The sequence below is a fragment of the Vicugna pacos genome, chromosome 13 (assembly GCF_048564905.1).
Source record: "Vicugna pacos chromosome 13, VicPac4, whole genome shotgun sequence".
NCBI lineage: Eukaryota > Metazoa > Chordata > Mammalia > Artiodactyla > Camelidae > Vicugna > Vicugna pacos.
In genome coordinates this window covers 55,946,239-56,047,515 of record NC_132999.1, presented here as the reverse complement: position 1 = coordinate 56,047,515, position 101,277 = coordinate 55,946,239, and the positions used below count along the sequence as shown (strand labels likewise).

At 51.0% G+C, this 101,277-nt stretch overlaps 3 protein-coding genes and 1 long non-coding RNA gene across 7 annotated transcripts; 3 read left to right on the top strand and 1 right to left on the bottom strand.

Moving 5' to 3' along the window:
• The first annotated feature begins 15,517 nt into the window (after positions 1-15,517).
• PADI4 (peptidyl arginine deiminase 4) lies at positions 15,518-47,879 on the top strand. Its single transcript, XM_006196701.4, has 16 exons — positions 15,518-15,628; positions 25,400-25,580; positions 27,814-27,880; positions 29,404-29,471; positions 30,787-30,904; positions 32,295-32,420; positions 33,965-34,143; positions 34,311-34,414; positions 35,557-35,668; positions 37,167-37,274; positions 42,087-42,241; positions 43,287-43,428; positions 43,669-43,771; positions 44,598-44,668; positions 45,224-45,364; positions 47,393-47,879. Exons 1-16 carry the CDS (start codon positions 15,537-15,539, stop codon positions 47,624-47,626), a joined length of 2,001 nt encoding a protein of 666 aa, XP_006196763.2. The 5' UTR covers positions 15,518-15,536; the 3' UTR covers positions 47,627-47,879.
• Positions 47,880-52,656: 4,777 nt separating this feature from the next.
• Positions 52,657-72,980, top strand: PADI6 (peptidyl arginine deiminase 6). The gene is made up of 16 exons (XM_006196702.3): positions 52,657-52,766; positions 53,543-53,726; positions 55,446-55,518; positions 56,775-56,842; positions 57,354-57,468; positions 58,282-58,407; positions 62,825-63,003; positions 63,225-63,328; positions 65,930-66,041; positions 67,574-67,681; positions 67,893-68,047; positions 68,573-68,729; positions 68,834-68,957; positions 69,991-70,061; positions 71,442-71,603; positions 72,747-72,980. The coding sequence occupies exons 1-16, from the start codon at positions 52,675-52,677 to the stop codon at positions 72,978-72,980; spliced, it is 2,064 nt and encodes a 687-aa protein (XP_006196764.2). The 5' UTR covers positions 52,657-52,674.
• A 1,427-nt stretch (positions 72,981-74,407) lies between these two features.
• Positions 74,408-98,573, bottom strand: RCC2 (regulator of chromosome condensation 2). Of its 4 annotated transcripts, none has more exons than XM_072975273.1 (13): positions 98,421-98,573; positions 96,974-97,259; positions 91,648-91,741; positions 88,522-88,665; positions 85,902-86,033; positions 85,498-85,586; positions 84,070-84,184; positions 81,963-82,129; positions 80,722-80,902; positions 80,205-80,310; positions 79,225-79,297; positions 77,576-77,653; positions 74,408-76,848 (listed from the first exon to the last, which is right to left on the bottom strand). In XM_072975273.1, exons 2-13 carry the CDS (start codon positions 97,250-97,252, stop codon positions 76,744-76,746), a joined length of 1,563 nt encoding a protein of 520 aa, XP_072831374.1. In that variant the 5' UTR covers positions 97,253-97,259; positions 98,421-98,573; the 3' UTR covers positions 74,408-76,743. The 4 variants fall into 4 exon arrangements, with proteins under 4 accessions (XP_072831374.1, XP_072831373.1, XP_072831375.1 ...); XM_072975272.1 differs by having other exon boundaries at positions 98,309-98,464; XM_072975274.1 differs by lacking the exon at positions 98,421-98,573 and adding an exon at positions 97,832-98,052.
• LOC140700790 (uncharacterized) lies at positions 97,176-99,653 on the top strand. Its single transcript, XR_012079475.1, has 2 exons — positions 97,176-97,471; positions 98,302-99,653. It is a non-coding gene; the product is annotated as an uncharacterized lncRNA (long non-coding RNA).
• The last annotated feature ends 1,624 nt before the right edge of the window (positions 99,654-101,277 follow it).

Below are 101,277 nucleotides of genomic sequence, written 5' to 3'. Positions count from 1 at the left end.
TGCCTGTTGGCCATCTGTCTGTCTTCACTGGAGAAATGTCTGTTTAGGTCTTCTGCACATTTTCCAATTGAGTCATGTCTTTTTTTGTTACTGAACTGTATTCAGCTAGGCCTCCTGACAAGTTTCGCACAGTCAGCAGGAGCAAGGTGCCATCAACGGGCTGCCTCCGGGGCTGGCACTTAGTCCTGGGCCTTCGATGACACTGGGCTGAGACCTGGGATCTCGCCACTGCAGGCTGAGCAGCTCCTAAAAGCACTGGAGGCTGTCTCACCACGCCTGGGGGCAGGGGTGTCCTCCACAGGCCACTGCCTTCCCAGACAGCTGCCTGTGGTGCACTACCTGGTCCCTCCCAGGGCCTGGTTCTCAGGCCTGAAAATCGCCAGGGAGACCAGGATGAGGCCTGAGTTTTTGTGCGGGAACTCCCTCTCCCCTCTCCCCACTCATACTATGGTCCCTCCAACACAGAGGTCAGCCTTGACCCTGAGAAGGTCAGGATGGGGGTCCCAAGGGAGCCTGAAGACTGCTAGGCTGAGCCAGTTGTTTATACCCTAGCAAAAGCCTATTCAACACCCTCTATTAATTCCTCATTCATTCATTCAAAAAATATTCAATGAGCATCTACTCTTCGCCAGGCAAAATCTCTAAACTCAGGCATTTATATCTAAGGAGGTAACAAGTAAAGAAACACAAATAACTAAAAATTTAGATAAGGGCCATAAAATGGAGGAAGCGAGGGCCAGGGAATAAAGGGGACGGGGACCTACTTCAGTAGAATAACTGTCACCTCTCAGAGGACTTGACATTTGGGCTAGGACTGAAGGAGGACACTGAGCTGTGAGCAAGCTGGAGAGTAAGCTTCTGGGCATTGGGAACTGCCGTGCAAAGGCCCGGGGGTAGGGGAGCACTGGTGGCACAGGTAGGATGGTGGGAGGTGGAGTGGAGGCCTGTTTTCCTGTAGCCCTACTACACCCACTATGAAGCATGTTGCCCCCCTCCATTCCCCATCCCCAGGGTCTGACTCGGGAGTGGGCAGGATTGGGTAGAGCCTGCCCTGGGCAAAGCAATAGGGCACAAAGGAAAGGCCACGTGCCTCGGAGTTGGATGACCCAGTGCTGAACGGGCACGTCTAAGCTGTACACTTAACCTCTCTGTGTCTGTTTCCTCCTCTGTAAAACGGGCATAATCATTGTGCCTGCCCCACAGAGCTTGCATGGGGTTTAAGTGAGGTGCTTAGTAGCACAGTGCGGGACACAAAGTAAGTGCTCGAGAAATGTGGACTGTTGTTACAGACTATCCCCAGACCCTCCCCAAGCGACTGCTGTATGTATACAGATACTCCCAATTCCTGCATCCTCACAGCAGACGGAGACCCTTTGAGACCCAAAGGTCAGATGTGGGAGGAAGGGAAAGGAAGGCTGTTCCCGAACTGAACGCTCAGGTTGCATCCTGCTGGGCTCAGCTGCATAAAATTAGCCCAGGAGGAGGCTCCCGCCCAGACAGGAAGTGAGAGTTTGTCTTTCTTTGGGGAATTTACAGCTCTGGCGGCACTGGGCCTGCCTGACTCCTGCTTTATTGAGAAAGGAAAAAGTAACGGCAGGGCCTTGGAGGTTGCCCAATCTTAAGGTCCCCTGCACCTTCTTGGGCAGCCCTGGAGGGCGGGCGTGTCAGGCTGGGATGGCTGGGGCTCTGGGGGGTGCAGGGGGCGACGGGGATGGCCGGAGAGGAATTCTGGGTAACTGGACAGAGTCAGAGTCATTTCCTACGGAGTCAGCATCATCCCACGTCTCCTACAGCACAACGGTGGTGAGTGTGAGCCGCGTGCCGGCCGCGAGCTGGACGCCTGGCAGGCGCCAGCCCGCTTGCTCTTCCAGGCGAACAGGCAGTTGCTATTCTATACCCTCCCTTTATAGACAAGGAAGCTGAGACACAGAAATGAAGGAACTTGCCCGGATTCCAGAGCTATTAAGTCGGGGGGATAGGTTTCAGCCTGAACAGGTGACCTCTGTAGCCTGGGTTCTTAACCAGCCACTCCAGCAGTTCTCAGCCTGGCTGCCAGTTAGAATCACCTGGAGGGCTTTTAAGATCTAGCAAAGTCCTCCTCCCCCTTGGAGACTCCGGGTGTTGGGATGTTGCAAAAGCTGCCCTGAGCCTCTACGTGCAGCCAGCGCAGAGCATCAGCACGCCCCTCCTCGCCATGTTTTTCTCCTAAGCATCTCCCCCAACTCCCGCCCTGGGACCCCTTCTGGGATCAGCAGTTTGTGGTAGCCACTCAGGCACGGTGGCACCTCCAACAACCAGACAGTTTCTGTTACGTTCAAATTTTCTTGCTGGGCCAGTGGTTCTTAAACAGAGTGCACACGAGATTTCCCAGATGATTCTTGTAAAGATACAGATTCCTGGGTGCCCTCATCCCTGCTGCCCTGAGCCAAGTCTCCTGAGGCCAAATCCCCGGGCCTGGGTATCTGCACATTGTGAAGCTTCCCAGGTGGTTCTGATGCTCATGTGGGTTAAAAATCCCAACTACTTCCTGTTCATCGTGACAAAATACCTGGACACAAAGTGAACATTTATCAAGAGGGTGTCTTTGAACACATTCTGATATATTCCACCCCTTGGACTGTCATTTAACAAGAACTAGTAGTAAATATCCCATTTGACTTAGAGGGATTTCACAAGAGAGAGAAAGACAAGGCACAAAATAGTGTGTGCATAATGATGGCAGCATGGTCACTGTGACCTCAAAGCCACACCCCCCCTACTGTGTGTGTGTGTGTGTGTGTGTGTGTGTATCAATTTATGATTATACGAGCATAGAGAAAAATATGGACTGGTCCACACTAGATGTTAGCATGGGTATGGCAGGGAGCAGGAAGAAGCCAACCAGACAATGGATTAAAAAAAAGTTAAAAGGAGGGTGTGATTTGGCCACATGTGTGATTTATTTATTATAATTATATTGGCATATCTATGTATAAAAGCTCTTTTAAAAAAATAAGCTGTGTTTTGGGCCAAAGACTGTGGCAGCCTTTGGAAGTTAAAGTTGAAGTTCTGGGGAGAGTTTAAAGGACAAGATGGCCCTGGTCACAACAGAGGCCACGGTGAAGCCCCTGCCTCCGTAGAGCCCATGGTCTAGTGTCTAGAGCAGGCAGCGCAGGAACTCGGTGCCAAAGAACACCTGGCTCAGGAAGGAAACAAACGGGGCATGGGGCTGGGAGCCAGAGGGGACCTGCCTTTGACAAGCAATCAGGGAGGCCCTTCTGAGGAGGTGACATCTCAGACTGGGTTGGAAAGAGCCAGGTGGAGAGAGGAGATAGTGCCAAAGCTCTGGGTAGGGACTGGCTCGACGTTTTCAAGAACCTGGCTGAAGACCTCGCAGCGGGCCGAGAGTGTAGGGAGCCAGGGGCGTGACATGGGCGATGGTGGCATAGAAGGCAAGTCCCTGTCTCTGGGGTCTGGGAGGCCCCAGTGGTGAGCTTGGCTGTCACCCCCATGCAGTGGGGAGCTCTCGAGGTATGGGTGACATGATTTGGGCTATGTCTTTTTCTAAAGAATCCTCTAGGTGGGGAACAGCTTGGTGTGAGATTTTGGGTTAAGGACTAGGGTGAGATCAAAGACACAGGTCAGAGGGCTGCACACTAGTTGAGCCAGAGAGAAATGACTGTTCAATTTATCATTCGTGTGAAAACAGGAAGCGACAACTTGCTGGCAGACGGGCCGTGGGACTGCGGAGAGGCAGGGCCGAGTACCTGCCAGGTTTCCATATTTCCTACGTACTGATTTTTTTTTAAATGAAGTCGATCAAGGCTCCAAAAGAGGTTTTATGATGTTTCTAAATGATTTAAAGAATAATTAGGAAGTGTGTACTCAACACTGTTTTCATTAAAAAAGAGAACATTCCGAACCCCTCTGCAGTCCTATGGGTGACCCCTCCCACCCCCTCCCATACCCAGGAGTCTCACTAATCTGATTGTTTGTTTGTTTGTTTTGGTGGGGGAGGTAATTAGGTTTTTATTTATTTTTTGTTTTAATGGAGGTAGTAGGGATTGAACCCAGCACCTTGTGCATGCTAAGCATGTGCTCTACCGCTGAGCTCTACCCTCCCTCACTGAATTTTGTTTATCATCAGTTTGCTTCTCTTTCTCATTTTATGTCAGTATCTCTGAACTACCTACTCTTTCATTTTGCCTGCTTTTAGAATTTATGTGCATAGAACCATATTCATTCTGTTATTCTGTGACTTGCTTTTTTCACTCAGTACTGTATTGGTAAGATTCATTTGTGTTGCCTGTGGCCATAACTCATTCCTCTTCACTACCGTGTAATATTCCATTTTATGAGTAAGATCTATTTATACAGCTTTCCGTCCATGTGTCTCAGGTCCTTCCCAAGTTTGCTGTAACAAGCAATGTGGCTATCGCCATTCTTGGAGATCCTTCCTGGTGTACACATTTATGAGTCTCTCTGGAATACAGATCTAGAAGATTTTAGCTTTCTTAACTGGGAGAATGGTGAGGCCATGGGAAAAAGGGAAAGGACCAGTTTGGGAGGAAGTATGCATTCAGGGAGCCCAGCTGCTCTAACAATAAGATTATAAAATGTATACTGGCTCAAGTGTTTATTTCTTGCTCAGGCCAACAGACTAAGGTGGTTCAGGTCTGAATGGTAAGTACATGTGTTGGGGTAGCATGGGGGAGCTCTGCTCCACACAGTCACTCAGGGACCCAGGCTGATGGAGGCTCTGCTGGCTTCACTCTGGCATGACCTTGAGCCAGCAGAAGAGAAGAGAGAGGCTGGAGAACACACACCTGCCTCTGAACTACCTCGGGCCAGAAGGGTCACATATCACTTCTGTTGACCATCCAACAGTGAGAACTCAGTGGCCCCTGGGGATGCTGGGGACTCTGGGAAATGGGGTTGTTAACGGGAAGCCGCCTCCAGAGTCAAGTTTCATTCCTGTTCACTTGGTGTTGTTCTGCCCTTAGGGATTCAGAGCCGGCCTTCTTCCCACAGTTGTGGCCAGACGGCGCAGGCCCGCCCCTGCAGGTTCCTCTCTGTCTGAGCCATCACCCCAGCCCAGACCCACTCACGCTGCGGTTCTGGGTCTTGCCCGCTGAGCAAGAGACATAGTAAGCAGGGTTTCCTGGAGAAAGATGGATGAGTCAAGGGATTTCTCCAGTGTCAGTAGACAAGAGCCCCGGGAAGGGCCTGGTGACGGATGAAGGTGTGTAGGGAAGTGACACTTTCTGCATTTCCTACTTCCCTGTTTGGGGCGATGGAGCAACGGGTGTGCCAACACAGAATTAGGTTGTAGTTGAGCTGCTGTCTGTCCCTGCTGTTACTCATGAGTGAGAGCACCGCTGATGGGGAAGGAGCCAGGAGCTGACTCTCAAGTGCACTTTCATTTAATCTGGTGAATGTTTGTTGAGCATGCATTGTGTGTCCCCAGGCAATAAGCAACAAGGATGGTAGCGTAGTCTGGGTCCCAGGAACAGGCTGCCAAAGTGTGCTTCCCAACTTGGCCACTGCCAGCTGTATGACCTTGAGCAGATGACTTAACCTCTCTGAACTTTACTTTCCTCATTGGTAGAATGGGATAGAGATAGTACCTATCGCAGGGGGATGTTGTGAGCAGTGTGGCAGATCCGGGTAGGCATTTGGCATAGAGCTTGGCACTCAGCAAACTGCAGCTAAGTGTCGGGGAGGAAGTAACTTGAAGTAACTAGCCCGAGTAAGCTAAAAAGACAGATGTATTTGACTCCGAAGCCTTGATTTTTCTGCACTGCCACCTAAAGTCTCTTTCCCACTTTTTCCTGACGATAATTTTTTTTTTTTAATTTCAAGCTGGATACATAAGAAGTTGGGTGGCAGCAAAGCCTTCTTGAAGACCACAGGAACACGCACTTTCTGCCCCCTGGGGGCAGGCAGTGGTGTCTCCTGTTTGCCCATCACCATGTGCTAGCAGCCTCTCTCCTTGTGACCTGAAGCTGAAACAAGTGCTGGGCAAGTTTTCAGGAGGCTCAGGATGAGAGAGGGGCTGGACTCCCTATTCCCCCAAGTCCATCACCTCAGTTCTGGACACCAGACCCAGGTCTCTTGCTTCCCAGCACTTTCTTGTTATGTGGGCAGCAAGGATTTGAAATGGTTGCCGATAGGATGTCAGGGAGCAGGAGTCACCCTTGGAGTTCCTAGAAAGGAACGCCTGCTTGGAAAACCTAGGGTGAGCGTTGCCAGTGTGGGCACTCGTCACATGTGTGTGTCGTGAACCAGCGGATGCAAAGAAATCACCACTAATGACCCTCTGAAGTAAAGCCATCTTTGAAGGGTCTAAGGCCAACATGAAAGTCATTTCCGTAGTTTCTTTCTTGAACCCTTCTTGGGTCTTTAAATGAGTCTGGGCATCTTGAGAAACAGCATCTCAGTGCTAATTATCTGAATCTGCAAAATCTCAATTGCAGAAATTATAGCCGCCCCAGGGAGTTCCCAGGGCTCCGGCAGGCAGGGACCTGAGCATCCTTCGGAAATGAGTTTTCATGTGAGTAACACGGCCCAAGAGGCTACTGGACGGCTCAGTCATTATGCTTACTTTTTTTCTATTTTTTAAATTGTTTTATTCCCTTAAGGAATGCGTCAAGGGATTCCAGGTCAGTTACATAAAGGAAACATTCATCAAATGAATCATTAAAAAGGAGAGAAAAATAAAGACATCAAAGTAGGAAAAACCTAGGACATAAAGGCCATGGGAAAGGACAAATGTATCTATTACCATGAGGATCAAACTAGCACCTGTGTGGTTAAGCTCAATATTAGGATGAGCTTCCCAGCTGCCCATGCAAGAAGGGAGCTGGAGTTAACCACTGGCTTCTCATTATCAGAAGGAAGGCAGCATATCAAAGGATTCCAGCCACATGTGGACCTTTATAAAAGGACATGGAGTAGTCAGTGTCCTCAGCCACCTTGCAGCAGCAAGTCTGATGAGAGACTGTCTGGGGCTGACTATCTGTTTGCTCATCTGTAAAACATGAACAACTCTTACCTTTTGGATGATTGGAGGACTAGACCAGCACCTAGCAGACAGCAAGCACCCAACCAAAATTCATTTCTTTACCTTCTATTCTCTCCAGCCCACATGGGATATAGCACCTTACTATAATTATTCGTGCCTTATTATATAGCTAGCTAATCCTCACAGCTACTTTATTTGGACACAATTATTCCCACTGTGTGTTCAGCCCATTAGTGGATCTTGGGGATCCAGCAGAGAATGAGTAAATGTGCATGGACCTTGCCTTTAGGAAGCTCACAATTAGCAGAGAAGCAAGAAACAGACGATGGAAACATGGAGTGATAATTACAATGGTAGGACACAATAATAACCATAACAACCTCCACTTTTAGCACTTAATCTGAGCTCGGTACAGTGCTTGACAAGAACAGAGTGAGAAAGGAAACCTAGAGACACGGTAAGGAACCCATAAATACAACAATTCTCAGTAAAACTCTTAGTGAATCGCATGCAAAAAAAGGAAACACTATCAGATTATCTAATATCAGATCAAATGAAAGGGATCCCAGGAATGAAGTTTCACCTTAGAAAATCAGTTCAGTAGATTAGTCGTTCAAAGAAAAAATTTATACAATTATCTCAATAAATCAGAAAAAAAACAGTGGAAAAATATCTACAACAGTGATTCTGAGATGGGAAGCCCCATAAAAAAGACCGGCAGGACCCCCAAACAAGGCCACTACTCTCCTGCCAGCACCATCTGGTTCCCTGGCCCAGTGGCTTTATCTCACTTTTTGCCTCTGAAAGAGCTAACTTCTAGGAAAGTGGAGCTCACTCCTGATTGGTCCATTTGTAGTACTTCATTTGCATGGAGCTCACTCCTGATTGGTTACTTCCCTCACTCCTGTTTGGTCCATTTCTCTCACTCCTGATTGGTTACTTCTCTCCCTTCTGATTGGTCCATTTCTACAAAGCCTGTTCCTAATTAGTCAATTTTTGTTATACCTTATTTGCATATGATGTTGCAAAGTGTAAACTGGCAGCCTATAAAAGCCTGTGTAAACCTACAGATGGGGTCCAGAGCTTGGAGTGTTAATTCCTCTGGGCTCACTGACATAATAAACCTGAGTTCTCCAACTCTCGGAGTGATGTTTGGTCTCTCACCAGGATCCAGGTTGCTGTCACAACTGAGCTGTAACACTGAGCTGTAACATGTTTTTCTGCAACAATTCTTAAAGGGCATTGGGACTGCCAGGGAACTTGTTTGAAATGAAAACCCTCAGGCCTCACCCAGACTTTCTGAATCAAACTCTGGGGAGGGTGGAGGGGAGCAATCTGTGTTTTAATAAGCTCTCCTGGTATTGCTGGTGCTGTTAGAGTTTTGACAAACCTAATCTACAAGAAAATGACATGAAAAACTATACAAGATGATGGAATGTTGAAACCATTCCTTCTAGGATCAGAACAGGGCAAGAGTACCCATAACCATCACTTTTATTCAGTCTTGAATCGAAATTTCATGCAGTGCAGTAAGGCAAGAGAAAGTTATTTTAAGGATTGGAAAGGAATGATTATACAGGTAGAAAATCCAAAAGAATCTACAAGCTATAAGAATTAATAAGAGGGTTTAGCAAGGCTATCACTATAAAACCAACATACAAAAATCAGTTGTATTTCTAGATACCAACAGCACGTGGGAAAAAAATTTAAATATACCACTTAGCATAGCAATAAACAAAACTGCAAAGAACAAATCTCACAAAAGAGGGGCAAAAACTTTATGGAGTGTACATACAACTGTACTGAAAAACATTAGACGAGATCTCAATTCATGGAGAGAGTTACCATGTTCATAGGTTGAAAGGTGAATATTGAAAGAAATGCTGATTCTAAGATCTATAGATTAACACAAACCCAGTTAGAATTGCAGCAGGGTGTGTGTGTGTGTGTGTTTGTGTGTGTGTGTGTGTGTGTGTTTGTGTGTATGTGTGTAGAACTTACAAGCTGATTCTAAAAACTATATAGAAGTGTAAAGAGCCAAGAACAGCTAAATCACTCCTGAAGATGAAAAGGTCCAGGACTTGCTCCACCAGATATAAAAACGTAGAACTTTGTAGAACTTATGCAGAGATAGACAAATAGCCCATTTACACAGAACAGAGGGCCAGACGTTTTATTATTGCCTGGTAGACGTTGATTTGTAAATCCTGTATACTCGTCTGTCACCATTTACGTGTATTACAAATATGTTTTCTGCCAGGTTGTAGTTTATCTTTTTCCTCTCTTAACCTGTCTTTTAGTCAATAGCAGTTCTTAATTTTAATGTAGCTAAGTTTATCCTTCCTTTTCTTTACCATTTTGTTCTTTGTGGACCAAGATCTAAGCTACAGGTATGAACCACTCCTGCCATTCAATAAAAATAAGAAAAAGGAAAAGAGAAATAATCGGAGAGAAAAATAGGATAAAACTCTGAAGAGGTCCTTCACAAAACAGAACACATAGATTGCCAATAAACAGATGAAAAGTTATTCCATTCATTAGTAAGCACGGGAATTCAAAGGAAAACCATAATGGTGTAATATGACATGCTCACCAGACAGGCAAAAAAAAAAAATACATAACGTAGAATTAACTGTTGGTGAGGATATGGAATAACCAGGACCCTCATAAATTGTTGATGGGGATGAAGCTGGTACAACCACTTTGGAAGGTAGTTTGTGACTTCCCAGTGAGTTGAAAACGCGCCTACCCTAAGCCAGAAACTCAACGCCTAGGTATATACCTGGAGAAACTCTTGCCCTTGTGTCTGAAGCGACATACATATTCATGGTAGGGTGGGAGGGTATAGCGCAAGTGGTAGATCACATGCTTAACATACACGAGGTCCTAGGTTCAAGACCCAGTACCTTCTCTAAAGAAATGAATAAACCTAGTTACCTCCCCCACAAAATTAAAAAAAATAAGTAATACAGTAATAAATAAATAAAATATTAATATTCATGGAAGCATTTATCAAATGATCCAAAAGCTGGAAACAGTGTCCATCACCAGTAGGATGGATAACTCAATTGTATATTCACACAGTGGAATGTTAGCAATGAAGAGGAAACACTTATGGTTCCCACATCAACATGATGCATCTCACAAACACAACGTTAAGTGAAAAAAGCAAGTCACTAAGGGATAACGTGTGCTTCCATTTATGTAAAGTCCCAAAGTAGGCAAAACTAAAACAGTAAAAACCATAAAGAAAAGCAAGGGACTGATGATGGCAAGTTTGCATCCTTGCTTGCTCTGCAGTAGGGGTGATGGCGTGAGGGAGGTGTCCTTAAACAGCTTCAAAGGTACCGAAGACTTTCTATTCCTCCACCTGAGTGGTGTTTACATGGTGTTCACTTTATTGTTATTTCCTAAAATGATTGTATGTTTACACACTCCTCCGGAGGCATGATATATTTTGCAACTGGAAGAAAGGCGCACCAATATAAAGGCAACCACAGAGCAGGAGTGGATCAAGTTCATCAACACGGCTCACACTGGCCAGAACAAGAGCAGATCCCCACCTCCAGTGGCAGATGGCAGGGGATTTGCCAACCCCCGGAGAGGGATGCTGGGGATGGACTGCCAGGGGCCAGGTGCTCTGAAGCTCAGGGAAGAGGAGGGCACCCACACGCTGGTGACCAAACTACAATGTCATCACTGAGCCCCTTTTCTCCGGAAGAGTCCCTGAGCGCATGTGGGTGGAGGGCAGCTGTGTCAATAAAGCCTTGATTACCTCCTGGCGAGGGTGGGTGGGGAGAGGAAGGAAGAGTCACTGGAGATAGAGCTTGTCAACCGGAATCCCCAGGGGTGTGTGAACCCATCAAACTGTAGGCAAAATATTCCATGTGCCTTTTTCAGAGGGGATGTATCCCCAGCTGTCTTGTTTCTTGAAGAGATGGGGATGTCCCCCACCTCCTATAACAGTTGCTGTCGGTGCCCCCCACTCCCTCTTCAGTTCACAGAGGCCCAGCTCCCAAGTGCCAGCACCTGCCCAGAGGCTTTCTCTGTCCACCAGAGCCTGCTGATCAAAGTGCGGGGATCTAATGCCCCTCCAGGAGCAGCCCTTAACAAAAGACTGATGAGAGTGGGTGCATTGATGCTCAGGCTCCCTTGCTCCTGGGTGGACTTGCTCTGGGGCACAAGCTCCACACCACTTCTCGGGGCTCCCCAGTCGCCCCCAAGTGGTAACCATGGTAACCATCTCACTAACACACCATCACTGAGAGCTCCCTCCCTGTCTCACTTTCCCATCCCCTCTCAGTGTATCCTGCACCTCCCAAATAGACGACTTGCACTCACATCTTTGTCTCAGAGTCTCCTCTGGGGAAACCCAAACTAAGAAGCTTCCAGAAGATGAAGAGCACTAACAGGGATTCAGGAGAGGAGACTCCCATCTTGGTCCTGCACCAACTCGCCCATGACCTTAGGCCAGTAACAGCTCTTCCCCAAGCCTCAACTTCCCCATCTGCAAGGGAAGGAACGCTAAAGGCATCTCTACTGCCTTCTTTAAATGCTCAAAAGGACAAGTAACCCCAAAAGTATTAATTAACACTTGTCCTAAACTATGTGCTCTGTGATGGTTAATCTTATGTGTCACCTTGGCTAAGCCGTGGCACCCAGATATTCGGTCAGTCTGGATGTTACTGCGAAGGTACTTTTTTTCAGATGAGACTAACATTTAAATCAGTAGACTTCAAGTAAAGCAGATCACCCTCCATAATATGGGTGGGCCTCACCCAATCAGTTGAAGACTTTTAGAAGAAAAAAGACTGACATCCTCCAAGGAAGAGGGAATTCTTCCAGCAGACCCCTTCAAACTTAAGCTGCACATCAGCAGTTCCTTGGGTCTCTAACCTGCCTGCCCTGCAGATTTGGGACTCACCAGCCTCTACAATCAGGTGAGCTGATTCTTTAAAATCACTCTCACGTTTAAGCTCTTTCTCTCTCTCATGTGCACATGAAATATACATGTATATATATATGTATGTATGTTCCGAGAGAGAGAGATCTCCTATTGGTTCTGTTTCTTTGACTTTTGTTTCATGTCCCTTGAAGGCAAGGACCCTTCTGTCTTCTGTGTCCCTAAAACCTGGCCATGCCTGGCGCAAAGGTGTGTTCAGCTGATGTCTGTGGAATGAATCTCAATCAGTAGACCAGAGGGTCTGGAGTCTTTTCCCTTCTCCTCGCTAATCAGCCAGTAAAGATTTGCAGTTAAGGCTTTGCTATCAGCTCAATCTGGGTTCAGATCCTGATTTCTTTGACCACCAGTGTGTGAACTCATTTGAGTCACTCACCCTCTCTGAGCCTCAGTTTCCTTGCCTACAGAGTAAGGGTGATAACCCCTTCCTCATGGGGTGGAGAGAGGGATCACGTGAGGCGGTGCGTGTCAGGGGCTAGACCTGGAGCCTGCCCTGAGCTCGGTACCTGCCAGTCAGTGCTATTGGTTGGGAACACCAGGCTGTACCACTTTCCACACAGAGGCAGTTAAGGAAGCGTGTGTAGGGATAGCATACTTGACAGCAGAACATCCCAGAAAAATCGAGGCTTTCTCCCTGGATTCCTTAAGACCTGGGAAGAGGGCGTGGCACACAACAAATGCCTAGTCACTGAATGAAAGGATGGTGCCCAGACAGTGTGATGCAGCCATCGGAGGCCATGCGCAGTGTAAAACAGGACAGCGGCCCCAGATGTGAGGCCAAGTGGCAACCCCAGGCTTCATCGTCTTCCATTATGGCTTCTGGGCCCTGGACTTTACAGGACCAAGAGGCATGTTCTAAAAAACGGTGCAGCGTGGGGCCTGGTGCATCTTCGAGTCAGATGTTGCTCTTCTGTGCCCAGATCCTTCCAGGGCCTGGAGGGGTTCTGTGAAGGAGGGCAGGGAGAGGTGCTGAGGATGCTGCAGGGCTGTGGGAGCAGAGAGGGAGAAAGTACAGGCACACGGCTCTTAGATGAACATCTTGGTAAGAGATGGAGATTTGCCAGTTTGGGTGAGTCTGGATGATCTTGACCCTCCCATTTTCTACTTGAAGTTCTGGAGAGACTGGAGGGTCTCTGTGCTTGAAGGGAGTTCAGAGCTCATTGGCCAAGGGACCTGACCAGGAGGCAGCTGCATGGTGCCCAGAGTGGGACAAGGGGCAAATTTAAACCCAAGTGTCACTGCTTCCAGGCTGTGCAACTGTGGGTGAGTTACCTAACCCCTCCAAGACTCAGTTTCCTCATCTGGAAAATGGGGAGAGTACAACTAAGGCATTAAGTTTGTTATGAGGATTACAGATAATGCTTGTTAGTGAACTGACACAGGTAAGGGCCACATCAGAAGGCAGAGTGTTAGACAAAGCTGGGTTTGAAGCCCACTTAGAAGTCCTGTGGCCTTGAGCACCATGCTTCCCTCCTCTGCAGAAATGAGATTGTAAGTCCTGCCCACTGGGTTGTCGTGAGAATGAGAAATAATACAGCCCAGGGACCTGGTGACAAGTGTGGCATATTGTGGGTGTTTAATTGATGGTGGTCAATTTAGACAAAGCCTAATTAGCCTCTAAGAGAATGCCAGGGACTTCGGAGGCATTTGATGAGTATTTGTTGAGTGGAGAGTGAAATAATTGAATCTGAATTGTATCTATGAATGAAGAAATGTCTTACCTCCAGTAAGAAAATAAGTAAATAAATAAACCTAATTACCCCCTCTTCAAAAAAGAAAAAAAATGTCTTGGCCATCTCCTCCAAACACAGCTGTGCGCCATCGCAGTCCTGCAGCCTCTGGGGAAGATCCCCGACGCCGATCCCTCTTCCCAGAATGACGTCATCCCACCCACCTGGTGGAGGATAGCCAGGCCAGTCACTGGGGCGTCAGCTCAGGTGCCCAGTGACCCGGGCCCCAAACACCCAGAGGGCATTGGGCAACCCTCCCACCACCGAGCTTCCACTGGGCTGGGGATTCTGCTTTTCAGCAGAAAGAAAGGACCCCTTCCTCTGGGGTTTCTGGCCTGAATTCTGAGCCAGCTGCCCTTATGTGCAAGAGGGTTTGCTTCCCAAGCCCTAGGGCCCCCTTCCAGCTATGAAAGGGTTAATGTCTTCTGCGAGGGTAGCTCTTGGAAACTGTCCTCAGTACCCTCCTCTAACTCCCCCTCAACACCATGGGTCAAGAGCAGAGCTGGGTGCTGGAAAACACTGCAATCTTCAGCCACAAATATTTAGTGAATCAGGAGCTGTTCTAGGCACTGCGGGTGCAGCCAAGATTGTCAAAGGCCCTGCTCTCATGGCTAGTTGGAGAATAGACATTTGAACACACACACACAATGACAAGCTGTAGCAAATTTCAGGAAAAGAACCAAATACTTTTGCAAGAGAATGGAGACAAAGGTAAATTCACAAAGTCCCTGCAAAGACCCACGTACACGGATACAATGAATGCACTGCTGCCTGGCTTATGATGCTGAAAGTCACAAACAACCTTCACATCCAACAGTGCAATGGACTGAATTGTGCCCCCTACAACCTCAAATTCATGTGTTGAAGCCCTAACTCCCAATGTGATGGTATTTGGAGATGAGACCTCTGGGAGATAGTCAGGGTTAGATTAGGTCATGAGGGTGGGACCCTAATCTAATGGGATTAATGCCCTTAGGAAGAAGAAACACTTGAGCATGCTCGCTTTCTCTCTCCTTGCCCCCTACCCCTGTGAGAACACAGCAAGAAGACAGTCATCTACAAGCTGGAAAGAGGGCTCTCCCCAGAATCCAGCCATGCTGGGACCCTGATCTAGGAATTCCAGCCTCCAGAACTGTGAGAAAATAAATTTCTGTTGTTACGTTCCCCTGTTTATGGCAGATGAGCTAAGACAGGGAGCAGCTATGTAATCACGCAGCTGGAGATGCTGGCAAAGGTGATACCTGCGCTACACCCGGGTATCTCAGCCTCTTGTCTTGCTGACCCCGGCCCCCTGGCCTCATCTCTGTCACCACAGAGCCTTTTGCCTCTGCTCTGCCACACAAGATCAGGCACAAGTCTACAAAAAGGCGACCGTGTGAAGGCATAAAGTGGGGATCCAGGAAACCAACCTCCCTCCTCCAGCTTCCATTAGAATCTCAGACTAGTCCTAATCATATGACTAGCCAGAGAAATTGGGTTTATTAAGACCTACTGTGTGCAAATAGCCATGTGAATGCATCAGAGCGTCAGGTCTGGCACAAAAATGGGCTTTGAACCTAGAGAAGGTGATTTGGATCCTGAGCCCTCTGCCCTTCCCAGGAACCTGACAAAGCCAGGCTGCCCCTGATTCTGGCATCAATGCCCGTGCAGGGTCTGGGTCCAGGGAGGCAGCTCTGGGGCAGAGGAGGAGTGAGAAGATATGCCGGGGACCTGAAGTGGGGAGGGGCTGAGCTGCTGGGCCACAAACCACAGGTGCTGACTCATGGCCTCCTCTGGGTGCTGAGCGCTGTAAAGAAACCAGCCCAGGGACTTCCTGCAGGCGGAGGGACAAGCTAGCTGCACGATGGTCCAGGGGGCAGTGATCCATGTGGCCCCAGAACAGCCCACCTATGCTGTGTGTGTGCTGGGCACCGAGACTCAGCTGGACGTCTACAGGTAAGCGAGGGACATCCTGGCTTTGAGGGGCAGGTCTGGTGATGCTGGATAAGCAGGTTCTGCTGACACAAGATGTGTGTTTGGCTCAAGCTTCAAACTCCAGCCTCTGCAGCCACTGCCAGGGGAGAAGCTGGAAAGCTAAGACCCAAGTGGCCCTGGGATGTGCCTGGACTCAAGGCAGTGAGTTCATTGCCACATACAAGTGAGGCTTCCCCAGGGTCTCACTGCAAAGGAATTATTATAGAGCAAACAGGACCATCTCCTTTAACCATGGAGGCAATGGAAGCTCAGGGAGGGCCTGTGACTTGCCTAAGGTCACACAGCAAGTGTGCCCTGGAAGCAATGCTTGACCCTGGACTTTGTGGCCTAGACCTGGTTCACCCTGCAGTTTGTTACGCCAAACCTCTCAGCCAAGCCTCCATCCGTGGGTGTGTAACAGCGTGGGTGTGATGGGATGGGCTCTGGCATGGGGAGGCCAAGGTGGAGACCTGGCCCTGCTAGTGGCTGACTGGGCTGCCTTGGGCAACTGAGCCTCAGTTTCCTCATCTGTGAAATGGGGGGTATTACCTATTCTGTAGGGTGCTTGTAGGGGTTAAATGTAAGAAACACGAAAATGTTTGTTAAGTACTTAGCGCAGTGCTGGGTCTGTCCTTGGTAGTTGTTTATGACTGCCTGCCTGCCTGCCTGCCTGCCTTTTACAAACAGCTGAATACCTATTATGTGCAAGCCCTGGTTAATCCAGATGGCCTAGGAACGCTCTCGGTGCGTGTGCATGGTTGGCGTTATTGTTGTTGTCAGTAATAGTAGTGGCAGCCCCTAGCTTCCTCCATCCCAGGCTTGAGCATCTGTGGTCTAGATTGGTGCCCACAGGAGGGTCTGTGACCTTTCCTTGAAATTGTCACTTGCTCCTTGAACCCAGGCAGCAGGAGAACAGCATTAAATGTCTAGTGGTCTCTCAGGGCCCCACCTCTCTGAACCTCAGTTTCCTCGTCAGGCTAAGAGGATGGCTGTGAAGCCCCGGCAGGTGGCAAAGCCACCTGTCCACGCCCTTCTCCCTGCTCCTGGCGAGGAAGCCACGCCCAGCACAGCCAGCTGAGGGGATCCCTGCCCCACAGGTCAGGTGCTGCCTCCCTCTTTGTACCCCCTTGTCTCTGTCCCCAAGTCTCTGTCTCCCCGTTGTTCTTGGAGCCCTTTGTTCTTCTTCCTGTTGTGGTAGACACACAGTATATCCCTGTCCTGTCTACCTCCTGCCTCGGCACCTGGGCAGCTGGGGAGGCCCCACTTCCCACCTTGGCTTTGTGAACATCGTGGTAAACAGCTGTGCACGGAGCAGAGAAGGAACCTCCAGGCTTTGGCAGAGAAACAAAAATTTATATACATATTTTTAATTGAATAGTCAATTTACAATGTTGTGTTAATTTCTGGTGTATAGCATAGTGATTCATTTATACATATATATATTATTTTCATTGTCTTTTTCATTATAGGCTATTACAAGGTATTGAATATAGTCCCCTGAGCTGTACAGTAGGTCCTTGTTTTTTGTCTAGTTTATATAGAGTAGTGTATATCTACAAATCCTGAACTCCCAATTTATCCCTCCCACCCTCTTTCCTTCCTGGTAATGGTAAGCTTATTTTCTATGTCTGTGAGTCTGTCTCTGTTTTATAAATAAGTTCATATGTGTCCCTTTTTTTTTTTAAGATTCCACATATTATATGGTATTTGTTCTTTCTGGCTTACCTCACTTAGTATGACAATCCCCAGGTCCATCCATGTTGCTGCAGATGGCATTTTTTTTAATTTCTTTTTTATGGCTGAGTAGTATTCCATTCTATAAATATATCACAACTTCATCCAGTCACCTGTCAATGGACATTTAGGTTGCTTCTATGTCTTGGCTATTATAAATAATGCTTCTATGAACATTGGGGTGCATGTATCTTTTGAATCAGAGTTTTCTCTGGATATGTGCCCAGAAGTGGGATTGCTGGATCACAGGGTAAGTCTATTTTCAGTTTTTTAAGGAATCTCCAAATCGTTTTCCGTAGTGGCTGCACCAAACTACTCACATGGCTGCTGGCAGCACTTTGCTCCTGTGGGCTTGTGGACTGAGGGCTTTGGTTCCCTCCATGCTGTTGGCAGGAAGTCCCCCTCAGTTCCCTGCCATGTGGGCCTGTTCATAACTCACAATGCGGCAGCTGGTTTCATCAAGGTGAGCCAACCAAGAAGGCAAGAGAGAGAGAGATCTTTTGTAATCTTACCATGAAAGTCACAGCCGATCACTTTTGCCATTTTCCACTGGTTGGAAGGAAGTTGCTAAGTCCATCCTACTCTCAAAAGGAAGGACTTACACAAGAGCATGGACACCAGAGGTGACAGTTATTGAAGGTATCTAAGAAGTCTGCCTACCACATACTCTTCTGGTATTTTCCTAATTCTCTATAATGAATACACAGAATTTTTGATATGGAGACAAAGAACTTTATTATAAAAGTTTACACACGCGTGTGCATGCACACACATACAGTGGAATATTACTCAACCATAAAAAAGAATGAAGCCATGCCATTTGCATTGACACGGATAGATCTAGAGCTAATCATACTAAGTGAAGTAAGTCAGAGAGAGAAAGACAAATACCGTATAATATCACTTATACATAAAATCTAAAAAAATGATACAGATGAATTTATTTAGAGAACAGAAATAGACTCACCAACATAGAAAACAAACTTATGATTGCCAAAGGGGAAAGCAGGGTATAAATTAGGAATTTGGGATCAACAGATACACATTACTATATACAAAACAGATAAACAACAAGGGCCTATTGTATAGCACAGAGAACTATATTCAATATCTTGTAATAACTTATAATGGGAAAGAATCCAAAAAAGAATATATGTATGTGTGTATGTCTGTGTGTGTGTGTGTGTGTGTGTATATATATATATATATATATATATTATATATATATAAAACTGAATCACTTTGCTCTACACCTGAAACACTGTAAATCAACTATACTTCAATAAATTTTTTAAAAATAGAAAACTTTTAAAAATAAATAAAAATAGAAAATGTAATCATAAAATCCGTGTCTTTGTGGCCTTATGGAGTGAGTTCTGCCTCTCGGGGGAGTCTCCACTACAGTTTGATTCTGCTCCAGTTAATTAGCATTTCTTCATGGGGATTCCACTCTCTGTAGGTCATTCACTGTCACAGAGGGGCTGCTCTGAACACTCTTGGATGTGTCTCCTTGTGTACACATGCAAGACATTCTCTAGGAGTGGAATTGCTGGGTTTGGGGAGGGCTAACGTTTGACTTTGCAAGATAACACCAAGTTGTTTCACAAAGCGGTTAACTTCCCATCCCAGGAGTGGGGTGTTAAGAGTCTCCTTTGAACCACATAGTCTATGGTGTTGTTTTTCATCAGTCAAGTGAATATAAAACCGTCTTGTGGCCTCAATATTTTCATTTCCTTACTGATTAGTGAGGTGGAGTGAATCTTCATGTGTTTATCATCCATCTGTGTTTTAACCTCCATGAATGTCTGCTTGTGTCTTTTGCTCATTTTTTTCTATTGAGTTGGTTGTTTTTTCATGTTGATTAGCCCAGGTTCTCTAAATATTGTAGAAGCTAAGCCTTTGTCAGTTTTGTGCTGTGAATATCTTCCTCTTAGCTTACGCTTGTCTTTTCATTTTATAGAGCATTTTGATCAACAGAAGTTATTTATTCTCATCTAGTTGAGTTTATCAATCTTTTTTTTCTTGTTTATGGATTTTGTGTCTTGTTTAAGAAAGGGCATAAAAAATGTCTCAGACACCTTTTAAAAGATGCAAAATCTCATTCATGATATAAAAAATCAGTAAACTAAGAATAGAGGGGATCTTCTTCAGCTTGATGAAGAATATCTACAAAAGGCTTACAGGTAACATCATACTTGATGGTGAGAAATTTGAAGCCTTTTCACTAAAGTCAATAACAAAGCAAAGGTGTCCCCTCTCACCAGTGTTTTTCAACGTGATACTAAAAATCCTAGCTAATGGTTAAGACTAGAAAAGGAAATAAGAGGAATACCTATAGAGAAGAAAGTAAGGTGGGAAGCCCTATAAGAAGACCGGCAGGACCCCCAGGCAGCGCCGTTACTCCCTGCCAGCACCATCCGGTTCCCTGGCCCAGAGGCTCTATCTCACTTTTTGCCTCTGAACCGGCTTACTTACCCCTAAAATTCTATTGGTTCCCTGAGCTTACTCCTGATTGGTTATTTCCTTCACTCCTGATTGGTCCATTTCCCTAACGTCTGTTTGGTCCATTTGTATTACTTCATTTACATGGAGCTCACTCCTGATTGGTCCATTTCTACAAGCTTGTTCCTAATTAGTCAACTTTAGTTATACCGTATTTGCATATGATGTTGCAAAGTGTAAACTTGCAGCCTATAAAAGCCTGTGTAAACCTACAGCTGGGGGTCCAGAGCTTGGAGTGCTAACTCTTCTGGGTGTGCTGGTGTAATAAACCTGAGTTCTCCAACTCTGCGACTGCTATTTGGTTTCTCACGGGGATCCAGGTTGTTGTCACAACTGAGCTGTAACACATTTTTTTCTGCAACGAAAGAAATAAACTTGTCTTTGTTCACAGATGACATGATCATCTATGTAGAAAACCCAAAGAATTGACCAAAAAAAAAAAAAAACCACACAGCAAAATCCCAAAACTTCTGGAACTAATGAACTGTTATAGCAAGATTGCCAGACACAAGGTTAATGTACAAAAATCACTTTCCTATATACCAGCAATGAACAAATAGAATTTGAAATTTAAAACACAATAACATTTACATTTGACCCCCCAAATTTAAATACTTAGGTATAAATCTAACAAAATATGTATAAAATCTGACAAGGAAAACTTCAAAACTCTGATGAAAGATATCAAAAAAGTAAACAAATAGAGATCTATTCCATGTTCATGGATAGGAAGACTCAATATTGTCAGTTCTTCCCAAATTGATCTATAGATTTGATGCAATCCCAATCAAAATCCCACCAGGTTATTTTGTGGATATCAAGAAACTGATTCTAAAGTTTATATGGAGAAGCAAAGAAACCCAGAATAGCCAACATAATATTGAAGGGGAACAAAATTGGAAGACTGACACTACTGTAAAGCTACAGTAATCAAGACAGTGTGGTATTAATGAAGGAATAGACAAATGAATCAATGGAACAGAATACAGACCAGAAATAAACCCATATAAATATAGCCAATTCCATCTTTGACAGAGAGGCAAAGACAATAGAATGAGAAAAGGTAACCTTTTCAATGAATAGTAGTGGAACAAGTGGATATCCATATCCAAAAAATAAATCTAGACACAGACCTTACATCCTTCACAACTCATCATAGATCACAGACCTAAATTAAAATGCAAAACTATAAAACTCTTAGAAGATAACATAGAAGAAAATCTAGATAATCTCGAGTTTCATGATAACATTTGAGATACAACACCAAAGGCATGATCCATGACAGAAAGAACTGATAATCTGGACCTGATGAAAATTAAAGTTTTCTGCTCTGCCAAAAGTACTGTCAAGAGAATGAAAGACAAGCCACAAACTGGAAGAAGATATTTGCAAAAAGCCTATCTGATAAGGGACTATTATCCAAAATATACAAAGAACTCTTAAAGTTCAGCATTAAGAATATGATTGAAAAATAGAACAAAAACCTTAACAAACACCTCACCAATGAAGAGATTCAGATGGCAAGTAAGGATATCAAGAGATGCTCTGTGTATGTCCTTAGAGAAATACAAGAAAACGATGATGAGATATCACTACATACATACTGGCATGGCCAAAATCTAGAATGTTGACACCTTATTCTAGTTTTGATTTGCATTTCTCTTATAATTAGCGATGCTGAGCATCTTTTCATGTGCCTGATGGCCATTTATGTGTCTTCTTTCAAGAAATGTCTATTTAGGTCTTCTGCCCATCTTTGATTGGGTTACTTGCTGTTGTTGTTGTTGCTGTTTTTGTTGTTGTTGTTGTTGTTGTTGTTTGATATTGAGTTGTATGAGCTGTTTGTATATTTTGGAACTTAACCCCTTGTTGGTTACATTGCTTGCAAATATTTTCTCCCAGTCTGTAGGTTGTCTTTTTGTTGTGTTTATGGTTTCCTTTGCTGTGCAAAAGCTTTTAAGTTTGACTGGGTTCCATTTGTTTATTTTTGCTTTTATGTCTTTTGCCTTGGGAGACTGTTCTAAGAAAATATTGCTATGATTTGTGTCAGAGAATGTTTTGCCTATGTTCTCTTCTGTGGCTCATGTCTTGTATTTAATTCTGGGCTCTCTATTCTGCTCTGACCTACATGTCTATTTTTGTGCTAACATCACACTGTTTTGATTACTGTAGCTTTGTAATATTGTTTGAGATCTGGGAGTGTTATGACTCCAGCTTTGTTCTTTTTCCTCAGGATTGCACTGGCAAGTCTGGGTTTTCTGTGGTTCTGTATAAATTTTAGAATTATTTGTTCTAGTTTGGTGAAAAATGTCCTGGGTAATTTGATGGGGATCACATTAAATCTGTAGATTGCTTTGGGTAGTATGGCCATTTAAAAAATATTCTTTCTTCCATTCCAAGAGCATGGGATATCTTTTCATTTCTTTGAATCATCTTCAGTTTCCTTTATCAATGTTTTATAGTTCTCAGTGTATACCTCTTTCACCTCCTTAGTTAGGTTTATTCCTAAGCTTTTTTCTTGATGTGATTTTAAACAGGATTTTTTTTTTTACTTTCTGATATTTCATTGTTACTATAAAGAAATGTAACAGTTTTCTGTGTATTCATCTTGTAATCTTGCTGAATTCTTTTATTAGTTCTAACAGTTTTTTGGGGGGAAGTGAGGTAATTAGGTTTACTTATTTGTTTTATTTTTAGAGTTGGTGCTGGGGATTGAACCCAGGACCTTGTGTATGCTAAGCATGTGCTCTACCACTTGAGCTATATCCTCCCCATTTGTTCTAATAGCTTTTGTGTGGACTCTTTAGGGTTTTCTATATAGAATATCACGTCATCTGCATATAATGACAATTTTACCACTTCCCTTCCAATTTGGATACCTTTTATTTCTTTTTCTTGTCTGACTGCTGTGGCTAGGACTTCAAATACTATGTTGAATAGAAGTGGTGAGAGTGGCATCCTTGTCTTGTTCCATAATTTAGTGGGAAGGCTTTCAGCTTTTCACTGTTTAGTATTATGTTGGCTGTAGGTTTGTCATAAATGGCTTTTATTATGTTGAGATATGTTCCCTCTATACTCACTTTGGTGAGTTTTTATGTTGAGTGAATGTTGAATTTTATCAAATGCTTTTTCTGCATCTATTGAGATAATCACGTGGTTTTTGCCTTATCTTTCGTTGACGTGGTGTATCACATTAATTGATTTGCTTATATTGAACCATCCTTGTAACACTGGAATGAATCCAATTTGAACATAGTGCATGATCCTTTTTATGGATTGTTGAATTCAGTCTGCTAATATTTGGTTGAGAAATTTTGCATCCATATTCATCAAAGATATTGGCTTATAATTTTCTTTTTTTTTTTTATAGTGTCTTTGTCTGGTTTTGGTATCAGGGTGATGGTGGCTTCATAGAATGACTCTGGGAGTGTTTCCTCCTCTTCAATCTTTTGGAGGAGTTGAGAAGGATTGGTATAAGTTCTTCTTTGTATGTTTGGTAGAATTCCCCAGTGAAGCCATCTGGTCCTGGACTTTTGTTTATAGAGAGGTTTTTTGTGTGTTTTATTACAGATTTAATTTCACTTTTAGTGATCAGCCTGTTCAAATTACCTATTTCTTTTTGACTCAGTTTTGGCAGGCTGTATGTTTCTAGAAACTTGTCCATTCCTTCTGGGTTGTCCAGTTTGCTGGCATGTTACTATTCACAGTATTTTCTTACGATTTTTTTGTATTTCTGCAATATCAGTTATTATTTTTTATTTTGTTTATTTGGGTCCTCTCTCTTTTCTTCCTGGTGGGCTGAGTTAGAGGTTTATTGATTTTGGTTTTCCTTTCAAAAAGCCAGCTCTTGGGGGACCGTAGAGCTGAGTGGTAGAGTGTATGCTTAGTATGCACGAGGTCCTGGGTTCAATCCCCCATACCTCGGTTGAAATGAATAAATAAGTAAATCTAATTACCTCCCCCAAAAAACTAAAATAAAAAATAAGTATAATTTTTTTTAAAAATCAGCTCTTAGTTTTATTGATCTTTTCTGTTTTTTTTTTTAATCTCTATCTTATTCATTTCCCCTCTGATCCTGATTATTTCCTTCCTTCTGCTGATTTGGGGTTTTCTTTGTTCTTCTTTTTCTAATTCTTTCAGGTGGTAGGTTAGGTTGTTTATTTGAGATTTTGCTTGTTTCCTGAGGAAGGCCTGTATCGCTGTGAACTTCCCTCTTAGAAGTGCTATTGCTACTTGCCACAGCTTTAGTAAGATTGCATTTTCATTGTCATTTGTCTCAAGGCATTTTCTGATCTCCTCTTCGACTTCATCGTTGACCCATTACTTCTTTAGTAGCGTGTTGTTTACTCTCCATGTCCTTATTTTTTTCCTCATTTTTCTCTCTGTGATTGATTTCTAGTGTCATACCACCTGTGGTCAGAATACACCTTTACATTTCAATCATACATTTTTAACTCTGTAAAATCTAGAATTAAACACTATTTTAACTCTCTTTTCAATCAAGAACCTCAAAATATTTCAACTCTTGTTACCCCTCCCAATTTACACTCTGCTCTTTTTTTTAATTCTCGCAATTTGGATATTTTAATAAACTTTTAAAATGCAGACAATTTGTTTTAGATTTACCAAAATATTTACCATTTTATTTGTTCACCATTATTTCTTACATCCAGTCCATGCTTCTGGCATCAGGTATCTCCCCCTTAATGTATGTCTTTAGAAGTTCCTTGGGGAAAGGATGTTGATTTTTAAATATCAGTTTTTCTTCATCTAAAAATGTCTTTATTAAATTATGATTTGGGGGTACACAATTCTAAGTTGACAGGTTTTTTTTTCAAAATAGTTTGAAGATACTATTCACCTGTCTTCTGGATTTCACTGTTACTGTTGGGAAATCTGCTCTCAATCTAATGATTATTCCTTTACAGATGGTCTGACTTTTCTTTCTGGATACGCTTAAGACCTGTTTGTCTTTAGTATTCTCAACCACTGGGGGGGGGGGTGTGCGTGCACGTGTGCACACATGCAGAGAACAGAGACCTTGGAAATTTCTCTTACTTCTCATGATCTCAGCAATGCTTTAAAAAGTATATTCTAACCAGGGCCAGTTGTTTTGTAAGAGGAAGTTCCTTCAGAGAACTGGGCTGCCACAGCTCCAGAAGCAGAAGTCTGTGTGATTCTTTGTATATGCACCACCCCGTGTGTGCACATTTGTGTTTAATGTAAACCTCATGGTGTATGCATCACTCTATGCATCCATCCATGCTTGTGTCCTTGGTGTGCGCATCTTTCTGTAGTTTTCCTAGTATAAGTGTAAGCCCTCCGGGTCTTCCTGTCTGTTTCTCACTAGCTCCTGTCAACCTCACGGTACTTACTCCCAGGGTCAGGGTCAGGGTCAGCCTGGCTGCCATCTGGTGTTACACCTGTTGGGAAAAGGCAGAACGCTGGAGAGAGCAGTGGTGGGCCAGGTTCTGCCTCACTGCATCTCTCCGTCCACTCCATCTGTCTCTTCCACAGCTCTGCCCCCCAGGGCTACACATCCTTCAGCATCAGCGCCTCCCCAGGAGTGGGCGTAGATGTTGCCCACAGTCCTCCAGCCAAGAAGAATCCCACGGGTTCCTCCGCATGGCCCCTGGGCCCTGGGCTGGAGGTGAACCTGACGGTGAGAGCTGCCAGCAGTAGCACAGGTGACCAGAAGGTGAGTGTGGCAGCCGTGGGCTGGGATGTGGAGGAGGAGGTCAGCGGGTCACAGCAGGTCAGCCACTCAGTCCGTCCTGCACTGACCCTCAGCCCCAGCCCTAGCAGAGCCCTCTTCTCCCTAGAAAAGCTTGTGATAGCTTTTTCCAGCCGTAGCATCCTCACAGACAATATAGAGATGCCAAGGGTGTATGGAGGTCAGGGTTTTGATTAAATTCATGCATCTAGTAAGCATCTAGTAATCACCTGCTCCATGCCAGGCACTGCCAGACACTGGAGATACAGAAAAGAATGAGAAAGGTGAGGTTGCAGCCCTTATGAGGTTTACAGCCTCTGGGTAAGAGCAACACAATGTAAACAATTAGAAGTGGTGGTGATGGCTAGGAAGGCCACAGCCGGGCAGCGCCAGGCAGCCCTGGTCCCTGCCTGTGGATTTAGTTTTTTATGGCTGCTGTAATGAATGACCACAATCTATTGGCTTGAAACAACAGAATGTATACTTCTATACTTTGGAGGATGGAAGTCTCAGATCAAGGTGTTGGCCGGGCCATGATCCCTCTGGAGGCTCCAGGGGAGAATCAGCTCTTTGCCTCTTCGAGCTTCTGGTGGCTGTGGGCGTGCCTAGACTTGCGGCCGCATCTCTCCAGTCTCTGCCTCCGTGGTCACATTGCCTCCTCCTCAGCCTGTCAAATCTCCCCCCCCCCCACCCCGCCTCACTCTTTTTAAGGACACTTGTCTTGGGATTTAAGACCTGTCCGGGTAATCTAGGATGATCTTATCTCAAGATCCTTAATTCCATCTGCAAAGATCTTTTTTCCAAATAAGGTCACGGTCACAGGTTCCAGAGATTAGGATGTGGACATACCTTTTCGGAGAACCACCATTCCACCCACTGTACCCGCACTGACTTATAGATGGATTCAACAGAACCTTCCGGTATTTCCGCAGAGATCTGTGCCAACAACCACTTGTTCCCAACAGGACAGGCCAAGCAGGCTCCCCTGGGGCAGAGGTGTTGCCTGCTGTAGGAAGACAGACCTTGGGCAGCAAAGCTGGTCAGGGAGGATGCAATCAAGGAAAGCTTCCTGGGAGAAGTGGCAAGCTGAAGGATGGTACGAATGACCTGCGTAAGAGAGGGAGAGAGGAGTGAGAGCTCTCCATAGAGGATGTGGCCTGTGCGTACACTCTGGACAAGAGAGGGAGAGGCATGTATTGGGGAAACTGAGGAAGATCTGCATGGAAAGAAAGGAGGGTGGAGGGGGAGATGGGGGAGAGAGGGAGCCAGAATTAGAGGGTTTTGCATCCAGGAGCTCATTTCTGGGGGTAACAGGAAGCCAATGAAAATCTTTTGAACAGGAGTAACAAGACCACACATTGTGTTAGAAAGACCCCACTGGTGGCAGTGTAGCGAGTAGGTTAGATCCAGGTGGTAGACAGGGGACAGGGAGACCAGTCCAGAGGCTGATGCCACAGTCCAGACTCCAGGTGACAGTGGCTGTGACATTTCCCTGGATCTCCACCACCTACAGGACAGGGCCAGACACCTCAGTGCATCCCCTCAGGAGCTCCTCTTCTGCTAGGGGCAGCTCTTTGGTTTGGCTTTGGGAACATCCCTCCTCCATCTTGTTGGAAGTGTGGTTCCTGACGCCCTGCCCTCCTCTGGCCAGACTGGGCCAGTCACCCCCATCTTCCTGGATTTTGCATCTTGGGCAATGGGGGTTGGTGTTTCTTAATCTCAGCAGCGCCTGCCCTGAAGAGACCAGCACCCACCCGAAGCTCCGGCTCCCTAAATCCTCAGAGGGCTGGGGCTCCAGCCTCTCCAAAGTCTGGTCCTTCAGGTCTCCTCCCTCCCTCTGGCTTGCCAGCCACTTCCTGTGGCTTGTAACCAGCACTCTCCTGCTAAAATGCCTCTTCCCCCACGTCCCCAGCTGCCGACTCCTGCTCCTGCTGCTGGACTTCTCCGTCCAAGACCTACCGCAAAGGGTGTCTCCCTGACACCACACAGGCAGAGTAAGCCCCCACATCCCTGGGCTCCCAGAGGACCCTCTTCTATGCATCACAGTCACTTCAGTGTTTTGCTGCCCCTCCACTCCCACCAGTGGAGGTGTTCCTAATAGGCTGGGAATCCCAGCCTTGTCTCCTCAGCATCCTGCTCTCAGCTGGTACGTAACAGGCCAGTTGGTATTTGTTGAATGGCTAAGAGAAGCCATTAATGGTTTCCTTCTGTCCTACAGGTTCAGATTTCATACTATGGACCCAAGACTGCCCCAATCCAAGCCCTGCTCTACATCACCGGGGTCGGTAAGTGATGCCCAGAACCTTGGAGCATGGCCCCCTGCCCCTGCACACACACACACACACACACACACACCTGCAAGGTATCTTTCCCAAGAAACTATACCCTGAAGCTTACTTTAGACAGAGCAGAGAAAAAGGACAATTTCTAGCCAGTCATACATCTAGTAGTTCATAAATATTCCTTCCCCAGTCAGTGAAATGCAAATACAACTGGGAGAGAAGGCATTTGTAGGGAGCTCCAATTATATCTCAATATTTTATTTATCAGCTTAGGAAGTGGTACGTGCATTTTCAATATATGAGTCTCTATGCCTTTTGGAGATCTCAAATATTTATGAAGAAAAGTAGATGATGACACTGTCTTACACAGGAATATAGACCAATGTTCCCCAAATTCCTTTATTTACATCCCGTCTTCACCATTTTTGTTGCATCAATGATCTACATATACTCATACTTAATATTCTTTTTTAAATAAAGTATATTTTTAACTTGACCTCATGTTGAACAATAATAACATGATATTACTATTATATTAATTGCATGAACAGCATGTGGATGTTTCATTTTCATTTCATTAATGAATTTCATTCATTTATTTCATTAATACACATTTTAATAATTAATGATAATTTATTATTATTAATATTATATAGCACTCACTCTGTGCCAGGTGGTGTGCCAAGACTTTACACTGAAACCTTACAACAATCCAATGAAATTGGTAGTGTTATTATTCCCATTTTACAGACGAAGAAACTGAGGTACAAGAGGTAAACAGACTTGCCCAAGGTAATGCAGCTGGTTAGTGAAGAAGCGAAGAAGTCCAGGCCACCATGCATGGTGCTCTCTGGTCCAGCACTGATCCATGGCTATGGATACGTTTAAAAGAACATCAGATCAATCTCATACTGTGAGCTCATGAGGTCACTATATCACACCATGGGCACACAGTGTCATTGGAATGACCGTGTAGTCATGTGTTCTGATGAGCAGGGAAGGATTTAGAAATGAGCATAGGCTTTCTCAGCCATGCCATTTGGACAGAGCAGGGTATGTTTGGGGCCACGATTCATCCCCAGTGCAGTCACAATACACAGAATGAAGCCCTAGGTGGGTTGGAGTAATCACCATGTCCCTTGCCCCAAGGGGGCCGGAGTTGGGGCCAGAGACCTTTGAGAGCCTGGCAAGGTGTCCTTGCAGGGACTTCGCACCAAACATCCACTGGATGGCTGGGAACTCTTTCTGAAACCCCTGGGTGTGGCCAGGTGTGCAAGGTCTGGTTGGCATCACAGCTATGGCATGGCCCCCGACTCAAGGAGAATGGGTGTGGTCAGAAGCCCTGGCTCACTGTTTGAATTGCAGTCAAACTTCTTCAGAAACATGGGGGTATCTCCTCTGAAAATGAGGGAGCGAAGCTTTTGTGCAGATAGTCTCCTGGAGGAAGGATTGTCCATCTGGGGCCAGGCTGAGTGCCCCGACCCTTACCCTCGCCAACCCTCTCCTCTTACTTACTGGGATTTCAGAAATCTCCTTGAGCGCGGACATCTCCCGCACTGGCAAAATGAAGCCAACAGGAGGCAAGAAAGATCAGGTATGGCTCAGCCTTGACCCACACCCCAAATGCTCTCGAAACTCTGCTGGATTCTCCTCGGGCTCCCCCTGGTGGTTATGGGGGTGAACAGCAGTCTATCTCATGTATCTTATTTTAATAGTAAAAGAAACACAATTTAGGAAGAACAAGACAAAAATAAGAAAATTAAAATCACCAATACCCATTACCGTTTTGGTTTATATAGTTCTCAGCCCTTTTAAAAAGCTAATTTCTCACAATTGTGGGTTCAGAGGATGTGCTGTCCCACAAACTGGAAACTAGAGAGTCGCCCAGTAAATACACGGCAGAGAGAAAATTTGTAGGCAGGTGTCGACTCTGGCTCAAAAATCTCCTGATAATGACTGATGGGAGAGATTCACATGGGGTGAATTATAGAGAAAGGAAGACATGGCTGGCGTGCGGGAGGGAAGGAGCCAGGTAGGGGCAGGGGATATATGTTGCGGAATTATAGGGGGGGGGCACGTAGGTAATGAATAATCTTAACTGGGGTACATTGACGAACCTCAGGATGTCCCTGAACCTCAAAGCTGCCTGCACAGTTTTATGCTGCTATGCACTCTAGGATGATATGACCTGTCAAAAATTAAGATCCCTTTGCGGGGTCAATCAAAAGTCGGGGGACGAAGAAGGAGGGTATAGCTCAAGTGGTAGAGCGCATGCTTAACATGTATGAGGTCCTGGGTTCCATCCACAGTACTTCCTTTAAACAATAAGTAAACCTCATTACCTGCACCCACAAAAAAGTTTTTTTTTAAGCAGGGGGAAGAATTACAATTCTGGGAGTGGAATCCAACCTACCTTCCACTCAAAATGCAGTCATTCCCTGAGGGGAACGCTCTCCTACAAACAGAAGATGTCACCACTATTAGATCCTGCTGGGAGGGGCTACTTAATTTGCTTTAATCTTTGGGCAGACAATAAGTGGCTGCTAAGAATAGCACCCACACTTTGATGAACGAGTAATTAAGAGTTCTCCTAAGAGTAACTATTTAGATTAGAATCTTGACACAAATATTTAGCTCAGTTTGATTTGCCAATCCAACAGTTTTTCAAAGCTGTTGATGTCAATTTTACTGTCTTGGGCTCCTTTTTAAAAGTGAATTGAATGTGTTTATGACTTTGGGAGCAGACACAGAGCCCACTGTTGGGAAAAAGAACTACCTGATGTGGGAGCAAGATGTGTAAATCACGCAAGGCTATCGAGGGGCTAGGGAGAGGGGGCTGTGCTTTCCCAAGAGTTGGAGGGACATAGGCAGGGTCCTAAGCGCACTGCATCTCTGCTGGGTGTCCACAGAGGACTTGGACCTGGGGCCCTCGTGGGCAGGGTGCCATCCTGCTGGTGAACTGTGACAAGGACAATCCCGATTCTTCCACTGTGGACTGCATGGATGACCAGGTGTTTGACAGCCAAGGTAAAGACCCCCAAGAGCCAATGGGAATAGAGTTTTGTCTGTTCATAAAGCCCTGGGTCCTGAGCCTTGTAAAAGCCTGAAGAAACCGGGGTTACTGGGAGCGTGTTTTTGTTAGGACGTCTGTTATGTAGGTGGAGGAATGGACATGGGTCCTGGGAGGGCAAGTGACCCACCCCAAGGTCACAGCGCAGCCAGGGACGAGCTGGGAACAGTGCTGAGTCTCCAAATGCCCCCTCCAGGGCTCAGTAGCCATGCCCTGGCCCACTGCCCAACCCAAACTTTTGCTCTTGGGTCAAACCTGGGGCCTGAGATAATTCAAAATCAAAGCCTGACATCGGCCCCAAACTCAGGTCAGAGCAGCCCCGAGCCCCCGCTGTATGCAGTTCAGAATCTTTATCTCATCTGATCCTTCAGCATAGGGCTCAGAAGTATGTATGGTCCTCATCCCCACTTTACAGATGGGAAAACTGAGGCATGGGAAATTTAAGCAATTTGCTCCAGGTCACAGCTAGTAAGTCACAGGCTCAGGATTTGAACGTGGACATCCCTACACTGGGGCAGGTTTAGGGACACAAGGATGGTGGCAGGTGCAGGGTCTCTGCTGTCTGACCTCTGGGATGTGGCGGGGGTGGAGGACACACTGCCCACCTGCCCTGGAGGAGGGCGCTGAGGGGGTGAAGTCCGCTGGCCAGGGCAGCGGCTGCAGCCCTCCTGGGATGTTGCTAGAATAGCATAGAAATGGATGCATTTTGAAGCTGCCTGCAGCGGGCCTGGCCTGATGCTGGGAAGCAGCCTCTGCACGGTGCCCGGCACCCCGTAATAGTCGCGTGGTCCGTATGCAGCCTTTGTGCGCTCCCAGGGCGCCGGGCACTGTAATTAGCACTTTATATACACGAGGACACTCCTCCCTCTGCGCGGGCACTGCACTTCGCCCTGTCTGCTGACGAGGAAACAGAGGCACCAAGGCAAGCTAACACAGATCCCGGGTTCCAACCCCGCCAGCTCCAGTGCCCTTCACCACGTGGCCCGTGGCCAGCTTGCCTCCCCTCACACGTTTGTTGGCCACGGTTTGGGTTGGTTGACTTCCCACGCAGGCGCAGGGAAGGAACCTTTCCACTCACGCATTCCATAAATGGTTATTGAGCACCCACCTTGTGCTAGACATTGTTCTAGGTGCTTCTAGGAGCTGGGAACAGAGCAACAATTGATATCAATGTAGTCTCTGTTTCGCTGAGCTCACATCCTAAGCTCACTGGTGAGAGAGGACCAAAACCTTGCTTTAATTCTAAAATCAAAAATGTCATTTAAATACCAAAAAGAGTGTAAAGACAATAAAACTGGGCAATGGGCTCACAGACCTGTGTCTCGGGCCACGCCCTTCTCGTTCTAGATCTGCAGGACATGTCCCTGGTGACCCTGAGCACGAAGACCCCCAGGGACTTCTTCAGCAAGCATCAGCTGATGCTCCACGTGGCCAAATCTGAGATGGACAAAGTCAGGGTGTTTCAAGCCAGTTGTGAGTTGTCTTGGCTGTTCGTGTTCCCTTCCGGCCCCAGCCAATGGGTCACCACCCCTTCACACCCACTTCGGCTAATAATTCCCAAGTACCTACCATGTGCCAGGTTCTAAGAACCAAGGATGAGGCAGTGAGCAAGATGGACAGCTTCTCTGTCCATTGCCTTCTAGAAAGGGCCCAAAATAGAGCCAAACAAGATGCTGTGTGGTGCTGGTGAGTGCAGAGAAGGAAACGACCTCCCTCCCAAGGAGTGTTGTAATTGTTCCTTGTGTGACTGACTCTGTCTCTCTCTGACACACACACACACACACACACACACACGACTCTTGTTTGCAGAAGTTTCTGACTCCAAGCTGACTGTGCATGTTATGTAATAATTTGTTCTCAGCATCCTGCTGATCAAAGATATCAGTAACTTCTCAGAGGCTCGTGAGCACAGACCACGGAGGGCTGGGCTCCGTTCTAGGTAGAGAGCAGGGAGCAAAGAACATAATAGAGTCCCTGCCCTCCTGTTGCTTTCAGCTCAGTGGGTTGAGAGGTTGAAAGGGATGATGTGTAAAATCATTAAGTAAAACATCTAGTGCATCAGATGTGTTAAACACTACACAGAAGAACGTTTAATGGGGAGGGGGAAGAAGAAGATGGGGGTGGCATCTGGGGGTGTGGGGAGAGGGTGGTCGGGGAAGGCTTCCTCCAGGTGTCATGTGAGCAGAAGGAGGGGTGGGAACAGCCACGCAGACACCCAGGGGAAGGGCACTCTAGGCAGAGGGAACCACCAGTGCAAAGGCCCTGAGGTGGGACAGTGTCTGTAGGCTTGAGGAAGGCAGAAAGGCCAGCACAGCTGGCGTTCATCATGCAAGGGTTAAGGGGGTAGATGACGCTGGAGAAGAAAGGCCACAGGGGAAGGGGCCAGGTCGGGGAGGCAGGGAATGACTGCAGCTCCTAGTTTGCAGGAGCAGGAGGCAGACCAACTGAGGGTTGTGCAGAGGCACAGCTTGATCTGACTTACTTCCATTCAAAGTGATTAGAATGACATTGGTTTGGCCGCAAACCTACTCCTTGCCTCTGCTGAGGTGTCACCTCCTCCAGGAAGCCTTCCCTGACCCTCTGGGGTTGCCTCCATCCCAGCACTTAGTGACGTCTGTGATTTTGACTATCTTTGCACCTCCCTATTCACCCAGGAGGCTGTGCGCTCCCTGGTCTTTCCAGGTGTTAGCTGAGAGCAGGTGCTCAGGAATGAATGAATAAATGACTGACTGACTGAATGAATGAATGAATCTTAATGTATATTGACCTTTCTGTAAAGTTGGGGATGACTCAGACACCCTCGTTACTCCATTCCTGGACCTCCATGGGGAGGCGAGGGGAATGTCCCAGCTGAGGCTCTAGTCCCTTCCTCCTAGGGGAGGCTCTGTCCAGATGCGCTGTGAGGGGCCCTCATGGGTGACATATGGTGGCCTTGGGAAGGTGTCACAGCACCAAAGAGAAGAAGACAGGATCTCAGAGGAGGGGACGCAGACCTGAGTGCCCCCTGTTATCTCTAGCAGACAAACAGCCCTCCAGGTACAACATGGTCGTGGGGCCGCAGCAGCCCTCTCACCCGCTGGAGCTCCCTGGCGGCCAGCACAGCACAGACTTCTACGTGGAGGGCCTGGCTTTCCCAGACGCCAGCTTCCAGGGGCTCGTCTCCCTCAAGCTCTCCCTGCTGGACACGTCCAACCCGGTAGGCCAGGATGGCGGCCCAGAGGGGGAACTGGACTTCCAGGCGGTGGCCCAGCTCGGGTGGGGGGTACAGAGCCCAGCTGGGGCGGGGGCTCCAAACAGCTGCCAGGAAACAGGTGTGGGGCCATGGCTGCTGTGACAGCCCGGCCCCTGCCCCTCCGCCTACAGGATCTCCCCGAAGCCCTGGTTTTCCAGGACAGTGTGGTCTTCCGCGTGGCCCCCTGGATCATGACCCCCAACACTCAGCCCCCGAAGGAGGTGTATGTGTGCAGGTGAGGGCCCTGGAGTGCTGGGGGCGGGGCCCAGACACACCTGGGAGAGCCCTCAGGAGCCCTGTGTTGGGGCCCAGGCCCAACTCGCGCTTGTTGTGAGAATGGGGAAAAATTTGTATCCCTGCTGCGACTCGCTGAGGGCTGAGGCCGGTTGGAGCCATAAAAAGGCAGGAGAAATCGTCATTGTTGTTGATTTCATTGTTGCTCTGCTGCCCTGGTGTGGGCTGAGGCTGCTTTAGCTCCTGGGGGCCTACCGAGTTGGCCAGACCGGGAAGGTGAGAACCCTCAGTCCTGGAGCCAGGCCTCCAGGGCTCCTGAGAGTGTGACCTGCGGGCCTCCAGCACCAGAAACTTCTGGGCGCTCGCTTAAAACGCGTGTTCCTGGCCGACCTCTGAACAGCTGGGTCTCAACTCAGGGGACGGGGTCCAGCTGCATTTTAGTATATGTGCGAGCCCGCTGCTTTTTCACAAGCTGCTCTAGAGAACTTCGGCATGTATCCTGCAGCCTGAGAGCACCTACTAACTATGCAGGGTCTCAGGGGGACCCTCCTCTCTCCTCTTCCCATCACTTCGGGACAGAAGGGCTGAGGGTGTAAGTAATATAACCTGGTGCTCAGGACACAGGCTGAAAGCCAGCAAGGTCTGGGTTCAAATCCCAGTGCTGTCCCCAGGTGGCGTGACTTTAGACTGACTTCCTCATTCTGTCTTCTCCTTGTGTGTGTGTGTGTGTTTGTGGAGGGTGAGTACCTGCTAGTTCCCCTCCTGGGTTGTTACAAGAGTTCAGTGATGTGGGGGAGGATATAGCTCAGAGGTAGCGCACGTGCTTAGCATGCACGAGGTCCTTGGTTCAATCCCCAGTGCCTCCATTAGAAAATATTTTTTTAATAAATAAGTTAATTTAAAAAAACAAAAGTTCAGTGAGATAAGCTTGCTGAGAGCAGAGAGGCAGGTGAGCCGGGGTCTCCGTCCAGGCCCCAGGTGTCTGGGTGCACCCACCGTGCCCCTCCCCGGCTCCTCCAGTCCTGAGCCCCTGCTTCACCCCTAGAGAACCCCTAGGGGTCCAGCTTGCCCCATGGCAACCCAGCCAAGGCCACTGGCCACTGAATCAAGGGCACTAAGGAGCTTCTTTTCTGCTCTTTCTAGAATATTGGAAAACGAGGACTTCCTGAAGTCAGTGGCTGCTCTGGCCAAGAAAGCCAGGTGCAAGCTGATCGTCTGCGCCAAGGAGGAGAGCATGGATGACCGGTGGATGCAGGTCTGTGGCCCTCAGGGCAGGCTGGCCGGGCACACAGGAGGCATATCCCTGACAGTCAAGGGACACTGGGGACCCTGGCTCTGAGGGCTGGGCCCATCCACTGGCTAGCCATCCTACCTCGGATGGGCAAGGAGTTAGGAGCCTCTGAGGGTCCTCACAGACAGAGGCTCAGGCAAGTGACTCAACTTGACATTACTGTGGCCACAGCATGCCCACCATGCTCACCAAGATGAAAACCATTGTCCTGCTTGAAAACTCTCAGCTGACCTCAGGAAATGCTGCAAAACTCAGGGGCCTGGAACTTAAACAGTCCCTCCAGTGGCCCTCCCTCCAAGCCAGCCATCCTGGGCTCGGCCACAGCCCAGGCCACACCCCTGCTCCAGCAGGGTGCCTGGCCCCCATCTCCTCCTTCTCAGCCTAGCTGCAGGGCCCTCTCCACCTGGCTGTCCCCATTCTGGCCACACTGCTTCACCATTCCATTGCTGCGCCAGACTCCCCCATTGTGCTGTGAGCCTCCCAGTGGCAGAGATGGAGTCTCATTCAGCTCAGCGCCTGGCATGGGAGGGGGGAAGTGGGCGGGCTGTGCCGGGCGACTCCGCCCTCCCCCCTGCTCTCCCTTCCCACCCCCTCCCTCAGCCCTGTTCCTTCTCTCCCACCTCCCTCCCCATTCCCATCCCCCATGTCCAAATCCTACCTGTCCAATCCCAGCTCGAATCCCCCCTAGAAACTTCCCCGAGCCCTCCAGCGGGAATTCATTCCTCTTTTTTCTAAACCCACAAATAACACCGGCTCTTCCTTTCTTGCATTCCATCTGGGCCAAGTCGGGTTGAACCAGATGAAGCTGCTGATATGCCACCATTTTTTACCTCCAAGAATGACAGTTTCATGTGGTTCAACCTCATCGTCATTCATGTCCAACATCAATATCCATCTGCTAGAAGGGAGGACTTGCACCCAATTCATTTCTGCGCCCTCACTCTCTCTGCCCCGTGGGCTGGGCTGGGGCCTTATCTGCCCTCCTTTGGGGCAGGGCTACTCCCACCTTCCCCCAGGCCTCAGCTTAGCAGTGCTCTCTTCCAGAAGTCCCCTCTGACTTGTTCCTGTCCCCACTGCATCAGGAGTGCCTCCTGTGTTTCCGCAGACCCCTCCCTCCCCTCCCATCCCCTCCTAGTACTGGGCAGGGCGTGCCCTGCTCCTGGGTCTCCCCGGGAGGACAGGGCCCGAGGCTTGTGCACCAGGGTTGCTGGCACCCAGCCCAGGCACTCACCAGGAGCGGGAGTGAAGGGCGTGCCGGCGATTCCACTACATGTTGGTGCAAATACAGGACAATAAGCTCTGCTTCCTGGAGCCCCTCTTCTGGGGTTGAATAGCCCATGCGAATTTGCCCTTGACCACAAGGAGGGGAGAGTGTGGTTGGTCCCACACTCCCCATCCCTGCGCTGGGTGTCAAGACCCCTGCAGCATGTGTAACAGCCTCCCTTCCACTCACTCTGCGCAGGATGAGATGGAGATCGGCTACATCCAAGCCCCACACAAAACGATGCCCGTGGTCTTTGACTCCCCGAGGAACCGAGGCCTGAAGGATTTCCCCGTCAAGTGCATGCTGGTACGTGCTGGGGGCACCAGTGCTGAACCCCCTGCGCTGAGGCCTCCTTCCTCATTGCCTGTCTCCTGCCTCCGCCCCTACTGCCGAGCATCTGGCAGGCATGCGACCTGCTCTAGCAGCAATCTCACAGGTGGCCAGGGCATTTTGTTATGTGATGTGATCTGGCTCTGCCTTTCCCAAAGCCCTCTCCAGCCAGGAACTCACCTTGTCCTCAAGATAACCTTGCCAAGGAGGTGGGCCAGGCGTGGGCGTCCCTGTTCCACTGAAGGTGCTCTTGCTGCAAGGTAGGGGTGGGGCCAGGACCAGAACCCTCCGCAACAGCCAGCTGGAGGCTGTGTCTTCTGGGTGGGGGTCTGGCCTTTCAAGGGGGCTCATTCTGGGACGTGGGGGGGTTTCAGGATCAGAGTGGTCATTTCCTAGGTGTGAATTAACAGGCAAAGTTCTCTACATATGTTTGGGGAGGGGGCGGGGTGAGGGTGACATATTGGTGAGTCACGTGTCTTACTTGGCAGTTTCATGCAAAGTCAGCGCAGAATAATAACGATCATGATGGTCACATTTCCTGAGCACACATTCTGTGGCCGTCACGGTGCTAACTTCTACGTGAACTGACTCATTTAATTTGTCTGACAGCCTCTAATGTGGATGCTATCAACAGGCCCATTTTTTAGATGAAGAAACTGAGGCTCAGGGAGGTGTGGCAGCTTTCCCGAGGTCACACAATAAGAGAGTAGAGAAGCTGGAATTCAAACCAGGCTGGTCTGGCTCCGTGAGCGCCTTGCTCCTGGCTTTCCCAGGAAGACCCCAAGCCTGCATTCTGAGCCCTGACAGCCTCCTGACCTCAGATGCCCAGGGAAAATGGAGGCAAGAGTGTGGGGTGTGAGGTTTGCTGGGGTGAATGACTTTCCAGTGAGCACCCTGCGCCCCAGGGGGAAAGGAGGCAGCCCTGCCCATGCAGGAGGCTTTGAAGGGAAATCTGGGTTTAACTCAGCATCTTGTCCAAGTCTCGCTTACTCTCCTGTGCTGAGTGGTGCTGATGCAGAGATCCAGCTGGGTCACGGTGTCTCTCTACCATGGAATCAGGTCAGTCCTGTTTCAGGAGCACTGGGATGAATTTTCCAGCTGCTCTGAGACTTCGGCTCTTCTCGCTGGTAACTGTCCTACTCTGTTCAGTGGCCGCGTCTCCAAGGCCAGACTCTCTGACATCACAAGCCAAACCACCAGGCAGACATACAGACACCTCAGCAGAGGTGTCTTCACCCTTCCCACAGACAGCCTCGGATGGAGGGGGGCTCTTAGCCTCACACGTCTGGGGTATTCCGACACAAACTTCTCAGGAAAAGAACTGGAATAAAAGTCAAACTCCTCACCAGGCAACGGCCCCATCTATTTCTCCAATCCCATCGTGGGCCACTTTCCCTCTCCCTCCCCCAGCTCCAGCCCTGCTGGCCTCCTTCCTGTTCTTCAAACATGCCCAACTTGTGCTCACGCTGCACTCTTTGCATATGATGTTCCCTCTGCCCACAATGCTCTTCCTGGCTCACGCGTCTGGCTGCTTCTCAACCTTTGGGTCTCAGCTTCAATGCCCTCCTCGGTGAGGCCATCCTGACGCGGAAGGACACAGCCCAGGCCCCCGGCAGGCTCTGCTGCTGCACCTGCTGGTTCCTTCTGGAGCCTCTGTTATAAATCAAAGACCTGTTTACTTTTTATGCTCTGCCTCCCTGCTAGATGGAAGCACCATGAGGGCAGGGCCTTGGGCTGTGGTGCCCATCACTGTACACCAGGCACTTAGCTTGGCACACTTGGTACATTTTATACTGACGCTGTAAGTGGAACACCAGTTGCACTTGACGTAACTAGAAGGCAACCGTGAAGTTAAACCGAATGAAAATAAAAGGATGCTATCAAAGCCAGCCCCACGCAAATGACTGCAAAAACTCTGAACAAAGGTTTCGCTCTGCAGTTGTTAAAATGAGAGGTTAGCAGAGGTTAAGGCTGGATTTGCACCATCTACTCTGGGACTTTCATCTTTGACGGACCTGAAAGACTGGAGGAGAACTTGGACAACTTTCTAAGTCTGTGCTGGAAACTGCAGCAAGTAGCACCTGTGAGCATCTCCCATATATCCAGCCCTGGGGGGCCCTTCTGCAGACAATGGACACCCCTTCACTTGTCTGCAGAAATCCAAGCCTGCAGCCTATGTAGCTGACTTCCTCTCATGGTGACAGCCAGGGCAGTGGCTTGGAGGAACTTATCATTCATTCATCAAACATTCTTTGAGCACCTACTCTGTGCCCGGCCCTGTTCTAAGCACTTGGAATGCGTCAGTGAGCAAAGCCAAGGTCCCTGCCCTCACAGAGTTGATGTTCTAGAGCAGAGAGAGACAATGAACAATAAGTATAACGAATCAATAAGTCACATCTATGTTGGGAGGTGAAATCAAGCGCTACAGAAAAGGAAAGAACACAATCAAAGGGCTCACGGCCCAGAGTGGTGGGGGATTCCATTGCAATTTTAAATAAAATGGTCAGGGTAGGCCTCGTGGAGAGGCTGACATTGGAGCAAAAACTTAAAAGAGGTGAAGGAGTTGGCTTATATGGACGTCTGAGTGAAGAGTGCTCTGGGTGGTGGGAACAGCCAGTGCAAAGGCCCTGAGGCAGGGCATGCCTGGCATGGTCCAGAAATAGCAACGAGGCCCAAAGGGATGGAGCAGAGTAAGCAAGAGGAAGAGTGGTAGGAGAGACAGAGGTGACAGGGATGAGGCGTAGTGGAGACAACAGACCCTGTGGGCTTCTTGGCCATTGTGAGGCCATTTGTTTAGAATCTGAGAAACTGGGGAATTGTGGCAGAGTCTTAAACTGAGGATGATTCTGATTTGATTGATGTTATCAAAGGGAACCTCTGACTGTGGCATTTTGAGAATGGATGGGGGACAGGGCGGGAGCAGGAAGAGTGGGGAGCAGGCCAGTGAGAGATAATAGGGTTGCCGACCAAGGGAGCAGGGGAGGGGGTGAGAAGTGGCCAGATTCCGGGAATGTTTTGAGGGCAGAGCCAACGGGATTTCCTGATGCTGTGAGGGAGTGACAAGTCTCAGGTGACTTTAGGCTTTGACTTTGGTGAGTGGCAGGTGCCATCCCCTGAGATGGGAGGACTGAGGGAGGAACAGGGGACGGGGTGGGGTGGGAGAAGAAGGGATCAACAGTTCTGTTTGGGGCAAATGTGAGATATTTGGTCAACATCCAAGTGGGAAGTGAGGCTAGCCGTGGATACATGTATGGCATTTGAGAGGGAAATGGAGACTGAGATATAAATGTGGGGGTGGTCAGCGCATGGACGGTATTTCATGAGATGGGGTGAGCTCATCAAACAGGGGAGTGAAACAAGGACTGGGCATGGGGCCCCCAGTGCACAAGAGACTGAGACAGATCAATGGGGAGGTGTGGCCCAAGAGCTTATGGTCTCCTGAAGGCCAAGTGCAGAAAGTATGGGAAGGACGTGGGGTGGGTTGGTGGGGGGCAGACCAGCTGACTCAGATGCTGCTGGTGGGCGAGGAAGCCTGGGCATCGCCCATTGGGTTTAGCTGTGTGGTCATGAGACCTCGAGGGAGCAGTTTTGATGGCACAGTAGGAGAGGAAGTCAGGTTGGCATGGGTTTTAGAGAGAAAAGGAGGAAGGGAATTGGAAATGATGGTTTTGAAACTTGTGGAGTCACAGGCCTCCTTGAGACTATGCATCTTCCCAGAAAAATGCACCTGAGCTCATATTTGGCATCTACTTTCAGGGAGTCCGTGTTCCCCGTGAAGCCCCCGCGGTACAGACCATGGATTCGTAGGCAGCTAATTAGAGGTGCAGTAAGCAGACCGAATGATGACCCCTCAAATATGTCCTAATCCCCAGAACCAAATGCTACCTTACGTGGCCACAGGGACTCTGCAGACGTGATTAAGTTAGGGACCTTGAGATGTGAGATTCCCCTGGATTATCTGGGTGGGCTCCATGAAATCACAAGGCTCCTTATAAGAGGGAGGGAGAAGGGTCGGGGTGGAGAAGGCACATGATGATGGAAACTGAGGTTCGAGTGATGGGCTTTGACGATGGAGGAAGAGGCCACCAACCAAGGCGATCACCACAAGTGGACAAAGGCAAGGAAGTGGATTCTCCCCCAGAACGTCCAGAAGGAACCAGCCTGCTGTTCCTTGATTTTAACCCAGTGAAGCCGACTGCAGACTTCTGACCTCAGGACCATAAGAGAAAAAAGTGTGTGTTGTTTGAAGCCACTGGATGTGTTAGAGCAGCAGGAGGAAACCAACACCGGGGCTGAGAGATGGGCCACCCACCCGGTCTTCTCATGAAGTTGGAGATGCCACAGCCATTCACGGAGGCTCATTCCAGCCCGAGGTCAGGATGCAACCCAGAGTGGACCAAGAGGGCCTGCTGTAGAGACAGTGCAAATCTCAGTCCTTCTGCCAACTGGCTAGGGGGAGGGGTGTCTTCACACACCCCTCCCACTTTAGTTTCTGCTCTGAAAATGAGGATAAAATGATATTTTACAGATTCACTACTATACCCAAGTTACGATTTATGAAGTGGTTGATGCACATTAGAGACTCTTACAAATTCTGGTCCCTTTTCTTGCCCCCAACTTGGCATTTCTTCAACATCTCCGCAAATAATAACGCTACCTGCTATGGACCAGCTGCTGAATCACAGGATTCCTTCCTGTGACTGGGTTAATCTTTAAACCTGGACCCCATCCTCTCTTTACCCAGGGACTAAGTCCTCTAACTCTTGGCACCTGCTTCTCCCATCGCAGGGTCCAGATTTTGGCTACGTGACTCGAATGCCCCAAGCAGGGAAGGTGACTGACCTTGACTCCTTTGGGAACCTGGAAGTGAGCCCCCCAGTCGCCGTCGGGAAGAAGGAGTACCCCCTGGGGAGGATTCTCATTGGGGACAGCGGTTACCCCAGGTAAGGAGAGGTGGGTGGAGAGGGGTGGCCAGGACCCAGGGATGCAGAGGAAAAACAGAGGCCAGAGCAGAAGCCTTCCTACTTGCTCTCAGCCCAAGAGGGCTCAACACACTTGAAGGAGTGTGAGAAAAACCAAAGTACCCAGCAAGAAATACAAGCTTAGGAGCCCAACTGTCCCAAGTTCAAATTCCAGCTCTGCCACTTACACTCTTTCGGTCAGTGACTATTTACTGAGCACCTACTGTGTGCCTGGCACTGTGCTAGGAGCTAGGAAGGAAGGCAGCCACTCTTCTAGTGGGAGAGACACATAACAGAAAAGTAAACAAAGAAGATAATTTCAAATAGTGAAGAAAACATGAAAGAGAAAGGCAGAGGAGGAATAGGAACTATGTCAGTCAGGGTGACCAGGGAGGGTCTCTCTGGGGAGGGGACTTGTGAGCTAAGGGCTGATGACAAGGAGGCTATGGCTACATGGAGATCTGGGGTAGAGGGTTCCTAGCAAATAAAAGAGCATGAGCAAAGGCCCTGAGGCAGGGATGAGCTTAGTGGATTCAAGAAGGTGAGAGAGACTAAAACAGACTGACCAAGAGGAAGAGCAAAGGGCTAGATCACTAAGGACCTTGGAGGTCAGGGCAAGGAGAAAACTGAAGCTCAGAAAGGTGAAGGAATGTCCCCAAGGCCACACGGCCAACAAGAGATCACTGACTCAGTGTGGCCAGCTCCAAACCCCATGTTTCCTCCCAACACCAGCATCTAGGCTGAGTCAACAGGCAGTGATTTCTGGGGCTAAGCTCTGGTCCTGCTTACCTTCCTGACTCCATGCCTCAGTTTCCCCCAGTAAAACTGGGGATGGCAATTTCTAAATTCCTCAGTTGTTAGGAGATATAATAAAGGCATGCCTGGGACCTGGATCCCTTCCCTGAAGGAGAAGCCTGACCCCTTGGCCAAGTCCCAGTCTCCCCAGAGACCTCCTTGTTAATTCCCACCTCTGTTGACTCCCCCACCCCCACCTCCCCATAACACTTCTGTAACCCTGTGTTGGCAGCAGGAAAAGCCAGGAGATGAACCAGGCCCTGCAGGATTTCCTCAGTGCCCAGCAGGTGCAGGCCCCTGTGAAACTCTATTCCGACTGGCTGTCTGTGGGCCACGTGGACGAGTTCCTGAGCTTTGTTCCAGTGCACAAGAAGGTGCAGTCTTGGGGGAAGCCACATGCCTCCTTCCGGGGTTCCCAAGCACAGCTCTACCCTCTGCCTAGGGGAACTGACCTTACATGCCTGACTCTGTTTTTCCCTCACCCCCAGGAGGGGGCATGGATGAGGTGGCCAGGCTGAGTCCAAGCCCACACTTCTTGCACCCTCAGCAGTGCCTGCTTTCTTGGGAGCCCCAGGGAGAAAGCTGACCTCTGACCCCAGGGTTTCTGCCTCCAGGGCTTCCGGCTGCTCCTGGCCAGCCCCAGGTCCTGCTACAAACTATTCAAGGAAAAGCTCGAGGAGGGCCACGGGGATGCTCTGCTGTTCCAAGGCGTCAAAAGTAAGTTGACCATGCCTTGTTCTTTTACCTGGGAACCTTCCTCTGCCTTCACGTGGTCTCCTATTGCCAAATGGAATCATTCAGGTGACAGATATCTTCTGAGCATCTACTGGGCCCCAGGGATGCTGCGTGGACTGGGCAGAATAGCTCCCTGTCCTCAGGACTCACAGTCCAGGGGAAGTGAGCCAAGGAAACAATTAAACACAGGGGCTTTGAGGGGTGTCTGGGAGGAGCTCAAGGAAGGCTTCCCGGAGGAGGCAAAGATCAAGCAAGAGCATGAGGGATGAGTAGGAGTTGGTTAAATGGGGCAGTGGGGTGAGAGGAAGAGACATATTCCAGACAGAAGGAACAGTGAGTGCAAACCTCAGAGGTAGGAGAAAGCAAGATGTGTTTGAGGACATGAAAAAAGTTCACTCTGGGTGGAGCACAGAATGAAGTTGGTTTGTTTTTTTTTCAGTAAAGTCCACAGACATGGCTGAGTCAGAGGTGGAAGTCACCATGGCCGAGAGTTTTCACCTAATATCTGTAAATGTCATGTCGCATCAGGCAATGGTCAGACCTCCATTTGCCCCTCAGGAAATGGAACCCCTTTGGAAATAAGAGAATTCAAGGGAGTGAAGGTGACCCTTTTAAGGAGAACCTATCCTGATAAATTATTTATTAAAAGCGTTTGCCTCCCCATTGCTCATAACAAAACTATATGTTAGGAATCATTGCTACCCACATTTTATAGATGGGAAAACTGAGTCCCCATTGTACCTTCTGGAAAGAGGGAAATGGACCTCTGAATTCATCTGCTTTTTTTTTTTCTTTTTCTCCATGACAGACAAACGCCAACAGAAAATCAAGGACATTCTGTCAAACAAGAAATTGAGAGAACATAATTCATATGTGGAGGTACTGGCCTGGTCGCCCAGGAGATACCAACCACATCCCGGGCAGACCTGACACCTCCCTCCCCCCCCGCCTTACCCTTAGCCACCCTCCTTGAGGTTAAAGGCACAAGGTCTGCCTTGTGCCTCTTGGACTGAGTCCAAGTCTTCCATGGACCCAGTGGTGAATGGCCTGGGATTTGGGTAAATGTGTGTGAGAGAAAGAGGGGAGTCACCATGACAGGAACACACACAAGGTGATGCACAGAAAGTGAGAGAGTCAGCAAAGCTGGAGTCAGGGAAAGACAGGTGAAAATCCCAGAAACAGAGGGACAGAGGCAAGTGAGAGGCCAAGCATAGAGTGGCAGGATAGGCAGGGACACAGAAGCAGAAGCGAGAGGCAGAGGGACTGAGCGCAGCAGAGGGAGGGAAGGAGGGAAGCAAAGGGATGCCCGTCACTGCCTTCCTGACCGTGTCTTTGGTCCTCCCCTTGTCCGGGCCTCTGTCCCACCGTCCCTCCCGCACAGCAGGCCCCGCCCCTTGCTGGCCCCGCCCCAACCACCGCCCGTCCCGCCCCCAGAGTTGCATCGACTGGAACCGGGAGGTGCTGAAGCGGGAGCTGGGCCTGACGGAACGGGACATCGTGGACATCCCCCAGCTCTTCAGGCTCCAAAAAGACTTAACAGGGACCCTCAAGGCCGAAGCCTTTTTCCCAAACATGGTGAGGAAGTGGCCTTCTGAGTCGGCTCCCCTTTGTGGGTGGCCTTAAGTGGCTGAGACGCCAGCGGGGCTCTGGGTCCAGGAGGCTTGGTTGTCTCCTCCCAGCTCGGGGTTTACACGGCCCCATCCGGCTTACAAAGCCCCTTTAGGCGTCTCACAACCACCCCAGGAGTCGGAGACTACCATGGACTGCCCCCCCCCCCGCCCATAACAGATGATGCACAGGGAAGCCAGGTCTCTGGCACGAAAAACGCACAGCTGGCAAGAGAAGGGATTCAGAGCTGGGATTCAGACAGGGGGTCTGGCTGCACTGTCCCCTGTGGGCTTTCCTCCCGGCGGTGAGGTAGGAGTGGGGTGGGGGTGGGGGCAGGAAGAGGAGAAGAAGCAACAAGCAAAATGCTCTCTGGTGGAGTAAAGCGCCAGGAAGGGAATAAAGGTGGGGCACCTTTTCAGACCAGGTGTCCCGGAAGGCTCCTTGGAGGAGGTGAGGCTGGCACTGCCTGGGCTGAGTGAGACTCACCTGCCTGAAGGGTGAACTTGAGGGGGACTCCACCTTTGTTAAAAATTTTAACTGTGACCCCAGCACTGTCTTGAAGTCATTCTAGTGTACATTTACCAGCTCTCGCCCTGTTACTCTGTCTCTTCAAAGAACACCCAAGGGCCAGGCAGAAATCTCACCTAGTTCTGCCGGGGCCGCCCCTCCTGCTGCAGCTGGGGGTTACAGTTCAGGGAGGAGCCAGTAGCCCCTGGCACAGTGGTCTTCACACTGGGTTCTCCAGGGCTCTGGGATTCTAAGGTGAGGCCTCAAATGCAGTAGTTTCAGTTTTTTTTTTTTTCTGTTTTATGCGTTGAGGTGCTGCAAAAGATTTCATTTAGAATAAAGGGTTCCTTGGGTAAAACAAGACAGGAGGGCACACCTTCCTCTCACTCCCCTCTGTGAGATTCCTGGGCCCCATGCATTTCGCTTTTTCTCCAGTTTCGCCCAGCCAGGAAAGAAAGCTGATGCTGATGGCTGGGGGTTGAGGCATCTTAGGTGAAGTCATTGGCTGCCTTGAGGACCCACTCGGTGCCTTCATTGTATGAGGCCCCAGAGGGCCCTGGAACCTGAGCCGCGACTCTCCCAGGAGCCCACGATGGGAGGTGGGGGTGTGAGCCTGGGTGCAGAACAGGTGGAGAAATTAACATGTTGTTCACCCGCTGTGGATAGGGGGCCCCTGAGGAAACAAAGCTGTAACCCAGATTCTGGTGACGTGGCGATCAACGTTTAAAAGTGCCAGGCACTCAGCATGGGCTGCATCTGAGGGGTGACAGAGAATGAGGTGCCCCTTCAGTGACTCATAAGCCCTGGAGACTGACTCTGCGCTTACTACCTGCTGGTGCAGACTCTGCATACGTGTTCTCATCTAACTGTCAGAGCAATGGGAATGGATTTGGGCTCTTTTTGCTGATGGGGCTCAGAGAGGAGAAGTGAGTGCCTAAGGCCACACAGCTATGTCATGGTAGAGCTGGGATTCTAACCCATGATGGCCTGGAGCCAAAATCCTCATCCTTTCACCTCACCAGGCCATCTCCCAATATAATGGAGGAAACAGTCATTTACGTAAGGTATATTTTATAGAAAATGCTACAAAAGAAGTAGTCACTTATTCATTTATTCAACAGATATTTAAGTTCCTTCTATGTGCCAGGCACTGTGCTGGGAGCTATGGAAACACAGAGGAGGACGACTAATCGGGGATTCACAGGCAGCTCCCCAGAGGAGGTGGTATTTGAGCTGGGCCTTGGGGAATAGTTTGCCAGAGGTGGCAGTGGGGAGGGAGAGAATTGTGTTAAGAACATGGACCCAGGAGTTCTCACAAGCTTGGGTGTAAGTCCTAGACTCGCTGGGTGGCCTTAGGTAGCTCACGTTACCTGTCTAGGCCTCAGTTTGCTCGTCTGTGAAGTGGGGCTGTTGTTTCCAAAGCTCAGAAGAGGAAAGGGGCACAGGCTGCACGCCACCACCCTGACCTGGGCTCCCTGTTCTCTGCAGGTGAACATGCTGGTGCTGGGGAAGCACCTGGGCATCCCCAAGCCCTTCGGGCCCATCATCAATGGCCGTTGCTGCCTGGAGGAGAAGATGTGTGCCCTGCTGGAGCCGCTGGGCCTCCACTGCACCTTCATCGACGACTTCACCTCGTACCACGTTCAGCAGGGGGATGTGCACTGCGGCACCAACGTGCACCGGCAGCCTTTCTCCTTCAAGTGGTGGCACATGGTGCCCTGAGCCCATCCCTCTGCCCTGTCCTCTCCCTTGAGAAGCTCCTGGTCAGAGGCTCTGGTCCCCTGCAGTGTGTCAGGGAAAGAGCTCTTGGGGACATTTTTTACCCCGGGGCAGGGGGCACTCTCCAGGCAGCAACTTGATTCCCTCCCCTGTGCGCTGGCCCCTGGAACCCTCACCAAAGATCCCAAGATGGTCCTGGCACTGAAAACCCAGTTCTGTGAGAAGCTGCAATAAAGTCTAATCACTTTGTACATAAGGTCAAGCTATTGCTTTCCTCCCTTCCTTCCTCCCTTCCTTCCTTCCTTGTCATTATCATGGTCAAACTGTTACACACTTGAAGTTGCAATCAGGATACATTGAAGGCCAACATTCCTGGTGTCTAAAATTTGGTGTCTAAAATTTCCTATGATCTGAGCCTAATTGGTTCTAAGCTTCCTGAGGAGATTTAGAGGGAAAATGAGGGAGAAGGGAATGGGCTGAGCCCCCACCACCAGGGTGCAGCACATCCCCAAGGCTGCACTGAAGTCCGTTCCCCAACTGTCAGCCAGATGAACAGCCTGAATCCTGAGGTCGATGAATGTTCACTGGATGATTTGCTTTAATGTGTGTGCATGTAAAACGCACTGAAGAGTGTGTGTCTGTTTCGTGGTAAAAAAAAAAGTTGTAAAACGTAGGCTGGCTCACAGGGACACAAGGCAGGGACGAAGTGGTGTCAGCCTTGGGCTTCTCTGCAGAACGCAGAGTGACGTTGATGAGGTTCGAGGGCCAAGGCACAGCGTCAGAATTGGATTCCCGTTCGTGTTGTCCTTTGAGAAAAAGACGCGCAATTCAAGGACCCAGGGGGAACGTGAGGACTGACCCCTGTCAAACGCGCTCAGACGCCAGCAAAGGCTCGTTGTCCTGCCCCTTTGTCATTTCTGTTCCCTCAGCTTGAAAGCCCCACAAAGTGGGCTCTGTCCCTCTTGCTTGCAGCTGCGCCGCTGGACCTGGCACATAGTAGGGGCCATGCGTTTTGTGGGGTGAGGCTGTCAGTCCCCACTGTGTCCTTTTTGTCTGTTTTCTTCCGTGGCCCTGACATAGGGACTTAGATTCTTCTGCTGAAAATAAAACTTGGTGATTTGGGGTCTCTAAAACTGAGGCCCGATTTTGGCTCCGTAGAGCCCAAGGTGCTCGGAAGACACCCAGAGATACTGTTTTCACGTGTGTCGTGGAGAACACGATAGTGGGGAAAGATGGTCACTCAGAGGCTCTGCCCTCACACGCACTAAGGAGACGGGTCTGTAAACCGGCCACAGTGTGCTTCTCTGAGGAGAATCAGCTGTCCCCTCCCACCTCACGTCCCAGAACTTGCTGCAGCCAAAGATGCACGAGTGTTTCTTGTGGACAGAAGGGGACTGTGCACAAGAGGAAGTTGGTGTGAGATCGTCTCCAAACCTGATCAATAGGGCAGCCTGATGCTGCGAACGGCGTAAGCAGACGAAAGCTGAAGGTTTTACCAGATTCCTGGGGCTGCAGAAGGCTGGAGAGACAGCTAATGGCTAAAGCAGCTCTTGCATAGAGGTAAATGCAGGTGAGCCTCCCCTAACTGTTCATGGGGGATGTGGGGCATGAGAGGAAGCACCCAGCTGTAAGCCCTACCTGCCCCACAGAGCATCTTATGATGCTTGGGGGCTCCCCTCTCAGCTCTGGAGGCCAGAAGTTCAAAACCCATTTCACTGGGCTGAAATCAAGGTGTCTGCTGGGCCATGTCCCCTCAGGGATCCTAGGGGAGCATCCACTCTGCCTCTTCCAGCTTCTGCTGGCTGCCTCCCTCCAGTCTCTGCCTGTGTGGTCACATAGCCTTCTCCTCCATGTCTGTCGCTTCTCCCTCTGCTTCTCTCTTACAAAGACACTAGTGATGGCATTTAGGGTTCTCTCAGATATTCCAGTATCGTCTCCCCCATGCAAAGGTTCCTGATCACATCTGCAAACTTAGTTACAACGGCAAAGACTCTCTAGATGAGAGAACTCAGGTTCTAGGGATTAGGACCTGATATCTTTGAGGGGGCAATTATTCAACCTATAACGTGTTAGGATCCACCATTTGACAGCTGGGCAGGTAGAAGGGGAAGAAAGAAGCCTAGCGTGCCCTTTCCAGGGTTCTAAGCTTTGCACCTGCATTAAATCCTAACAGGAAAGAGGCAAGACTTAGCTTTTTTCATTGAGATATAATTGACATATAACATTGTTATTGCTTTGATACATTTATATATTACGACATGATTACCACTGTAGTGTTAGCTAATGCCTCTATCACATCACATAATTATCACTTCTTTTTTGTGGGGGCAGATTTCATTTTTTAAAAAGATATTCATGAGCATTTTATCAATTGATTAATTGATTGATTGATTTAATGGAGGTGCTGGGGATTGAACCTATGACCTCGTGCCCGCTAAGCATGCACTCTACCACTAAGCTATACCCTGTCCCCCGATTTAATTTTTTAAACCAAGTTTGGGGCGTTTTCTTTTGTGTGCGGTTCAGATTTTAAACTTCAGAATTGAGATTGTTGGTGGTGACTGTTTTATGTCTGATTCCTGGAAACAGATTCTGAGATGGAGGTTTCTGGGGGTTGGGGTGGGAATGGCGAGAGGGTGCTCTTAGGAACCACACCTGGGAGGGAGTGTTGGGGTCCACAGGAGATGATGAACTGGGATGGAGTGGCACAAAGTCTGGGCCCTCAGAGTTGTCCTGAATTAGGACAAGCAGCCTGCCCTTTGTCCCCCCACCTTGGATGTCGCTGCCTCCAAGGAGGGGCTGGAACCTTGGGAGTTGACAGTAGATGATTCCAGGAGAGCAACTTGCTGTGAGCAGCCAGAAGCCAACACTTGTAGCAGCTGGGCAGTTGGTGCCTCCACTCTGAAGTGGGGTTAGATGGCACACCACGGTGCCCACCAGTGACCCAAAGTGACCATGGGACTTGATGACCTCATTGAGGAGCTGAGGGAGGACGTCCTACACTGAATAAGCATGAAAGGAAGCATGGGAGTCCATGGAAAGCTGCCTTAGGGTTACAGACCCCTCAGTTCACTGAAGAGCCCTGCGGAAGCCTGCTGGGCTAGCTTTTTTGGGGGGTGGGGGTCATTTATTCATTTGGGCCACCAGAATTTATTGAGTACCTACTGTGTCCAGGACCCCTGTGTGGACACTGGGGATTCAGTGATGAACAGGAAGCCCCCGGGAGGGGAGCAATACCGACTCTAGATCCCTGCAGGTCCATCTCGTGCCCTGAGAGCTCTCCATGCACCAGGCTGAGAGTACCCCGCCCCACTATACTCAGAGCCCTGCTCAAGGCAGGGCTGCCGGAGAGTGGGAGGGACTGAGCTCCCAAACTGTTCTGCTGCAGAATCCTGAGCCCAGCCCTTGCGAGCTCTCCCCCGTCAGACCATCCCCTCCCTCCAGCCCGCCTCTGGTCGTGTTGTGTGTAGGTAGATGGGCAGATGGGTGTGGCTGAACCATTTGAGGTGAGACCATACACATGCTGAGCTCCTCCTGCCAGAGGGGCTTTTAGGGTCCTCCTGGCCACCCTCTGCCTCCAAGAGCCCCCCAAATAAGCTACTCCTGACAGTTATGCTGCATACTTAAAACTTCCAAAAAAGGGTGTTTTTATTTTTAATACCGAATTGAACAAGCCTGGCTCCCCAAGCAGTCTTTGCTCAGTACCCAGCTGTGTCCCCCAGGTTGTCACACACAAGTTACTCATCACAGCATCGTGTGTCAGGGCAACAGACTGAAATGAAAACAAACGCTTATATGTGATGGGGCAGCCCTCCTTGGAATACTCTACAGCCATGAAAAATGACCAGGATGCTTTTTTTTACAATAGGAAAGGAAGAACTTCTCTCTGATTTGTAGTACAAAGTGAACACGGTGAGGTGTGGAATACTATGTCACATAGACTCCTATTTATGTAAAAGTAAGAAGAATGAGGGGAGGATATATGTTTGTGTTTGCTTGATCACGTGTAACATTTGCGTGAAGAGACAGAAGAACCTGATGCCCCTGGCTGGCTCCATGTAAGGGAACTGAGTGGGTGAGAGACAGAGGGAAGGAGATTGTGTTGCAAACCCCTTTTGAACTTGGACCCGTGTGAATGTGATACCTATTTGAAAATAACCATGACTCACACTTAAAACATAAAATGAACAGTTTTCAGGTGAGCTGGTAAGGCCCTTGGGCTGGAGCAGATGTTCTGATTTCTTCACTCAGTGGGCTTGGCAGAGATGGGGAGCAAGCAGCTGGTGACCTCAGCTCATTCCATTCATTCATTCCACCAATACCTGCCAGACCCCTGCTGGAAGCTGGTGACACAGCTGTGGACAAGGATCCCTTAATCACATGGAAGAGGGGATGCAGGCTCCTGGACCACATCCCAGACCAATCAGGATCGGGAATTTGCAACTTTTAACAAGACCCCCACCTTGGATCATATTTGCAACCACCAGAGCACTGAGAACCACTAGTCCAGCACTTTGTATCTTACCTTGTCAATTTCCAAGAAACATACACCTTAGAATTGAGGTCCCAGAGCTAGAGATGTCGCCACGTGCCCCTATCCTGACCACGGCCCCATGTACCCCCTGCAGATAATTGCTTCTGACAACTTCCAGCTGAGTCAGTCCTCCAGGGCCGGGTTGACCAGTCCCAATCACCAGCTTCCCAGATCCCCTGTCTGCTCCCAGCTGGAGACCAGAGACCCAGGCAGCCAGCCTCAGCCTCCTCAGGTCTGCAGGCACCAGCTCTTTAATAATAGGGATGCACGGACTCTAACCCCAGCTGCTTCTCCCCAGCATCCTCCTCTGCATCTCTGCTCCTCCCAGCAAGCCTCCTGGAGAAAATCAGTTACATTTGGGCAGCTACTCAAGCCTCCTTAACAAGGGGGCGGGCTGGAGATGCCCTGAGCCCATAAGAGGGGAGGGAGATGGGGCGTCCCAGGATCACCTGAGGCCGCTGTGTTGACTGAGGGCTGCTGTGCGGGTCTGGGGGTGGTCAGCTTGGAAGGCTGTGCCATGTCCTTCCGGAGCCTCGTCCATCTCTCCCTGGACAGTCCTGCTCATGCCATTTGTGTGGTGGGCATGGAGATCTGCTTAGATCTCAGTGGGTGAGGAGCTGGGGGCTCTGCCAGGCTGGCTGGGGGCAGGTCTGGGCAGGAAGGCTGGTGCCTGGCTCCCTTCCTAGGGCTGCCCCTGGACTATGTGCAGGTCGGGGGTTACCTCCATCTTCTGCATCTTCCTCCACCGTCCTGCCTCATCTCAGAGAGCCTAGTTTGGGTCTTTAAGGGCTTCCTAGTCCTGATGCTGTGGGATTTGGACCTAAATTTGGCTTCTGCCTCTCATGGGCCATGGGGACTTAGAAGCAAGTGCCTTGCCCTCTCTCGGTCCCCTTACCTGTGAAATGGGGGTGAGATTTGCTCTCAAGGCAGACATGAGGATTAAGTGAAGGAGGCCCCTGTAGATTGAACCATCAGTGGGGAGGTGAGGACTTGCTCACAAGGAGCCACGTCTTCCCCCCACGTCACAGCTCAGATGTTCCAAGTCCCAGGCCATGTTTTTCACCTATGGGGATCCCTTGTGGTTCAGACAAATGGTTTCCCCTTCTTGGGATTTGGGAGCTTATAAATAAGATGTAACTTGGTAACTTCTAGAGCATCGGTGGGAGAGTGCAGTCTGGGCTGGAGCTTGGAGGGAGGACACGGGGGTCCTTGGAGCAGGGCATGTAAGAGTAAGGCTGAAGTTGCAAGGACCCCCAAAACTGCCCTGCTTCAGCACCTGAGAGGAGAGATGATGGGGGGCAGTCCCCTATCATGCCAACTGCACTCAAGGCTGAGAAGGTAATGTTCTCATGCCCTAAATTCTATCTCCTTGTCGGGCAAACCAGGTGTGCCCCTCCCAACTGTGAGTCCTTCACCGTCAGTGGCTCTCTGGGCGTTCTGGTCGACATCCACAATACAGTCCCAGGAAAGGCCAGGGAGGAGGCTGCCATGGCCCGGTGGCCCCTGTTGCATCCCATGGACGTGCTGGTGAAGATGACATCCCCCAGCTCTGCCATCAACGAGGAAAAGGTAGGTCTTGGGGGAAGGTGAGGGGGACTCTCCCAGGGAAGGAGCTGACACCCTGGGGGCCTCCCTCCTGACCACTGGCGTTTCCCAAGCCCTGAGTCTGTGAGAAATCCAGTGCCAAATGTTTCGCATGTCTGTTCTTATTCAGTGCTTGCAACAAACCTGTGATGGGGACACACCGTGACCCCATATTACAGGCAAAGAAACGGGGTTCTGAGTCAGGGAAGGGCTCTGACCAAGCCAGTAATTGGCAGAACAGGGATTCGAGCTCAGGTATGTGTGTCTCTGAATGTGCTTCGACCACGACACTAGCTTCCAGATTTGCTGCTTTTGAAGTCTGGTTTGAAAGGTTTCGGCAACAGAACTCAAATGGGCCTTTTGGCTAAGGCTGGTCTTCCGACGAGGAGGTCTTAATAAAACTGAAGAGCTACCATGTGTTAAATGCTGAGGACTAGGTATCTTGAGTCACATCTCTGGAGGCTGGCTTTACCTCCTTTTACATACGAGGAAATAGAGGCACAGAGACCTGTCTGAACCTAAACAGCGTAACAAGTGTGGGACAGATCCAGCATCTGAGCCCAAGTCCGGGCCCTTCCTCCTGGGCAAGCTGTCTCCCTAACAGGGCACTGGGGTCGAGGGAGGTAGATACCCACCTGGTAGAAAAGGCTCTTCAGGTCAGGCGCTGGTGATTAGAACCACTCAGTACCCAGGCCACACCCCCTGCCAATCCAATCAACCTCCTGGGGTGGGACCCGGGCTTCTGGAGTTCACAGCTCCCCAGGTGACTCCAATGTGAAGCTGAGGGTGAGAACAGCTGAGGAAGCCCATTCAGGACCAAGGGGCTTGTGTCAGCAGAACCTGCTGGTAGTTAGAGGGTTAAGCTCGGATGACGGGGCGGTGGCAGGTGAGGACACATCCCATTCGACAGTCTGTGCCAAGGGCAGGCAATTTCCTAAGAGGCAGGAAGTCTACTTAGATAAGACTGAGCATCTCACAGATAAAGATAAAGGCTGTGATGGGTCCCAGCTGAGCCCAGAGGACCTGAGGCGCATTCTGTGCCCAGGGCTCAGCCTCCAGCACCATCGAGAGTGAGATGCTTATTCCTGGCTGCAGCTAGTTCCCTGGTTTACGATGAAGGCCTGTGGTCAAGGCCAGTGGCTGAAGGGCAGGTCTTTGCCTAAAGCATAAAGGGTCCTTGGAAGCAGAGGTTGGTGTGGGACGCAGAAAAGACTGAGTTCCCATTCCAGTCCCCACCCAGGTGTCCCACTTTCTTTTGAACAGCTTAACCCATTGGAGGCTCCACATCTCACAGCCCATGTCAGGGGGACAACAGGTGGGATCCTCGGAGGGCAGGTGTAGTGGGAAAGACGTGTAGCAGAACTTAAGTCTTGACCTCTAGATCTGGACAGCCTGGATCATAAATCCTATGCTGTGCTTTTTTCTGGCTGAATGATTTAGTCCCTCGATCTCTCTGCCCTTGGGAGTACAGCCCACCTGGGTCGGGGGTTGTGGAGCCTCAGTGTGGAAATGCTTGGAGGGTCACAGCAGGCTGTACACAAGGGTTATTACAGTCCGTGGCCCTGTACTGGCTCGCAGCGAGATGCTGGATGCTCAAAAGCTGAAATGTGAGACCAAGGTCAAATGGCCAGACTTGGGGACATGTCCTGGGGCCCTGCTCCTACCCTCCAGTGCTCCCATGGGTTCTGGGTGCTGTCTCTGCAGATTTTGGTCTCCTACTACCAGTGCAATGAGAAAGTGCCCGTGGCCACGGCTCTGCTCTACCTGACTGGCATTGGTGAGTGCAGCTCCCATCCCTGGAGGTGGGGAGTGGGCTTTGCCAAAGCAAGAGGAGCTGAAGGGGGCTCTACCTGGACCAAGATGCCTCTGGTGAATCCCGTGGATTCACTCAGTACCCACTCCCACGGTCCTGCAAAGCTCGGTCACCTCTCTGCCATGCTTGCCGCTGACCTCATTCCGAGAGGCAATCAGAACGACCGCGTGTTCACATCACCCACCTACCCATGTCCGGGTCCTACGTTCTGCTTCCTCTGTTACAATGGATGACGCATCTGATCCCAAGTTAATCTTATGACACCAGACTCTTGTCCCTCTCACTTGTTCAAGAACAGTCCTTCAGCAATTCTTACTGATGTAGGAAGCCACTACCCCTCCCTCTCCTCTTTTAGATTGTTCCAGAACAAACTATAACGTCTATTCCCTTAATAGGAACAAGCTGTAATGTCTATTCTCTTAAGGGACAAGATAGAATATCATTTTTAAAACTATATATATTCTTTCTCAGATTCTTTTCCATTATAGGTTATTACAGGATTCTGAATATAGTTCTCTGTGCTCTACAGTAGGTCCTTGTTTGTTTTAAATATAGTAGCATATCTGTTAATATCAAACTCCTGATTTATCCCTCGCCACCCCGTCCCCTTTGGGAACTATAAATTTGTTTTCTATGTTTGTGAGTCTGTTTGTTTTGTAAGTTCATTTGTATCAGTTTTTTTAGATTCCATATAAGTGTATCATATGATATTTGTCTTTCTCTGACTTTATTTAATATGAATTTCTAGGTCCACTCATGTTGCTGCAAATGGCATTATTTCATTCTTTTTAATGACTAATATTCCATTATGTATAATATACCACAACTTCTTTATCCAGTCACCTGTTGATGGACATTTAGGCTGTTTCCCTGTCTTGGCTATTGTAAATAGTGCTGCTATGAACATTGGGGTGCATGTATGTTACAATGTCTATTCATAGACCTACTCCTATATTGTCTTCAAACTCCACTCCCCACCCTCTTTTTTAAAAAATTTTTGGGGGAGTAATTAGGTTTTTATTTATTTATGAATACCTGGGCCTCCCCAGGCTGGCTCACAAGAAGCCCTCTGCCTCTGATGCACATTTTTCTGCTGAGCCAGCAGCATGCCCCAAAGGCTGGAGGGCCCTGATGCCAGCCTTGGGCAGCAGCCCTGGGGCCGTACCTCCAAGGCTGCATCCGCAGGTCTAGGTGGCCGAGACCGTCCCCTCCTGTTGCAGAGATCTCCCTGGACGTGGATATCTACCGCAGCGGGCACGTCGAGATGGCAAGTGACAAACAGGCCAAGGTGAGGCTGCCAGGGGCAGGGAGCAGAGAGGGCCAGGGTCCCAGGAGCCAGATCTGGCCCACAGACTCCACTTGGCCTTCATAGTGTCTCTTAAGTCAAACTGCTGCAATACAGATCAGAACAAATAATGTCCATTTCTAGCTTTAAAAAAAAAAAAAACTAGAATGTCTGGTGGTACCCAGCTCGCATCCTAGCTTGGTGGTGTAGCCAACTAGACCAGAGGGTCAGTTGCCCCCATTCTGATGGGGATATGTCTCCTCCGGTTTGCCGCAGATCCTGCCCACCCCAGCACTGAGACAAGATAGGAAACTGTAACCCACATCTAGAGATCCCCTTCCTCTTGGCCCGCTTACCTGATGGTACTGTCCTGTTCCTATAGGCACTTGAGTTGGTGAGCTCTGACCTAGAGGTCCCTGTCGGTCTGGAGAAAGGCTTGACTCTGCCCCTGACGAGGGGAAGCAGAGGACCTACCTGGCTTCCGGCTGAACCAACACTCCTGTCTTCTTTACAGAAAAACTGGGTCTGGGGCCCCAGTGGCTGGGGCGCCATCCTGCTTGTGAACTGTAGCCCTGCCGACATGGGCCAGCTTGTGGACAAGAAGAGTGGGAACTTGCTCTTTATGGAGGGTGAGAACAGGCCGCCAACCAGGGAGCATCACCCCCTTTCCTCCCTGGGCTCCGCCTCCCCTGGGGCTTCACGGCCCCACCCCTCAGCAAACCCTGATTCCAGGCTGATGTCCCTGCCCTGGGCCCATCCAGTCTCTGGTCAATGGCTTGAGGGCTTGAAGCTTGCAACTGGAAAGAAAGGGGGCCACTTGGCCCCATGGCAAGAGCACCGGCTCTGACATCAGATAACAAACTTACTTCCTGGCCATGCACTTGAGTGTCTTAACTTCCCTGGTCTTGTTTTTTCATCTGTAAAATGGGGATGATACAGTCGGCCTTGTAGGTGGTTGAAGATAAAATGAAGACACGAGAGGCGTAGGCAAGACCCTTCCTAAAAACTGTCTCATAGCCTGAAGGCGAGGACCCTGACTGTCCTACCAAAAGCCCTCTGAGATCTGGTCCTGACTTGTGGTTGGGACCTAGGTTCCAGGTCTCAGCAGTAGAACAGGATGTCCTGGCTCACACCAAAGCTGGAGGGGAACCCTCACTGAACTGACCATGCCAGGCCCTGTTCTAGGTGTTGGTGAGGGGACCATCTACTCCTTACAACCGATGGGGTGAATGCCAACCTCACTCAAAGTGGGGCCCCGGGGGTGGCAAGTTGCCTGTGGCCAGGTGGGGAGCAAGTAACAGACGTGATGCAGGCCTGGACCAGAGTGGGAGGCAGAGGGTCCTCGGTGCTCCAGTATACAAGCCCCCAGCCCAGCTGCTCCCTCCATCCATGGAGCACTGGCTTCCAGAAGGCCCTGAACTTTATCCTTGTCTTTTGCTCAGAAATAAAGGGTCTGTCCCAGATGACACTGAAAGTTGAGGGGCCCAGCTGCGTATTAAAGAAATACCGGCTGGTTCTCCACACCTCCAAGGAAGAGTCGGAGAAGGCGAGAGTCTACCGGCCAAAAAGTGAGTGCTTTTCAGCGGGCCAGGGCGAGTTGTGGCCACATCTACTCCGGGCAGGGTCTCTGTCAGAAGCCTGCTGGGGACCCAGAGCTGCAGGGCAGGGTCTGTTATAGCCGGACTTGTGTCCCTGGGATTCTCTGGCTGCTCCTTCACCATAGGCTAAGTCTGTACATATGGGTGAGTCACTGTGCCTCCAAAGCACTTTCCCCAGTGGGGGCCAGGATAGGTCCCGCCTGCAGGATTTTCATAGCTGGAAGAGGAGCGATGGGTGTTAGCTGAAACGGTAGCTGTCGCCCCATAGAGATTAGAGACTGTCTTCTCCCCAGTCTTCCTGCCGTGCAAATCCATGCTTTTTCTTTTCAACTGAAACATGGTTGATTTACAACGTTGTTAGTTTCTGGTGTACAGCAAAGTGATTCAGTTACACTTTCTTTCATTATAGGTTATTCTGAGATATTGAATATAGTTCCCTGTGCTCTATAGTAGGACCTAGTTGATTATTTTGTATACAATAGTTTGTATCAGCTAATCCCAGACTCCTAATTTATCCCTCTCTCCCTTTGCTCGTTGGCAACCACAGTTTTTCTATGTCTGAGTCTGTTTGTTTTGTAAATAAGTTCATTTATGTCATTTAAGATTTCAAGTATCCTATGCTATCAATTATTTTTGTCTTTCTCGGTCTGACTTCCCTTAGTATGATGATCTCTAGGTCCATCCCTGTTGCTGCAAATGGCACTATTTCATTCTTTTTTATGGCTGAGTAATATTCCATTGTATATATGTACCGCATCTTCTTTATCCAGTCATCTGTTGATGGACGTTTAGGTTGCTTCCACGTCTTGGCTGTTGTAAATAATGCTGCTGTGAACATTGGGGCACATTTATCTTTTCGAATTAGTTTTCCCCAGATATGTGCCCAGGAGTGGGATTGCTGGATCGTATGGAAACCCTATTTTTAGTTTTTTAAGGAACCTCTATACTGTTCTCCACAGTGGCTGCACCAAACTACATTCCCACCAGCAGTGTAGGAGTGTTCTCTCTTCTCTCCAGCATTTTTCGTTTGTGGACCTTTTAATCATAGCCATTCTGACCAGTGTGAGGTGATACCTCATTGTAGTTTTGATTTGCATTTCTCTGATAATTAGTGATACTGAGCATCTTTTCATGTGCCTATTGGCCTTTGTACAAATCCATCTATTCCTTAGCCAGGACTCCACTACGTTAGGTTTCTAGAATTTAGGGTCCAGGAAGCCAGAGCCACAGCTATGCCAGCCTGTCCATCCAGGCACCACACCACAGCCCTTTACCTGGCAGGCAGGCGGCTTGTCTCTGTTCTACAGATGAAGGCACAGAGGGCTGCTTGTTTAGAAAGGGAACATGTCTGATGCCAGCAAAATGCCCTTGAACAAACCTAAGCAGATTTGGTATTCAGTGCTTCAGAGTTGAGATTTAACCCTTTACTATTTCCCTTTTTTTTAAAACTACTTTTTGAGGGAGGGTAATTAGGTTTATTTTATTTTTGGAGGAGGTACTGGGGACTGAACCCAGGACCTCGTGCATGCTAAGCATGAGCTCTACCATCACCCCCTCGCCCCACTACCTCCTTTTCAAAAGCCAGCTGCTTCAGCTGGGCAGCTGGGGAGCCCTGTGATTTATAATGGACCTTCTCTGTCTCCAGGATGGGAGGGCACATCTCAGCTACTTTTCATCCACACTCAGAGGCCTTGGCTCCAAGTCTTCGCTCCGTCTCTTCCACAGACCATAGGTCACAGCTGGACTTGGAAGTGACCTGGGTCTAGCAGAAAAGGCAGCCCAGGCTGTATGTGGTCCTTCTACAGGCGGGCTAGAAGTGAGCCTTAGAAACCACAGGCCTAGGCCCGGTTCAGGCCATGAGGATGGCTCTGGCCCCACGAAGCCCACCACGTCTAGGCAGTTCTGAGGTGGGCTGGGCTGGGCTGGGAGGTCCTTAGAGCATGTTCAAGAGGCCAGCGATCTGTGTACCTGCTCAGGATTCTGTACTTTGAGCTACCTACCTGCCTTTAACTTAGAGTATTCAAAAACCTAGGGCAGGGAAACAGCACACTGCGTTAACACGTCTTCCAGGTCATTCTGAAGTGACCTGAAGTTTGAGAGCCTCTAGTCTAAAAAGATATAGCATAGGAGTTTGAGAAGTTTCAGAGAAATTGAAAGAGCCTAAGGTTCTAGAAACAAAAGGAACATAGTGATGAACTGTGGCCAGTGCTATTAAGAGACTAAGATACTGCATCGATGGGAAAGTCTCAGTTTTCAAAGCCAATCATTAGCGACCTTGATGAGAACAGTGGGGATTTAAAAGAAAAAAAAAAAAACCTAGAGTGAAATGGGCAGCAGGCACAGTGAATATAGACCAGGGAAGGAACCTACCATAAAGGGAACCACTGGAGGCAATGACTGGGTGGGGGCTGGCGTTGGGGAGGCAGTATCTGAAGATTCTGGAACACAGCACATCTGTGTGCAGACAGGACTGATCCCACGGAGGTGGGGAGACTTAGGGAAATTGTCGAAACAAGTACATCAGGCTGAGAAGGGAACACGAGCAGTGTTCATGGACACAAAATGGTGCTTCTGTGTAGCGTTGAGGCCCCTCTCTGAGGCTGGATCGTATCCTGAAAGGTCTTTCAGTGTGGTGGCTTCTCGATGCCAGAGTTGAGGTCTTGGTGTGGAAGCTGACCGTGTGTGCAGGGAGGGGTTGAGTGATGGATCTTGGAAGGTGAGGAGGGTGGAAAGGAGTGAGGGTGAAGGGTGGGAACTGGCAGTAAAGAAAGTTTGGGGCGGAGAGCTCAGATGAGCTGAAAAGGCTGGGAGAAGATGTCAGATCTGTTTGGAGGTGGTGTCAGGGCCATGAGCCTTGACTTTGGTGTCTGAGATGGTGCAGAACTCGAGTTCACTGAAGTCAGGTCGAAGAAGAGACTGGATGGTCTGGTCTGTGGTGTCAGTGGTAACGACCACACTAGTGGTGGAGACAAGCCAGTGCTAGAACAATCCACGGAGGATGGCGGGGGTGGCAGGCAGGGACAGCAGGGAAGGGGTCAGGTGGCAGCATTTTCAGGTATTATTACCTGAGAGCACATCCTTCCAAGGGATTCGGATTCTTGAGGAAGAAATGGTCTAGAAGTGCCAGCAAAGATCAGAAGGCACCTGCCACACCTCCAGGCGCAGTGGTACCTGGAAGGCAAGAAGAAGGAACATAGTTCAAAGAAGTGTTGGCTCTGGGCCCTGGGGCTCCAGCTCTGGAAGAAGAGGCGTGTTACCTGCTCCCACAGCCTAGAGCAGGTGGACAGATGGCCGAGGACCAAGCAGGGGCTCAGGGAGTGGAGGCGGGGAGAGTTCAGAGAGGCCCAGCTGAGCAGTGAGTGGGAGCAGGGCCAGCCTGTGAGGCTGACGGCAGGAAGGGCCTTCTAAAGGACACCGTGTTCTGGCCGGGTCCTAAGGCTTCAGGCCACCTTTTCCATATAACGGCGGATGATCATTCCAGCACCTTCCCTAAAGGGTGGTGAGGATTCAAATGAATCTGTTGCCACAGTTGCTGGCTTGTAAAAAATCCACAAGGAACCTTTAGCTGTGCTTGAGAACAAGCAAGCAGAGATCTGAGAAGGCCCCCAGCAGCTGGAGAGAGACCAGGTGGTGGCCAACCATGACCCAGTGCATGTGGTTGGGAACCTCGCAGCCCACCTGCTGAGAGCCCTGGGCTGGGGGCCTATGGAGATGCGGGTGGAGTTGTCAGGTCTCGCCCCCCTCGAGGCCTGGCTCAGGCCAGCAAGGAAGCCTCCAGGCAGACTAGCAGCAGGGTGCCACATGGGTGCTCCCCCAGCTCTGGGGCTGTCCAGCCGGCCCAGCCAGACCAAGGGCAAGCCTGCGGCCAGCGCTTGTGAGGAGGGTCTTCGGCAGAACTGCCTGTCACTCAAGGCTGCCTGAGGAGGGGCAGCCCCACTCAGGTGGTTACTGTGTTACAGTCCAGAGCAAGAGGCCAGTGAACCAGGCCAGGGCCCAGGCTTGTATCAGACTTTTCCGACGAGGCTGCCAAGCCCACCTTTGGACAATTACACCTTTAAGATTCAGGACATTCTCCCCAAAACTGGTCAAAGCCCAGAACCCCCCACTGATTCATCACCCCTTGAAGGCTGGCGTTTTACCTGCGTCACAGCTCCTGACACAGAATAGGTTTTTGAAGCATGTTGGTGAGTAACTGGCCCTGGTTTGTGAACAAAGACCTGTTGTCCACTAAGCCTGAAACACCAGAGACCCAGGGACCAGGAAGGCAGCTTGGCCCCCACTCTCCTGGGGCTCCGGGCCTGGCTTCCGACCTGAGGAACGTGCCATCGGATGTGGTGACAGGCACTGGGCTCCTTCAGCAGCCGGTCTGTCCTTCTCTCTCTCCTAGAAGACAGCTCCAGCTCCTTCGAGCTGGTGCTGGGGCCTGACTGGCACACCTATACGTTTGCCCCCCTCGAAAAGAACTTGATGGAAACTTTCTACGTTGAAGCTGTGGAGTTCCCGTCCGCCAGCTTCTCAGGCTTGATTTCCTACTCGGTCTCCCTGGTGGAAGAGTCTCAAGACCTGGTACGTCCCCGGGGGGGCACAGGGCCCTCGGAGGAGGCAGGAAATTGGGGCTGCGTGAGTGGAGCTAGGGTGTCAGGCCACCTTCGGGAGAGAGCGCTGCAGAGGATGGGGAGGGCCTGGGGTGTGCTGGGCTGAGCAGCTGCAGGCCCTGGGGTGGGGGGTGGGGTAGGGAGGGGAGACGTGGAACCAGGTCACCAGCAGGACCCCATCTTGTATCGCAGTTAATTCCAGAGACCCTGCTGTACAAAGACACGGTGGTGTTCCGGGTAGCTCCTTGCATTTTCATTCCCACCACTCAGATGCCACTAGAGGTTTACCTGTGCAGGTAAGAAACCCTCCAGCTGCCCGTGCGGGTCACTTCCATAACCGCTGCGCCATCCTGTCGGTCGGTGGGGCCAGGTGGGTAGAGATGACTAGACTTCTCACCAGGAAGGTGACGTCCTTCCACCCGAGCCGCCTGGTCCCACCCCCAAGACAGTCATCATGATGCTCGTCTGAATACTTAACACTTCCAGGGCTAGGGCTGGAGCAGTGGACAGACAGTCCCCCTCTGTTCTTACGGGGAGACGCACACAGCATGGTTTCAGGGAGAATCAAGCGCTAGAAAGCTGGGTAAAAGGATGGAGTGGTAAGGGTGAGACTTTTCCAGGGACAGCAAGGAGGCCTGCCAACCAGGAGGGGCGGGGCAGAGGGAGGGACGACAGGGCCCCGGTAGGCAGGGCCTCGTGGGCTCGGTATGTTTGGGCACAGCCTCTGGGGCTGTAACAGACCCCTAAACCCTGTGGTTTAAAGTTAACCTTCTCCCACCCGGATGCCTACAGTGGCAATCAGGGGCCCTGGTTCCTTCAATCTGGGGATAACGCTTTCCCCTGCGGCCACAGCTTCATGTTGACAATGGAGGCTGAGGTCGGGGAGTCCCAAGGCTCGGCCCCACCCCCAGGAAAGGGGAGGAGCCAAAGTCTGGGCAAAGCTGCCCATTTGTTGTGGGTGGGGTCTGGGGTCTGTTAGTCTCCTGAATGGCTGAGGGCCTGAAGAGGTAAGGGCCACAGCAACAGCAGGGAAGCCAGGACGGGTCTCTGACTCTGTGGCTGGAGAAGGGGAGAAAAGACCCTGGCAGGTAAAACCCATCGGAAACCACCAAGGGTTCTGTCTGTGCAAGCACTCTGGCCTTGCGGAAAACCAGGGGTACACATAAAGGCAGAAAGCAGTTCAGCTCTTATAATAGTGTGGGCCAGATGCAGCAGCGTCTCAGGCTGGGGTGGCAGGAGCACAGTGGTGAGATTCAGGATTGCTTGGAAGGTAGAGGGCCGGACCCCCCAACCCCGCCTCACCTGCAAGGTTAGCTGATGCATGAGGTGCAAAAACCAAGTGTGTCCCCTGGGTTTGGGGTCTGTAACAAGATGAATGGTGGTGCCTGGGGTCAGGGAAATCAGTGCTTTGGTTCTGGTGACTTAAAGTTGAAGACATCCAGGAACTTTCTAAGTATCTGGAGTCCAAGGGAAAGTCTGGCAGCTGGCGATGAGTTGGGTACCCCTGGCATGTGGAGAGGGTTCAGAGGCACAGGCCTGGCTGAGTTCATGGCAGGAGGGAGTGTATTCTGGGAAGATGCTTGAGAAGTGAGCTCTGAAGAAATCCAACTTGTCTCCAGACAAGACCCTAGCAAAGAAGCCTGAGAAGGAAGAGGGAGTTCAGATCAAAACCAGGAGAGCAGAGACCTAGAGGTTAAGAGTAGGTGATACCAGGTAAGGGGCCAACCATGTGAAACTCCGAGAGGAAACAAGTAAGATACCCATTGGATTTCCCAAGATGGAGGTCGCCATGCAGAAAGTGATCCCAAGGGGTGGGTTTGAAAGTTTGACCTGGCTGCACTGAGGGAAGAAAAATGGCTCTTCCATGAGAGGGCTGCTAGGGAAGTAGGGTCCACGGAGGGACACCAGATTTCAGAATGAGATGGTAAAAGGGAAGAGCTTGAGGGATTTTGCTGATAATAGATATCCAGATAACATATTTTATTTTTGTATCTGAAGACAGAAGTTCATTCACAGGAGTCATCTGCTAAAACTGACTTTTCTAAGACTCTCCCACAGGGGTGGCATTCAGGCATGGCTTGATCCAGCTTAGCCACAGATGGCCCATAAGACTGGGGCTACATTCCTTCCCCCCAACACATGTCAGACTGTTCCAGACCTCGTCAGGCTGGTCAGTTTCCTGTAGTCTTGTCTGTGTAGACTCAAGAAATAGGTTCTTTGGAAGAATAGCATAGAATAGCAGTTCAAGTTCTTTTGGACCTAGAACTAGACAAGAACCTGAATTTTGACACTCCCAGTGGTGACATTGCTGGCATTCAACTCATGAGGACTGTTTATAAAATGGGAGATCTTAACGTCAGCCTCAGACATCACTGTTCATCTCCAACAAGAAATGAAAGGCCACTGTGGACCGTAAGCCCGGTGCTGTGCATGATGGCACTAAGACCTCGGGGTTCAAGACCCACCTCCTGCCACCTATATGAATAGGACAACCTCGTTGACCATCTCAAGGGGGCACTCAGCTTCTTGGGGAGAAAAATACAGCCCTTTCAGGGAGAGAAAAGCCCTCTGGGTAGACTGAGGCAGGAGAGCCTGGGGTGGTTCCTAGGCTGCCTGGGCAGGGGTAGAATGTCACTGCAGAGGAGGCTACGAGCAGGGTCCTAGGCCACCAGAGCAGAGATGGACATTAGCTATTCTTGACCTGACTCTGCCGTGAGCTAAATCGAGTCATACTGGGCAAGACACACCCGGAGCTACAAGCTGGTGCTCCGTGAGGTGGGGGGGCAGCAGCTCTGCTGACCTCACAGGTGGGGGCCCCCTTCCCCTGGGACAGCGAGGCCACCACCAGTGGGGGAGCCTCGAAAGTCTTCCCAGAGCCGGCTTCTCTCCCGTGGCAGGGAGCTGCAGGTCCAGGGGTTTGTGAACACGGTGATGTTGCTGAGTGAGAGGAGTAACAGCCAGGTGGCATCCGTCTACGAGGACCCCAACCGCCTGGGCAGGTGGCTCCAGGTAACGGGGTGGGGGGGGAGACAGCACGGGCGGCGCATACAGACTTCACCAGCTTACGTTTAACCTTCCGGTGAAGCTGAGAATGACCAGAGGCATCTTTGTTCTTAGGATCTCAGTGGGGGCTGAGATGAAATGACCTTCTAAGTCACAGCTACTAAGGGGTAAAGCTTAGAGTCCAACTTCCTCCCGTTCCGGAATGTGCATGTTCAAGAGGACAGAATACCTAACCCTGAGCCCCAGACATGTGAGGGTCTGATGCCGACAGCTCCAGGCTGACAGAGCCGGGGCACTGCCCCAGGGTCCAGCCCAACTGTGGCAGAGCAGGAATTCTTGAGCCCAATCTTTTGAGGTCTGGCGCTCTATTCTCTGCAAATAATGAGCACCCGTCTAAGTCCTAGAGATGAAAGAGACTGGGACAGATACTGCTCCTGCTCCTACAGTGATAGAACGCTAAGTGCTGTGAAAGCAAGAAAGTGAGATGACTAGTGAGTTACTAGAGCAAACTCTAGGTGACTGGGGTAGTCAGGGAAGTCGTCCAACTCAGGAAACAAGGAGCTGGCCGTGCAAAGGTGGCGGCTGTGGGGTGGCATGGAAGTAGGAACCCTTCGGGCACAGGACCAGCGGACTGAAGATCGTCATGTGGGGGTGGGCTTGGAGGATGTGAGGAACAGGAGGGCTCGTGTGGCCAGATCAGAGTGAACAAACATCAAAGGTAAGAGCTAAATTATGTATCAGGGAACTTGTTAAGCCAAGGTAAGGAAGAGAAGGAAAAAATCCAAAGCAAGATGAGATGCCATTAAATGGTATGAATCTGGGGAGTTGAACGTTCTGACTTAAGTTTTAAAAAGACCTTCTGGGTAGGCGGAAGGAGCTTGGAATTAGCAGATACAAACTATCATATACAGAACAGATAAACAACAAGGTCCTACTGTATAGCACGGGTGACTATATTCAATAGCCTGCAATAACCTATAACGAAAAAGAATAAATGTACGTATAACTGAATCACTATGCTATGTACCAGAATGGCCATGCTATACACCAGAAACTAAAACAACATTGCAAATTAAACAAAACAAAATTGCAATTTAAAAAAAAAAACCTCTGGCTGAGAAAGAGAGCCAGCTTTAGGAATGGCGGAGAATAGAAGGGATGCCGATTGGAGGGCCATGTAGGAGCATGCGGGAGAGGTGACCTTCGCCTAGGTGGCTTCCCCTGAATGGTTCTAGAGATGTTTTGGAAATAAAGCCAACAAGGTTGGTCTCATGGATTGAGTTGCAGAAGATGAGGAAAAGAAGACTCTTCAGTGACTCATCAGGTTTTGAACCTGATGAATAGAAGGTCAGGGAATGCCCCCAAGAAGGAGGAATGACCGAGCAGGGTTTTGAGGGCTGAGCAGGAGTTGGCAGGAAGAAGGGGGCTCTCTCTGGAGGTGGTCCCTGTCCGGTGAGCACTGTGGCTGGAAAACTGGGGCAAGGAAAGTAGCTGATGGCGCGAGAGCAACTCACACCTTGTTTCTCTGTCTCCTCCAGGATGAAATGGCCTTCTGTTACACCCAGGCTCCCCACAAGACTGTTTCCCTGGTCCTCGACACCCCTCGGGCCCTCAAGCTTGAAGATTTCCCCATGAAATATTCACTGGTGAGGGGCTCAGTTTAGCTGATCTGAATTCAGTCCAACTTCTCAGGCCTGGTGCCTGCCTAGAAGTGACGGATGCTGGGGTGGGGTAGGGCCCAGGTGGCCTCGGGGGACTGGGGGTGGGGGAGTCTACCTGAGAGTCTGGACTAGGGTAAAACTGAGGCTTAAGGCCCATCCCTCCTAACACCCCTACCCCGGCTGGGTCTTCCTCCAGAGCCCGGGGATTGGCTACATAATCCAGCGCACCAAGGACCATAGGGTGGCCAGCATGGATTCCATTGGGAACCTGATGGTGTCCCCACCTGTCAAGGTCGAAGGGAAAGAGTACCCCCTAGGCAGGATCCTCATTGGCGGCAGTTTTTACCCCAGGTGAGGCAAGAGGCCAGGTGGCGGCCAAATGTCTTAAAATTGGAGGGACCCTGGTAGTTCTGCTGTGTGGACCTGATTCCCAGAGGACTCGGCAGGTCATCTGCTCTGGACCTAAACGGTCATGTCAAGACATCTGATCTGTGTCTTCCATTCACGTGGGAGACTGAGGTAGAAAAAGCTGATGAAGGACACATTCGGAGTGGTGATTTCAGGGTTTCAACTGAAACAGGAAAAATTTGGTTGACAGTTGACAGGCTGTTCCTGCCACAGGATGTGTGGCTAGATTTCTTGGTGGCCATTAATCCAAATCCAGGAAATACTTGTGTCCCGGGGTTCAGTCTTTATCTAGAACGCCTTGGCTCAGTCCTGAATTGAGCCACAGTTAGGGATTCTTAATAACCATCTATGGGCCAGTCAGTGGTTGGAGCAGCCAGTTACCTGAAGGTAGCTGGCACTCACCGAGGAGCTGGCAGCTCATCTGGGCCATGCCTGGCTTGAGAGCTGTTCTTTCCGTCTTCCCTTTAGCAAGGAGGGCCGGGACATGAGTAAGGCCCTCCGGGACTTCCTCTATGCCCAGCAAGTCCAAGCACCGGTGGAACTCTTCTCTGACTGGCTGATGGCGGGTCACATCTGTGAGTTCATGTGCTTCATCCCCGCACAGTACAAGCAGGAGGGGAGAAAGGTTTGTGTTGGGGGCTGGAGAGGATGTCTCCCGCCCTCTTCTGGAGAATCTTGGAAACTTCTGGAGGGGAAGCTAGCATCTGACTCAAGTTCCTTGTTTCCTAGGACTTCCAGTTACTCCTGGCTAGCCCCAGCTCCTGCTACAAACTGTTCAAGGAGAAACAGAAGGAGGGCTATGGAGACATGCCTCTGTTTGAAGAGGTTAGAAAAGATCAGCTCATTTCTAATGGTAAGAGGATCCTTCACAATAGAGCAGAGGCAGCCCCTTCTGACCCGGATGCCCTTTCTAGAGAGCCATTTCCACTTGGTTCCTCCTGGTAGAAGGGATCTCAGGGAAGCATGAAAGCCTCACACGTGCTGTATGACAGCATCCCTAGAAGACATGCGAAGGGGACCTTCATTAGCAAATAGACGGCTCCACGTGGTGGCAGGAGGGGGAGTAAGATACAAACCAGATGCTACCAACACTAGTGTCTGGACCTGTTCAGGGAGTGCTGGGTTCAGTACCTGGGCGTGGGGACTTCAGAATCTCCTGGTCACCCTGAAGGAAGACATAAGTGGACAAGCACACATTGTGGAGCCTGGTGCCACACCAGTTGTCCTAAATCTTTGGGGGACCTAGAAAAGGAGTGGGAGTGTCAGAGTTGTCAAGAACCTCGCTACTCCAAGTGTGGCCCGAGCACCAGCACCACCCGGGAGCTGGTTAGAAATGCAGAATTTTGGATCAACCTTTGGGATGGGGCCCAGGATCACATGGTCCAGGAGTGCTCATGGAAGGTGACATTGAGCATGAGCCGCCTGTCACACACCACATGCTGAAGACCTGGTGCTAACTCAGTTGATGAACTGGGCAACTGAGGGACGAAGTTAACCTGGTCAAGACACAGGTGGGAGGCAGCCAGGTTGTACTGGTCAGAAGACACGGAGGTGCCCAGGTGAGAGCTGAGTGGAGGCTGATGTCAACTGCTAACCTGTCCCAGGCTGTCTCTCAAAGCCCATCAGAGGCTACTCCCCTCCTACCAGGGACTGAGTGGCTGGTTGTGGCAGAAGTCCTCCCTCGGCTTCCATGGACCCCAGATGTTGGTCCTCAGATGTGACATTTGACCTAGATGGGTCCCCGGAGCTGAGCCGGGCATCTACCATAGTCACTGGTCTGAGAAGACACCGGCTGGCTGTGCCCAGGGCGGGAGTGTGCCCGGCCCTGGACAACGCTGCCCGCTCCCTGGGCTGCAGGCCTGTCCGCCCTCTCCTTCTTTCTACAGGGAGGGAGGCCAGTACCATCAACCAACTTCTGGCTGATGAAAACATGAGAAAGCAGAATGACTATGTGGAGGTACGGGCCAAGGATGTGGGGGACCTTCTCCAAAAGGCAGGGGGAGGCAATGGCAATCCCACCAGTGGGTCCCTGACTGAGCAACAGCTGGGACCCAGCATCACACGCGGTACCTTAACTCTGGTCCTCAAAGTTACCCTCAGGTAAGAGCCATCTGGTCTACGAGGAGAGGGAGGCTCAGAGGAAAACCACCAGCTTAAGCTGATGAGTTGGGGAACCAGGTCTGAACTGGAGTGTGACTCCCAAGTCATCTAGTGTGTGACCAGAAGCCAGTGCAGTAGCTCAGCATCCTCCTGGCAGAGGACCACCCCCAACCCGGCACATGCATGCGCGCGCGCGCACACACACACACCCCCAACCCGTCACACACACACACACACACACACACACACAAACCAACCCGCCCCCCACACACAAACCAACCCGCCCCCCACACACAAACCAACCCGCCACACACACAACCAACCCGCCACACACACAACCAACCCGCCACACACACAACCAACCCACCACACACACAACCAACCCACCACACACACACACACACACACACACACACACACACACACACACACACACACACACAAACACACAGCTTCTCTAGGAAGCACTGAGCACCTGAGACTTGAACACACCAGGGCCTTCTCAACGCTTCCTGGATGAAGCAGCCCTTCGTCTCAGAATCACCCAGCACCTCAGCTCTCTTTCAACATGAATCACAGGCTGAGAAGCAGTTCCCAGAAAAAATCCAACCTGTAACAGGGAAGCCAGGGCCTGAAGAAGGGCAATGACGTGCCTGAGGTCACCTGGTCAGCCCAAGACCACTCGGCCCACCGAGTCCTCATGGTTCCTGGCCAAGGCGTGCATCATGCCCTGACCTCGGCTGAAACTGGGGAGGCCCCCCGGCAGGGCAGTGCGGGCAGCGGCCAGGAGTGCAGTCAAAACAGCATGCCTGAGCCCTGGTGACACACACCCTTGGGTGTGAGGTCATGAGCCCTGTGTCAAGACCTACGAGATGGTTAGGAGTCAGGTATTAGCTGATCTGAGCAGGGAAGTGCCCAGGGGTCCATGGCTCATGTCCCTTCCTAAGGAAGGAAGCGAGTGCCTGGTCTGAGGACTTATTCTTGCCCTGGCTCCCCACTCTGACCAGAACTGAGGGCCAAGGGGCCCCAAATGACAATAGAATTGGGGCTAGTAGCTGCCTTGGGCCTGATTAGCTGAGGGATCCTGGCCTCTTGAGACCAGGCCTTTTCTCTGAGCCCCTATTTCTGTGGGCTGGCCCGCCATGCACAGCTCCTGGCCCGCAGTCAGTGAAGAGAGGATGCAGCTGTCTCGCTACCCATGAACTCACGCCCCTCCCGGCCCCTTCCTGCCCCTCAGAACTGCATTAATCTGAATCGTGACATCCTGAAAAGGGAGCTGGGCCTGGTGGAGAAGGACATCATCGACATCCCTCAGCTCTTCTGCCTGGAGCAGCTCACCAACGTCCCCTCCAGCGAGCAGACCCAGAAGCTCTTCGCCAGGCCCTACTTCCCGGACCTGGTGAGGGGGCGGGCCAGGCGTCCCCGCGGTGGGGGTGGGGGCTGTCTGGCTTTCTTGATGGACATGGTGCTAGACTACAGGGGTGGGGGGTGGGCTGAGAGGAAGTGACATGAAAGACCTCTGCCGTGTGGGAGGACCCCTCCCAGAAGCAGGTGAGCAGGGCCCAGGCTGGGTCGGACCCCGGGCTAATCCCCACACTTAGGAGGTAGACGCGAGGCGGCCCACCTCAGACGGGGCGCTGTGCTCGGAGAGCTGAGGGTGGTAAGCCATCTGCGATGAGAGCACGGGCGAACTCCCTGATGGGGTCTTCCTGTCCACTCACCTGAGCCCCATTACTCAGAACTCAGAAGTATTTAAACACCTATCTAGAGTAGGAATTGAGAATTTGGGTGTGGGTATGTAGGAGACCCTTGTTACACTAAGTCTATTCCAAACGTGGCCTACACCTGACCTTTCTCACAGCTGTGACCCATCACGTCGGCACTTGGAATGAATTGAGACGCTTGGGCTCATCCATTCCTTGAACACTTGCAGACCTGTTCTCTGAGCCGCAGGGACACAGGCCTTGCATTCAATCATCACACGTGGTTATCTTTTCATTTTGCAAGTCCAGTGAGGCCCTCTGGGCCTGAAATGGAGCTGATCAGAGACCCTGGGATGGGAGTAGCTGTGGGTAGCGGTGGGAAGAGGGAGAGGAGATGCTGGAGTTGAGATATGAAAAATGGACCAAAGTCCAATGACAGAGCTGGGGGCGGGAGCGCAGTGCAGTCAAAGTAGGCAAGATTATGGCCCAGACAAGACTAAAGGGCCAGGACAGGAGAAGGCAGCAGCAGAAGGACCAGGGGAAGCTGGAAAAGCCAAGACTTCGGCCACGAAGGAGTTTGGTTGTGTTACTGAAACACATCAGGAGCCCTTGGAGGGCTAAGAAGTGGCTTGGTGTTTGCTCCAATTGCTGAGTGCCATCTGTCCGAGCACAGGCCTGGAGCAGGGGTCCCTGGACTTGTTATTCCTGGTTCCGCCCAGCCACGCGGAGGCAGCTGTCTTCCCCTGCACTGAATCCAGTGACCTTCCTGATCTAGAAGAAGGACAGGGGCCTTTCCTTCCCAGCTCTGCCCCCTGTTCATCCTGACACCTCTCTGACAGCTGCAGATAATCGTGATGGGCACAAACCTGGGCATCCCCAAGCCTTTCGGGCCCCGGATCAATGGCACCTGCTGCCTGGAGGAAAAGGTCTGCCAGCTGCTGGAGCCCCTGGGATTCCAATGCACCTTCATCGACGATTTCGACTGCTACTTGACTGAAATTGGAGACTTCTGCTCCTGTGCCAACATCCGCCGGGTGCCTTTTGCCTTCAAATGGTGGAGGATGGTGCCCTAGACCCCAGCCCCGCCCCCAGCACGAATGGTCCACGATCACCATTTAACAGCATCCCATTCTTGCCCTGTTCGGGGGCCCCGGAGAGTCAGGGTGCTACACCCCTCCCTCATCCTGTTCACCTGTCCCTCAGTATCCACTGGGGTGGTGATGCTGCCAGCTTGACTCCCTTGGAAAAAGATGGAAAAGTCTTCAGCTGAGAGGTTGCTGAATGTCCACTAAAGCTCTAGCCCTTCTGAATGCATTTTGGCAGTGGCCTCCTTGTTTCGGGGAAGGGGGTGAGTAACAGCTAAGGTCGGAAAGCAGGGCAGCTGGGACAGCTGTGGTCAAGCTGTCTCACTTGCGGGGGTGGGGGGCTGGGCTAACGTGGGGTTGCCGTCCTTCATCTTCGTCATCTTTGCCTGTGGGAGATAGGCTCAGATCACTCAAACTCTCCAGTTTGAGCATCTGACTAGCTGATTTTAGATGCTTGAGCAGAATGGGACAGAATCCAGGCTGGGGGGAGGGGGGGGAAGGACTCCCTCTGGAGACTGCTAGGAGCTGCAGGGGGCCGGCCCCCAAGGTGGGGGGGATCCTGTGCCTTGAGGACAGCTGGCTTCAGCAGGGAGGCCCTGGGCTCCTTGGTTGGCAGGTGTAGCCTCAGACAGGAGTAGCTGGGACAGGCCTGCATAGACCCTTGTTGAGCCTGAAGTGTCCAGGCGAGAGGAACTGCCCCCTCTGGGACCCAAAGCTGCCTTTTTCCCTCTCTCTGCCCACCCTTACGTTAAGGGCACGAGAAAACTAACCATCCTGAGGTTTAACCAGTGCTGCCCCACCCTACCCCTCCTCCTGCTGCTGGGAAGCTCCAAGCAGCGGAGGCACTTGGAATGGGGGCAGTCAGTGCCTGTGGGAGGTGCTGATCTAATAGCATAAAGCAGCGCGCAGCCCAGAGGCTCCAAAAATGAGGACCGGTGTTGGAACATTGGTGGCTGGAGGCCTGGAGAAACCTGGGAGCAAAGGCTGTCAACCTGGACAGAACAGAGGCCTGGGGCCTCTGAACACGTGGCTGGCCTCCTGGTGCCCCCTGGTGGACAGCTCACCACACTGCCAGGAAGGGGCCAGCACTGGCCCGACCCCCGCAGTTCTTATCAGGAGTGGATGGAAAGGTGGGGAACCTGTGGTATATCACGGTTCAGGTGCTTTCCATGCCTCTTATCTCATCCTCTCAAAGCCAGTGTGATAAACAAGAAAAACTCCGTTTTTAAGTTGGGCCAGTGAGGTGCTGAAGCCTCCCTGCAGGTCACGTATTTCATGGGACAGAGTTGGGAGTTGCGCTCACCTCCCAACTCTGGTGTGGCTTCCCCCTGGGGCCCAGAGTGGGAGCGGGGACAGGAAATAGTTCCGTGTTCACTTGTGTGTGTTCTGCTGAAAAAGAAGTGCAAAAGCCGAAACAGAGTAAACAATCATGTCGTTTATTTAAAATGTTTACTCCCAGAAATATATATATATAAAAAGACAATTACAGCACTAAACCAGGCACCTTCGACCAAATCACAACCTCTTCTTGGATTCTCCCCTTATCTTTAAGCCTCTTCACCCACAGTCTCCTTCCTGAGCTGGAAGACAGGTCAGGTGCCCAGAGGGTCACTGCAAAGCACACCCCTGGCCAGAGTCGCTGCCTCCCCTCCTCTCGGAGTGCAGGGCCGTCTCCCCCAACTCCTTGTACTAAAGGACTTCCCCCCCATTAGGAAGTTTATTTTAAAAGCCTTAGCCCAGAGGAGTGATTGTGGGAGAGCACAGGGCAGTCTCCACTCGGAAGGGCCGTCCCCTTCCCACTCCAGTCCCAGGACAAGGGGGTCCTAAAGCAGGCGGGGGTGCTGGGCTTCAGATGAGTCTACTTGAAGATCAAAGTCGCGCTTGGCCAAGGGCAGTTCCTGCAAAGGCCAGGACCCAGGCTACTGCTCCCCCAAGCCTCTTGGTGACCGCGCTACCCCAGGGAGGATGGGCAGGCACAAAGAGCGCTTCGCACCTCAGCCCATTCCGGGTAAGAGACCTGTCCGGGGAAACTGATGGGCTCTACACAGGGAAGCTTGAGACAGGGATGGTGGTTCTGGGGTGACTTGGACAAGTTAGGTTAGTTTAGCAGAAGCTCTGAAGTTGCAGAAGCTTCTCCCCTGGACTATTAACACAGGACAGTAGAGACGAGCATGAAGTCAGACTAAATCTTAGAAAGATGCAGGCCAGCCTCTTCCCGGCCAGGACAGGACAACCTGCAAAGGCAGGAGCCAGGCAGGAGCGACAGGGGGGCCGAGCAGGGAAAAAAGCAACAACTAGATCGTTTTTGGCATTTTAACATCAAGACAATGACACGTGGTAACAACAGCAAAGCAAAAAAATAAAAAAGACCAGTTATTTAACTTTCCCATCCACCCAAGTCTCACACTGGAGTTCTATCCGCATCTCCCCCATAAGCACCACTGAACTAAAAAATCTATTTTAAAGCACCCAAACCAGTCCAGACCCTCTCGAAACCAAGAGCCCCAGCCAGAGCTGTCGCCTCTCTTGGGTCCAAGCGAGAGGAGGGTTCCGGGAAAGGCACCTGGTAACTCACGCAGAGCAGCGCAACGCCGCTGACGGGCTCTGGCGGAGGGCACGTGGCGGGGAGGCGGGTGGCAGTAGCAGCCTCTGCGCCGACATGCGGGGACGAGGGGCTTCTTCCATCGTCCCAGCTGTTTGGTATCTCAGCCGAGCGCACGCGACTACAGAGCTGGGTTGGCCGAGCGGGACCCTGAGCCTCAGGAACAGACTGCACCCGTTCCAGCAGGATCCGGCTGGGGGAGGGGGTCGGAATACAGACAGAAGCACAGAGGCAACAGGGGCTGGCACACAAAGAGCTGATCCTTCTTTGCAAGGATTCCAGAATGCACTTTTCACTGCTGGCTGATCAATCTCTAACGGCGAGTGCTGGCGAGGTGGCCCGGGCTCACCAGAGGAGCCTTCAAGCCAGATCTTGAACCAGATACATTGTCCCCACATCTGCCCACCCCCAAGTCCTCACTGGTTCCACGGTCACCTGATTTTCATTTGGACTTCTTTTACAGCTAAAGTAGATAGAAATGGCTAAACACAGATCCGAGAGCCCCCACCAGGGGGGAAACGGCGGATTCTATTAATGTTGCAGCCAAAAGGCGGTGGGGCTTACAAGCAGCCAAGGGGAGAAGCGGAACGCACGCGGACTTGGCCGGTCTAGAAGGAAAAGCAGGAAAGAAGTGACCCAGATGCTTCCAAGCACGCAGGTGTGATTCTCGATGGAGATCGACCACCAGGGACCGTCTCTGCCTGGATGCTGCCGGCTCCCACAAGGGACATTTTTTTCTGAGTACGTGGTGACTGCTCTCCCAGGCAGCACCCACTCAGATCACAATGCTAATCAACCGGAAAAGGGGGTGTTTAGAGAAGTATATTTTAGGAGGGGGTGGAGGAAAGAAAAACAACTTAAAAAAAATCTAGATTGCTCAAAGTTTTTGCCTCTTTTGTAGGAATGGTAAATCAACTCTGAGCAAATATTTTAATTAAACATAAAGAGGGGAAAAAAAACCACTTTGGAAAGCATACAGAAAAGGTAGTTGACGTTGAATCACTTATAAAACGGAACCTCAGGGAGTCTAACAAAAATGCACCTTCGGTCAACTTTTGCTTTTTAAAATTCCTCGTTCGACTTCCCGTCCCAGTGCACGTGGAAATGACAGCTGCCGCGAGAGGTGTGGAGTTGCAGGCTCCGGGAGAGTCAGAGGGTCCGGGGGTTGTACTCTGGCAGTTTCTTGATCTTCTCCTTCTCCGTCTCGCTTTCGTCTCTCGCTATCACCAAGGAGTGTGAGTAACCCATGGCCACCTGGGGGGGACAAACCAGCGCTGGGTGGGCAAGAACACTGCAGCTAGTCCCGGAGTTCGGGGCCAAAAAGCACAAGGCAGACAGTGGGATGCCAGGAAGCTGGGCTGGCCCACAAGGTCACTACAGAGGTCAAGATGGAAGCGTCCGGAAGAGCTTAAGAAAGCCCTTCAGTGAAGACCACCAGTGTCAGTGTGACCTGCCAGCCTGCCTTCCAGGACGTCTTAGGGAGACGAGATGGCAGGAGGCCCCCCACAGGCAGAGCCTGGGCACTGAGTGCTGGCAGAGGCCCACAGGGACTCGCGGACGTGCTCCATTTCTCCGTCTCTGGACCACGATCCTGCCTCATGTGCGGGCACAAGCCCCATCTGTGTCTCGGCCATAGGGCTGGCAGCCTGCCTGACTGACAGCAAGGGGCCTCTCCCCACCATCTGCCCCATGGCTTAAGGGTGTGCAGAGTCTTGGGCGAAGGGGCAAAGCAGACTGAGCCACACACTCGGCCAGGAGCAAATGTGCACCGTGGCTGGTGCCCCCACAGCAAATAGCCCTCGGGTCTGGCCAGCACACCTCTATGCTCTCCAAGTCACCCACCAGAAAAAACTCTAGCACGGGCACAGGAAAGATGCTGCAAGATGTCAGACGAGGCTCAAACAGGCTGCAAAGGCCAGAAGCAGGAAGAGGCGTGAATCGGCCCTGCCTCCTTCTCTGCTCCCGGCACAGGGGTCCTCACCTGCTCTGTGAAAATGCCGTCCAGCGTCTTCACCTCCTGAGCCGCCGTGGAAGACTTGGGCTTGTGATCCCCGTAGCCCTGGTGAGGCAAACAGAGGGACACTGAACTGGGTCGCTGTTGGCCACCTGGAAGGAGGGAAGGACGGCCGCAAGTCTGGGCCTCCCGCTGACCCGGGGCTCCTCTGTGGCCAAGCCCCCAGGTCTCAGACACGGGGCCAGGTCTGGGCAGCAATGCACCACAGAACTGCTGCCGGGCAGGGGCGGGGCGGGGACCAGTTTCCTAACCCAACGAAGAGTGAGATGCTAAAATGTAAGCTGCAGGGGTCTGTGTGGTAGAGGCACTATCTGGGGAGTCACTGGTTAGATGACACCATCGTGAGCACAGGAAGAAACGGCAGCCGCGGCCCCCCGGGGCTACCAGGTCAGAGAGCGCTGGCCGCCCCGTCCCCGCCCCGAGTCTGTGATCAGTGACTCCAGACACCAAGGGCTGAAGGGATGGTCCAGGGCTGCTTGGGGGGGTGTCATGCGCTGTGACATGGAGGTGGGTGACTTCAAGGCGGGCAGATCCCTCAGCTCAGCCCAAAGTGGGGCCATGTGGCCAGTGAGCTTCACCCGCTACCGGCCGAGTGCCACGCCACCTCCTCACCCCAAGCTGTGGCTGCCCCACAAGTCCTCCTCGTACCCCTCTAGTCTCAAAATTGATACTCGGAGTCTATTTCTGATAGGCCCCAAGAACATCTGCCCTCCTCTATGAATAGCCCCTAAAAACTGGGCCAGGCTCTGGGTCTCTGTCAAGGTTCCACGCGGGGCCGCCTCTGAAGGGCCCGACTATCTGCTAAAGCATGTGCGCAGCCCTGAGGACTCAGCCTCCAAGCCCTGGAGATGGTGCGAGGGGTCAACAAGCCCTTCCCTCCCCTCCGTCCCCCATCAGCTCCCACCCATGAGAGCAGAGGAAAGGGAAACAGGCCATGCTCCCAGCAGGAAGTCAAAGAGCCAGGCTGACGATCAAATCATAACCAGGACAGGCAGACATCAGGATGAGCTCCACGGCCCGCCTGTTCTTCTTGATGAAGAAATTAGAAATTAAGGACTCACCACGCCCCAGAGCCTAAGAATCAGACAGGGAGGCCAAGTGTGTGTGGGAAACCAAGGGCCACGGGGTCTAATCTCTCAAGTTAACAGATTAAAAGCAGGGAACACAGACAAACTTATCTGGAAAAAATTAGGGAAGAAATGTCCCTAAATGACCTATGAGGCTGGAAACCAGGAAGAGTCGATGCATAGTCACCACTGGCCACATAGTTTAAAAGGACATGCTGTCCCTGTTGACTGAAACCCTCCTGGGGAGCGGGAAGAGAAACCACCTCTTTCCTACTGACGTCATCCCACAATTACAGTTTACAAAACGCAAGGGGAAATGGGACCTGAAACTTCCCAATTTCCACATACAATGTGGACAGAGAGAGCTTACACAATTATTTGATGGGCAAAGAATCCTCTTTGAAAGCTGAAGTGCCTCAGACATTAAGGAATACGGCAGAACTTAATGCAAGAGAAAGACACACACGCATGTTTTCCTTCTCTGTATTTTCAGAAGGCGGTGCAGAGCCCAGACCGAGTCCCGCCTCCTCCACGCAGGGACCAGCTTACCAGCTCCCCAAAGGTGGGCGATGGGCCCCAGCTGATCGTGCTCTCGTCCGCAGCCACGATGATGCTGCTCTTCCTGCAAACAGGCAGAGGCCATCAACACCGCGGCCAGCAGCCCACCCTGCACCCCGCCCAGCGGCCCTGGATGCTTCCCGTGGGTTCCCTGCTCAAGAGCACGGGTGACCTACTAAATCAAGCAGGTCCCATTAGAAACTCCACAGGGGTCTCATTTCTGAACAACACACACAGCACAGGCCAACAGCTTCTCCTGCAGCCTACACACTACCCCATGCAGGCCCCAAATGCTTAGCGCCACGACCCACACAGGACCCAAGTGGGGGTCCAGGGCTGGGGGGGAGGGAGGCGGTGTCACTTTTGGGGTGAACACACACTGGGAAAAGGAGAAGAGGCCAAATCAGAATGAAGTGACAGTTCATTGCAGAGGGGGCAGAACTCACTGAACAGTAACTGGAGTGGGGCCAGTGCTCTCAGATTAAAGCCACACCAAACCTAACAACTAACTTACACTCTCGTCCCCACACATCCGGGCAGGTGATGAATGCCACCAACCTCCTCACCAGGAAGTGCTGGACAGCTCAACAGGTGTCCTCTAAGTAATCTGGAAATCACTGACAACGGTGCTTTCTTCTTCCCAACGTGTCAGGGTAACTAAAATTTCCTGACCAAACTAAAATTTCCTGACCAAATATAATTTTGAACCCTCAACACAAGGAGGGGACACTGAGCCTTTAAAGAATGAAACTTTTAAAGCGACTCTCTCTGTGAAGGCAGTGAAGCCAGTCACCTGTTCTAGGACCTCCCTAGCCCTCTTTCCCAAGCGCAGTCCTTCCCCTCGTCCCAACGCTGCAATCAGTGCACCCGATGCCCACGAGCGAAAGGGCACCTCCCAGGTGCGTCCAATACGCCCAGGAGGGGACAGACATCCCACCCCGCCCTGTTCACGAGGAGACAGGGCCACATACCCACAAGCCAGGCTCCGGATTCTCCAGCCGCAGAGGTCCTGCACGGCCTTCGGGTACATGGTAGACTCTCGGGACGTGTTGGTGGCCCCCCAGAAAAACAGACCACCTGGGAAAGACAAACATGTTTCCACTGTGCCCAGTCACCTCGAAGGCTGGATTCTCATCTCAGCAGTATCAAGAAGGCAAGAGCCCAAAGCTGCACGCTCAGCTGAAGAGGATGACCATCCCCGATAGAGGAGGACCGTTCTCAGTCAAGTGTATTCGAGTAGCTGCACTCCCCTGCTAGAACCTCCAAACAAGCTCTCAAGAAGGAGAGAGGAACGGGGCCTGCCACACTTGGCCCAGGTGACAAGGAGCATTCGGCTCAAAGAACCAGGAAGTCAATGAAATCAAGGTTCCTGGTCTCGAATAGGACAAGGACTCCGTGACACCCTACTGGAGCACGTGGCCAGGGAGGGAAACCTGAAACTTGGCTCCCGACACCTCCCTCCTGAGGCTGGGATGGGGAGTCACTGACCCACTTCACTGACGGCAAAGGAGCAGGTGTAGCCGGCATATATCTGGGACGCCCCGCGCCCAGGGAAGTCGAACAACTTCACCAGGCGGGGGACCATCTCATCCTTCTGCTCAGCGTGGCCCAGTCGGCCGTAGCCACCGAAGCCCCAGGAGAAGACACGCTTCTGGGAGTCCAGGACCAGCTGCAGGAGAGAAAATGCAGACTGCAAGGCCGGCCCCCAGCGGGGACAAGTGGGGTCCCTGCTGTTCCAAGAGCCTGTGGCAGTGGGGAAAGACACAGGGACAGAAACACCCAAGATGACCCACGCCCACCTCTAGTGGGGGAGGCACCCAGCAGCGGACGTGGCCCTTTCTCCGCCAGGGACACTACCTTCCACTCCTATTATTATGGCTCGAAGACACAAGTCTTTGCCTTGCCCTCATCAGAAGCATGAGGCTTCTGTCTCAGGAGCAGCCCAGGCCCTGCACGTCCCAATTCACTCCTGACTGAACTGCGGACACAGCCGGGGAAGCCCCGCCCGTTCCGGTCACCCCTCCACCTGGTCACTGGGGCGGCACCCCCGCCCACATGCCAACAATTTTAAATTCATCTTCTTTTCCCCCGAAGTACCCTTGATGTCTCACGTTTGAACCGTGTGAATGAACCACCCATTAACAGGATTTGATGTCAGAGATCTAAATAAGATCTGTTTCTCCTGACTACGCTGTACAGGAGAGAAGCAGTTTTGGGGCTTGAAAGGACTAAAATCTCCTAGTGCCGGAGATCACTCAGCCAGCCGGCCATGTGCACGAGACTGACCTGTCTCTGAAGCCCAGCCCCGTCCCTGCTCCTTCAACCGACTCTAAGGGGCAAAACAACCACACGGAGGCAACTAAGATAAAGAGATGCACATACCGAAATCTCACTGCCATTTATCCAGATGGACCTTTTAAGGAAACAGCCTTAATGACACAACCTGCTCAACACCTGTCTGGGTTATCGTCTGCTGACTCGGAACGACGTCCGTGACACTCTCAGCACAGAAGCCAAACGCAGAAAAACGCTCGGTGATCCCAGCCCGAAGCGCCTGTGCTTTAGCTACGTCTGCAGACGACGCCCGTGAACAAGTCCAGGTGCCAAGCCCAAGGAGGAGGGCAGGCGCTGAGGATGCCCGGCTCAGCTCCCGACCGTGCAGAGCCGAACGTCTCCCCTGCGGTAAGCCCCGGGAAGCAGAGGAAAAGTCAGAAACACTTGAGCCTTACCGTGTGGTTGGCGCCACAGGCCACATCCCGGACCACCACGTTGGGGACGGGCAGGATCTGGCCGTCCTTCGTCTTCTCGATGAAGATGGCCACTCGCCGGGGCACCAGCTCGCAGTCGTATTCTATCCGCTGCGCCCGGGCAATGAACTTCCCGTCCGAGTTGTGTCCTGCAGCGACCACAGAGAACCAGCCGTCAGCAGTGGCCGCGGCACAGAACGCCTGGCCCAGCCTGGCCAGCTGAGGCCTCACAGAGACACCTATCAACCAAGGTAGCGTCCTCCAATCTGAGGCACAACCTGGTTAGCGGGGCAGGGGATCAATTGAGTTTGTGGGCTGAAACCAGTTATTTGTTTAAAAAAAAAAAAAAAAGAATAGAACAGAATAAGAAACACCCAAGGACACTGTAACAGGATTTTGTGAAAATTCTTTGTATGCGCTTCTACGTCAGCTGGGCTATGTACAGAACGCATTTCCCACTGAGGGCCGCAGTCAAAAAGGTTGGAAGCTGCCGAACCAAAGGAATGGTCGTCATCTTCTCTATGCCCCACGCAGGGTCCTTGAGGAGCCCAGGGTGGACTGAGACAGGACAAAAGTTCAACACACTTCCTCAGAGTTGTGTTTTTATGAATTACCAGTAACCTGATGTATCAATCGTGGTTGTTAAAACAGAGTTAAAAGCACATTCTTGTCTCTGCCTTGCCTGACCCAATAAATGTGTGAAAGAAAGTGTGGGGGCAAGCGTGTGTGCCAGGGGGACGGGTAATCTCCAAGGTCACCTTCTAACTTGAAAAGGGATCTCTCTGGGTTTGGACCATGAGACTGAATACTGGTTTTTAAATTTGCTGGGAAGTTAAGAATGATTCTATAGGCACAAATCAAGTGAATTTCTCAAACTACCTTTAAATGAGTATCAACCAGGCAGATGAGATTGCTAGAAGGTGCATAAATGGGGACTGGCTCACAGTAACGGCTCACTAGATGTTAGCCAGTGTCACCACCACCAAGATCATTTCATTTCCCTGAAGGAAAATCAACCTGCTACGTCAAGCCGCCCATCCGCAGATCTGGGGCAGCCACGGGCAGCAGGGGAGCCACACACGCTTCAGGAAGTAGACCAGAAACTCGCTTCCGGTGTTTTGCCCGGGGCTGGGGATGGCACCGGGGCCTGTGGCCATGGAAACGGTTTCTCCAACCGTCTCTGGCAACTCCCTGGCAACCAACACTGACTGTGCACAGGGGCTGTTCTTTCTTATTCACTTCTGACTTAGGTATATTTAGTTTCACAAAGTCACTGTTCCCTAAAGTCTAAAGGCCAGCGAGATGCTGCTCGTGCTATTTATACTGTCTTCCATCTGCCTGCTTTTAATGACGTGGAGACCCAGGCAACCCAGATCCGGGGGCTGCCGAGGATCCGGAGCGGCATGCAGCGAAGGAGCCAGCAGAGGGCGCCCACTCCTCACCTCCCACCGGGAAGGAGCCGGGAGGTGGGAAGACGCCAGAAGGGAAAAAACACTTTGGTGTCAGATGGGAAAAGAAAATGGAGACCTTGTAAAATCAGGAGCAGGAGGCATTTTCCACTTACTGAGTTTTTCTCTTCTGCTCAATGAAATACAAGCATGTTCTGGGACGGGTACATTCTGTTTAGGGATGAAAAACGGGAAGGGAATCCTACTTTTACACGATACTGGGTCTTCATGTGCTACTTGAAATAATCGCCCAGGCCAGGGTTTCCAGGACAACCTTACTCTCAAGTAATTTCCACACTTCCAATAAAGGTAAATCTTAAAATATGAAAATGAATGAACGTGGTTTGATAAAAAAAAAAAAAACTTTGAAACCCTTTTATGTAAAAATGAATTCCCAAATCAGAAAAAACTCTTTTGTCAGACTCAAGCCCAGACTTTCATTAAGGCAAGTCATTGTAAGACTCCACAATCCCACGAGTTACGCCATGCTGGTCCGCTAAGTAACAGGACAGCCACTTAATGGCTCAAGGCTATTATCTGCGATCAATTACCCACATTTCTATCATGTGTGTGCAGCCCCACACCGACTTCTGGTTCTAAACATACAGATTTACAGAGCTTTTAAAAATGTACTTCCATACCCAGCTGACCATATTCAGGGCACCCAAAGGAGTAGAGGTTTCCTTTGCAGTCCATTATCATACTGAATTCAGCCCCACAGGCCATTTTGGTAATTGGCTGGCCGTTGTACATTATCTGAAAAGGAAAGACAGTAGACTTTCAGACATTTTTTTTTTCCAATTGATAAAAAGACAACCTCTCCACAGCTTGGTGAGAAACAATTACTAGGCTACAAAGGATATTTGATGGACTCAACAATGCTGAAGGAAAAGGCTTAGAATGTTTGTAAAGAAATACCTCCCAGTACAGAGTCAAGTTCAAAGACAGGTAAATCATGTCCCAGGTCTTTATAGCCCTCAAAACGCCCAACATTGTGCCCTGTGCATCCTGGTGCCCAGTGAATACTGAATTCAACTGGCCATCATGGAGGCCAGGGCACAAGAAACAAGAAACCAAGCACATTTGGTACTCAAATCTCACTCTAGTCACTAGTTCTGATGTCAGGCAACTTTAAAAAGAAAAGTTTTTGTAAGTGTTACTGCCAACCACTAATAAGGAACTGTTTCACACTCTCCTGTACCACTATAACAGCTGCCTGCTAATTAGTCTTCACTGAAACGTGAATAGGAAACATAATGGTCCAAAGTCAGAAGTTAGAAGACGACAGCAAAGGCCCCGAGTAATTTAACATGGGACCTGGAAACAAATCTGAGGAAGCACTTAGAAAGCTTGCTATTGCAAACTAATCAGTCTGGGAAAGCCAAGATTGGAGGAACGGTGGGGCGTGAAGTATCGGCATCGAGGGAAATTCTGAGACTGGAGACAGGATGCTGAGTCCTGGGCTCCGTCCCGGGCCCCCGCTCACTCTGGGAACTGTCACGTTCCACCGCAGAGCACATGACTGGCAAAACGGCAACACCTCAAAAACCCTCCCAACTACAGCCGCACTTGGCCACTGTCTCTTTTTAAGACCAAGAAACCCGAGTCCCCGCCCCCATCAGACACTCCCCCTGGCATCCTGCTGCCATATACCAGTAGTTTATTTTTTCGGCATAAAGCCCACCCCTCCAATTATTTCAAAGCGTCTTGGGAATAAGACCACCCCCCCCCCCATCTGTGTTCTAAGCACCTGGCAGGTGACTTCTTACAAAATCAAAACTCAAGGTGTTTGCAGGTAAGGACAAATCACGCCCATGTAACAATTTCACTTTCTCCGGAATAGGAGCGGGCTTCAAAGAGGCCTCTGTAACAAATTCAGTCGGGATGAAAAACCGTTTTTCAGAATGTTCTTCAACTGTGACCCTGTATTAAACCTGCTCCACTCAAAGCATCAAGACCCTGTTCTTACAAGGGAGCAGTAACTCAAACAATGGGGAGGACTGCCTGATCTCCCGCCACCCAGCAAACCCAACACAAAAGCAGAGAGAAGCACCAGAGCAGGGCGGTACCTGCGCGGGGCTGGGAACAGCGTCCGTCTGGTTGCCGAGGCCCAGCTGCCCCATCTTGTTCTCCCCAAACGCGAATACGGAGCCCGTTTCTAGAAGGAAAGAGTGACGTTCATTACAAAAGGGAAGATAATGCCAAGTGTTCTGAACTAGATTTGGAATCAAAGGCTCTAAAATAATAAAACAGCTCCTCTGCCAGGAAGAAGGCAAGTGAGACAATTTTCCAAAAGGGGGTGGGCCAGGTGCCTCAAAGCTGACCTGCAGGTGAGGCTCAAGGCCTGGAGAAGCCACCCCCGGGCTCCCTGGGGCCATCATTCACATGAGGAGTCACGGGGGTGCTCCACTGCCCGCCCCAGGTGGACCATTTGGCCTCTGACCCCATTTCGAAGGAAGCAGCCCTTCCTTACCCGTCAAGGCCAAGGTGTGGTTCCGCCCACACGCCGCGGACACGATCACCTCGTGGCTGAGACCCTCGATGAGTCGGGGGGCTTCAACTCTCTTGGTGTCGCCATGTCCCAGCTGCCCCTTCTCATTCCGCCCTGTGGATTGAGAGCAGGTTCAAGTGGGAAGGAGACAGAGGGCGACCCGAGCAGCTGCAGAGGCGAGGATTCCGGGTCCTCTGCACCTGCAGCCAAGGGCCCGAGAAAGCAAGCTGGCTCTGCAGGCAACGCCAGCCTTCCCGGGCTGCCGAGTGGGGTCGGGTGACCAGGTGAGATGGGCGGGGCTGTCCCCAAAGTCGCCTGTTCACCTGCTCTGACTCTCTTTCCTGGGGCAGTGACTGGGACCCACTCTCCCCAGCCCTCAAACCCCAAGGGCAACGGCAGAAACACCGGGTTCAGCCCAGATGTCACACACGAGCAGACGAGCCCTAGGAAACAGCTTGCTTCTCACGGTACCTGCCAGACACCAATTCCCTCATCCGCTTCACTCCGAGATGTATTTTAAGACAGTGACACCTGCCTCACAGGAAGCTGGATACCACAGAGCTCTGGGCATCGACCTGGGACCCCTTCATTCCTCTCCTTCTATCTCACCCCACCTTCTATGGACCAGCACTCACAGGACCCTTAGCCACGTGAACCCCGATGATGGCCAAAGGCCAGACCTGCCCTGAACACAAGCCCTCCCTGGCGACCGGCCCTCCTCCACCTCTGGGCTCTGCTGGCGTGGACTCAGGTGGCAGGAAGGCCCCAGGAGGCCAACCCCCGCCAGGCCCTCTGCAACGCACAGCTCCCCCCCACAAGGCTAAGCCCTTCAGCTCAAAGGAGACGTGGAGGGCTGGGAGGGCCAAGAGGCTGGACACCCCTAAAAGTTACCTTGTTTCCAACACAGGCTGCAACAGTTCCAAAATTAAACACCTCCATGGGCCTCTCCCAAGCCTCTCTACTGAACTATACTTGTAACTGAACATTTGGAGAGATTTTTGGAGATTCTACAGAGCCAGGAAGCCAGGCAATTTGGGTGGGGGTCATGTTTCCACATCCTTGCCAACAATGAACTCTGACCTCTCAGGCATGAAAGGTGGTGAGCAGAGTCACAAAGAAGAGCCCCAGGTGTCCTGGGAGGGCATGAGGCGTGAACGGCCTCCAGCTACAAGGGAAAACTGTCCTCGGTTTGATTAAGGGCTCTGGCAGGACAAGCAGACACCAGCTCTAGTGGAAACTGCCCAAGTTCACTGTGAAAGGCACTTTAAAGGGGTACAAGCACCAGCAGCAGTTTTTCGGCAAATGTGAGGCCCGAGTGGCCAACAACTGGAGACCCTGTGAGTGACGGACACTGGACCAGGCCCGACGCCTTCCAGTGACTCACAGTGGACTCGTGACATCCCCACTGGCTCCTCCCCCCGCAGCGGCAAGTCTGCTCCTGGGACATCTTTGCTCTGGGCCAGGTCAGGTGCACAGCCTTTAGAATAGTTCCCTGCCAACAGGGTCAGCACAGGGGACGTTTTCAGAAGCACCACATAAGTGAAATTCAGTAGAGAGATCAGAAATAAGATACCTGAAGTTCGGAACTGCAACACAGAAGGCTGTGTTCGGGGCTGGCACAGTAAGAAGGAGGGGTGCTTTGGGGGAGGGACACACCTCCGTGCCAACCGGGAGAAAATGAAAATCGTGGCAATGTCAGCGTGTCACTGAGAAACTATAAAGTTTAAATTTGGGCCAGACACACTTGTTAGCTTTTTTTCAGCAGAATTACAAAATTAGCAAGAGTGCAGGGAAGACAACAGATGTTAATATATTTGGACTTTGGTACAGCAGCTCGTGAAATTGCAAAAAATGGTTCGAACAGACCAAAATAAAAATGCAGTCATATGGACTCAAAGCGGGCCAAGGGACCAGAAACAAAGGGTGAGGATAAATGCCAACCCCCACTGGAAGAAGAGTCCAGGAGCTTCCAGAGGGCGTGGGGGTGCGTGAGCCTTCGCCAGTACCTGTACGAATGATCTGGAAGAGGAAACAAGCGCAGGGCGTTAGCCCTCGGCAGGGGACACAGAAACGGGAGAGATGAGGTGAGGGCAGGGGGCCGCCCCTGCACCTGGGCCAGGGAGTCCGGCACGAAGGAGTTCAGAAGGACAAGCAATTCACCTTGGATAAAGTAAACTCAACTGTCTGGGGAAACGTAGTCAGAGACAGAGAAACAGGACGGCAGAGACTGATGTCACGACGTAGCAGATGTAAAAGCCGATGGCATTTAAAGCGGCAAGAACAGAGGTCGACATCACGCTGTGCTGCGGGGGGGAGGGCGGTGTTGGGGGGACAGCAGGCTTAAAATAGGAATTCAATTCTAGGGACCTCGATATCGGGAAGATTGAGGTGCACTGAGAATACTGAGGAAAAGGTGACTTAAAGAGGACTTAGAGAAACAGGCGGCTACACACAGAGCAAAACCTGGCAGAAAAGTGAAGGTGATGCACTCACGGGGCACAGGCCAGTCGGGAATCAGGAAGAGGGTCGCAAACAGAGCAGCACCACCCCAGAAGGTGGGCGTGGGTCTCCCTTCCACCCTCAGGCCCCGCTCGGTACTTACCCCAGCTCCACAGCTTCCCTTCTGTGGTGATGAGGAGGCTGTGGGCAGCGCACGACCCCGAAACCACTGTCCGCACCCGGACCCCCGAAAGGCACCCATACCTGTGGGGCCCCCACAAATTCTGACCGAGATTGCGGTAAGCAGCTGCAGAGAGAACAAGGACGCACATCAGACACCCGCGGAGCCAAGGTGGGTGGGTGAAGAGCCACCCCCAAAGGGCCCACCCCCGCGTAAGGTACCCCCGTGTAAGGTATCCCCGTGGGGGCTCCGGGACAGATGCTGCTCCACCTCCGTCTCTGGTCCTGACCCGCGGGGACCTTGGACCCACAGGCAGCTGCTGTTGAGCTGGCCACACACAGGTGACTGTGACCAAGAAGTGGGCACACTCTGTTGGGCAGACCTGTCGGGGAGGGGCTGACTCACGAGAGCAGGCGGCGGACCTGAGTCTCCCTTGCCCCTCTCACAGCCAGAGATCTCCTCACCCTCACGACGGCTCCCTCCCGCCCTCCAGCCCAGGGCTTCCTTGGGGCCAACTCTGAGAGTCCCCATCCTCCACAGCTATCAGGCCTCCTGTAGAGGGCCCAGCAGATCCTCCCCCCCATCTTCCTCAGGGGTCTCATCATGCTGGCCAGGTCATAACCCCTAGCTTTGCCCATGAATTTGCTCCCCTGGAAAGCCTTTCTCTGCCCCCTTGCATGTTCTTCACATCTCAGGTCAAGCACCCCCTCCTCCAGGAAGCCCTCCTTGCCCACGTCTCCCTTTTAATTTGTCACTCTCTGCACCCTGGCGCCCTGGGAACCCTATCACAGCACTGTCCTACTAGTACTAGCAACCTGAGGGCCTGGGCCGTGGCCCCCTCTAGTCCGGGGCCTCCATCTGCCTGGAGCAGAGGGAGCAGGGTCGGGGAGGGCAGCCGTCTCCTTCACAACCCCTCTTCACCTTACTGGTGGACAGGGCATGGCCAAATTTTGGCTTAATGCTCTCAACTTGGGGCTCAAGGACAGAAAACACGAGAATGCTTCTAGGCCCATGGTTACTAGTATGAAATGCTAGCTGCTGCCAAATCGATTGTTAGATTGATCCAAATGCAGAAACTGACTGAAAAGTCCTGATTCCTCCATCCAGTACCTGGCTCAGTGGGAAAACATCTGCAAAACTCTTCCCTGCCCGTACCCCACCAGCAGAGGGCGCCAGGCACAGCCTCTCATTTAGTTACAAGGGATTGGGTAAAGGAGGGAAGACATCCTGAGCTTCTCCATCTGAAGACACTTCTCTACCACTAAAAGGTGAAAAAAAAAAAAAAAAAAACCCAGCAATTTCCTGGGAAAGAGCAAACCAAAAACAACAGCCTTCACACCTATGTGCATGGCATGGTTGACATGTACCACGTTTGTGGACAACACACAGTGCCGGGAGACACCAGGGGACACCACGGTTGACCCAGGGTGGCTAAGTGGACCCCTCCTAAACGGTGCGTGGAGAGTCAGAATTACCAAAGCATCTCCCCTGTATGAGCTCCATGAATGTCAACGCCCGAGATGCAGACAGCTTGCATCCCTGGCCTCCCAGGGAACTGTCAGAAAGATCCAAGTCAAATTAAATGCACAGCAGCAGCAGTGCTGGGCAACTCGGCCAGGTTGGAGGGGGTCATTCACGCCCGGGGCCTGGACCTAATCAGAGGTGGAGCATGAATCACTGCACTATCTTGAAAACGAAGGAGGCATTGCGCTACTGACTTTAGAAGATCCACAGTGCTGCGGACTCACGGGCGGACAGGCTCCAGGAGGGAAGGCTCACTGCAAGGATGGGAGGGACTGAGAAAGGCTTGGGTGGGAGGGAAAACCCTTCCCTTCAGGTCTGGCACCAGAGGGAAAACAAATTCTCCCTCCCCGCCCTTCACATCTATTGGCAAGGTCAGAGAGCTCAAAGACGTTGAAAAACACTTAGAAAAAAATTTTTTAATTATATAAAATTTCATTCTGAGGGAGAAACATCAGGGAAGCAAAGATAGGAATGGGAGAAGACAAAAAGGCGCTCTTAAAATGGGCCCCATCAGGGCAGAATTCCCTCCAGCAGAGGCGGACTTGCTCTGCGCTGGCTCCCCACTGGAACCCACTTTCCACTCTGGGCCCGCGCATCTCTAATTGCAAGTGGGCCACTCACTCAAAGAGCAGCCTCGAGAAACAACACGACCCATGCACAGGGGCTGGCAGGGAGACTGATGCTATCGCACCCTGGGAGGGGTTCCAGGTGACACCAGCTGTCAGGCGGCTCGGGCCCTGACAGCTTGTCCTGAAGGCTGGGCACTTTCCACCACAGGAAGACAATGACCAAACCCCATTTCCAACTCGGCTGGACCCCGAGAGCTGCTGAAACTCCACCCACTGTTTTCACAGAATAAGATGATCTCCACGGCCCGTCCTGAGGCACTAGGGAGTGTCAGTGTGCAAATATTTGTTCACTGGGCAATGTTGGAAAGTACTTTGGGAATCTTTCCAAATGAAATCAAGAAGCCATAAAACATGGCGAAGTGCCAGCCTCACTTCTCTCAGATGGGCTGGTATTCTCGTGAGGAACCACACCAATTTTCTAAAAGCGTCTGGGGATTAAAAGTTACTTCTTAAGACTTCTCTGCTGCCGACTCCAGACTGTTACTTGCTATGTCAAACCAGTTTCCACAGTCATTTGGCAGTTTGCGAAGAAACACGGACTCTTCTGAACTGCCTAACACTTTGCCATCTGACCTGCGACAGACATCTAGGACGTACTGACATCCCACAGCAACAGCCTCTTCATTTTAACGAAAACAAATGACTTTAAAGAAAGACGGGAAAAAGGTACTGGTGTTTATTTGAAGCTACTTTGTATTTTTCTCAACAGAAATGGTTTTTCAAAAGCAGGGTTGTGAAGTGAGAAACCTGCCCAAGACCAGGGTTTAAATCCCGTCCCACAAAAACTAGAGTGGCTGTGTGGCCTTGGGCAAGTCACATGGCCTCTCTGATCACTTCTGCACATGACGAGAATACCTACCTGGAGGATGGTCACCAGAATCACACTGGACACCCAGTACACAAGAAGCACTCAATACAAGTAGCATCTTCTATTTTTAGAAACTGTTTCTCATACCTTGTTGTTTAGGCACTTCTTTTCGACCAATCAAGTCCCAGTTGGTTGCCCCAAAAATCAAAAGCTGCCCTTTGCACTTAGACCCTTCAAGTTTCTACAGAGACAGAGAGAGAGGGAAAAAAGAATTAGCTTGCAACGCTGCTTCCAGCTTCCCAAGTCCATCTCACAACAGCAAACAGAAAAAAAAACAATTCATCATTAGCACTTTCCCCTAGCAGTTTGCACAGTGGACAGAGGGGCCGGTGTCATCACCACCTTGTCAGCCACTTGGATGCCAACCAGCCCCAGGAGCTCACTGGTTAAGCTCAGGCTCATTTTCATCCTTTGACTTCTCTTTATAAAACACCTGCAGAACACTACAAAATAGCCAATCGTGACATTCCTCCCCTCTGCTCTGCAAACCGCCTCATACAGGTATTTGCAAGAGACCTGCCATGTCACACAGGGGGTGAGTGTTAAAACCGCTGTCCCTGGGGCCAAGGCTGCATTTTCCCATCGCAAGCAGAGTGCCGCACAGGGACCTGCAGCCTTCGGGCCCCGTGGCATCTCCGCACAGCAATCACATGGGCCAACTTCCCCACCCTCCCGGTGCGCTGCCCACACTGCCAGGGGGCCTTCCGTGGAGAAAACATCGAAGCACCGTGTTCAGTTCTCCACTGGACAAAGACCTGAGTGGGGCTGGGCGGATCTGACAGCTCGTCCTCACCTCTGGCCCAAGAGCCAAGGGACCAACAGCGGGCAGAACGAGGCACATCCCCGCCAGTACACTTAGTCCCCACCCTCAGCCACTAGGGCCACATGCTCTCACTGTCGAGGGGAGTACGTGTCACTTAAAAAGACTCCTGTCCGATTCTGGGTGGCACTCATTCTGATGCTCTCAGCCCTCCTCTCTGTTTCTGAGATGCCCAATACATTTCTCAAAGTCGACTCTCAGAGTCAACCCTGAACTCTCCACTCAGTTCCACAGGCAAGGGAAGCAGTTAACTTCCCCTGCTGCTTTCATCCTTTATATCATCATCATCCCAGGACATTAAAAGCAAAGAAGGGGTTCTCCGTCTGTGACCAGAATCGTTCTTGGAAGGCTTCAAGAGAAAAAGACCAAACAGCTCCAAATCCAGTCATTCTAACTCCCACATGGTGACTGCCCTGGCGGGATGTTCCAGCAGCCTGGGGCGGGTACGTGTAAGAGGAACGCATCCTCGTGGTGGGAGATTCCAACTCTTAGGGAACTCTGCATGGCCCAAACCCAACGTCACGGGCACCCCCCCCCGGAGGTGGGGGGAAGGTTCTGTCAGGCTCACCCCCATGTAGGTGGCTGGAGGAAAACAGTCTCCTACAGGACGCACCCTGCAGTCAGCGTGCAAAGGGGTGACAAAGCAGCCGGGACTGGAGAATGTCTTCGCCACACTTCAATTATTCAAAGAATGACCTCAATTGGGGTACAGTCCAACCCTGCAGCACCCACAGACTCGGATTACTTGAATGGAAGCCTAGTTTCCCCTGGTTATCTCCCGTTCTTTGTTAACTGGCGGGCCTGGCTGGAACATTCTACACATCTAGTGCAGGAAACAAAAGGATTCAGAGGGTGCCATCAAGTTCCGGGGAAAGAGCAGCCCTGGGTCTCTGCCCACGTTACCGACCTGCTCTCCACTAATGCTCAGGCCCGTGTGCAGCAGCATCAGAGACTCGGGATGTACCTAGGATACGGTGGGAGGAGGTGCCAGGCCTGAGGACAGTGGGGAGAAGGTCCATGGATGACTGCAACCTCGGGCCAGGCCAGCCCTGCCTGCCTCAATGGAGCTGGGTGCAGCCCTCGTCCAGACAGTTACCCGCCTCCCTCACTGAGATGCACTCAACACAGCAACAGTGCACCAGCGCCGTTGGCCCCTGCGGGACCTGCAGCTCCGCCAGCCTGCCAGAACCTGCTGCCCTCACCCTGGGCGCGAGCGAGCTTTCCTCTGTTACCTGGAGATGCCAACAGCACCTGTACAAGTGGGCAAGGGCCTGCGGCCTATCAGCCAGCTGAGCATTGATACAAAATCCCAAGCTGCCTGATGCAAGGTGTTTGTGGGAAATCCTGGCAAACTGGTCACTTGTGTCTACTCCAGTGACAAGAGGTCTGAGTCCTGGGAAGGGCAGTAAGCATCCCTTATTCGGGCTTTTACGTCATGGGCCTCGCTTCCTCACGTGAGGTGCTATTACCTCCATAAGTCTTTGCTGTAGGCTACTTACCTTTATTTCTTTATAGTTTAATTCTCCCTTCTACTTGCATGAAATAAAAAATCTAAATAAGGACTAGAAGTCCTAACATCTCTTAAAATCACAGCCCATACTGCTCTTCATCACAGAGCTGAACCCATTCACAGATGAGAGATCCCAGATGCATGCGGGCTCCATCCAGAGGACTCCAAGGACGGCTGCCAGGGCTGTCAGAGTCAGAGGTTATGGGACCCTCCAGGGGTAACATGGCCTTTGCTAATGGGCCAAGAGATCTTTTTTGGGGGGATGAAATCAGCAACCATACTGCCTTTGTCTAAAGGCCATGCAGCAGAAAAGCTGAAAAAGGTCTCCCACCAGGACATGTGAATTTCACTTCACCCTGCTGCCTCCAACAGCCCGGGCCGAGAAGCTGGCCGAGATGAACGGCAGAAACATGCATTGAGCTTCAATCAACAAAATGTGGTTTCTGGTCCAAAGCGATTTTTGAATTATTGCTCAAGTGCAAGGAGCACGTTTATGAGTTCAGGAGTCAACCTTTAACATACATCCATTTAGGAGGCTGCTGCTCTCGGCAGGGGGAAGATTGCTCAGAAATGCCAGCAACAGCAATTCCCTAGCGGGCTATCAGCTACAACAGGCTTCAAGCTCAGTGTTCAGCCGTATTTATTTGCTCCTCTCAGACCAGACAGAGTTGTCTCAGGGTTCCACAAAACCTGGGCAACCCGACGCTGGAAGAACTACGAAGACCAGGACAGGCTGGGACACTCACCTGTCTTCTAGGATTCAGCCAAGGCTGCTTGTTTTATCTATAGGGTTATGAAGTTCACAGGAAATTCAGGCTGCAAACCCTCGATGATCGGAAAACACTCATCTGATACAACTACACAGAAACCTGAGGTCCACTGGAGAGAGCACTTCCCGAGACTGAAATGCTAAGAATGTTTTATAAAAATACACATCTCATCCTCAAGGCAACTTTGTCCCTCAACCACACAAGTATCTGGGGCTCATCTTTCACAAGCTCAACATCTGCAGCTTTGTGTTAACTGAAGGCAACACGCTTCAGACAACTCCTGGCAGCTGCTCTCACACACACCTCCCTCCAACTGCCCTGAACAGCAGCAAGGCTTGCAAAATTCTGAAGCAAGCTGGGGACTGCTGTCTGTCTGCAGCAGCAGACAGGACCCCCAAGACTGCTTACCAGGTGCTTCCCTTAGAGTCCAGGAACCCGAGGCCAGGGACACACCCGAGACCAGGGGACAGTGCCTACCTAGGGCAAGGCACTGGCGAGGCAATGGGCCAGTGTGGGCCTGACCTTGACCCAGGACCAACAGATGCTAAAAAGAACTTAGAACTTGGTGTGTGCACTTTCCATGAGGCACAGAGGAGCATCAATTGTTGAACCCTCTGTCTCCTGCATGCCTGAGCCTAGGATGGTGTGCTGGCCAGTCCACTGCACACTCTCTCCATGCTGCCTTCTTGGATTAATCTTGGCACGGGGTAAGACATTCACTTCCTGACAACAAAACCCACCATTCTAAAAGGTTGACTGGAAACGCTCAAGACACAGCAGAGCAGAGGCAGAGCCCAGACGGCCTTTCTCTTCCGTTCTCTCCTAACACACCCAATTAAGGACAAATGTCTGGAGTATCGCACAGAAGACTATACGTGCTAAGGGAAAACAGTTCCTGCACTCCGTTTTCTCAGTATTGTGGTCATTTCCCTGGCACTGGCCTGGTCCCCAACCCCAGGTAAGACATTTCAGTGATACCAGTTCTCCTTCACGTCACCCTCCTGCACAATCTAACACACTGGCCCTATTCACTGTGAGGGCAGTTATAAAACATGAACAATTGCAGAGGTGTTGAGGATGACATCAGAAAAAAACTGAGCCCAGTGGAATTCTAGCTCCATATGATTTTGGGTTAGGCCCTTAAACTTTCTGCCCCAGTTTTCGCATCTATAAAGTGGACATAGAAATGCAATATTTTTAACCATTTAAACATTGCCTGCAGGAGACAGCACTCTGGTACCGGCTAAGAAAAGGATCTTTCCAGATCGTCAGACTCCAGACCCTAAGCAAAAGTCCTCACTCCTTTGGGGTTATATGAGCATCTGGTGAAAGCTTTGACCCTCTCCCTAAACACAAGTCCCACAGTAAACTTGTGGGTTCTTAGGATCGCTGAGCCCACTCTGGCTCCGCAGGGTTTTGCAGGCACATGAGTTGGTCACGATCTTAACTAAGATCTGAAGGCCCGACTCTAATAAGCAAATTGAAGCCCATTCATACCAAGGGAGATGCTTCTTTCCTGGGGGTGCTGTATAGAGCCCACGCGGAGCGCCCGCGTCCTCGGACCACAAGCGGTGAACAAAGCCCAAACACCTCTCAGCCCCGAGGGGGGTGAAGGGGGGCCTTCCCGACCTCCAGGGGGAGGGCTCTCCAGAGCATGCGCCCTCGCACCCTGCCCCGGCGCCCGCCACCCCCGCCTCCCCGGCGGCGCGAGACGGCGCAGGGCCGCATGGGGCATGCGCGGCGGCCGCCAGGCCCCGCCCCCCCGGAGCGCCGGAGCCGAGGCGGCGGGAACCTCAAAGCCCCGGCGCGAACTGCCGCTCCCCGCAGCGCGCCGGCGGCCCCCTCCCCCGCGGCGCCCGGGCCGACCGGTGGCCGCGGGGGGCCGGAGGCGACGGAGGGCACGCGGCGTCTTGCCCCGCACCCAGCGCGCGCATCCCTTCCTCCGGCCGGAGACAACTTGCAAAAGTCTCCCTTCCCGGGGCGGGAGGGGGAGGGGAGGCGGAGGGAGTCGGCTCGAGCGGCGCCGGGGGCGGGGCCATGACCCCCTCGCGCGGGCGGGCGCGGGCTCCCGCCGCCCCTCCCCCGGTGGGGGGCCCGGGGCGCGCGCCCTAACGGCCAACTGCCGCGCGGGCGGGCGGCGACGGGGTCGGCTAGGCCCCGGCCCGCGCCCACCCCGCGCCCTTTTGTTGTGCGGCGGCGGCGGCGATGATTCAGCCCGCGGCCTGCGCCGGCCCCGCCGCCCCCAGTCAGGACGCACGCGGTGACGCGCCGCGGCCCTGGCACCCCGACCCCCAGCCCCGGCCCCGCACTCACAACGCGCTCCTTGGTGTGTTCCGGCTCGGTGATGACCACAGCCGCGCCGCCCGACTTGGCCGCCGCCGGCCGCGCCGCGCGCTTGCCCCCACCGGGGGCCCCGTCGAGCTCCAGGCCATCCTCGTCGCCACTGCTGCCGCCGCCGCTGCTACTACTGCAGCGCTCGGGCCGCTCGCGCTTCCTGCCGGCCGGGCCGCCGCGCTTCCTGGGCCCGGCACGGGCCGTGCCGTTGCCCGAGCTCGGCTCCTCCCAAGCCGCCGCCGCCTTCTTCCTGGGCATGGTCGCGCTGGAGGAGACACGGGGCAGCGGCGCACAATGGACGGGTTATAAACTGCGCGGGGGGAGGGGAGCCAGCCGAGCCACCGGCCTCCACTTCCTCCCCTGCCCTCCCCAAAGTGGCGGCCGCGGGGTGGGCGGAGAGGGGGCGAGCCGGGAGGAAATCGCGCCCCTCACGGACCCCGGCGCTCCTCCCCCGGGGAATCCCGCACGGGAGCCCAGGTGCCCGACTGCAGTTCGCTCAGAGAAAGAAAAAAAAAAATGGAGGACCCCCCCCTCCCTTGGCCCATCCTTAAGTTAGGTTTGCCTACATCGCATCACAATTGCAGCCTGGTCCCCAAAGAAGTAAAGAGAGAAAAAGAGTCTCTGATCCCCTAGGTTTTCATTAGAGAAGGCTTCGGGACACTTCAAAGATCCCCCTTTAGCACCTTGGTTGGTGAAGGAATTCCCCCCTCCCCAGCTGCCCCACCTGCTGCTTTTGTCTCCGCGTCTCTCTCCCCAAGCCCACTCAAAGGCAATTCTTCCCACCTAACCCCCCCGCAGCCTGAGCCCCCAATTCTCCTTCAGCCTGGGGGCTCTGACCTCGGTCTCTAATTAGCCGAATCCCTGAGGGTGGGCTGCCCCCGGCGGGAAATGGGGGGGTGGCTCGAATAAAGCTGGCCCCCAAACCCAAACACCTGCTCGCACAGACACGAAAAATAAAAACTTTAATGGTGCCCAACTCTCCCGGCCCCTCCCGGAGCGTGTGGCTCAGCCGATCCCTCTGATCCCGGCTGCAAAGTGCCCCGCTCCGCCGCTACTTTCCCCCAGCGTCCCTGCGCCTTCGCCCCGTCTGCTTTTTTTTTATTATTAATTTTGAACAATGGGATCTCTGTCTGTCTCCGATTAAACCACGTGGATCCGCCTTCCTTCCCCTTTTTATTCATTCAATTCCCCCAACCCCCCTTCCCCAGGTTTTTTTTTTTTTTACCTTTTCTCCTCCAAAAAAAAAAAAAGAAAAAAAAAAACTTTCCCAGACCCCGCAAACTGATCATTATCTATTTCATTTTCAGCCCCTACCTGCTTGGAGTGATGAGAAACCGGAGAGAAAAAGGAAGAGAAGCGACTAAATGACGAAACGAGGGCTTTTTTTTTTTCTCCCCAGCCCAGACGAGGGCTCCAGCCCACTCACCAGATACACTTAAAATGTAAATACGAGCTTCCAGAACAAATGCTACAACACAAAACAGAAACACATGTGCGGCCGGGCGGCAAGCGAGCGCGCGGCGGGGCGGGCGGCGCGGGGCCCGGGGCGCTTGCGCCCCCTGCCGGCCGGCGGACCCCGCGGCGGCCCGGCCCCCCGCCCGCGCCCGCTGGGCAGCCCGGCCCACCGGAGCCTGCGCCGGGCGCCACGCCGCCAGACTTCACTCCCCGGTCCTGCGCGTTTCGCAGGCGGCGCAACGAACCTTGGGCTTTTTACGCAGCGCGTCCTGCACGTCAGAGATTTTTTTGGGGGGTTAGGGGAATGTTAGATTGTTTTTCCCGGGCATGTCTAGACAGGTCACCTGAGGACACTCGCTGGAAAATAGTTACTATGCTTACACATCTGCTAACAAGGGACGTGCCCTAATTGAATGATTGGAAATGAAAGATGAATACAATTTGAATAATTTTCTCCTCTGCAGAGAGCTGTATTTTATTTGCCTATGGATGTGTCCCAGTATGTAGCAAGATGCTGTTACATAGTAGAGTTCCATACATAAAGGTTTGCTACGTAAGTAATTGATTTGGAAGCCAAGGATGTCCTAGAAGCTAGTTTTGATGGAAAATTTTCACTTTTGACAAATATTTGCTGAGTCCCCAATACATGCAAGACGCACAGTGCTAGGTGCTGGGGATATAAAGCCAGAGGACAAGATTTCTGCCCTAGTGGAATGATAGGCTAACGGGAAAGACAGGTAATTAAACAAGTAATTGCCAGTGCGGTAGGTGATGAGGTTCAAGACACCCCACCCCAAATTGTGCCATCTTGGCATATTGAATATTTTAAGTTGAGTTTTGAGAAAAAGATAGAAGCAGGAAGGTTGCTCTGACCGCCCCTCTCCTGCCCTTCCCCAAAGCCCGTCATAAAACCCTCAGGTGAGCGGCGCCCTACCCATTCCAGGAGGACAGGAACATCCTTATCTCTGAAGACAGGGGACACCAAAAGAACCCTAATAGACAAGCCTTGCTGAGTTTCCCACACTCTGCTATACTTTACCTCAAACTCCTTAACCTCTCCTGCGTCCCCCGGACTGCCCACTGTTCATCACACCTAGCAGAAAAATCCACAGATCTGTTTCTTTGGGACTTGGACCCCTTATACAGTCTCCTGTGTCATGTAAAAGGTTCTGTTCAAATAAATGTGTATGCTTTTTCCTGTTAATCTGTCTTCTTCAGCGTACTTTGCAGACCCAGCCAGGGGCTGGAAGAGGGTCAAGGAAAATTTTTCCTCCCCCACGTAATTGTTGCAAAGTGATACCTGTGTAGGACCATCATGGCAAGGGAGTCCATCCTATTCTGGGGTCAGGGAAGGCATCGCTGTAGAAAGGTCAGCTGAGCTGAGTGACTGACAGGATGGGTGAAACTCACCAGATGAACAGGGGTGAGAAGATTATTCCAGGGCAGGTGGAGGGGACAGCACACACAAAAGTCTGGGGATCTTGAGAGACATGTCTCCTGGGAGGAGAAGTGTCCTGTGGGGTCAGGAGAGAAGAACAGTATGACTTGAGCTGAAGAGGCAGGCAAGGGCTAGCTTATGCAGAGCCCCGCAGTCACATTTAGGATCACTTTTTGCTGGAAGATCTTGTTAGCTCATCCTGGAAAGGGGGAAAAAAGGGCTGTCTTTCTTCCTACTGGTATCCCCTCCTACATTATAACCTCCATATCACTTGGTCTGCTATCAAAAATTTTTGCCTGCTTCCTTTTTCCTTAGGCATCCTGCACAAGGAAGTTCCTTCTTTAGGCAACTTCCTGAAGAAGGCTAGAGTGCTAGGATTTTTGCAATCAATTCATTCTTTAACCGTTACAGCAAGAGGCAGGATTAAGGAAGCAACAGAAGTTTAAAGGGAACCAGAGAAACCAAGAGGCCTAAATCTGAGATATTTGATCAGAGTCAAAAGTCTGTGTGTCCAGGGAGCCAAGAGTAATTATGTAACAGAATTTTGGAAATGAGAAATCAACTGGTACATTTCAGAGATTTTCAGAAAGGTCAAGGCAGGGAATAGAAGCATCCTTTGAAAGCCTCTTCTTAATAGTCCTGCATTTAAAAAGATTTAAGAGATTAAAGCCTGATGTTTTGATATAAAACATAAGTAGAGCCAACCAGACACGCATTTCGCCTAAATATGCCATCAGGTCCCCTCCAGGGAATCAGCGTGCTGATGCTTGTCAGGCTGCGGTAGTTGGGTGGGTGTTTATCCTTCAAACACCCTGTGTGGCCAATTAGGAGCAGTACTGACAGTATCTTTAGATGTCAGCCAGGGAGTCTTTTTCTTTTTTTCTCCTTCCCCATTATAAAGCTTTTTGCGGGCGCAAAAGACACATGCGTCAGAAACACTGATGCAATGAGACGCTAATATCAGATTGCATCATATGATCCTAGGTGTGGTCCTGAAACTGGTTTTTCTTGAGGTTGTGCTGCAGTGGAAAGGCGCTTTGGGTATAGCACCCGAGAACTGGCCCTACTTGTCAGATGGCAAAAGTAATTTTTGCAACTGCATGCCTCAGTTCCACAGCACTGTTCTCCCGGGGAAAGCCAGTGTGGCTCTCCTGGCTGGAGTGGGTGTGCTGCTGACTGACATTCATCAGTTAGGTGTGTCACCCTGCCGCTTATATAACAAGTGTTACCTAGGGAGACACACCTACCGGGCAGGCTGGAAACCACACTTCCGCCTCCAGGATGTGCTCAGAATTGTATCTCACTTAAATCGAGCAACTTCTCTGGGGACACACCAGTTTGGAGCAAAACTGGAAGATGAGAAGGGAAAAAAGTCGGCTGAGGTTTCTCA

What these genes read in the sequence shown, in the direction of transcription:
- PADI4 (XM_006196701.4), top strand. Translation starts at nt 15,537, where the DNA reads ATGGTCCAGGGGGCAGTGATCCATGTGGCCCCAGAACAGCCCACCTAT. An exon ending in GGGGACAGCGGTTACCCCAG is followed by an intron (nt 42,242 to 43,286) that starts GTAAGGAGAGGT and finishes CTGTGTTGGCAG; the next exon opens with CAGGAAAAGCCAGGAGATGA. An exon ending in AACATAATTCATATGTGGAG is followed by an intron (nt 44,669 to 45,223) that starts GTACTGGCCTGG and finishes TCCCGCCCCCAG; the next exon opens with AGTTGCATCGACTGGAACCG.
- PADI6 (XM_006196702.3), top strand. Translation starts at nt 52,675, where the DNA reads ATGTCCTTCCGGAGCCTCGTCCATCTCTCCCTGGACAGTCCTGCTCAT. An exon ending in GCTCTACCTGACTGGCATTG is followed by an intron (nt 55,519 to 56,774) that starts GTGAGTGCAGCT and finishes CTCCTGTTGCAG; the next exon opens with AGATCTCCCTGGACGTGGAT. An exon ending in ACAAGCAGGAGGGGAGAAAG is followed by an intron (nt 68,730 to 68,833) that starts GTTTGTGTTGGG and finishes CTTGTTTCCTAG; the next exon opens with GACTTCCAGTTACTCCTGGC.
- RCC2 (XM_072975273.1), bottom strand. Translation starts at nt 97,252, where the DNA reads ATGCCCAGGAAGAAGGCGGCGGCGGCTTGGGAGGAGCCGAGCTCGGGC. An exon ending in AACACACCAAGGAGCGCGTT is followed by an intron (nt 91,742 to 96,973) that starts GTGAGTGCGGGG and finishes CTGTCTCTGTAG; the next exon opens with AAACTTGAAGGGTCTAAGTG. An exon ending in CCCTGAATATGGTCAGCTGG is followed by an intron (nt 82,130 to 84,069) that starts GTATGGAAGTAC and finishes TGGTCGCTGCAG; the next exon opens with GACACAACTCGGACGGGAAG.